Source organism: Microtus pennsylvanicus, chromosome 14 (assembly GCF_037038515.1).
Source record: "Microtus pennsylvanicus isolate mMicPen1 chromosome 14, mMicPen1.hap1, whole genome shotgun sequence".
NCBI classification, from domain to species: Eukaryota; Metazoa; Chordata; class Mammalia; order Rodentia; family Cricetidae; genus Microtus; species Microtus pennsylvanicus.
Window position 1 is genome coordinate 6456741 of NC_134592.1, and position 144179 is coordinate 6600919.

A 144179-nucleotide genomic window follows, 5' to 3' on the forward strand; every position below is an offset into this window, starting at 1 on the left:
TGCGCATTGTGCACATGTGCGTACATACACAAAACAATGTGAAAATATCCAAAAGGAAGAACTCAACTGTATATACATGCAAACAAAGCGGGCACGTTTCCTTACCAAGGAGACTGGCACGTCACCAGGTGCACTCCGTGCAGCCACCCGAGCTACGCACTAGCAGGGAGCATGAGGCTGTGGTTTTATTCTTTCCCCTCTTTGCTCTGTGGTGTTTGCTAAGAACCAATGAGAGCACCCTGCATACCCCGCAGCAGGGCTGACACCAGTTGCTGTGGCTCAGGAGTCTCTGGCACATTCGTTGTGCGATGCTGCTGAGTTGTAGCCATCTGTACTGAGCTTCCCAAGCTGACGGCCCTCACAGGGAAGCAGCTTTCGTGCCACTTTGTGTTCTAGGCTGGCCTCCTACTATGTGACATTCTCACAGGCTTCATTTCAGAGTGGCTCTCCCCCCTGGGCGGTGGTGGCGCACGTCTTTAATCCCAGCACTTGGGAGGCAGAGGCAGGTGGATCTCTGTGAGTTCCAGGCCAGCCTGGTCTACAAGAGCTAGTTCCAGGACAGGAACCAAAAGCTACGGAGAAACCCTGTCTTGAAAATCAATCAATAAATCAATCAATAAATCAATCAATAAATAAAAAACAGAGTGGCTCTCTTGGAACGACAAACGGTTTCTCAAGGCAGATACTGGCTGGCTCAGATACTTGCTGTAGGTTCTCTGGAGACAAGAAAACACCCTTGACTTCAAAGGCAGCAGGACCATCACGGCGAGTGTGTGCTGGTCGACTCTAGCCCTCCCTTTACCTGCACTTCAGTTCTGTGCAGTGATGTGGGATTCCCCTCTGTATGCTGTGAATATGCTTTATTACCATTGGTTAATAAAGAAGCTGCTTTGGCCTATGGCAGGGCAAAATAGAACCAGGAGGGAAAACTAAACTGAATGCAGGGAGAAACAAGGCAGAGTCAGGCAAACACCATGTAGCTGCCAAAGAAGAAAGATGCCAGAACCTTACTAGTATAGGCCACAGCCCCATGGTGATACAGATTAATAGAAATGGGTTAATTTACGATGTAAGTTAGTTAATAAGAAGCCTGAGCTAATAGGCCAAACAGTGTTGTAATTAACATAGTTTATGTGTGATTATTCGGGTCTGGGTGGCGGGGAATGACAGCATAGTCTCCGCTTACACCGCAGTGCAGCTGGCATGGGCTACCCCATCTCATCATCCTTGTACACCATCCACAGACTGTTTTCTAAGTTCCCCTGCACAGCTGAAGACCAGCATTCCCCAAGCCGCTCACCTCCCTGGGTAGTTCTTGGCCGTTCGGTAGGTTGATTTTGGCTCTTTGTTCTCAGGCAAGCATTGCTAAGCCTGTCCCTCTTGCCTTCTGCCTCTGCCCATGTGCTGTGTTATAGTATGAGCCCTCACAGCTGCTTCTCTCAACCTGTCTTCCTTCCGTCACAGAAAATGGCAACAGATGCTTCTAAAATACATGTGCATCCTCCGAGAGAGGTCTGTGATCTCTTTACCAGTTTTATAAACCAATCTTTTCAGACTGAAGTACATAAGTGTGGTGGTCTGAGTAAGAATGCCCCCATAGGTACATACATTCGAATGCTGAGTCACCAGGGAGTGGTGCCGCTTGAGAAGGACTGGAGGCTCAGGAGGCGTGGCCTTGCAGGAAGCTGCCACTGGGGGAGGGCTCGGAGCTTTCAAAAGCCCAAGTCAGACCCAGATTGCTCTCTCTGCCTGCAAATAAGGATGTAGCTCTCTCTCTCTCTCTCTCAGCTGCATCTCCAGCAACATGCCTGCCATGGGTCACCATGCTCCCCTCCATGATTGACTAAACCTCTGAAATGGTAAGCAAGTCCCCCAATTAAATGCTTTCTTTCTTATAAGAGTTGCCATGGTCACAGCAAAAGAACACCAACTAAGAAAATATGTCCTCTAACAAAAACTATCAGAAACAGAAACAGTGTCTAATGCTTTTATTGTTCCTCAGCTATGCCAGTTGCCAGGTCACGTCTCTAATTTCCAGAGGCTTAACTTCACTACAAGTCCTAAATATACAAATACAAAACCGAAGTTGTACCAAAACCACATATTTTCATGAGGAAAAAAAATCAGAAAATGCCACATGGTTTTTAGACACACACACACACACATGCACATCCACATGTATTTGGGGGTGGGGGGTCCATGTGCTGCCCCATAGTTAAGCCATCAGTCCAGCTCTCTCCAGTACCCCAAGCTAAGCCTGTGACAGAACAGGCATACAAGCACATCTGGAACCTTGTCCCCTGGGACTGGCTACTCAGAAGTACCCGCATACATTTTAAGCAAAATACAGCTTTTTCACAAAACAAAATCTTCTTTTAGAACTATGCTTTCCAGAGTATTTAATACCATGACCCCATTCTAGAAAAGACTAGACTTTCCAATTTTCCCCACCCAGACAGAAACCCTGCTCTCCACTCTGAGTAAAAGTGGTGATAAGGGGAAACCTCTGGGCAGAATGGGGGGGAGGGGCTGCAGGGGAGCCTCTAGCTGACCTCAGCCACTGCCCACAGGGCACGCAGGCCCCAGCCAGTCAGGAACTGAGCACGACAGTCCTGTGGAGTTGGTACAGGAAAGTGTTCTTCCCTTGGCTGCCTTCCCTATCAGCCTGCTCCATGACCAGCTTTGGATCCACCTGGGAGGACAGAGAAGAGAACCAAGTCAGGCTCTTGGTGAGATCTGCCTAGACACCAAATCCATAAAATTATGTGCACACAGATGTGGACATGTGAGACAAAACTGTTTTTTCCATTTTACAAAACGATCTGCAGATGCTTCTTCATTTTCATAATTCACCCCACACACTGATCATCCATTCGAATAGGCACTGCAAGGGTTTTAAATCTCATTTATTTGTGTGTGTATGTGCATATATGCACAAGTGCGCAGGTATGCATGCATGTGCCACAGCACATGTGTGAGGTCTGAGGACGACCTGTGACAGCTGGTTCTCTCCTTCCACCATGTGGCTGCAAGGGGTCATCAAGCTAAACCATTTTGCTGGCCCTTGGCCCTGATCATACATTTTTAAACTGATGTTTAATAATAGGGTAAAATAGGAAACCTTTACTGAGAAATCTCCCATACACTCTGTGTATGTGGGAGCAGTGACTGGTATACTTATTTAAAAACATTTTCTCAAGCACACTACTTTCAAATACAACTCTACTTTCAATTGTTTCCCATTATTGTGCCAACTTGACGGACCCTGCTTGACAAACTTGGGGCTGCACACACAAGTCTGGAATGGCGGCTGGCACAGTGATAGCCCTGAAGAAGCCACAGAGAAGCCATCCAGAGGAACATGGAGAGGCAGAATGTATTAAAATGGGAAAACCTTGATCTCAGGGTAGAAACAAAACATACTGAGGGGCACAGAGTGATCAAAGGACAAGGAAAGCCCTGCCCAGCTCACAGAGGCATCCCTGACCCTAGGGCTGAAACTGACAACTCCCTTCTGCTCCCCAGCCTCAAACAACTCACTCCGCCTTCTAAAGCTTGCAGAGATGGTAGGGACATGAGGGGCCACACCCTGCTGCATAGCCGACTTGTGCCCTGGTGCTGGTCTTTAGAGTAACAGGACCAGGGGGTGGGGTCTCTAGAGTAGCTAGGGCTAGAGGAAGAGGACACTGGGGTCAGCACCCTTGTAAAAGACACCACGGAGCTCTCTGGGGTCTTTGTGCCACGGAAGCACACAGCAAGGCAGTTATCCCCACAGAGGCACCAGATCCCACCCTGGGGCACACCAGCTCAGAAGTCCAGTCCCCAGAAGCGGGAGGCGTGTCACAGTTTCTGAGCCAGTTTCCTGCTATGCATTGCTCTAACTGTCTGGCAGACTCAGGGCGCCCAGCCACCATGTCACCCTGCATGGCAGGCATGACAAAGTGACTTTCAACATTACCAAGTGCTGCAGGTCCCTTCCCAAGCTTCCTCCTCCAACGGCTGAGCAGACACGGCACTCAGAAACAGCTGTCTAGCCATCTACTTTGCCTGGAAATTCTTGTCCTGGGTCTGAGCCCATGCCCTCCCAGGTACTTTCCCCCCATCCAGCAGCAGCTGCTCCTCCAGGCATCCAGTGCCCACATACCTGGTTCCACTCATAGGGGTTTTCGTGCCATTTAGGAATAATCTTCTCTCGAGGCTTCAACCGGCAGAACAAGCTACAATTTTTAAAAAGCAAATCAAAGGTTTTACTGTTGGCTACTTTTGCTTTGTAGCTAAAGGATGGTTTCAGATTCACTATCTAGTCCAAGCTGGTTTCAAACTTCTGATCCCCCTGCCTCAGTAGTCTCCCGAGCTGGGGTCATATATGTGCCACCACATCCAGCAAATTATTTTAATTATTCATTAGCACTAAAAAAATAGCCAGATGATCCTTTTTAAAAAAATGTGTATGTGTGTTTAAAGTCTACAAATATCCCAAAATTAGAATTGTGATAGGCTTTCAAAGTGTCAAAATGTATATAATTATGATAATATTTTAATGTATAGTTCATTTAAAAATGAAGAAATAGAACACAATAGACTTTAGGGAGATTATTATATATATTACCTAAAATTTCCAAATTTTCAACAACAAAAATGATAAGACATGCCAATCAGGAGACAAGATCATGTGACTCTATTCAGGAAGAAGGAGCAGGGACAGAGGCTCAGTGAGCAGATGCAGATGAGGGATCAGTACACAGACTTCAAAGCAGGCATGACATACACACCCAGAATTACAGCACACTACACTGAAAGGCTTAAAGCATGACAGCAATACAATAGAAACCATACAGAGAAAAAAAATACATCAACCTTAAAACGGAAAACTATGTAAACATAGAAATTCTATAAGCAATAAGCAAAATAATTGAAATGGAAATTCCCCAGATGTTACTTTTGAAAGATCAAATATGATGTGAAAAGATACAATCTGAAAGAGAGTGGGGAAAAAAGACTGAAGAAAAATGATCACGAGAGCAGAGTAGTAGCTGGACGAATGGGCCACTGCTCAAAGACCGTGTGCAGTGCATGTGTACAAAAAGGTATGCAGTGTAATGTCCTCATGAGCAGAAACAGGTAGAGATGAGTGCCCTTCCTGAAACACCACATCTATACCACTACCTTCTAAGGCTCAGAAAATACTTGGAAGAGGGAACAGAAAGAGTGTATCAGCGGGAAACCAGGGAGAAGAGCTGTGAAATCTCCAGGGCATGACAGCTCTCCAGCATGATCCCACAGAAGTGGCAGCTGACTGTACCGGGCCTGCACAAGATGAAGCTGTCAACAGTCAATCTTGTGTGATCTTGGAGGGGCCACTGGCCCTACCCCTCCAGGACAGCGCTGTTTTCAGTTGTGTACTCAATGGGGAGCCCACCAGGCTCCAACGGACAGTTCCAAATGTGTAGTCACACAACAAGCCCCGATTAAAATCACTGGGTCACAAAACAAAGAGGCATAAATATGGGCTACAGGGTGTGGTGGGGAAACATGGCTGCAGTGGTGTATAAGTGTGAGGGTAAACAGAACATACTATACATTTTATCAAACTGTCAATGAAGAGACTTAATTGGTTAAAAAAAGATTAAGTTTTTTAAAAGCAATTTTAGGTTACAAGTAGAATAGAGAGTTACACTATGAAAATACCAGCCCAGGGGAGCAAGAGTAGCTGTATTAGCATCAGACAAAATAGACCTTAAAACACTCCTAATGCTGGAGACGAAAAGAGGTATTTCACAATAATGATAATGAACTTACACACAGAAAATCCTGCAAACCTACTAAAACTAACCAGTCATGTTAAGATCACAAGAGAGCCACGTGTAATCACTCTTAAGAAATGAACAAATCATAATTAAAACTTTTATTCACAGTATCATCAAGGAACTAATACACTTAAAAATAATTATACAAAAGCCCAGGATTTGCTTACTAAAAACTAAAGCAGAGTTAGGAGAGGAAAGAGGGACAGGGAAGATGCCTCAGTGGATAAAGCACTTGCCATGCAAGCATGCAAACTGGATTTGAAATCCTCTGGACACACATAAAGCTGCATGTAACGGGCCCATGTCTGTAATCTAACACGCCTATACCGAGCACGCAAGCCTGGCATGTGCAGGGTCAACAAGAGATTCTGCCTTGAATAAGATGGAAGATGAGTACCAACACTTGAGGCCATGCTCTGAACTCCACATGCACACCACGGTGCACACATACACCATGCCCCACTCACACCACGGCACACTCATGCACATGAACACACACATACAAGAAAGAAATGAAAGACCAGCTAATAGTCCTGCTTTACTACTAACATGGCAAATTTCTGCCAGGTGGTGGTGGAGTACCATTAATCCCAGCACTAGGATCTCTGTGAGTTCAAGGCCAGCCTGGTCTACAGGGTGAGTTCCAGGACAGGCAGGGCTACACAGAGAAACCCTGTCTTGAACACACACACACAAATGACAATTTCCCAAATTCATTAGAACACTGTCCCATTCTAGCGAGGCTTTCTGTGCAGACTGACTAACCACTGACGCCGATGTGGCCATGGGAGGCAAAGACTCTGGCCAGTAGACACAGCCAAAGGACACGAATGGGAAGACAAATGACGGCTGGTTTCAAACTTACTAGGTAGCCACAGCAAGACAGTGAGACTCATGAAATCTGCAGGCAAGTGGATGGAAGTAGAAAAAAAAATCAGCCTGAGTATCCCAGGCCCAGAAAGATAAATATGGTACGCACTTGCTTACATCTAGGTACAATAACAAAGTAACAATCCACAGAACTACAGAGGAAAGGTAGAGAGTCCGGGACTGGAGGGGACAGACACATCTTGTTAGGAAAGGGAAATAGATGATAGATAGATAGATAGATAGATAGATAGATAGATAGATAGATAGATAGATAGATAGACAGACAGACAGACAGACAGACAGACAGATATGGTTGGAAGGGGGAGCCAGAATAGGAGGATCAAGTAGGGAGGGGCAGGGAATATGGAGAGACAGTTAAATCAAGGAGCATTTGACAGGTAGTATGGAAACCTAATTTAGTAGACACTTCTTACAATATGTACATATATGAAGCAGATCTGAATAAAAATCACCAAATAATGGGGGAGACAGAATCCCAACTGGCCACCTCTGTCACACAATGAAGTTTCCAATACCAGAATGGGGTTACATCTAATTGAGTTGTTGGCCAAAGGGGCCCCATGGGAGTCCCCAAACAATCCAGACTGTTGCCAAGACTATAGGTTGCTCTCCACAATCTGACAACAAGACTCCATTGCTGAACACAACATCTATACTGAACACGGAGCTGTTGAGCTGGTGCCTACATAAAGCCTTCACCCTGTGTTCCAGCATCTTTGATACAGAAAGGTACTTCGCACACTATCAAAGGAGTAACAAACACAAACCAGTCACAAACGCTTAATCTACTGTGGTGTCCTGCCTGCAAGATGTGCTAGGGCAATGGTGTTACAAAGCTTGTGGGAGGAACCAACCAATAACTTATCTGACTTAAGCCTATGCCACAAGGTGTAACCCCTATCTGACACTGCTTGGGTGACCTAGAACTGGAGACTAGATAACCCAAGGACCTAGGGGAAAACCAAGTAACACTGGCCTAAAAATGGGGGGATGTAGTGGTAAAATGACTTCACTATACTCATAGATCAGTGCCTTGCTCAGCCATCATCAGAGAAGCTTCCTCCTGCAGCAGATGAACAAATACAGAGACCCACGCTAGACACTACACAGAGAATGAGAGAGACCTTCAGTCCTAAATGGGATGTCTCCATCAAATCTCTCCCTTCAGAGCTCAGGGATCGGTCCCCTCAGAAGAAGAGGTGGAAAGAGTGTAAGAACCAGAGAAGAAGGAGGACATCCTCTTATCAACATGACAAAGCTCATATATGAACTCACAGAGACTGAGGCTGCATGTTGTATGTGGTTAACAGTGCCATAACGAAGCCACAGGAGATTACCAATACTCATTGTTCATGACCTGGATGCTGGCCCCATGGGCATATATTTATAAGTAATTTATGTATATAAAACCTCAACTCAAGCTTGACATACACACACTCAGCAGTAGGGAGAGGGAGGGAGGAAGAGAGAGAATACAAAAACCAGATGGTACGGTGGCACATTCCCATAATCCCAGCACTTGGGAGGCAGAGGTAACCCATTGAGGGCGCTAATACACACCCCTTGACCTCTGAACTCTGGTTGTGAATGAAGCTGCTAGTGAGAGATAAAAGGTACAAGGGAGGATTGGTCAAAGGACCACCTAGTCTCCAAGGCACAGACTCCACTTTTCTCCCCTGGGCCCCAATCTTGACCTAGTGATGGGAATATCGCACCACTCTGTGGTCCCTGTGTCCTGCCCTGCTACATAAAATAATTTCTTTACCATGATTTCCTTAAAGGTCACAGGGATGATGATTATTCTGCCTTGTCTGAGTCCCCGACCCACAGATATGACACCCAGTACCTCCAGAGGTGCCTCAGCACTGGAATCCCACTTAAGTCTGTCATATTTCCTAAATAACTTGAAACATCCAAACAAAACAAAACACACACACACACACACACACACACACACACACACACACACACACACAGGCTGTATACTGCCTAGCATACCTTACCAGTATGGTACCACATAACTTACCCTAGAAGTTTCTGACGTGCATTCTCCTGTAACTGTGCAATTCTTTCAGGCCCAAGATACTTGGATCCATTTGGCCCATCACATACTAGCTTGTTGATAGCAGCCCTGAGAATGTTAATCTGTAAAGGAACAGTGACAGACTCTGTGGCTACAAACAGCTGAATTTCATCCCACAGTAAACAGGTCACAGCATTCAAAGCTGTGTTCTTCGACTCGCATCAGTCAAGTTTAGAGGATTGGTAAAATGACAGAAATAACAGCAGAGAGCAGACAGGACCCATCAGCTCATATCCAGCCTCTCTCACATTTGCCACAGCTGACATGCCAGACATGGATGTAGATTGGACCCATTTTCTATTAGCATCCCATTTCGTCTCCAGGACCCAGGCCTAAGAACCACTCTCAACTTCCCATGTCTTCTCTGGTGTAGGCTCATCAGGCTTGCCTGTCCTTAGAGATCCACATGGCCCACCTCAACTCCCAGTAACTTTATAAGAGCTAACTATTTTTCTCCCAATTGTCTATTTCTCTAACTAGACATGTGGCTATTTTATATTCCAGGTTATAATTCAATACATGTACTGTGTTGCTCAACACTGTTCTGCCCTCTCGCTGGCTCCTCTATCCTTGGATGTTCTACCCTGTGTGCTTGCTTCATGTGCTTCCTTCCTGGGCTATAAGATGCTCTGGGCACCGACATTTTCTGCTCCCTTCTTAGAGAAAGAAGTTTCTTCAAGGAGAAATCCAACCGGGTAACCCCATTAGAAACCAGATGCTGAGTGTCAGCAATGCTCTTTGCCTCACAGGCAGCCCTCTCAGAGCTGGACATCACACACTGGCCTCTAACTGCTTCTCTACCCAGCTGCCCTACCTTGAATCCACTCTGCTGTCTCTGGCTCTGATCCAGTACCCCAGAAGTCACACTGGCCTTTCTTACTCACTTTTAATTTCCATTTAGTAACAACCACAGTCCCCAAATCCATTCCCTTATATAGTCACCCCAATAATATGGAAAACGCCTTCAGACCCACTGGTTTGTGCCTCCCTAACCCCAAAGCTAACAACTACAGGGTAGTGTTCAAATGGAGCCTCCGTTTCCTCTCTTTCTTCCCCAAGCTCCTTTTCTCTTTACTCCTTCAATATAAGTACGTGTGACATTTGTCACAGCTACACCTGCTGTTCCTTTCCACAGACGCATCCCATGCTGGGAGACCCGATACCCCGTGTGGGGTGTGTGTCATACAATAAAAGCCCACTATCGGGAGACACCTAGAGGTGGGCAAGTGCACAGCCGTGTCCTCTACCTTCATCCCTTTTGTCTTCAAGATCCTAGATGCTCCCAGTGCTTCACTTCCCTATCTCCTAGCAACTACGCATCTGCTTCTTGTACAGATATCTTCCTAGCAGGTCCACACAGATGCACCCCCAATTGCTGTAGTAAATGCTTGTAGGATTTTATTCATACTCTTGTATGAATCACTCATTTCTTTTTACTGTTGTATTACCACAGCTTGCTTATACATTCCCCTGTCAAAAGACATCACTAACAGCAGCAGTTATGAATGAAGCTGCTGACACTCACATAGGCTCTCTGAGGACACACATTTTTTTACATCTTTCAGCTTTTGAGTGGCATGAGTCAGCAGCTCCTTCCTTCCTTCCCTGCCCTCAGCTACACCGGGCACTTCTGAGAAGGAAAGGCACTGTGCAGTGGCATTTCTTCATGAATTTTAGAGAAGGGTCAGTTTTCAGGTATTTTGTAAAATGCAAAAAGACATGAATTACTAGAATAAGGAAATATGAAACAAAAAAAGAAAAACAAACATTTTTTCATTGGCATCTACCCACTTGCTGGGCATACTCTAAAAGCTGCCACAGAGCCTGATAGCTGCTCTCCAGGAAACCAGCACCCAGCCTGCAGCACCAAGGCCAGGTGCCAGGGCTTGTTTCTTTATCTCCCTGTGTGTACTAGCAGGAGGGGGACCACAGAGTCTATGCAAACGAGAGCCCGGAGGGCATAAGAAGCCGCATGCACTGGCACAGCCCACGTGGGAAGCAGGCAAGCACATCTTGGAAAGCAGTGTGGCAGATGCTAAGTCACATGGGTGCAAAAGCAAGCAGCAGAGAATTGCTATCTATCCACGACTATGCCACACGTACCTCAACAATGTCCTCCACGTTGAAGCACACGTCAAAGGCCAGCTCAATGTCGTGCTCTGGCAGTATAGGGGCCTCCGTAGTGGAATTCCATCCCAAGCCACAGAGGACCCCAGTATAGCATTTGCCATCGCGGTCAACTCTGAAAGGCATTTAGAGGAGTTCAGCTAGGCCACTGTTCCAAGGTTGGATATGTGACTGCTCAAGTGACCTGGTGTCTCCTAGCACTGTAATTAAATCATGTGACTCCTCAGTTTTTACACAGAAACCCAGACTAAATATCACTAAGGGATGATAGGTTAAATATGTGCATTAACACAAGGTTGGGTTACTTATACACATTTTCAAAATTTTATGTTATGTGTATGGGTGTTTTGTCTGCATGAATTATGTATACCACATTCATGTTTAGTGCCCTCATTAGTCAGAAGAAGGTGCTGGAGTAACAGATGGTTGTGAGCTGCCATGTGAGCGCTGGGAACCTCTGGAAGAGCTGTCAGTGCTCTTACTCTCTAAGTGATCTCTCCAGTACTTAACGCTGGGTTTTTAATTCTCTTTGTAACAAATGAGGTAATAAGACATCTCCATCATCAGCCAATAAAAGCAAAAGGAGATCCTGCGTATAAGTAGACGCTAAAAACAAGAATTCAGACTTAGAGCCTGGGTTTTGAGTTAATCTCATTGTAAAGCCATCAGAAGTGTTTCTTAGGTCCAGCAGGAGACTCGGAATAAGGCACCTGCTGCCAAACCCAACAACCCGATTCAATCCCAGAGGTAAAAACAAACTCCCGCAAATTCTCTACTGACCTCCACATGCACACTGTGGCAAACACATGCAAAAATACGTAAATATATATATAAATAGAAGATGGGCTGGAGAGATGGCGCAGCAGTTAAGACCATCAACTGCTCTTGCGAAAGACCTGGGTTCTGTTCCTATCGCTCACATGGTGACTTCAAACAATCAGTAACTCTGGTTCCTGGGGAATCTTAAATCCCCCTTATTCTGACCTTGCCTGGCACCAGGAATGCACACGGTGTACATACATGTGTACATACATGAACATGCATGCGAAACACTTATACACATAATATAAAATAATCTAAAATATTTTCTTAAATGCAATAAAATGCTTCTCTAAAATCTTCTATATTATTAATGTAATTTATTATTATTTCAATTGAAAACCTTTTTAGAACAGAGACAAGAAACACGTTTTATTAGATCATCACGGCCCCTCACCTGTTGTTCTCATGTAGAACGCATACATTTCAGCTCATCTTCTTCTTTTTTGTTTTTGAGACGGTCTGGCCCAGCAGCCAACACCCAGCCTTTAACTTACAGCTCATCATTCCCCACCACTCTCAACCCTATGCTTTACAGGCACGTGTCACCACACCTGGGTTCTGCTTCATTTATGTCTTAATAGATAAAGGAATGCAAGCAAGCAGTGCAGTGTGATCTGAGTCTCAGGTCCTCCCCAAAGAGCACTGTAAAGTTTTAGTCTGCTGCCTGTGGTCCTTTGGGAGGAGGCGGGGTCTAGGAGAAATCTTGGAGAGAACCGAGACCCTGGCCCCTCCTCTCTCTCTCCCTACTTACTGCCTTGGGTGGCTTTGTTCCACCACATGTCTCATCCTAATTTTCTGCCTTTCTACAGGCCCCAGACCACAGTCACATGCGTGTGTGCTGAAGCCTACGACACTGTGAATGGACACAAACCTTTTATCCTAAGTTGCTTTTCTCAGGCATATTGCCATAGTGATTGTCCTGGGTAGTGTTAGTGTCATCCAAAAGGAGGGACCTCAGCTGAGAAAACCGCTTCCCTAAGATCCAGCTGTAGGGCATTTTCTCAATTAGAGATCAACGGAGAAGAGCTCAGCCCATTGTGGGTGGGGCCATCCCTGGGCGGGTGGTCATGGGTTCCATAAGCAGCAGGCTGAGCAAGCCATAGGAAGCAAGCAGGTAAGCAGCACCCTTCATGGCCTTGCATCAGATCAGCTCCTGCCTCCAGGGTCCTGCCCTGACTTCCTGTGAACTGTGAAGCATAAGCAGAATAAACGGTTTCCTTCCCAAGTTACTTTGGTCATGGTGTTTCCTCACAGCAATCACAACCCTGACTAAGACAGCGACCAAAGTTAACTCTGTTTCTCCCTCCCACAGAGAATGTACGAAGCAGCAGAGTGACTTTCTCATCTCAGGGCTCTGGACTGAAGTCTGTGGGGAATCCGTGTTGGATATCTGCACAAGAGCTATGATCCAATTAGTGGTTCACTTCTTTACTCCCTCGTTCCCACGGGAAGAGAGGCTCACAGGATTCCTCACTGGCACTCGTAGACAACAGGATGCCACTTTTATCTACTATTCAATTTCTAACTCCATGTCATATTTCTTTTGTCTGATTTAAGTTCCCTGGAATTCTGCCTGCACTCTGACAAGCATCTGAGCTGCTCTTTACAGAAGTCAAAACACAAGATGTCCTTCTCCTTCCAGAGGACCATCACAGTGATAACACCCGACAGGAGCAGCCTGAGTGCTGGCATTTACTCTTGTTCGGTCTGGGGGTTCAGTCAACTGTGGTAGGAACAGGGTAGAGTGACAGCTGCTGGTTCACACTGTAGCAGGTAGGAACTAGAAGCAGAGGAAGCAGGCAAGAACTAGAAGCTGCTATGTCTTCCCAAGCCTGGCTCCAGTGATGTAGGCCTCAAGTCCCAAAGGCTCCACAGTCTCCCAGGACAGTGCCATCCGAGACTCAAGCCACAACAACATGCAAGCCAAAAATACCCCAAGTGGAAAATGCATTGTTTACACTCAGCCTTCTGAACATCACAGCATACAGACATGTTGGCCATCATGCTACAACAGCAGCCTGGAGCTTGCTGGCATCACTAACCAGAGAGCCTAAACAAGTGTTACTTTGGTATCACCACAAAACTAAAACTTAAGAAATCAAACTCTCCGAAGTCAAGGGTCATAAACAATAGCAAGACAGAATCACGCGGAAGCAGAGAAAACTGAACCAATACAAGATGGGTTGCAAACCAATTCCTCCGCAGATTCTGTCATTTTCTTTGTCCCGCCTAGACTCTGGCTGTGAAAGCTGCACACAGACCCAGCTGAGGTCCACACCTACCTTAACTCCATCACTGGCGCGAACAGCATGCTGAGGAGCGCTGGGAGGCCTGGGATGTGAGGCATCAGGGACGTTTCTCTCAGGAGCATGGTAGACCCTGCCATACAGCAGACAGCCAGCGTCAGACCTGCATCACACACTGCTTAGGGTGTGACGGGGAGAGCCCTGCTGACCCCTCCTAATCCAGCTGGCTCCTCTTCTGTTGAGTCTGGCCACCTGGGTCCCCTCCAAGGAACATATGCCCTGCCTTTGGCTCCTACAGATAAACTCGTGGCCATGCTTAGGTATTTATCCCTGAAAAGAGTAACTCATTTAGTTACTGCTTTCTTTATTCTCTTGTGAGGCTATCTTATCAGGATTTTCAACAGCCAAGAACTCTGTAGAAAAACATGGAGGAATAAGAATCATTTAATTCCCACATCCTTCTATAAAATAAAAAGTAGAAATATTTCATTTATTAAATTTGCATTAGCCTTTGCACTCAGAAGATAGTTTAATGGAGGTTAGAGATATGGCTCAGTGGTTCAGAGTGCTTAGCTCGGCAGAGGACCCAGGTTCAATTCCCAGCACCTACAAGATGGGGATCCGAAGCCTCTTCTGACTTCTATGGGCTCCTGTGTATATGTATAATACACACACTTATAGACACACGCAAGTAAAACAAAACATTTTTCTTAGAAAACATCTGAACAGTGTAATACATAAGCATAATTCACCCACTAATTACAGGTTAAACTGCCCCAAGTAATGAAGCCAAGGACAGGAGAGAGCACACGGACAGCGGAACAGGAGAGAGCACACGGACAGCGGAAGTCATCTGTTACCAGTCTCATTAACGGAGAGTGAGGCCGCAACCAGCATCCTCTGGTGCAGGTCAGCAGGGCTGTCGCTGATGACGACAGAGTTGATGCTCTCCTTCTCGATCCACACACATCTGGGAAGAAGCAGCAGGGCACAAGCTGTTGCCCCACTGGCCAGGTGGTGGGACATGCCAGCCTATAAGTGAACCTCAAAAGATGATTGCACAGGCAAAATGCCACATGCACAGGTCCTGGGCCCCTCCCTTGTGCCAGTTCTTCCCTTCCTCTAGGTACCACCCATACCCGAGTTCTCAAACCTCTTTTTGTTCCCTTGCTCCATCAGTAGCCACAGAAGTTACTGCCTGCCTTCCGGCAGAGTGGGCATGGTGTGGCCCACCATCTGCCCCACCACCCCACTTCCTCTGAGAAGAGATATCAAGCTTCTTGTCTGTCAGTACTGCCTTTAACTTTGTCCCATTTCTGAAAGTGCTCGTGAAGTTGCCGGTGTCCACACCTCTTCTCCGCTTCAGGTTACACTGGGGACCAGGCTCACAGGCCTGCTCTTGCCAAGAATTTAGAGTACGTCCCAGCCTTCACTGTACACGAGGCCTTCTGGAGACAGGGCCTGCGCACCTGAACCTACTGCCAGTACTCAGAAGTGCTCAGAGGAGCTAGTGTTGCCCAGAGTGGTCCTTAGAAAATGTACGTTTAAGCTTTTCAACTCTGTTCCGATACATCTGAAAAGAGACTTATGAAACTTGCTGTCAGCAAGTCTGCACTCCCTTCTCCCTCCACCCAATTCTCTGGTTGTATTTAACTTACCCAAAGTTCTCACAGACACAAACTCTCAAATATAGGTCTACATACTGTCACTAGGACCACCCCTCAACCTCACCCTCTCCCTACACTACATCATAGCAACACCTTGCAGTCTTTGAGATTCAGGAAGTTCTGGAAAACCTCAAGTGGCCTTCAAAGTGTAGCCAGGCCCCTGTGGCCCCACACTGTCACCAGTTTTCTGTCACCATTCAATCCACAGGATTATTGAAGATGACAACTGAATTTTATTCACCACTGTTTCCCAGATAAAAATGCTTCCAGAAAACAGGTCACTCAACAGTCCCGGCACCTGCTGAGTGACAGCTATGACCAGAATAGAAGAAACTCAGAACTCCACTGTCAAGCTGTTTCCATTGTCATGGGAAAGAATGTCTCAGATCTGACAGAGGAGGGACATCAGGGATGTGCTAAAACACTCTTGCAGCTTATATACAAAGTCAAATTTGTTCCTGATGAGGTCTACAGATAAGGAAATAAAAATATTTCATAGAAAAATTAATTTAAGTCATACCTGAATTTGGATATTCTGGTCAGACTATGGCATTTCAGCTCATAAGGGTTAAAAGGCCCATGGAGAACAGCCTGCACATACAAAATATATGTTACAATCAAACAATAAGCCACTAAATATAAATGATGGCAGTCCCCAAGTTGGTTCATACTTAACAAGATTAGGATCTGGTGGAACAAACCAATCCTTTTCAGCACTAAGAAAACTGAGGCAGGAGGATTATGAGTTCAGGCCCACTTGAGCTAGCTGACATAACTCCCTCAGAAGAAAGAAGGGAAAAAGTAATTTGCATTGGGGAGACAGGCTCAGAGGCAGAATGCTTCTCTAGCACTGCAAAAGACCAAAAAGAAAAAGGGAAGAGGAGGAGAAGGGGAAGAAAGGAAAGGAAGAAAAGAGGAAAAAGGGAAAGAAGAAGAGGAGCAGGAAGAAGACGACAAAAGGAAGAAGAGGAGGAGGGGTTGGAGAGATCTTTCTTAGGAACACAGGTCCCACTGGGGAAACTCAAAGCATTCAGATCACGGAAAGAGCAGTGGACTCGCACTGCTCAGCAGGTGAGGGTACCTGCTGCGAAGCTAAAGGACCTGAGTTCGAGTACCAGCACCCACATGGAAGACAGAACTGACTCTCACACACAAACAACAACAACGATAACAAAGGTAAAAACCAAATAAGGAGGATGAGGTGTCGTGGCACAAGCTTATGATAGATGCAGCACTCAGACACTGAGGCCAGATGATCACCACTGCAAAGCAGCCTGGGATACACAGTGAAACCCTGTCTCAAAGAGTAAAAAGCAAGGCTGGGAGTTGTCCAGTGGGTAAAGACATTTGCTGCCAAGCCTAAGGACCTGAGTTCAATCCCCACACCCCACATGGTGGAACGAAAGAACCAATTCCACGGGCTGTCCTTTGACTTTCACAGGCACACCATGCCACATGTATGACCCTACAAATACATACAAAGAGACCCCAAAAAATGTAATTAAAAATTAAAATAGCCTGGCAGTGGTGGTGCACACATTTAATCCCAGCATTCAGGAGGCAGGCAGATCCCTGTGAGTTCAAGGCCAGGCTGGTGTACAAAATAAGTTCCAGTACAGGCTCCAAAGCTAAACAGAGAAACTTCGTCTCAAAAACAAAACAAAAAATGAAATAAAATACAACAGGAAGAAAGAAAATCCATCATAGGTATAGCCCAACCCTTGGCAAATAATGCAGAATGAATAAGTTTTAAGAGCACATTTTAAATAGGTCCTACGAATCACCTTGCAGTTTGGAGCACCCAGCCGATTGGAAGCAAAGCTCTCCAACAGAATCCGGATGAGATGCTTCTCGTCATCCTTCATAGGAGAGGACATAGAAGCATCTGGCATGGTTTCCACTGACTTAGCAAAGAAACCCTTGAGGACTTCATAGCTTTGCTGAATGGAACAAGAAATGTTTATTTTATTAAAGGCAAAATTGAAGGAAAAGAATGAATTTCATATAGATATAATCTTATTCTAATTTGAATGCCATGAATATACAGGGAAATAATTTTTATCAAGTTCATTTTTAAATTCAAACAAAAATAAAGACTTTAACTACATTTCTAACATGATAGAATTTTAGAGGATCAACCAGTTTTCAGAAAAGAACACACATTAAAAGCAGCTACCTAATTAAGAGTGATTTATTTATGGGCTGGAGAGATGGCTCAGTAGTTAAGATACCAGCTGTTATTACAGAGGACCTGAGTTCAAGTCCCAGCACCCTCAAAGCAGCTCACAGCCATCTGTCACTCCACTCCGAGGGGCTCTGTGGACACCAGGCATGTATGAGATACAGACACACATGCAGGTCAAACATCCATATGCATAGAATAATTTTTTTAAAGACATGATCTCCTATAGCCCAAGGTAGCCTCAAACTTGACTATATAGTTGAGGATGGCCTTGAACTTCTGATCCTTCTGTCTTTTATCTCTTGAGAGCTGGGATTTGAGGGCCCAGTTTACAGATTCTTCTACTTTTTATTGTGTGCTTTATTTACAGACAATTTACTTCCCTATGCTGGAGTGGGAATGCCCCCTTCAAGAGCTACTGACTAACGAAAACCTCAGTACCAGGTATAAGAAATCTGAGTTTTTGATCAAAGGAGTCCAAGAGACTCCCAAAACAATATAAGCTATTGCTGTTGCCTTTGGTTGCCTCCCAGAAGTTGAAGGTAAGTGTCACTGCTGAAGACACCAGGTACTTCAGACACGGGACTCAGGTGAATTGAACTGGATCTGACCTGAACGTCTCCTCCTGGAGGAGCAGCTTTCATAGTCCCAGAAGGTGCCATACAAGCTGCCAAGGTAGAAAAGCAATCACTAGTCCTGCCCAGCTGTGACGCCTGTGAGACACAATGACCAGCACGGCAGGACATCCCTAAAGGAGCAATAGTGGCACCCACATCTTAGTGGTAATTGGCAATCAGTAGTTAATTGGACTTGAGGCCCACTCAACAGGAAGGAACTTATGCCTGGTACTGGAAACTTATCCAAGTAAGTTCCTGTGGCTACTGAGGTCATAGATCAGAGAAGAACCTACTCCTAGCCTGGAGGTGGTGGCACACGCCTTTAACCCCAGCACTTGGGAGACGGAGGCAGGTGGATCTCTGTGAGTTCAAGGCTAGAGAGAGTTGCAGGCTCCAAAGCTACAGAGAAACTCTATATCGAAACAAAACAAAACCCAACAAACAAACAAACACAAGAACCGACTCCTGCCACTGTGGGCAGTGGAGGATGTCTTGAGTAAAGAGCAGATGAAGTCCTGAGTGAATGCATGTTGTTGACATGGGCATGGCCTGAGACCAGTGAAAACTGGCAAAGTCTTCTGCTCTGAGTCCCTAGTGCATACAAAGGATTGACAAGTGCACTTTCCTCTTCCTGGGACGTTTGCAGTCTGAGACCTCTCACCTACAGACCTCCTACGGAGACTCTTAACTCCTCCCCCCAAGGTGCTGTACTTAACAAAAGTGCTGAGGGCCAGGTGGTGGTGCACGCCTTTAATCCAAGCACTCTGGAGGCAGAGGCAGATGGATTTCTGTGAGCTCGAGGCCAACCTGGTCTACAGACTGAGTTCCAGAACAGGCTCCAAAGCTACAGAGAAATCTTTTTTATTTTATTTATTTATTTATTTTTATTTATTAAAGATTTCTGCCTCCTCCCCGCCACCGCCTCCCATTTCCCTCCCCCTCCCCCAATCAAGTCCCCCTCCCTCGTCAGCCCGAAGAGCAATCAGGGTTCCCTGCCCTGTGGGAAGTTCAAGGACCACCCACCTCCATCCAGGTTGAAAAAAAACATGTGCTGGGGGTCCCGGTTGTTGCTGTGATAGTTGGGGCCACACTGCCACAGTGGGCACAGCCACCTGACCGCCACTTTTCTGTGCATATGCATCTGTTCTTTTCTCATTTCCTCACCAGCCAGTCAGGTTTCCAGACCCAAGTCACAAGGAACACCGTATGCCACTTTATAAAACTGGTATATCCCCTAAATTCATTCTAATACTTATGCCTACAGATAATTATAACTCTCACACCTCATTAGCAAAGCACCTTTTGCATCAGACAGAGATCATTTTAGAAAGCCACGACTGGATAAATGCAGAGGACAACTCCTCAGCCCCAACTGCTATGTCTATAACACAAAACCCACACCTAAGGCTCGGGGACCATTGTGGGAGCTGGGGTGGAAAGACTGTAAGAGCCAGAGGGCCTGTAATATGCTTCAAGGTAGCCACTCTAGAAACGAGAGGGAAGCTACAACCATAAAACCTCAACAATACAACTGCTTGAGCAGCCTGAAGACCTGAGTGATAGCCACACCAATAGACATGCTACCTTGGAAAGGGGAACCTCACAGGGCCCCACCTCCAGAGGAAGAGCGATAGGAAATCAATGACTCCAGAGGGAAAATTAGTCTTCATGGGGATGAGCCCCTAACTGACCATCTAATGCTAAGCAGCCAGCCCTGCAAACATACACACACACAAGCAACACTACATGGACTCAGCGGGTTGTATTTACATGTGGACACACTTACTACATGTGTAACAATAGCAGAGATAGAGGCTATGAATTCGAAAGGGAGGGAGGGGGAAGTAGGGGAGGAACTGCAAGGAGAAGGAAAGAAATGATGTAATTATATTGCAATTTTTGAAGATTTGTAAATAAAAATCTTAAAAAGAAGTTAAAAGAAAATTTGAAATGGTTAATATACATGAGATGCTCACTGACTACTTGCATTATGGAAATAATTTTTAGATTCCATTTAAAAAATAAATCTCAAATATAGAATAGTTTCAAATTAATTTCCACTTCTAAAAGAAAATAATTGATTAGGAAGCTGCCCAGAATAGCATGCATCCAGCATAGCACAGTCCTTAGGAAATGAAGAAGACACTTAGAGCAGTGGGTCTTGACCCCTTTGGGGTCACTTATCAAATATTTACATTGTGATCCATAACAATAGCAAAATTACAGTTATGAAGTAAGAATAAAAATAATTTTATGGCTGGGGTCACCATATGACAAATGACATTAAAGGTTCACAAAGTTAGGAAGGCTGAGAACTCCTGCTTTAGACGACTCCAAAAACTCAACAACCAACATCTCCATCATGACCTACTCAGTGCTAGCTGACAAGAAGAAAGCATCCCATTCCCTCCCTCCCAACCTGCCCAGCCTCCCAGCATGCACTTGTCCTCTCACAAAGAAGAACCCCACCATAGTGGCATGCGCCTTTAATCCCAGCACTCGGGAGGCAGTGCTCTCTGTGAGTTTAAGGCCAGCCCAGTCTACAGAGAAAGCTCCAGGACAGGCTCCCCAAACTACAGAGAAAACCTGTCTCGAAAAGCCAAAAAAGATGCATACTTTTGACTCATAGGACTCCTCTGCGAGCTCAGCGTGGCCCTCCCTGATGAGAATGTCCCTGATGTTGACAGCATCCTGGGCGCCCGAGTACCGGTACACGTCCACATGCAGGACACTGTGCACAACGGAGAACACCTTCACCAGGAGAGGACAGCCGCTGACCAGGGAAGTGAAGCGCCCATTGGCCCCACCACTCCAGTGCTCTCCACAGATCAGAGACTTTGCTGACGGCCGCATTTTGCAGATTTTGAATTCCAAAGCCTATAGAACAGAGAGAAGTTTTACAAGTGAACAGAATGCAAGCACTCGAGTCTACAGAAACGTGACTGTTAGTCGTCCCAAGAACAGTCTGAAAACTACGAGGACTGAGGGTTCCCACTAAGTAAACGTGACGGCTTCATTTTTTTTTTAATTTATTGTGGAGAGAGTCTCACTATGGCTAGCTTGGAACACAGTATGTAGACCAGGCTATAATGAATTCACAGAGATCCGCTTGCCTCTGCTGCTCTAGTACTAGGATTGTGTATGTGTCAGCACACCAAGCTGGCTTCACTTTTCTTTCTTTCTTTCTCTTTCTTTCTTTCTTTCTTTCTTTCTTTCTTTCTTTCTTTCTTTCTTTCTTTCTTTTTTTTTTTTTTGAGACAGGGTTTCTCTGTCTGACTGTCCTGGAACTCATGCTATAGGCCAGACCGACAGAGATCCACCTGCTTCTGCCTCCCAAGTGCTGGGATTAAGGTCGCGCACCACCACCGCCACCTTGCCTGGCTACATTTTTATCCGTAGCATTAGTTTAAATAAATTTGAGTGTGTTCTTGCTGGGAAAAGAGCATGTGAGACCAGTCCCCAAACTACTACACACAGAGCCAACAGAGCCTGAGCAAACAGCACCAGAAGACACCAGCAGTGGTTTGAGTACAAATGGTCCCCCGTAGGTTCATAGTTTGAATGCTTAGTCATCAGGGAGTGGAACTTTTTGAGAGGACTAGAACGATTTCTAGGAAGTATGGTTTCAAAACCCCATGCCAGGTTCTGTCTGTCTCTGTTTGCAAATCAGGATATAACTCTCAGCTACAACTCCAGTCTGCCTGCCACCACACTCTCTACCATGATGACAATGGACCGTGCCTCTGAAACTGTCAACAAGCCCCCAATTGCATGATTTCTTTTATAACAGCGGCCTTGGTCATGGTCTCACAGCAGTGGAACAGTGACTAAGACGACACCACTGATTATAAAGTTTCTCTTGCTCAAAGTCAGAGCCTCTGTACATTCTGATTTCCTCCAGGGCTAATACTGGCAGCAATACTCTGGCACTGTAATTTTTAAGAGGAGACGCCAAGTTTGGCTAGTGTAACCAGTCCTTCTCTGTTATGGACGTCAGCTGTGACGGCCAACGTGACCTCTGGCAAATTTTCTTCTGGCATTCACCACTCACTCCACAGAGTCTTCTCTACCTTACCTGAAATGGAAGCTCCAGAAACTGGCAGGGGATCTCCCTCAGCAGATCTAGGTCGACATGAGACCTATTCCCGTAGTCTACAAAGAACACCTATAAGACAAAGAAAATGAATACTCTGCAGAGAGGATCTCAACCTGGCTCTCTTTGGACAGTGGGAACGCAGTGGCCTTCGCTGCTCCAGCAGCCGCACAGATGGTGCTTTTCAGCCCCATTCTTCATTTGCTTTTTTAAGAGATGGTATCTCTATGTATATAGCCTTGACTATTTCGGAACACACTATGTAGATCAGACTGGCCTTGAATTCACAGAGGCCTGCCTCTACCTCCCAAGTGTCGGATTTAAAGGTGTGAACCACTGCATCCGACTGTTAATTTATGTCATTTCATTCCTACCTTTAACAACAAAAGATTTTATATTTTTAATATGTGTGTGCGCTACATGTATGCAGTGCCCATGAAGGCCAGAAGAGGGTATTAGATCCCCAGGGTTGTTAGCCTCCATATGAGTACTGGAAATTGAGCCTGGGTCCTCTGGAAGAGCAGCTAGTGCTCTTAACCACTAAGCCATCTCTCCAGTCCCAAGATTTTCTATAAATTTCTAGGCTTATTTCCTTACTTGCTCAGTGATCTGTTAACAGAAAAACATACCTCAGCAGAATGTCCAGAAACATAAAGGATTTGAGCTCTAAAGTAGTTCTTCTTGTTGTGGTCAGTAAAAGGTGCCAGGCAGACCAAGTCTGGATGTGGGTGGACAGGCAGAGGGACTAGTTCTAGCCGGTTTATCTCAGCAGTCAGTTTTTTCAGAAGCTCTGCATTCCTTTCATCAATCCTGTACCCCCAGAAGTGCCCGACTTCTACCACCTGGAAGGGAAGAGGATGCACAGAAATAGGCTCCAAGTGGGTCTGCACAGCCTTTTGAGCAGGCTCCTCCCTGCATCCACCTGTGCTCACAGGTTTCCAACAGTCTTGATGAAGGAAGGAGGGGCTTCTTGCGATCAAGAGCAACAAGTGTATGCACCATGCCCTGTCCTCGGAGGTGGACTCAGCAGGTCCAAGTCCTGAAGGCTTTGAGAGGTCTGGATTTAGCCCAGATAAGTCAATACCACAGAGACTCTGGTGCCCTCTGAGCTGCTGAGTCCATGAATAAGAACAGCATGTGAGTCTGGAGAGAAACCCAACACTGCATTAAGACCCCCACCCCTGGGACAGCTTCCCCATGGCTGCCTCAGGCCATAAGGGCCACAGTTACCAGTTCCCACCTGTTTGGATTCCAGATTTCTACATGAGATTTCCCAAAGAAGTACAGCTGTAGATTTACTGGAAAGAGTACATACTTGCTTATTTTTTTGTGCTTGAGTTTAAACCCAGGACCTCACATATGCTAGACAGGAGTTTCACTTCTGAGATTCATCCCCCAGCTCAATGCAAGGCATTTTATTTTAAAGAAATAAAAAACATACCCAAATAATACTTTCAATACTAGTTTTGTTGATGCAAACAATTATGCAGCATGTATCATGTCAACTAATTTTTTAAGTTTTATCTTGTCAAATGTTTAGGGTTTTTGTTTGTTGCTGTTGTTGTTGAGGTAGGGTCTCAGTGTGTAGCTCTGGCTTGCTTAGAACTCTCTCTAAAGACCAAGCTAGCCTTCACAGCAACCTGCCTCTGCCACCTAAGTACTGGGATTAAAGGTGTGTACCACCACAGTGGGCTATTTTAGCATTATTTAAACCTCGACATTCTAAAAATTAACTTTTATTCAAGAATAACTTCTTGCCTTCCATTTTGTCCACATTCTAATTTCACAAGCACAGTCATTCATATTCGACCGCATGCACCAGTCAGCGCACAGGTGCACACACATGAACCTGCTTCATGACCAGTTTCTACAGATGTGGGGGTGGGAAGCGCTCTAGGGACCCAGTGGCACTCTCACCTCAGTGACATCAACTGTCAGGAGGAGATCAGCAACTGTCCGAGGTCTGTCCAAGGTGTTGAACGAGACTTGCATGGGATCTACAGTCTGCTTCTGGAAGTCCACATTCACCCTGAGTAACGAGTTGGAAAAAAGTAGATAGAAATTAAGTCTGTAAGAAACACTTACACATGTGAATTTCCACCTGACCTGCTCTAATACTTCCAGCGCTACAGTCTGGTTCTTCATCCTCCCGAGGCCCTGCCTGTGGGGCTACTGGCAGGTGGTAGAAGCTTTGAGAGGTAGGGTCCAGGCCCCAGCTAACAAGACCAACCAACCATGGACTAAAACGTCCAAAGCCATGAGCCAAAATAACTGTTCCTCTTGCAAGCTGATCATCTCAGCTATTTGTCACAGAAATGGAAAACTGACATAACCAGAAACATTAAGTTTGATCTCACTTCAAAAGGGAATTTTTGGCGATTTCTTGGGCTGTCCTAGAAGCGGTGCATACCTAATAGTAACCATTCCCCTCCAGGGATACATTCTAAAAGATAGACTCTATTTTCAAAAATATAAATTCTAAATCTAGGGCCTGCAATCATTTTTCATTTCAGAAAACTAACTAGAAAATGAAGTTTGTAACTCAGTTGGTAGAGGGCTTGCTTGCCTGGGTTTACCCCCAGTACAGCATAAAACTGGGGGGGTGGGGCATGCTGTGATCCCAGGAGGCATAGCCGGAAGAAGGGGCTGGGGGAAGGTTAGTGGTTAGGAGTGGCACTGTTCTTTCAGAGGACAGCACTCACTGCTGCCTACAACTCCAGCTCCAGGAGGACCTACAGCCCGATCTTCACAGGCACCCACAGATAGACACATAAATATGCATAATTAAAAACAACAGGTAAGCCAGGCAGTGGCGGTGCATGCCTTTAATCTCAGCACTCAGAAGGCAGAGGCAGGTGGATCCCCGAGTTCAAAGCCAGCCTGATCTACAGAGTGAGTTCCAGGATAGCCAGGGATACATTGAGAAACTCTGTCTCAGAAAACAAACAAAAGGAATAAATGTTTGTTTGTTTGTTTGTTTTTATAAGGTGGAAGCAGAAAGAACAGAAGTAGTTCAAGATCATCTTCAGCTACAGAAGTTTTTGAGACCAGCCTAGGCTTGACTTTAAAAAGAGCCCACACTTGGCTCAATATTATGTTACTATAAAATACATGATTATCTAACAAGCACTAGAAATATCATTCACCTCTTAGAGCAGTAAGACAGCAAATGTTACAAGATAGGAAAAACAACTTTAATAAACATAAAATTTTCCTCTTGACACTTTTATCCTAAACTACAGGGAAAGAATGGCAGGAGAGAGCTGAGCCAGTGCCCCCCGTTCTGGTAAGTAGGCTGGCATCACCTAGCATCAGGCACAAATGTCAGCCGTCTGGCTTTGACAAGGACAGACAGGTCTTGGAAGACTAAACCTACCCTTCTCCCAAATGATCAGAAGCCTACACCTGGGCTCAGGCATGGCTCCGCTGGTAAAGTATGTGGATCTGAGTTCTCATGGATCCCCAAACCCATGTAAAAACCCAGAAGTACCGCCTATAACCTCAGCATTGGTTGAGGCACAGAGACAGGCAGGCCCCTGAAGTCCAATTGGTCAGACAGTCCAGCCAAATGAATGTGCTTCAATCTCACTGAGTGACCTTGTCTCAAACAGTTAAAAAGACAGTTCACTGCCCCCTGTCCTCCACACCCTGGTGTGAGACAAATGTCAATTATATTTTAAATAAACACTGATTGGCCAGTAGCCAGGCAGGAAGTATAGTACAATCAGACAGGAAGTAGAGGTGGGTCAATGAGAGCAGGAGAATTCTGGGAAGGAGGAAGCCCATTCCTCTACAGTCTTTGCCCAGCCACAGAAGCAGCAAGATGTGACTGCTTTGCTGAAAAAGGTACTGAGCCATGTGGCTAACACAGATAAGAATAATGGGCTAATGTAAGTTATAAGAGTTAATAAGAAGCCTGAGCTAAGGAGCTAATCAGTTTATAACTAATGTAGACCTCTGTGTGATTTCTTTGGGACTTAACAACTGCAGGAACTGGGTAGGACAGAAACCTCAACAACACCCATACACAACACATAACCACATACACCAAATAAGCAAAACCCAAAACTCAACACACTGGGTGGACCTAGAGAAGTTAGATGAAGGCACCCTCTCCTTCATCAGCTGCTCATATGCATTCAAGAGCCTTCCTCCTAGATTTACAAAGATTATACAGACGAAGGATAAATTAGACTTTGAAAAAGCAATAAATAAAGCTAGGCATGGGATCTCTGTGAGTCTGAGCCCAGCCTGGACTACATAGTAAGACCTAGTCCAGCAGTCATGTGGTCCCAGTGGAACGCTGTGAACACCTTGTGCTTCTGAGCTTCGACACCGACCCGCCCTGCACTTTCCCTTCGATCTCCTCTGCGGTGTGGACACTGAGCTCAAGAGGCAGCTTTAGTTGGGACATCTTGACTGCCAAGTTCACGGCAGGGAGGGTCTTGAATCTCTCTGTCGGATTCCGTGAAAACTCCACAAAGGCTCTGCTCCATAAATAGGAATTAAAACATAAATTTATCAGATATCTAGTAAATAAGAATCACATACTAATTTCTCTCAAGGTTAGGCAGAAATTTCTCAGTGACTACTCCTCAAAACGCTAATAACTCTTCATTTTAATTAATCAATAGAAATATTAGTTGGATTAAAGACAGATTATTTGCTGAGAGAAATTATTTACAGTAATAAGTCATTGAAGCCAGGCCTCAGTATACCACAATGCAGAAAGGACACAGTCACATGGGAGTTTCAGTGAGGGAATCTTAGCTTTCACAACTTCAGGGCAAGACCTATTTCCTGTTTTAAGACTTAAAACATGGATGTACCGCCCAGTGAGTTTGGCAAGACCATTTTAAATAACTACTAGTTAGTAATGTCAGCAAAACATCCCACCCCTTACCACACTCCCCAAGGACAGCCTGTGCCTCCACAGCACAGCGTCTGCAGAGCAGGCTACTATACGGGGGGGGGGGGGGGGGAAGGACCGCCGTCTTTATTCTCTGATTGCCGCTTTATGTCTCTAACTGGTCCCAGCATAACCAAACAGAACACAATGGCTTTCCCTGAAATACTGGTGTAAAGTTTCTATCGTGACTAAACAGCCAAAACCACGGGGAATGCACAGGGCTCTGGGGTCAGTCCTCAGCTCTGGGTGGGTGGGGGGGAACAAAAACAAAAAACAACTTTTTTCTATTCAATTTAAAAACTGTAATCGTATGCACATAAGCATGTCCTTTTGGAAACAAAAGCTTCTGGTGACTCTTTTAACTAACCATTTGTTACTGACCTGCTAATAAAATAGGGTCAAATTAATTTCTGCCCTCTGTGTCTCCCAAAGTTACTCATGACAAATATGTGTTTAAAAAGCACACAGATAAAAGGTGTCCTTTGAGGCATCCCCCATAGCTACAGAGAACTAGATTAGTGATTTGGCATGAAAGTCTGGGGATGGGCACTAAAGAGAAGACCCCTGTGGAGAAGCAGGACCTGTCACAGTGTTACAGACAGACAGGCCACCAGCAGAGTTCCTTTAGGACACCCAGCTGGAAAGAATGCTAACTGACAACAGGACAAACCAAAGTCCCCTAGGGAGACCCACCCTGCACACACCCAGCCCTAAGAAGAGACCTCATTCACTGGTAAAACAGAGCTGTGACAGTCGCTGGCTACTCACTTAGTGCCATCAAATACAATGGATTTGACTTGCCCACACTGTCTGAAGAGAGACTGCAGTTGTTTGTAGTAAAGAAATCCGTAGGGAGGAATGTGCTTCAGCTGTAAGACAGGACACAGTGCACATCAGAGCCAGTAGCAAGGACTTCTGAACAGTCAGTCCTGACACCAGGGGCAGAAGGGCTACTCACTGCTCTTCTTTGCAAGCTCAGCGTATACAGAACACACTCAGCCCATCAGTTACCTAACAACTGCATGTCTTTAAATCATAACACAGTTTTAAGCAAAAAATATGTAAAATAAAGGCTGTTTTTTCCCTTGCTAAAACAGTTCAAAAGTCAAATGCAGTAAAAGTTGCTCAGGTTTTTTTTTTTTTGCTTTCATGTTATTTTAAAATAATCACACTAACTACAGCTTCCTGACACATCACACTTCTGATAAAGAGTGACAGGAAAGTAATGAAAAAAGAAGGTTGCTCATCACCAAAGGCTGTTCCCTCCTCATGGCAGCAGAGCCAGGCTCCTACCCAGCAGTCTCAAGTCCATCTACTTCAAAGCACTGCCTGTAGGCAGTGACTGCTCTTTTGTTCCTGGCCGCCCAGACCTGAATAATGGCACAGAAACTACATTAATTAATAGACACTGCGTGGTCAATAGCTTAGGCATATTCCTAGCTAGCTCTTACATCTTAAATTAACCCATTTATATTAATCTGTGTATCACCACAAGGCTGTGGCCTATTGGTAAGGGTTCTGATGCCTGTCTCCTTTGGCAGCTACTTCGCATCTCTCTGACTCCACCTATTCTTTCTCTTCCAGCCTGGCTTTATGTTCTGCCCTGCTATAGGCCAATGCAGCTTCTTTATTGACCAATGGTAATAAAATATATTCACAGCATGGCAAGGGGAAATCCCCATCTCTGCCAGTGCTCTTGGCCCTCCGCAGGCATTATGGTCTCCCATGTTCTAAGCTCTGGTTCCACTGAGGTATACACTGCCAGTCCCTGAGGAGTCAAAGTCTCTACCAGCTGCAGGTGGAGCAGGAAGTAAGAGCAGAGCCTGCACCCAAGTCCAAGTCCATGGAGTTGCTACCTCATAATGCTAGGATGATGGTAAGCTTAATTTTAAAGGTCAATGTGAAGCTCAGAGAAAAATAAATATAAAAGCACCTGGCTTCTCACAGAAGTGCTAAAGCAAACTAGCTATGATTTAGTTTATATGACACATGGTCAGTCCTGTGTCAGGTGACTGGACTGGTTGACACTGGTAGTGTGTCTGAAGTAGGGTCCTGTGGGCCTTTCCACTGCACACAGCTGAAGAACAGACCCAGAAGGACGACTGCAAAAGAAGCTAATCAAAGCGCTTTCTCCACAAAGAGCCACAGAGGCTAAGGGCGGCCTTGGAGGGGCATGAGCTGTGCTTCTGCCCCCTTCTCACTTGTAGTGCTCTTCAAAGACTTGCACTTGAAATGTTCCAGAATCTCTGGCTCTCCACAGTTGCAAAGGTAGTGGTTATAGCAGAATCCAGAATTAAAACGAGCAATGGTTGAGCACTTACTCTAAGCCAGGAACTAACTTCACCAAGTGCTTTTCATCAAAAAAAAAAAAAGTCCCCCAGTCAACCAAGGAGTCTAAGGAAAGCGCAGTTCTAAAGAGTATGTAGTTCTAGTGTTTGCTGTGCAAACAAATGGCCTTTACAAATCCAGCGGTCAGTGCCCAGGGCTCATCATCAGATCCTCCCACTCTGCCTCCCAGTTCATGCTACTTACATGCTATCCCTGGGCCATACCCTCTAGTGCAGACTTGGAGGGTCCTCAGATCTGAACTTCACATTCTCTAAGTAGTTCTGTTGGGCATCAGGGCGGGGCCGCTGCTATTTAAGTCACAACACTAAACCCCCAAGCAGTAGCATTTACTTTGTGTACCATTGTTGTTAATTAACAAAATGCTCTTAAGGGCCTCACATCACTGAAATGGCACATGATCAAATCAGCACTCACCCTGAATATATAATTTATCAAGGCCTTTCTGTAAAATGGAGTCTATAAAAATGAAGAAGAGCTGATAAGGAAGTAGCGGTCTCTGAGGGGCTAAGCAGTCCCAGCATTCACACAGCATTTACTAGGATACAGTAGCCCTTGACAGCTGCGCCATAGGCGGTCCACCTGGAAACCTACATTCACACTCTTGCACGGCGTCCCATGTCACCTACCACAACTGTTGTCTTCGGGTCTTTGCCAGCCAATTCCCTCACTGCCATCTCCTCATCTGGCTGTCCAAAAGTAAAGTAATTTGGATAAAAGGCGCCTGCCAGTACAACCTGAAAAAGAAGCGTGTATTCAATTCTTCTTCATACCATGTCCTCATCTCGCACCAGAGCGCCAGCACAGCTTGGAACACACAGCACATGAAAGCTGTATCCCTCACACATCCTGTTGTTCCCCGTGACAGACATTCTACCTGGACCTTCTCCTCAGAATAGCTGGACTGCTTCAGAGAGTGAAGCAAATGAGAACTAACCAACAGTACACTAGGCCCCTTTTCCACCCTCACTCAACAACAGTTCCAACAAGCCAAGCATTCTCCCAGGTGTACAGACATAACTGCAGCTGGAACTCTCCAGCTGGGCAGCAAGTTGGCATCTAATGTTCACATCTAAAAGGTACTCTGCAGCAGAATCCTTTCTTCAGTAAGAGTCTGCCGACATGAAGCACACGCACAGAAGGTTCTCCCTGGCCATATGGCAATTTTGCATCCTCAAAAGAACTAATATTCCCATCGTATCCACCTCAAACCCTTCTCCAATGTATGTGGTGGTTTGAATGAGAATGGCTTCCATAGGCTCATATATTTGAATGCTTGGTCCCCAGCTGGTGGAACTCTTTGGGAAGGATTAGGAGGTGTGGCCTCTGAGAGGAAGTGTGTCAATGCGGGTGGGCTTTGAGCTTTCAAAACGCCCATATCATTCACTCTTTCTGTCTCACACTTGTGGATCAGATGTACGCTCCCAGCTGCTGCTCAGACACCATGCCTGCAGGTCTTCCTGCTTCCATGCTCCCAACCATGATCTATGGTCACTGGACTCACCCTCTGAACTGTAAGCCTTCAATAAACTCTTTCTTCTATAAGTTGCCTTGGTCTTGGTGTCTCTTCACAGCAATAGAGCAGTAACTAAAGCAATGCATTGCCAACCCTATGACAGAAGCATTGTTCATATGCAAGAGATACATCTCTCTAAGATTCGTGGAAGGCTTTACCCCACAGCTAGGCACTGCTTCATGATCCAGACTTCAAAGAGCTTTCTCAATGTCAGAGAGCAGTAGTGTGTGGATCTTACAGCAAGAGGCCTGTCACTGACGCTCCATGACAGCAAGAGCTCACTGGGGAAAAGAAGCAAGCTGAGGTCACACCACCACCAGGAAGGGGTGTAAACAAGGAAGGTAAGAATAGCTCTGGGTTAAACACCTAAAACCACTATGGTATCAAAATCTCAGAGGCGCGGCTGGCACTAACAAGCATATCTCAACTACAACATGAATAATATCAACACCAGTATGGTGGCCACACCTTTTATCCCAGTAATCAGAGGCAGAGGCAGGAAGATCTCTGTTAAACCAAGGCCAATCTGGTGAGTTCCTGGTCATCCAAGGTTACATAGTTAAGATCTTATCTCAGAGTGAAAGAGAGTGGGGGGGCATTAAAAGGAAGTCCCACACACCTGTAGGATGAAGCGCTGCTTGTATGGATACTCTTGGTCCAAGACAGGATGGCGAGGATCCACAAACATGTTGAACTGTGAGATTCTATTCTTCAATTCTTCATATAATTCAGCCACCTGGAGTGCACATTGAAATACGATGTCTCAAAGCACAGACATACTCAGAACAGTGAAAACAGACACACACAATGGGGAAGGTTAAATTAGCATATCCACGGGGTTACACATCATAACTACCAGGAGTCATCTCATTCAACACTAGTGAGGAATGAAAACGACATTCCAGAGAGTCAACAGAGCGGCCAGAGGGCACGGCTGCCCCAGAACCTCAGCTTATGCATGGGATTCAACTTACAATCACAAATACAACCTGCAGCTGGTTTCTTGGACCACCAGCTCCCAAACCATGACACAGAGATTTACTGTTAATTATGAATGCTCAGCCTTAGCTTGAACTTGTTTCTAGCTTTTTTTTTTTAACCTTAAATTAACTTAAATTTCTATTCATGTGCTGCCCCAAGGCTTGTTGGCCTCATCTGTGTTCTGTCCTGCTTCCTCCGTGCCTGCCTGGCTTGGTGGCCCCGGTTGGCTGGACCCCAGCTGTCTGGCCAGCTCCCCCTTTTCTCTCTGCCCTCCAGACCCACTTATCCCTCCTCTGCCTAGCTATTGTTCATTCAGCTTTTTGTTAGATAAATCAGGTGCCTTAGGCAGGCAAGGTAAAACAGCAGCACATCTTTACATAGCTAAACAAATATGCTATTCCACCACAACAATCTTATATCCTTCAGACTCTTTACCTTCTTCCCTGAACATGGTCTGCTTTTGTAACTGGAAATCTAGAATGTGCAGACATGATGACACACATCCGTAATCCCAATTTATTAAGATGAGGCAGGAGGATCTCAAGCTGAAGACCAGTCCTGACTCACAGTTCAAGGCCAGTGTGGTAAGACCTTGTCTCAAAAACCTTTTTTTTCAAAGAAAGAGAAACAAGGTATGTTTCAGAGTTCCCCCTAAATGAAAAAAAAATTAAATAAACATCAGGTTAAAATAAAACCTTTCAGTTGAGGCATAGTAGTGCATCTGGGAGGTACAGCCAGGATGGTCGGGAACTCAAGGCCAGCCTCATCTACATAGCCTGAGTCACATGAGGTTCTCTGTTGTGGGATAATTTTTTTGTAGACTGTGAAGATGTGTCTCTGCGTCTTACCTCATTTACCTAAGGCACCTCTGATTGGTTTAATAAAAAGCTGAACAGCCAGTAGCTAGGCAGAAGAGGCTAGGTGAGACTTCCAGGGAGAAAGAGGAACTTGAGGGAAGAATCTAAGAAGTGGGGCTGGAGAGATGGCTCAGAGGTTAAGAGCACTGACTGCCCTTCCAAAGGTCCTGAGTTCAATTCCCAGCAACCACAAGGTGGCTCACAACCATCTGTAATGGAGTCTGGTGCCCTCTTCTGGCCTGCAGGCATGCAAACAGACAGAATATTGTATACATAATAAATATTTTTAAAAAAATTTTTAAAAAAAATCTGAGAAGTGGATTCTCACCAGTCAGATGCAGAGGAAGTTGGATGTACAGTTTTGAGGAGAGGTAACGAGTCATGTAGCTCATTATAAATGGGTTAATGTAAGTTTTAAGAGCTAATCAGTAACAAGTCTAAGCTAAGGCCAAGCTTTTATAATAAAAAGTCTCCATGTCATTATTCAGGAGCTGGCAGTCCAAAGAAAGTTCAACTACAGTTCTATCTCAATAGTTTTTCATACAAAATGTCTGTTTTAAATATATACATATATATGAAAACAAACAACTTTAAGTCACCACAAAATTATCTCAATAAAGTTTTAAAAGCAAAAATCATGCAATAACAAAGGATAAAATACCATGATAAACTGAAAGGGGACAGGAAGACATATTAACATATGAAGTGAGTGCTTACTATGTTCAACCCCTAAGCTAAATCTCTAGTCAGTGTGTGTGAGTGCTTGCACATGCCAGTTCCCAACAGACACGCGGCAACTTATAGCCACCTGCAACTCCAGTTCCAGAGGAGCCAACTGATGGGTAGTGAAAATGTAGTACATTTACATAGTAGACTATTATTATTCAACAAAATATAATTCAGCAGCTAAAAAAAATGAAATTTTCAGGCAGATGGGCAGAGTTAGAAGCAATTACCCAGAGTAAGGTAACCTTGACCCAGAAAGACAACACTGCATGGTTTCTCTTAAAAGCTTTTAAGCTTTAGATATGTGTGCTTCATCTAGAACACCCAGTCCCTGGGAACCTCATTAGACAGGGGAAGGAGGAGACCTTCCAAGGAAATGGGATAGAACACAGCATCATAAATGGGTGAAGAAGAAACTGGAACAGGAGGATTAAGTAAGGATGGAGAGAGGGGCAGGGTAAGAGGGAATGAAGGGAGGAGTAACTAAATCTCCTATTCTAGAAGCTCTCGAAAATATATAAAAGGAATTTAAATGGAGTTACCATATGAGACAATGTCGCAACTAAACATCATGTGCTACCACGTAAAATCCCCAGGACAGGAAACGGGTTACACTTTGTTTAGCTATTGGTCAAAGTGGCCCCACAGCCCCCCCCCCCCAAAACCATCACCACAGGCTATTTCTTTTTTTTGAAAAATGATTTATTTAACTTTATTTGTATATGCATTGGTGTGAAGATGTCAGATCCTCCGGAACTGGAGTTATAGACAGTTGTGAGATGCCATGTGGGTGCTGGGAACTGAACCAGGTCCTCTGAAGAGCAGCAGTGCTCCTAAGCACTGAACCACCTCTCTCCACCCCATCATCACGGGCTATTTCTAAGGCTACTGGTCCCTTCACAACACGACACATGGAAAAATAAGAGATAGTGACTAGCTGGAAGTTTCACCCTTACTCACTAGTGCTCAAGAACCCGAGACAACATAGGTCATGGGCCTAAGAGAAAACCTACTACTATTATTCTGCTAAATCTGTGGTTCTCAACCTATGGGTCTCAGGTCGAATTACTGCATATCACATATTCATCATTAATAGCAAAATTACAGTAATGAAGTAATTTTATGGTTGGGGGTTGGTTACTAAAACATGAGGAAGTGTATTAAAGGGTTGCAGCATTAGGAAGGTTGAGAACAATGTGCTAAGTGAACCTAGAATGACTCCTAATGACATATGGTTATTCCATATATCACTGCCTTGCTCAACCCCATCAGAGAAGCTGCTTCTTGCAGTAGATGGTAATTAGCAGAGACCCACGGCTAGATGGGTGCAGACAGTGAGAGGCCTTGAACACTCAGTCCTACATGGGCTGTCTTTCAGGGGATGTTGTGGAAGAGGAGATGGAAAGATTTTTAAGAGCCAAAGTAGCGGATGACTAAGAAAACGGCATCTTTCAGACTCAGCAGGGCTGAAGCTGTATCCAGTCACATGCCCTGCACAAATAAATGCAAGGCACACCAAATCCCAGCATGGAGAAGGGTGGCAGGCTCAAAGTCGCACTCCTAACCAAGAAACTATTTGCAACTGATACCTGCTGAGAGAAGAAAAACATCTGTTTTTTCCAATGGAGTAACACTGGGTACATCAATCACACTCCAGGACAGGCTTATGCTCAGGTGTAGTTGACAAACACAAAACAGACCGCAAGCCAGGTGCAATGGCATACCCCTTTAATCCCAGCTCTTGGGGGGCAGAGACAGGAGGGTCTGAGAGTTCAAAGTCAGGCTGGTCAAGCAAGCTCTTGGCCAGCAGGGGCTACACAGAGAAACCCTATCTAAAAACAAACAAACAAAAAACAGACTCCATGTTTTTCTGTGTGCTTTTTGTTATTATTGGGATTTGGTGGATTTTGTCTTTGGGGGTTTGCTTGCTTTTTGTTCTCTTTCTCTTTTTTTCCTTTAAGAGAGAACAAAGAAGAAGTTGAGTGGGTAGGGAGATGGGGAGGATCTTGGATATATTGTATGCAATTTTTAAAAAACTAACTCAATAAATTAATTCCCCTTAAGTTCATTATTGATTTTGTAAAAAAAAAATCCTGCTTTTTCCAGTATTATATGGTGACCCACTGAGACACCCCAAGATGCCCAGTAACACTTCTTTCTTGCCCTTTAACTCTTTAACTAGTGGAGAAAATGAACCCAGTCCTGTACCCCTAGCTGGCATCAGTGGTACCTGTAACCCTAGTGAGGCAGGAGGTGCAGATCTCGGAAGTTCAATGATCAGCCAATCTAGCCAGATCAATGAGCTTTAGATTCTCCAGGAGACACTGCCTCAAAAAGTAAGTAAAATAAAGGTAGAACATAACACTGCCTAATCAACCTCTGCATACACACAACCAAGCACATACAACACACACACAAACGTACACGCATTTATCCTCATATGTATTTACATACACAAACAAACACACATACACACACCTTAACTGGTTATGGTGGCATAGGAGACTGAGGTTTAGGGACTCTAAGTTCCAGGCTAGCCAAGGCTAATAGGGAGAGCCTGCAATGCAGGAAAGATCCCCCAAAGCCACTGGTGATAAGTGGTTTTTTGTTATCTGTTTCTGTGTTTTGTTTTGCTTTTGTTTTTTCGAGACAGGGTTTATCTGTGTAGCCTTGGTTGTCCTGGAACTTCCTCTGTAGGTTAGCTGGCCTCAAACCAAGAAATCTGCCTGCCTCTGCCTCTAGAGTGCTGGGATTAAAGGTGTGAGCCACCATCGCTGACTATGATAAATGACTTTATTCGTGAAGTATACCAAGATAAAAAAACACTGTTTTCAATTATTAAATTATTATGAGAACACAGCATGCTCCAATACTGAGGGGGCTTAAGAGGTGAGTGAACAGCCACACATCAGGATGCCCCACTTTCTAGGACCTCCCTAGTGGGACAAAACTACGGATCCCTCCCCCAGCTCCCTCTGCTTTTCTAGCCAGCCAGCAGGAAGTTTCCTATGGCTAGGATCCCCCAAACCCAAACCCATCCAGTCACCATCCAAACTACTAGCTACATCCCACCCCCAAACCTGCCTATCCTCCAGCAACCTTGGTGGAACTCTGAAACACAGGTTGCTCCAATACTGAGGGAAGTTAAGAGGGACTAGAGCTTGCTTCAACATTGAGGGGATTAAGAGAGAACCAAGAGAGCAAACCAGGAGAGAAGACCAAGAGGGCAGGCACATAGAGACCTTAGAGGCTTTCTGAGACAGACATTTACAGTACAGAGCAGACCAAGAAAAACTCCCAAACACTCAAACCACAGCAAGGATTGGGCCAAGATACAAAGATGCTGCTGGCCTCATTTGAAGGAAGAGATGGGTAGGCGCCAATGCAAGAATGCCTACAACAACCTAAAAAGCAACATGGTACCACCAGAACCCAACGGTCACATAACAGGAAGACTTAATCATCCTAACCCAGAAGCAGTAGAAAAAAATGATTTTAAACATAACTTTATGAAAATAATGGAGACCTTTAAAGAGGAAATAAAAAAACTCCCTTAAATAAATGGAGAAGACTAACAAAAAATTGGAAGAAATTAATAAATCCCTCAAAGAAAACCAAGAAAAAACAAACAGGTGAAGGAAACAGTTCAAGACTTGAAGACTGAAATAGAGGTAATAAAGAAAACACAAACCAAGGGAATTCTGGATGTGGAAAATCTGGGTAAACAAACAGGAACTACAGAGACAAGTATAACCAACAGAATACAAGAGATAGAAGAAAGAATCTTAGGTGCTGAAGATATTATAGAGGAAACAGACTCAATGGTCAAAGAAAACATTACATCCAACAAATTTTTAACACAAAACATCCAGGAAATCTGGGTCAGCATGAAAAGACCAAACCTAAGAATAATAGGGGTAGAAGAGGGAGAAGAATTCCAGCTCAAAGGCACAGAAAATATATTCAACAAAATCATAGAAGAAAACTTTCCCAACCTAAAAAAGGATATCCCTATGAAGGTGCAGGAAGCTTACAGAACACCAAATAGATTGGATCTAAAAAAAAAATTCCCCTCACCATATAATAAATCAACACACAAAACATACAGAATAAAGAAAGAATATTAAGAGCTGCAAAGGAAAAAGGTCAAGTAACATATAAAGGTAAACCTATCAGAATTACACTGACTTCTCAATGGAAACCATAAAAGCCAGAAAGTCCTGGATAGATATGTTGCAGACACTAAGAGATCATGGATGCAAGCCCAGACTACTATACCCAGCAAAGCTTTCATTTACCATCAATGGAGAAAACAAGATATTCCATGACAAAAACAGATTTAAACATTATGTATCCACAAACACAGCCTTACAGAAAGAACTAGAAGGAAAACTCCAACCCAAGGAAGCTAACTGCACCCATAAAAACACAGGCATCTGATAACCTCCCACCAACATAAGCCAAAGAAGGGAAACACACCAACACCACTACTGAAAAATAACCGGAGATAACAACCACTGGTCATTAATATCACTTAATATCAATGGATTCAATTCACCTATAAAAAGACACAGGCTAATGAATGCATACAAAGAATCCAGCCCTCTGCTGTATACAAGAAACGCACCTCAACCTCAAACAAAGACAGACAATACCTCAGAGTAAAGGGTTGGGAAAAGGTTTTCCAATCAAAGGGACCTAAGTAACAAGTGGGTGTAGCTATCCTAATATCTAACAAAATTGATTTCAAACTAAAATCAGTCAGAAGAAATGGAGGACACTTTATACTCATAACAGGAACAATTCATCAAGATGCAGTCTCAATCCTGAACATCTATGCCCCTAATGCAAGAGCACCCACATATGTAAAAGAAACATTACTAAAACTCAAATCACACATCAAACCCACACACCAGTTGTAGGAGACTTATACACTCCACTCTCATCAATAGACAGGTCAACCAGACAGAAACTTACCAGAGAAATAAGAGAACTAACAGATGTCATGAATCAAATGAACTTAACAGACCTAGCTAACATTCCACCCAAACACAAAAGAATATACCTTCTTCTCAGTACCTCATGGAACCTTCTCTAAAATTGATCACATACTTGGTAACAAAGCAAACCTTCACAGATTAAAAAAAAATTGGAGTAACCCCCGGTGTCTTATTGGATCACCATGGATTAAAGTTAGAATTTAACAGCAATACTACTCTCAGAAAGCCTACAAACTCATAGAAATTGAACAGTGAACTACTGAACTTCCATGGGTCAAGGAAGAAATAAAGAAATTAAAGACTTCCTTGAATTCAATGAAAATGAAGGCACAACATATCCAACCTATGAGACACTATAAAAGCAGTGCTAAGAGGAAAGTTCATAGCACTAAGGCCCACATAAAGAAAACAGAGTAAGCTCACATTAGAGACAAACACACCTGAAAGCTCTAGAACAAAAAGAAGACTCACTCAGGAGGAGGAGAAGACAGGAAATAATTGAATTGAGGGCTGAAATCAACAAAATAGAAACACAGAAAACCATACAAAGAATCAGTGAAAATAAGAGGAGGTTCTTTGAGAAAATCAACAAGATAGACAAACCCTTATCCAAACTAATCAAAAGGCAGAGAGAGAACATCCAAATTAACAAAATCAGAAATGAAAAGGGGGAGAAAACAACAGACACTGAGGAAATTCATAGAATCATTGGGTCATACTACAAAAACCTATACTACACAAAATTGGAAAATGTTAAAAAAAATTTAGATAGAAACCATATACCAAAATTAAATCAAGAGACCAGGTGAGCAATTTAAATAGACCTATAAGCTGCAAGGAAATAGAAGCTGTCATCAAAAACCTCCCAACCAAAACAAGTCCAGGGCTGGATGGGTTTAGTACAGAATTCTACCAGAACTTCCAAGATGAGCTAATACCTATCCTCCTCAAAGCGTTCCACATAATAGAAACAGAAGGGACATTGCCAAACTCTTTTTATGCGGCTATAGTTACCAATACCAAAACCACACAAAGACTCAACCAAGGAAGAGAATTACAGACCAGTCTCATTCATGAACATGGATGAAAAAATACTCTAAATAAAATTCTGGCAAACCTAATTCAAAACTTTAAAAAAATCATCCACCATGATCAAGTCAGCTTTATCCCAGAGATGCAGGGCTGGTTCAACATACGAAAATCTATCAATGTAATCCATCATATAAATAAACTGAAAGAAAAAAAATCATATGATCATTTCATTAGATGCTGAAAAAGATTTGACAAAACAAACACCCTTCATGATAAAGGCCTTGGAGAGATCAGAGATACAAGGAACATATCTAAATATAGTAAAAGCAATATACAGCAAGCCAACAGCCAACATCAAATTAAATGGAGAGAAACTCAAAGCCATTCCACTAAAATCAGGAACAAGACAAGGCTGTCCACTCTCTCCATATCTCTTCAACACAGTTCTTGAAGTTTTAGCAATAGCAATAAGACAACAAAAAGAGATCAAGGAGATTCAAACTGGAAAGGAGTCAAACTTTCGTTATTTGCAGATGATATAATAGTGTATGTAACTAACCCCAAAAACTCTACCAGAGAACTCCTACAGCTGATAAATACCTTCAGTGATGTGGCAGGATACAAGATCAACTCAAAACAGTAGCCCTCCTATACACAAAGGATAAAGAAGCTGAGAGGGAAATCATAGAAACATCACCTTTCACGATAGCCACAAATAGCATAAAATATCTTGGGGTAACACTAACCAAGGAAGGGAAAGACCTACTTGACAAGAACTTTAAGTCTTTGAAGAAAGAAATTGAAGAAGATGCCAGAAAATGGAAAGATCACCCATGCTCTTGGATAGGTAGGATCAACATAGTAAAAATAGCAATCCTACCAAAAGTAATCTATAGATTTACTACAACCCCCATCAAAAGCCCAATGCAATTCTCCACTGATGGAGGAAGGTCATTGGTTAAATTAAAAGAAACTGCTTGGCTCTCATTGGTTAGGAGATAGGTGGGAGGAGTAAACAGAACAAAACGCTGGGAGGAAGAGGAAGTGAGGTCAGACTCGACAGCTCTCCTCTCCGGAGCAGACGCAAGAGAGACGCCATGCTACCTGCTCCAGGGAAGACGCACGCTATGAAGCTCCGACCCAGGATGGACTTAGGCTAGAATCTTCCCGGTAAGCGCACCTAGGGGCGCTACACAGATGATTAGAAATGGGCTAAATTAATATGTGAGAATTAGCCTAGAAGAGGCTAGATAGGAATGGGCCAAAGCAGTGTTTAAAAGAATACAGTTTCCGTGTAATTATTTCGGGTAAAGCTAGCCGTGTGGGCGGGGTGCTGGGGACGCAGCCCCGCCGTCGCCCCTATCACTAACACTCCACAGACCTTTAAAGAACATTAATCAACTTCATATAGAAAAACAAAAAACCTGGGATAGCCAAAACAATCTTGTACAATAAAGGAACTTCCAGAGGCATCGCCATCTCTGACATCAAGCTCTATTACAGAGCTACAGTAATGAAAACAGCTTGGTTTAGACATAAAAAACAGAGAGGTTGACCAATGGAATCAAAGACCCAGATATTAATTCACACACCTATGAACATCTGATTTCTGACAAAGAAGCTAAAATTATACAATGGAAGAAAGAAAGCATCTTCAGCAAATGGTGCTGGCATAACTGGATGTCAACCTGTAGAAGAATGAAAATAGATCCATATCTATTGCCATGCATAAAACTCAAGTCCAAATGGATTAAAGACGTCAATATAAATCCGACTACACTGAACCTGACAGAAGAGGAAGTGGGAAGTAGTCTTCAATGCATGAGCACAGGAGACCACTTCCTATATATAAGCCCAGTAACACAGACACTGAGAGCAACAATAAATAAATGGTACCTCCTGAAACTGAGAAGCTTCTGTAAAGCAAAGGACACAGTTAATAAGACAAAAAGGCAGCCTACTGAATGGGAAAAGATCTTCATCAATCCCACATCAGACAAAGGACTGCTCTCCAAAATATATAAAGAACTCAGGCAATTAGACATTAAAATTCTAAATAATCCAATTAAAAAATAGGGTACTGAACTAAAGAGAGAATTCTCAACAGAATGGCCAAAAGATACTTAAGGAAATGTTCAACATCTTTAGCTATCAGGGAAATGCGAATCAAAACAACTCTGAGATACCATCTTACGCCTGTCAGAATGGCTAAGATCAAAATCACTAATGATAGCTTAATGCTGGAGAGAATGTGGAATGCTGGAGAGGTAAGGGGAACACTCATCCATTGCTGGTGGGAATGCAAACTCGTACAACTACTTTGGAAATCAGTATGGCAGTTTCTCAGAAAATTGGGAATCAACTTACCTCAGGATCCAGTGATAACTCTTGGGCATGTAAAGATGCTCAATCATACCACAAAAGCATTTGTGCAACTATGTTTATAGCAGCAGATTTGTAATAGACAGAACCTAGAAACAACCTAGATGCCCCCAACTGAAGAATAGATAAAGAAAACGTGGCACATTTACACATTAGAGTACTACTCAGCAGTAAAAAACCAAAAAACAAAAACAATGACATCTTGAATTCTGCATGAAAATGGATAGAATTAGAAAACACTATCCTGAGTGAGGTAACCCAGACCCAAAAAGATGAATATGGTATGTACTCACTCATAAGTGGATACTAGCTATAAACAAAAGACATTCAGCCTATATATAGTTCATGATCCTAGAGAACCTAAGTAATAAGGTGAATCCAAAGAAAAATATATATAGACCCACCTGGAAATTAGAAATGGACAGGACTGACTGTCAGGGTTGGGAGCAAGGGGGTGAGGGTAGAGAGAAGGGTAGGAGGAGAAGAGGAGGGGAGAGGTGGAAGGGAGAGTAGAACTTGAGGGAGTAAGATGGTCAAGATGGAGGAAGGGCAGAGATGAGAACAAGGAGAGATATCTTGATTGAGGGAGCCATTATAGGGTTAGCATAAACCTGGATCTAGAGAAAGTCTCAGGAATCCAAAAGGATGACCCCACCTAGGACCCTGGGCAATAGAGGAGAGGGGGCTCGATCTTGACTTGCCCTGAAGTCAGCCTGATGACTATCTTAAATATCACCATAGAGCCTTCATCCAGCAACTGATGTAGGCAGAGGCAGAGACCCACATCGGAGCACTGGGCTGAGCTCCCAAAGTCCAGTTGAAGAGTGGAAGGAATGAGAATATGAGCAAGGAGGTCAAGACCATGATGGGTTCACCCACTGAAACAGTTTGCCTGAGCTAATGGGAGCTCACCAACTCCAGCCAAACTGGGAAGGAAGAAGCATAGGACCAAACTAGTTCCTTTGATGTGGTTGACGGTTGCATGGCTGGGGCAGGCTGAGAGGCCTCTGGCAGTGGCACCAGGATTTATCCCTACTGCATGTACTGGCTTTTCTGGGATCCTATTCTCTTTGGATGTATACCTTCCTCAGCCTAGATATAGTAGAGAGAGGCTTGGACCTTCCTCAAGGCAATGTGCCCTAGTCTCTGAATATTAGATGGGGGTGGGGTGGGAGGATGTGAGGAGGGAATGGGAGGAGGGGAGGGAGTGGGAACTTGGATTGGTATTTTTTTTAAAAAAATCTAATAAATTAAAACAGAGGCAGACGGATCTCTGTGGGTTCAAGGTATGGTGGTACACACCTTTAATCCCAGCATTTGGGAGGTAAAGGTAGGCAGATCTCTGTGAGTTCAAGGACAACTTGGTCTACAGAGTGAGTTCCAGGGCAGCCATAGATACACAGAGAAATCCTGTCTCAAAAAGTCAAAAATTAAAAATAAAAGAAACAGAGTTTAAAATAAAGCCATGTAAAGATGAAATATATATGGAGTCTGGATATTGTATGCTATTGTGTTGTCTTTAAATTGTTTTATGACTGAGGAAGGAGCAAAAACCACTAAATCGTATTTGATTATAAATGCTGCTGGATTAATCCAACATATATATTTTGAAAATGCCTTGGAGAAGAGGTTTTGTTTTTGTTTCCACAGGAAATGAAAGGCTGTGGATTCATTCTGGGCTGAGAAAAAGCAGGTTTGATCGATGAAAACACCCTGAAGAAACTCCAGTAGGAGCAGATGGTCCAGATGGTCCAACATTTCAGAGGACCTCTGTTGGAGTTTCCTCTGAATTCTACATCCAGAACAGTTTCAAGACTGCTGGCTGAGATATCAAGCCTCACAGAATTTTCCAGTCAGGACTTGACCATAATCCTAAATTTTCTTTAGGTCCCCATAAGATTATCGGTGCCCCCAATCAGCAGGAAGTAGCCTAGAAAAACTACGCCCACATTCCCAAAAAATGGATTATGGATGTTTGCCTTTCTTTATAATGTTGGTTACAAGTTGTTATGGGCAATGGTCAGAAGAAAAGCCACAGAAGATTCTATTTGGGGGAAAAAGACTGTTATGAAAGTTCTCCCTGGACCTGGGAAGACGCTAGTCCTATGACTGCAGTCTAATTGAGTGCCGAGGTCTGTCATGGGTGTGTGACGGCTGTTCTTCGTGGTCACCTTGACCACATCTAGAATTGACTAAAACCCAAATAACTGGGCATGCCTATCAGGGATTGTTTTTTCTTAATTAAATAATTTAAAGTGGGAAGACCCACTTCTAACAAAATCTTTGAGTTAAGAAGATAAACTTTAATCAAACTTATTTTTTGAGGTGGGAAGACCTACCTTTAATCTGGGCCACACTGTCTGCTGGTGCCCCACACAAAGGGCATGGAAGAAAGAAGCTGTTCCCTCTCTGCCTGCTTGCTCTTGCTCTCACTAGCTAGTCTCTTCCTTCACTGGCATTAGAGTAAATGCACTTCCTCAGGATTCCAGTGTATACTGAAGACCAGCTGAGACATCCAGCCTCGGGGACTGAATAACTACTGGATTGCTGGACCTTCTGTTTGTAGGTAGCCACTGTTGGATTATCTGGACCACACACTAATAAATCCCATAGATAGGTAGGTAAGTAGATAGATACATAGATAAAGGTAAGTAGGTAGGTAGATAGACAGCTATAGATAGGAATGGAGGTAGATCTGTAGATGTCTGTTAACTCTGAGTTCTGTTCCTCCAGAGAACAGGCTAATACAAGCATGTGTGTGGATGTACGCCCACAAATACCCACAAGCCTCAGGGCAGTCTCACTATAAAGCTACTGCAGCATTTCCAGAGAAAGCACTGGCAATCAGAACGCAGCCATGTTAAAATGTCATCAAGGAGGCTTACTGCAAGAATACAAATTGGGATCAACAGCACAAAACCCATAATGTGTTTACTTATGTTAATTAGTTAATAATGAAAAGATCACATGCTTATCTTTAGAAATACGAAAAATATAGCTGCCAAGTTTACACGTGTTCATTTACATATGACACTTGGTGAGGATTTCTGGAGCCAAGCGATTATCACTGCAGGTGTCTTTACCCTCAAGGCCTCCTGCTAATGATGGGAACAGGCAGAATTTGCTCCTACACCCTGTGTACTGCTGGTGTGTCAGGACCAAATTTTAAGTTAGTTTATTTGCATTAACCAAGTCAAAGAACTTATAGCTTACCTCTCTGATCCTCTTTATCTGAATGTAATTTAGCCGTCCCCAGTCAAGTTCATCCTTAAACACAGAAGAGCACAGTGTCCAGCATGAGGCAGCAAGGCAGAGGTTAACTGCTCCTACAATTCACACATCTCATCCAGATCCTCAACAAGGGCTAAGCTTCGGCCATGGTTAACAATACACTTGAATGACCACATACAGGACGTCCTCCACAAGAGCTTCCAACATCAGACCAAAGCCCCCAAACCACAAACACGACACAGGGAGGACTCTCCTTATAAGTCTACCTGTACACAAAATCAAAGGCACAGTGTGCTTCAACTGGAAAGACTTGTCACACTGTAGCAACAGGGAAGATTAGAGACCCACTGTGGCACAGCAAAACTACACAAGACACATCTACCAACGGCTCTGGAGCCTAACTGCTTTAGAATAAAAAGCCTCATCTAGAGAAAGAGAAAGATGAAATACAGGCTCCTGTGTAACCAGTGTCATTAGTTCTGAGCCACCTGTTGAGCAGCCTGCAGCAGGACCTGGTCACTAATGTCCTGACCTGCCCCTCCCAGAGGACAGCACATAGTAACTACCTTCAATGACCTCGGGTCTTACTGCCACCACAATGCACAGGCAGTGACCAGACTGAGACAGGCTTGCAGAAAAGCTGACCATTGCCAGCCATCAGAAAGGTGACAAGAAGGAAATGTGACCAACCTTGGGATGCCGCAGCTCTCCTCGCTGTCTGCAAGCCTGCCAGGCCTAAAACGACACAATCACAGCTTCAGAATAACTCACTAGTTAGCTGGATTTAATTCCAATGTCAACACATGGTTGAACACACAACGTCTACAAATTACTTTTTAATCAACTCTGGGAAATTGTCTGGTCCACTGGTCCTTCCAGCACTTGTTACTTTGTACTGACCATCAGAAGCCCTTACCAACACCATGTTCAGAAGAGAGCACTCTCCACTCTCATGGGCAGGGTGTGAAAACACACTGGTGGCGTGGGTGACCACCTCTGCCTCCAGAGGATGAGACAGACTCACCTTGAATGCCTCCACGAGGGCCAGGCAGTCACTCTTACTGCTACCTGAGAAGTGCACTTTGTTCCTGAAAACAGGTTAATGAAGTGTCATCTGCTGCCATTAGTAAGGTGGCCCTACACAGTAAGAATGTTAAATACCTATATCCATCCAGATGCTGCCGGAAAGGCATCGTGAAAAAGTTCTTCAGAGAAAGAGCTGCCGCTAGAGAGAGTAACCAGAGGATGAGGACCGACTGGCCTCACAAGCCAACACACTTTCCCCACACCGGCCCACACTTACCTATGATAAGACACTCATCCAGGCACCCAAATACATGTCCCAGCACAATGAGTTTACCCAGCTGCTGACTGACAGGGAGCTGTGCCAGCACTCTTCCTAAGAAGGTCAATTCGCCATCGTGGGGGTTCTCATCTTCCCTCTGTCCACTAACTGCCAGAGCGCCAACCTTATGAAGGAAGTTAGTGTGTTAACGAGCGCTGACACAGCTCCACTCCCCACATCCTTACTGCAGAACTGCAAGACAGGCAATGCATACCAACTTCTAAGGAGTTAGGTTCTGGAGAGTTCGGCTAACTGTAAAGGGCTACTGGCTCCAATGTGTTCACTGAGCTCACCCCCTTCAGTGTTTCTAGAAAGCACGCCATGTCACTAGAGACTTCCCCAAGTCTACCTAGTCCCAAGTTTCACAAACGGGACACACACAGAGAAAAACAGGGTCCAGTCACCACAGCACTCGGTATTCTAACAAACCATTTCTGAGGGGAGAACACTGGTATCACAGGTTTTGAGGATCAGAAGCAGAATATCCCTGGCCCCCAGGAAACAGTGTGTGAACTGTTTCAGCTGATTTCGGGGCCAGTGGGGGCAAAGTCACAAGAGCAGTACTTCAGTCAAGAGTGGTCCAAGGAGAGAAAATGGGAAGAAAGTGCCAAGCAGTGGGTGGCAGGAGGGTTGGGGTGAAGGCACATAGCAGAGAGATAACACAGACAGACTAGCAGCGGCCAGTGAGTGCTGACGCTCCTCGGGGTGGGGCCACAGGATGGAGACGTGCGTAGTAGGCTTCAGAAACACCACACACCGAGCACTTTCAACAACAAAGCTACTTTAAGAATTATGAGATTTGGGCTCCCCCACAAAGAAAAGGTCTTAGCTTTCCCATCACTAAGTAATTCCACAAGTCCCACCTCCTTTAACAGAAGAATGGTTCGCTCAATGTCACTCAGACTGGGTGGAGACAGGGCAGTTGCCAGCAGAGCTCTTGGTTCACCCATGTCAAGTAACTTCACTTTTAATATTGTGCTTCCCAATGGACAACGCTGAAAATAACAGAATTTCAGTTCAGAGATGATAAGGTAACTAAACCAATTAACCTGCTCATATGTCTTGTGCTCCAAAGAGAAGATGCAAAGGAGAAGATGGGAATAGAGAGGAACAGCAGAGGAGGGAAGGGAAGAAAAGGCAGAAGGAAGCTGGGCTTGGCTGCACACCTGTAATCCCAGCCCCTGGGAGACAGAGCCAGGAGGAACAGGGTTTGAGAACAGTGGTATAAGAGTGACCCTACACAGAGCCGAAAGCGGGGAAGGAGAGAGAAGTCGGGCATGGCACAATGGCACATGCTTGTCATCCCATTACTTAGAAAAACAGGCAAAAGGATGCTGAGTTTGAAACCAATCTGGGCTATACAGCAAAACTCTTTTTCAAAAAAGAGGGAAAGGGGAAAGGTTAAAAGTAGAATAAAAAGAAGGGAACAAAAAGACATAAAAGGAAAAGAGGGACGTTAAGAGAGTAGAAAGAGAAAGGAGAGAGAAAAGCAGAAAAGAGGAGAGGTCAATCCATAATTACTCATTATAAAAGGAACAGACTACACTGACATTCCACAGGGGATGGTATTATAGGGCCAACAGATACTAGGCAATATAAGCCTGTCAATTAAGAACAGGGTAGCTGCAGAGGTAGCTTGGTGGTTAAGAGCACTGGCTGCTCTCCCAGGATTGGGGTTTGGTTTCCAGCACTGATCTAATGGATTAATACCATCTCCACAAGGCCCAGCACCCTCCTCTGACCTCTACAGGTACTGCATGCCCTAGTGCACAGACATACACTCAGGGAAAGCACCCATACACTAAAAAATATTTTTATTTAAAAATACTCACAAACATTGCTGTCCTGTGAGCTGGTTTAACAGGGGAATGGCCCTGCCATCTAATAACCACACCGCAACCCCAACCTACACAGTTTAAACCCAGTCTCCCAGAGCTGTTCTAATTTTACTTACGAACTGTAGCATGTTCTTGGCATGCATGCAGAGACAAGTAAATCCCTGGGGCTCCCTAGTCAGCCACCCTAGCCTACTAAGAGCATCAGTAATATAAGGGCCAGAACAGAGTGCAGAATGCTGAGTAAACAATAAAACGACATATACACACAAAGCCGACACTAACAATGAATGAAATTCATTACCAACATCTCGGGAACGACATGATCCGGAATAGAGCTGTCCCAGAAGTCCCTGTGGATCAGCCTGTAACAGTATCCTTTGGACACCCGTCCAGCCCGGCCTGCAAAAAGATGCTCAACCCAATGTGGCATTGATCACATTAACATCAATGTGGAGAGGACTGTAAAACAGCCACTAAACACTGATCAGGAAAAACCTAATCTTCTACCACACTAGGCCAGTAAAAAAAAATTATCTTTATTCTAATGCTATCGCAAGTAAAATTATCCTAAAAAGTCAGAATAAGTTAAATTAAGATTAAGTGCTCCTTTAATGTTTTAAAATCTAGTACAAGTTTCGAAAGAAAACAAGTTAGCCAAAATGCAACAGAACCCAGAACACTTTGAACGACACATTTCCTAGAAGATTTAGCTCAGGCTAGTAAAACAGAGCTCATCACAGAAAAGCCATGTAGCTGGCGACAGAAGTGTGACTCACCTAGTGCAAATATCTGTATCTGTCAGAGGGTTGAGGAGCAGTCCTGCCTGCTCAGGTTGTCCCTGCTTCTGTGTGTCCGTCTGTCCTACTATTCCTACAAGCATCCTTCAGCTTTGTCATATTAGATAAGCGAGAACTGAGCACGCACAGAGCTCAGAGCCACGGTCACCCCAAGAGGACGACAAACTGCTACGTTTGGTGTGACAATTACTATTTGTGGAGCGAAAGCAAATCTTACAAGCAAGAAAAGGGTGAGGAGGGTCCTTAATAGATACACAACTTAAATAAAATAAATAAGCCAAGTGTAGTGGTGCAAGCCTTTAATCCCAGCACTCAGAAGCCAGGAAGATCTCTGGGTTCAAAGCCAGCCTGTTCTACACCGTGAGTTCCATGCCAGCCAGCGCTACATGGTAAGAGACCCTGACTCAAAGATGAATTAAGCAAATAAATAAATAAAGGTAAATAAATCCTAAAAAGGTAAGAGATGGAGACAAGCATTCATTGAGGAGTAGACAATAGCCAGCAAAGAAAAAAGCCACTTAACCCTATGAACGATTATGGAATCAAGTCAAAAATCAAACAAGGTGGAATAGGCATCCAACGATGGCTGAAATGGAAACCCAGTGACGTCATCTGCTAGCAAGGATGTTGGGGGCAGGGGGCTCAGACATTGTGGAGGTGCAGAAAATGGCCACTAAGGAAGCCTTTCACACTGATGAAACTCTTGGCAGCCAGGCTGCAATGGCGCCTTCAACATCTCCTAGCTCTCTCTGCAAAGGGCACCTCAGGAAAGTGGATAGAGCACAGCAGTCAAGAAAGGGGCCTGAAGCCAGATTTCTGGGTCAATATAGCTCTACCTGAGGAAAACCTTGTGCAGTTGCTATGTCCCCGAGTCTCAGGACACAACATGCTCACCTCACATTTCTTACAAAGACTAAGAAAGAAAGAGAACACCAAAACCAGAATCTACACGAAGGTAAGAATGCATATGTACTTTGTTCGTGCATATAACATGTTCAATTCTGAGGCAGTAATTTCCCGGAAGGAATTCTTTGGCCTTCTGCCTACCTCCCTTCGTGGGGGGGGGGATCCCTATAAAACAGACTCATCTCTCAGTACACACCACAGATGCTGTCCCGCTAAAGCCAGCTCCTGCTACAGAAGGCAACATTTGGGCTAAGCAGGTTACAGACTCACTTCTGTGGCCAAAGGCCCTGCCCAGCAGCTCTGTCCAGGAAGTGTGTGGGTGGTACACCAAACCTTGATCCCTGTGTGGAACTCTCTAGGAAAAAGATCCTAGAAACAGCAGGATGTAGAGGTGGTCCAAGGGAAGCCAGTCAAAATCACCAGAGTGATCCACTTGGCTTCTAGCTACTAAATATATTTTTCTTAAAATTTCACACTGAAAATGCAAAGTGTTGAGATAGTAAAGGCCACCTGTTCCTTAGGAGCTGACCCAAACACTGAGGAGAAAAACAAGGAGGAATGGTGACTGAGACCAGTCCCAACACAGGAGGTGCCTGATGAGCAAAAACGCTAAAGCAAAGCTCTGGGCCAACAGGGTGACCACCGAGGCCTTAGTGCACTCTACCACAGACGCCTTACCTTTTCTCTGGTCACAGCTGGTCTTCGAGGCCCAGCTCAGCCGCAGACTCTGATAATTTGTATCTTCGTCACAAACCAGAGTTCTGGTCAGACAAAAATCTATAACTGCCATTAGGAAAAAAAAGCGTAAGCACCAAAGCTAACATGGGTTATGACAGCCCACAGCGCCTGGGTATAATGGAGTTGGCATGCTTGCAGAAACTTCTGGAAATGTGCTGACTACTCATGCTCCTATCCTTGGAAACCAAGGTCTCTCTAGATCACAACGGAAGTCTTTGGGTCTTTGTAAGGCCCAGATTATCATAAAGGCCTGCCTGGGTGCACCCAAAAAATTAGAATTACTCCAAAACCTCATTACACCAGAGATAGGGGAAGCAGGCTAATGTTCTGGATCTAGATTCAGATCCTGTGTGCCCGTCTCTATGTCCGTCTACATTCTCTGTGCTTCAAGATGTTCATCTATCAAAGCCCAGGTAAAGGAACCCTTCAGCAGCCGGTCCCCGCCCCCACCCCCGCCCCAAGCACCTCCTGTCCTGTGTATGGACGAGCTGTGCTTTGGAGAAACAGTAGGCAGACTCCTGCCCTGCCTCCCATGCAGAGTGTGCCTCCTCAGGCTGTACCAGACAACTCTCACCACACCTGACTCCCCAGTCATCTCATACCACCAGTCCTAACACAACTTTCGGTGACTTCAAGTCCAGCAAAAGCAGTGCTGACCATTCTCGCCTCTCAGGGTCTTGATGCCTCCCTCTCAACCTTACTTTCCACCTTGACATCTTCCTATTACCACACCCCCTATCCTGTCAGGCCACAGCCCTGCCTCCATCCAAATGACCCTAAACACCTATCTTCTTTCTTCCCTAAGCACCTTTATCCTCACTGGAACTCTGATCTGCACTCCTACCACCTTCAGTTGTCTTAGCATCTACCCAGCCTGTTCCTGTCAATCTACACCATCCCTTGCTCTGGCTACCTCTGCTCAGACCACACATCACAATCCCTTGTAAGGCCCCTCAGCAAATCTCTCTGTTCTCCAACATGCCTGTCTTCAGGATCAAATCAGAACTGGATGTGTCTACCCCCTCAGGTGCATGTCCATCAGCGCTCACCCCTTAGCTTATCCCCCTCTCTCCTCTCATTTGCCTCCTTTGGGTCTACACCCAGAACCCCTCTTCTCCACCTCGCTCAGCAAAGCGGTCCTGTGAGGCCCGGCATCTGTGGCCCAGGATTTCTCTGCTTTCCTCCATTTGATACTGGTCTGGAAGCCCTGACCTCTGTGGTTTCATGACTAGAATTAGACTTGAATTTTATGTCCTTTTCTTACTACTCCTACTAAAACATCATGGCCCCTCCCCAAATTTCTCTCCTGTCTTTTCCTGACCTTTTCTTCTAATGCTCACAAATTTTTGACTCCTGTGTTATCTCTTTAAGAATCACCTGACTGCATCATGAAAACAGAGACTTGTATCTATCTTTCCACAATTTCTACTGGCACAGAAACAAACACCTATTTGCTTCCCTTCCCTTGACTTATACAATTTTCCTTCTTGGTCTCCTGAACTCTATTCCTTATGTCTGAGTCACATTTTTGCACAGTTCACTTCTCACTCAGTTTAGGCCTTTGTTCAAGCACCACTTCCTCATAGGAGTTCCATGTCATCCAATGGTAGGCCAAACGAGATGTCCCCCATAAGTCTTGCACACATGAATACTTGACCCCCAGTTGGAGGCTGTCTGGGAAGGATTAGGAGAAGGTGTGGACTTGTTGGAGGAGGCGTGTCACTGGGAATTAGCTTGAGGTTTCAAAAGCTTCCCACTCTCCACAGTGTGCTCTCTCAAACTGTTTCCTACTAGTGATTCAAGATGTGAGCTCTTAGCTGCTGCTACAGCTGCCTCCTGCCTGCTATCTCGGGTCTACCATGATGGACTATTACCTTCTTTGATCATGGTGTTTTAGCATAGCAATATAAAAGTAACTGATACCACCCTGTGCTGGACAGCTTTACGTCAACTTGACACAAGCTAAAGTCATATGACAGGAAGGACCCTCAATCAAGAAAATACCTCCATAAATCAGGTTGGTGGATTTCTAAATTAGTGATTAATGGGGGAGGGCCCATCTCATTGTGGGTGGACCCATTCCTGGGTTGATGGTCCTGGGTTCTAAAAGATGGCAGGCTGACAAAGCCATGGGGAGCAAGCCAGTAAGCAGCACCCCCTCCATGGCCTCTGTTGTTAGCTCCTGCCTCAAGGTTCCTGCCCTGTTCAAGTTCCTATCCTGACTTCCTTCCATGATGGACTATAATGTGTAAGTGTAGAACAAAAAACAAAACAACACCACCACAAAACCTTTCCTCCCTATTGGTGAATATTATTTTCAGGAGTGTTACTTTTGTTTATTCTGCATTTGATTAACTGAAGCTGTGATTCTTTGTCTGTCTAAAACACCTGATGGTACAATAAAGGCCTGGACAGCCAAAAGCGAGGCAGGAGCAAAGATAGGCGGGGCTGGCAGGCAGAGTATAAATAGGAGGAGAACTCTGGGAGGATGGAGAAAAGAGGAACAAGAGAACAAGGAGAGGAGGACACAAGGAGCCCACCCCCCCGGGCAGGCACGGAGTAAGAGTGAAGGTAAGATATACAGAAGAATATACAGAAGAAAGAAGGATAAAAGCCCAGAGGCAAAAGGTAGTGGGGATAATTTAAGATAAGATAAGCTGGCTACCAAAAAGCCAGGCCAGGCATTTCATAACTAAAAATAAGCTTCCATGTATGAAGTAAATAGTAAAACCTCACACACCTCCCCTAAGTTGATTTTGGTCACAGTGTGTAACCACAGCCATAGTCGCCTAAGACACACCCTATCTAAAATACCTTTTTCCTCCAAAACTGGAGCTCTTTCCCGTGTTTCTTTTCCTACATAGCTGTCTCTACATGAAACTGTAGTTCACCTGTTAACTGTCTGTGATAACACAGTCCTCCTCGGCATGGTACTGTACCCTGACTACATGCACTGGTCCCTCAAATATGACTGATGAACACAACAAACTCAGGAGTGAGTAAGTGTACAAGTGTGTGTGTGTGTGTGTGTGTGTGTGTGCGTGTGTGCATGTGTGCATGTGTGTGTGTGTGTACAATGCAGCTATCCACCATGGCTTCCATCTAAGCTACCTTCAGAAAACAGCTCCCAGCTCCTCCCTAACGCTTGCCTACCTTTCTATCACAGATCCCTTAAAATGGCCTAGCATCCCCAAGAGCAGCCCTACCTGAAGGAAAGGAAAGGGTTTGCTCAGAGGTAACAGTGATGAGCCAAGAATACAAGGGACTGGACCTTTGTGAGCCTCTCTCTGAGTCTCCCAAACAGAGGAACAGCTCCCGTGGCACAGGAGAGCCTAAGGATGCCACCTTTCACATAGGACATGCGCAGAAAAACGCCTTACCATATTTGACGTCTGGAACTGTGACGGAACTCTCTGCAATGTTGGTGGACAGAATAATCTGTGGAGCATTAAACACAACAGGTGGACATTTTCCCTCTGCTCAGGACACTGTCCAACAGTTAGGAAAAGGTCTTCATCTTGAATATTAGTGTAAATACTAAGTTAGAAATTAGAAATTAGCCATCTTCATAGTTTTTCAGGTCACAACTATCAAGAAGCCCCAATGTACAGAAAATCAGATACACACAACACAGGGGCTTTACAAACGCAGGTGTGGCATGGCCAAGGATCTGCTCATGGGCCTATCTACTGTAAGAGCTTCAGCAGAGGGCTGTGGGATTGCCAGGAACCAAAAGCACAATCAGGCTGGATTGCCAGGAACCAAAAGCACAATCAGGCTAAATCCAGAGCAAACACTGCCACGCGGAGCACTGTGGAGTTACATCCAGAATCTACTTTGCTTTAAGATCCAAACATCCTCAAGAATATCAAAATTTGAGCCAAAAGCTCACATCTCAGACCCTGGTCATCCCAGGCAGCTGTAAGGAGTAGGGGCTAAAAACAAAACAGCCAACAACCTCCGGAGGACTTAGACCACAGCTTCTGACAACGCCCCCACTCCTAAGACAGCAAATCCCCAGCCCTTAACTCAGAAAAAAAAATAGATAGATATACTGTTTGCCAGTATATATCCTATAACCTCAGAACTTCAAAAGATGGTACAAGGTGATCTCAAATTCAAGGCCAGCCTTGACAACATAGCAAAACCCTGTCTCAAGACAAACAAAAGAATCTTAGTTTTTCATAAAACCAATTTACAAAATAACGTACAACAAGAAAGGGTACAAATTCTCATCAATACGATTTGCCTGAGTGGCTCAACAGCAGTGTGGGACACACTGGGAAGGAGCCAAGGCACCGCAGTTCTCCACTAAGAACAATTATGTCTCACACTTCATCTTCCCAGCCTCCTACCTTTCTGTACCCAGGGACTGGACTTAAAAATACGTTATTCTGTTCTTCTAAAGTCACACTGGAATGGAGTGGATAGACCTGCAACCTAAGAAACAGAAGTAAAATAAAATATCACAAGATACGCAGCAGACACAGTAACTACTCGGTGAGGAAATTAAGATTATGTAAGGCATAAGCTACACAACACTCTAAAAGGCAAAAGTCAGCATTTAGACACACCTTTTGTGAATCATGTTTGTGAGAAGTTCATGCATATAATTGATCTCACCCAGACCTAGGGAGAAAGCAGAGAAGGCAAATGTGAATTTATTGCTAAAACATAACCTTCATATTAAAATGACAACTTACTGTGAGACTCTTTACGTCTTTATGTTACACGTACTATGCCAGGCTCTGCAGATGTACAGTCAACAGAACAAAGTTCCCTGCTCCCCAAGAGCTATGTTCTAGAGCAAATGTACAGATAACAAGAGATATACCAATGCTACAGAGCCTTGAGAAACCACCACACTGATTTCTACAGTGGGTGCACCAGTTTGCACTCCCACCAACAAGAAATAAGTGTTTTCCCTGGCCCAAGTCCATCCAGCACTTGCCACTGTTGGTTCATTGTAGCCACTCTGGCTGTGTGATAGGAAATCTCAAGTAGTTTTAATGTGAGTTTCCCTGAGAAGTAAAAATGTTCAATATTTTAAGAATATTTATTAGTTGGGGCTGGAGAGATGGCTCAGCAGTTAAAGACACTTGCTGTTCTTCCAAATGACAGAAGTTCAGTACCCAGTACCAATATAGTGACTTAGAACCATGTGTGACTCCAATTCCAGGGCATTTAGCACCTTCTCTAGTCTCCTGGCATCAGGAAATGCACACAGTGCACAGACATTCATGCAGGCAAACACTTACATACATAAAAATAAGTAACTCTGAAAATGTTTCTCAGCTATTGTCTTACTTTGAGAATGCAGTTTAATTCCTTGCTGCAATTTTTAATTGGGTTGTTTTCTTATTTTTGTGTATGTATCCTTTATATATTGTAGGTACCAACCCTTGATCGGATGCATTTTTTTTCTCATTTTGTAATTCATTTGAACAATGGCATCCCATTTGTCATTGTTAGCCTTAATGCCTGCGCTACTGGGGTCCTGTTCAGAAAATTCTTCCTGTGCCTGGAAGCTGAGTGTATTCCTCTATCAAATATGCTGCGGTCTTTGATCCACTGGAACTGAGTTGTGTACAGGACGGGAGGTAAGATCTAGCTTCATTCTTTACTTGAGCATCTAATTTGACCAGACCACTCACTGAAGATGCTGTCTTCCCTCCAATGTGCATTTCCTGCTTCTTGTCAAAATCCAGGTGGCAGTAGGAGTGTGGGTTCATAAGTGGGTCGTCTGTGTATCATTTTATATGCTGTTTTTATTAGTATGATTCTATAACATAACTGAACATCAGGAACAGTGCTTCCTAAAGTAATGTGGTTTTTATGGATTTTTGAGACACAGTTTCTCTGTGTAGCCCTGGCTGTCCTGGAACTCATTTTGTAGACCAGGCTTGCCTTGAACTCAGAGAGATCCATTTGCCTCTGGCTTCTGAGTGCTGGGATTAGTAGCATGTGCCACCACACCTGGCTCTACAGCAATGTATTTATTTATTTTATTATTGTTTTTGCTATCCTGGGTCTTTGTGCTTCCATATGAACTTTGAAACTATTTAATTTCTGTGAAGAACAACATTGCAGTTTTGATGAGGACTGCACTAAATTGCTTTGGGTTGGATGGCCATTCTCACAATATTAATCCTACCAATCCTTGAGCAGGGGAGGCCTTTGCATCTTCTATTACCTTCTTGCTTCAGAGTTGTAAAGTTTTCAATGAGCAAGTCTGTTTATTAGATTTATCTCAAGATAAAATGATAACTTTTTCAAAGACACTGCCAGTTCAATTTGACTCCTTAGCCTTTTGTACCAGAACTACAAACAAATGTATCATGACACTAACTAGTAACAACTTATTTTAAAATATATACATTCTAGCAGTGTCTTCCTTGCCAGATCAGTGACTACTGATGAGTGCTGGCTATATAAGCAATTTCTTTTCTTCCCTCATGTTTTCCGAATTTCCTCTGGTGAGCACACAAAATGTTTCCTATCAAAAGCAATTTGTAAAGCCAGATATGGAAACTCCTGTCTGGAATCCCAGCAATTGAGAGGTGAAAGGTAATCTCCAGTTCAAAGGTAGACTGGGTTACACAGCAAGTTCCACTTCAGCCAGGGCTACACTAAAATCCTGTCTCAAAAGAAAAAATGGACTGGAGTGTAACTCAGCAGCAGAGTTCTGTATAACATGAGAGGCAGTGGGTTTGATCCCAAGTAACAACACTTCAGAAGATTTGGTCCTTTGGAGTAGGTTCCCAAGTGTCTGCTGACTTATAGCACCTGAATATGCATTCTGCCTCATCTGAATTATCAGTATTCAGGTCTTTTACAGGTTCAACAGTGTCTCTCAAAAAATATTGTGCATATAATTAGCTATGACAAAGTCTGGGCGATATTCTGAGACCGTCATCTACCAGCACTGTGAGCTTCATGAGGAGGAGAGAGCCAGATGCACAGAGAAGGCCACACGGCAGCAGCAGAGACGAGAGTGGAACTGTTTCAAGACAAAAAAACACCAAGTAGGCCTGATACCCACGTGGAGCTAGAAGAGCCTGGATCTGCCAAGGAGTGTGCCTATTGACAACCTGTTTAGAATGCCTAGCTCCCATAACAGAGGGGAAATAGACCACCTTTTGGTTTAAAACATCCAATTTACAGTACCTTTTTAGCACAGCCCTGAAAAGCTAGTGCAGAGCTGCTAGAAAATAAGTCAATTAATGAAACACAGAAACATATACTATGCCAGACTTGGATTTACATTAGCATATAACAGAAAGTCACACACCTGAAGGTAAAATATCACCTGTGAACATCTTTCTGGGGTAGTGTTTTGTAGCAATATTTCATTTGTATTTTAATAAATAAAGCTTGCCTGATGGTCACAGAGTGGTCAGCCTTACAGACAAAACAGTGGTAACACACGCCTTTAACCCCAGCATTAGAGAGGGATGTAACACGGGAGGAGAAGCTCTCAGACAATCTTACTCTGAGATTCCTGGAGGCAGCATCGCCATTTCTGTGAGGTCGAGGTAAGAGCCAGTGGTTGACTACTTTGCTTTTCTGGTCTTCAGGTTGAACCCCAATATCAGTCTCTGTGTTTTTATTAATTTTGCTACAGTGTTTACCACATGCTAGGTACTGAGTGGTGACATAGCTCTGTTGTTGCTTTTCCCTTACATAGTATGCACACACACAAGTCACTTGATATATAAGCACAGATACAAACTATATAGACCTATGGTTCTTTCTGTACATAAAATGAGTCCATTTAGTAAACAAAATGTGACAGATTTGGAATTCACATGTTACATTCCAAAATTAAATTTCTCTTGTGTGCTTTTGTTCCCATCACTACGTGCACAAATACTCATATGATCTGCATATTACCTTTCAACAACAAATATGTGAATTATTATAATTTGATCAAACTAAACTCCTTGAGAAGTCATCTTGATGAAGTACTGTTAGACACGACACATCTTTTCAGAAAGGTGCAGTGGGAGCCTGTTTTCGTAAGCACTGAGCAGGACTCCGTGGTGTTTCATGCTCTGCTCTCATTAAGCATGCTGCACTGTGAACTGACGACAATCACCTCAGTCATGACCACACAGGGATGCTCTTAAACAAAGCAAACATCCTACCAGAAACTGTGACGCTGGCAAGACAGCCTTGAAAAAGTTAGTCTTCATTATCAATATGAACTCTGAGATAACTCAAAGGCTATGGGAACAGGCCAAGCTGAGTCACAGTCGTCCGCGTGAACCCCATTTTCACCACCTGTGCTGTCTGGAACATTAAAACCCCAGTCACAAAATGATGACATTCACACCTGGCAGAAACACCAGCACGCTGCTCCGCTCCGACACAAACTGGGCCCCCGACCAGGTCTTGTTCCTGTCAAAATGTGAAGTGAACAAGTTTGAATCAAGTCCCTGCTGCGTGAGACCCTGACGTTACTGGCTTTGTCCGTGAAAGCTCTTGCAGATTGTGTCAGGTAATGTTCTTCCGTTCTGACAAACAAGACAGAAGCATACAGAGAGGCCAGCCAGGCAATAAGCTAGGGCTCTTGCCTTCCATTGCATCTGCCTGTAAGACACACTATCTGCAAAAGTTCTCCTGGAAATTTAAACACTATAATCTAGAACCCCAACATATAAACCTTAGAATAACTACAAGTAAGCTTCACTAAAGCCCAGATTATTACAAAGTGTGTGCATAGATGCGGATCCCAGATAACCACCCCCTCACTACCACAGTTTTTTCTCTATGAAATACAATTTCCAGTTTTCCACAGACCTGTGGGCCCTTCACTGTATTTCACACCTTCCTCTATGTAGTTTAGGGGCAGCAGTAACAGACAGAAAGGCCCTACATTGCTCTGGAGCTTACTCCCAGTATAGAAACAGAGGAGAAATAATAACTTAGCAATAAGACTGAAAGAAACAAATGAACACAGGACAAGGGTTATAAGCTGGGGCTGGAGCGATGGCTCAACTATTAAAAGTACTGGTTGCTCTTCTAGAGGATCCAGGTTCAATTTCCAGCACCAACATGGTTACTCGTAACAATCTGTAACTCCAGTTCTGGGGGATCTGATGTCCCAATTTGACCTCCAAAGACACTAAGGCACACACATGGTATCCAGACAGATGTGCAGGCAAAACACACATACACATAAAGAGTTGCAAACCTGCATATGAAATGACTGCTCAGAGAGACAATAAGGGGCAAGAAGGAGGCAGCCATATAAAAGCCCAAGAAGGACAAGACACACTGTCACCTAGACTAGCAACCACAATGGAGAATAAGGGAACATGTAACCCACATGGAAAGGCTGGGCGCAGTGCCACATCCTTATCATCCCAGTATTGGAAGAGACACACAGATCTCTGGGACTTGCTGGCCACCCAGCCTAGCCTAGTAAGTTTTCTAGCCCAGCAAAAGACCTTGCTCCAAATAGTGAACAGTGTCCAAGAAACAACACCCAAGGCGTGCAATTAGCCCAGGCATGAACATACGCGCAAGTGTATGTACATGCATGCACACACTCACACCCCCAAGATAGGTAGGATTCTAGGTTCATCGAGCTGCAGGATTCAAGATCAATACCAATGTGTAAAATGGGCTGGAGGCCCAGCACAGTGGGGTAAGGCTTATGCTTAGCGTGTGCAAAAACCTGGGTTCACTAACTGATCAAAGAGAAAATGCTAAATAAAAACCGAGTTATCAAAAATACTAATAACAACACTGCATATATAAAGTTTATGAAGATTCAATCACAAAGTGACCAAGTGAAAATTTATGGAGTTCAAGACTAGACTGTGCTAAATAGGGAGACTAGCTCTAAAATTACATTCCCAAGGAGCGAGGGAGATGGTTCAGCCAATAAAGCACCTGCCTTGCAATCTTGAAGACTCAAGTTCAATCCCCAGTACTTGCACAAACACAAGTGTGGTGTCATCTGTGTACAATCCCAGCACTGAGGAGGCAGAGACAGAAGGGTCCCCAGGACTCCTGACCTTGCATAACTGACAAGCTATAGGTCAGGGTGGACCCCTTCTTCAAAGGAGGTGATGTTCCCAATGACATACAAAGTTGTCCTCTGGCCTCCAAATACATATATACATGTACACAACACACACACAAAGAGAAAAATAATTAAAAATAAATAAGTAAATAAAATAAAAAATCTCCAAGCCTCATATGGTGGTATATACCTGTAGAGTCAAATACCTGCGAAGCTGAGGCAGAAAATTAATTGAGCCCAGAAGTTCAAAAGCAGTCTAATCCCATTTCAAAAATTAAGGGCTTGTGCTTTGGGGACCCTTTCTCCCTACTTGGCTACCTCATTCAGCCTTACTAGAAGAGGGGGTACTAGTGTCATGGATAGCTGATTCACAGCAGGCTGGCCCTTTTCTAGGGAGAAATGGAGGGGGAAGAGTGGGAGATGGGAGGGAGCGGTGAGGGACTGGAAGGTGAGGAGGGAAGGGAAAGTTTGTCCAGATGTAAAAACAAGGAAACAAAAGGAAAAGAAAATTAAGGGCTTAGGCCAGCAAGATAGCTCAGTGGGTAAAGGTGCTGGACATGCAAGCCTGGCAGCAGCCCTGGAACACATAAATGTAGGACAACTCTTCAAAGTTGTCCTCTGACTGTGACATGTGCATTGTGACACATGAACACACACAAACATGATAATAATAACTTTTTATTAATTAAAAAGTAAAGACCAAGGAGATAGTTCAGTTGATAAAGTGCTCACGGTGCCTCACAAGCACGAAGAACTGAGTCCAGCCATCAGAAGCTAGGTAAAAAATGCTGGACGCACATGATCGTAATTCATCTCTGCGGGGGCAGAGACAGGAACACAGCTCAGGCTCCATCGCCAAGTAATCTAGTCCACTGTGTGAGCTCCAGGCCAATGAGAACCTGCCCCAGAGGAGCTGGATGGCAACCCCGAGGCTGTTGCCCATCACATGCACATACACACATGTCCTCCCAGCCACAGAGGTACACGAGACTCATTCATTCATTCATTTCCAGCTTTGACCACTGAAAACACCTACAGATAGTAACAAACCAGTAGTGAAGCGCAGAGCTGGATCTGGATGTCCTGCAAGCCAGACTCATATCACTCACTGCGAGATCTTGACTCCCCGAAGAACGGGGTGGCTGGTATGGAGAGGGTCAGAACTGGTGAATGGCCAAAAACATCTCAAGCCAGAAATCAAACAAGTGCCCAAGGAAGGGGCGAGTCAAACCCAAGGATGTGGCAGTCACCCCAAAGCGGCTCCAACTCTATGTTTAGGACAACTGGGGTGCAAAAATTTTTTGATTAAAATTAACTGTATATTTCAACAAAAATCCATCAATTTTTTAAAAATAAGACCAGCCTCAAAAATGAGAAAATATTTGCATTTTTCTGATATAAAGAACTATTATCCAAAATACATAAAGAACACTTAAATTCAGCATATATATACATACGTATACATACATACACACATACATACATGCAAAAGCCAGCTATGGTGGCATACACCTTTAATCTCAGCATTAAGGAGACAAAGGCAGGCAGATCTATGAGTTCTAGGCCACCCTAGTCTACATATCAAGTTCCAGGCCAACCAGAGTTGTATAGTGACACCTTGTCTCAAACAAAATAAAACAGAAAAATATTAAGACAGAAAAATGGACAAAAGAAAAACATTAGGCAGAGCCCAGGGAATCCTCCAGAAGAGAAGAATGAAGAATTATAGGAGCCAGAGGGACCAAGGACACCAAAAGGAATAGCACAGAATCAACTAACCTGGGGTTATAGGGCTCACAGCCTACATAAGACTGACTGACCTAGGCCCTCTGCATACATGTTATGGTTGTGTAGCTTGGTCTTCATGTAAGACTCCTAACAGTGGAAGCAGGGGCTGTCTCTGACTCTGCTGCCTGCTTTAGGGATCCTCTCCTCCTACTGGGGTTACCTCAGCCAGCCTTAATAGGAAAGAAAGTGCCTAGTCTCACTGCAACTTGACATTCCATTGCTGGTTGAAATCCATGAAGGCCTGCCCCTTTCTGAAGATAAATGGTGGAAGAGTGGATGGGGGTGGGGGGAGAGTGGAGGAGGGACTAGGAGGAGAGGATAGATAGGAAACTGCAGTTGGAATGAAAAATGAACAAATAAATGCAAAAAAGAAAGAAAGAATTGGCAAAAGACATGAACAAGCACTTCATGAAAGAAGAAACAGTGAGACAACATTCATACCCATTTTGACAACCAACACCCACACCACAGACACACAGAGAGCTAGCAAAGCACATCAAGCTACAGAACTCTGCCACTTGTGGGTGGCTGTGCAACACGGTGCAGCTACACTGGAAATGAGTGAATGGGACCTTACAAAACATGTTATGTTCTTGCCATAGGAGACAGCAATGGTGCTCCTTGTAAGTATCCAGATGAACTGGATGTCTGTGCCTGCATGCACCTGCATGCACGTGAACTGGATGTCTGTGTCTGCATGCACCTGCATGCACGTGAACTGGATGTCTGTGTCTGCATGCACCTGCATGCACGTGAACTGGATGTCTGTGTCTGCATGCACCTGCATGCACGTGAACTGGATGTCTGTGTCTGCATGCACCTGCATGCACGTGAACTGGATGTCTGTGTCTACATGCACCTGCATGCATGTGAACTGGATGTCTGTGTCTGCATGCACCTACATGCACGTGAACTGGATGTCTGTGTCTGCATGCACCTGCATGCACGTGAACTGGATGTCTGTGTCTACATGCACCTGCATGCACGTGAACTGGATGTCTGTGTCTACATGCACCTGCATGCAGGGTTTTGCAGCAGCTCTACTCATAGTTTGAGACCTAAAGGACAATTAAGATATAATTTAGTTAACAGATAACTGTAGTCAGTATAAATATTGAATACTACCGAGTATTTAAAAAGTTAGGGCAGAGGAGATAGCTTGGTGGATGAAATACTTAACGAGTAAGAGGCAGCTTTTGCCTATAATCCCTGTGCGATGGAAACAACAAAGATGTTCAACATCAGTCTCTAGTCCACTGTGTACGCACACATGTGCATTCGCCACACACACATGCATTTGCCACACGTACATGCATTTGCTACACACACAAAGAATTATAATTACATAAAATAAAAACTGGCTTATTGCTAGTCACACACCTTTAATCCCAGACTTAGGAGCCAAAGGAAGGTGGATCTCTGTGAGTTCAAGGCCAGCCTGGTCAACATAGTGAGCTCCAAGAAAGTCAGGGCTACAAAGAGAGATGCTGCCTCAAAACAACAATAAAAATTTGCCTATGAAAAGATAAGCAAAAATCTTAAATGCCTTTAAAATTATATTTCCTGATTTTATTTAAATATTTATTCAATGTATGTTTGTATGTATATACATGCCTGAGTATGTGTATTGCACCGTGTGTGTTCAACAGTTACAAATAACTTTAAGCCACCATGTGTGTACTGGGAACTGAATCTGGGTCATATACAAGAGCAATAACCACTCTTAATTATTGATAATTAAGGGCTCAGACAAGAAGCCCAGTGGATGCTAAAGCCGACAGATTCAAGGCTTCTGGGCAGCATTCGGGTACCTGTGTGGAGACTCAATGAGTCTACTCAATCACAAGCAAAGAAATACTCCTAGCTGAGGCCCTGGGTCATCGAAGATAAAGACTGTATCTCAAGGTTAGCCAGCGTGAAGAGGCACATTTATGTACAGAGAAAAAGGAACTTTATCTCTAGCAACACAAGCCAGAAGATTATATGAAAATAGAATCAAAACTTAGAAAGAGTGCTAAAAAATGCATTTTGTTAATGCTTATCTCAATGTTATTATGTATATAAAATTAGAAAAATAAAATGTAAGAAACATCTAATAATTTAGAATTTCATACAAACTAGCCGGGCGGTGGTGGCGCACACCTTTAATTCCAGCACTCGGGAGGCAGAGGCAGGTGGATCTCTGTGAGTTCGAGGCCAGCCTGATCTACAAGAGCTAGTTCCAGGACAGGAACCAAAAACTACGGAGAAACCCTGTCTTGAAAAATCAAAAAAAAAAAAAAAAACCAAAAAAACAGAATTTCATACAAACTGAGAATTTCTACTCTGAAAATCTAAACTCTGAAATGCTCCAAAGTCTGATACTTGACTTTGCTCCTCAAAATGATTTTGAGTTTAGAGTATTTATTTGGGTTCAGCCATTGCAGTCTGTGAAAACACTCCACAAACAAACAATTCTGACTCCAAGCATTTCTGGTGCAAGAAGTCGAACCTACACTTAAGCACTGTACACACATCAAAGACATGAGCCAGGGCGAGTTCAGACTAGACTGAACCGGTCCACACTGTCTGCACACTTCCAAAGTCATGCTAGTCACAGTAAAGACATGAGAGTTTTTAATTCATGCATGTGTGTGGTGTGTGTACATGAGTGTGGGTATATGTGCATACATGTGCATGCAGAAGTAGGGAAGAGAGGAAGTGGGGAGCAAAGAAGGGAATGAGAAAGGGAGGAGGGGGAGTTGGAGCAGTGAGGTAGAAAAATGTCAGTGTCACTTTGAGTGTCATCCTCAAGAGCTCTGCCCATCTTCCTCGAGACAGGAACTCTCACTGGCCTCAATCTTACCAGTGGGCTAAACTGGCTGACCACCAAGACCCAGTCTGGAATTACAAGCACACACTACCATGCCTGGGGTTTCCCCTGCAGTTCTGGGAATCTAACTAAACTCAGGAGCTCATGTTTGCAAACCAAGCACTTCACCAACTGAGCCATCTTCCCAGCTTGAGTTTTTTATCTGTTGATATAGATTTTTTTTCAAACAAAGGATGAAACTGAAATAAAACAATGTTTTACCCAAATAAAAGCTAAGAACATTTACCAACAAAGTCTTTGGAGGTTGTCATCTGGGAAAAATATAAGGAGGCCAAGAAAAGAAGTCCAAATTTGACAAACAAGGGTTAATTCAGAGGTCTATAGGGAAAAAGTCACCCCAGCAATCTAGTTTTGTTTACTAAGAGAGGGAGAATATCCATTATCATTATTTGTTTCTAAAATAATAAGTGCTATTTATGTGATGCAATAAAACTAGGACCACAGAGTTTCAACAACTGAGTACTTTTAAATTCTAGACCCAAACCAGCACTTAGAACCTAAACTGTACTTAAAGGAAGAAAGTCTCAGGTTTTGTTTTGTTTTTTTTAAACAAAAACTAAAAGAATGAACAACTGGATTGCATGCTAAGTGTCAGGAAATGTCTCAGAAACAAAAACAGAGGCAGAGGAAGCCCTGTGATTGCTGTGTCTGGAAAAGCCATCCTCACCCCACTTTCTGGCTCCAGTGCTAGCTTAAAAAAAAAAAAAAGTACTAAAGCTGCACTCAGCTCGACTTTGGCTCTGGTAAGTAGAAACCTGCAGAGTGACCAGTGACTGCTGACGACTGAAAAGGTCCCTACAGCTGGGTGTGGAAGCACACACCCAAAATCCCAGCATGCAAGAGCAAGAAGGCCACAACCTTGTCATCAGATAGCTAGACTCTGTCTCAAAACAAGCCCAATGTCTACAGCTATTATCTTACTATGCAAAAACACAAGCATGTGTATGACACACACACGGAAGTGCAGCTGGAGGGGCTCTTACCCACTCTCGTTCATGTCCAGGTCATCAAACATCTGAATGAGAGAGACAGCAACTTCATAAACATCCTTTGTTATCACTGGCTCCTCCAAACGGTAGGGAGGGAGCTGAAAAAAATTAAAAATAGAATCTCTAAATGGAGCTAAAGGAAAAAATGCTGGTTTAATATGCGCTCACCCCTTCATCCACCAGTCTACAACGAAAGACTTTGAGGCACCTTAGCACTACTGCACCCCCCTTCCTGAGAACCAGGCCTTTAGCATTAGGAGGCACCTTAGCACTACTGTACCCCCTTCCTGGGAATCAGGACCCTGGTAACCAACCACACATGCACGGGAGCTTTGAGTACTTTCCATCCCCATCGTAGTCTTTCTTCAATAGACCTGGACCCTGGATCTGGGGTGAGATGACCTGCAGGTGTTCCTCCTTGTAACCGCCATAACATTGATCAAGTAGAGTTAGCTGACCATTGTATGAACTAGTCAAAATAGTTGACAAATGATTTTTGGACTTTCCCTTTGATTCTGTACTACCCCCCTCCCTGATTTTGTGGGTTTTTTTCCTTTAAAAGAGCTTGTAATAGACAAAGCAGGCATCCTTCTCCTCTCGAGGCTGAGGGACCTCTGACGTGGCAGAATAAAAATTCCTCTTGCTATTGCATCAACTGTGCTGTGGGTGTCTCTTGGGGCGACCTCCTCCTTGGTGGGGCTTTAGGGCCTAACAGTATAATTAATTACAACAGCGACGCCATTAAAGCTACTCTTGAAGATCTGGGATGGCAAGTGCTGCCTGGGATACTGGAGAAACATGGTGTTAAAGTCAGTGCCAACACAGATGGAATCAGAGAGTCCAAGAAGAGACTACCTTTAAGGCACAAGGATAAATTGCATCAAAGGCCTAGGGAACTTGGGAGGTTTCCTACCTCCAAATCAGTGCTCTTCCAGGGTATCAAATCCCCACCTCCTAAGAACCCCAACATCTACACACAGCAACTATCTGCAAAGGGTAGAACCACATCTATCTCCCAGTATGCCCTAAGAATACTACGTGACATGGCTGCTGTCTGCTAAGACTTAGAGATTGACAGACTACTTTTAACTGAACATTAAAACAAACTCAAATGGAGCCTAATGACTTAGAATTGGCCCGGGGTCCTCCACAGAACACTGGGCTCCAGGCTGGAAGGACGGTCTGTGGGTCTGTGCACAGAGCTCTGCAGGCGGCGAGGCCACAGTGTTCTCCAGCTTCCCACACAACTGCTACAGCACGGTTCTCACAGTCTGCTTTATATCCTGTCTGTTTTCCACCAAGAGTAAGGAGGCATTTTGTTTAATAATTGGATCAATTATTGTTTATAATACCTTACAAATAATATTGTGATGGACACACCAAAAGGAGTCTTCAGGTGGTCAAAAGTTAGTCATATAGAAGTGTTAGAGATAATGTCTAAACCATTTCCCAATATTACTACAACTCTAGTAATTTGATTATGGCAAGTTTACTTTCATTTAATAACAAAGCTCAACTAATACATTCATCACTGACATGCCTTAATGTCTTACCCTATCCTAACAGTGACCAATAGTCCATAATGTGACTTTTCAGAACAGAAATAGGAAAACGTGCATGTTCCACAAAGCCAAACTCACCTAGAAGCCTGCTATTGACAAACCATGTAGAAAAGGCATGAGACTGAATCACAAGTAACTCCATTGAATTCTAGAACCCAAGCCCTGAAATTGCTGCTCTTGTTACTGGTGTTGTAATGCAGGGTCTCACCTTCAACTTGCTATGTATTCTAGGCCGCCTTTGAACTCTTGATACTTCTTACCACTACCTCCAGAGGAATGGAATTACAGGTGTGTGCCAATACCTGACCTTTGGGGTATTTTATTATTAATTTTTTTCATTTATTTTGCATCTCAACTGCAGTTTCTCCTCCCTTTCTTCTCATTCCCACCCCCCGACCCCCGCCCCACTTTCCCTCTACAGTGCCCACCTACTCCTCCTCCCATACAGAGAGGGGCAGGCCTCCCACAGGTGTCAACAAAGCATGGCACATCGGGTTGAGGCAGAACCAAATTCCTCCCCCTGCATCAAGGCTAGGAGAGGCAACCCAGCAACCCAACCAAAGGTCAGCTCAAGTGCCAGGTACTCTCTAGTAAGATATCAAATATAGCTAGCTTGAGAGCATACATGCACAAACATGTTCATATGTGCTGTCATGTGAAGGCATTCCTCAGTCACCATCTACCTTTTTCAGATTTCTTTATTATGTACAGATGCATGCCTGCACGCCAGAAGCAGGCACCAGATCTCATGACAGATGGTTGTGAGCCACCATGTGGTTGCTGGACATTGAACTCAAGACCTCTGGAAGAGCAATCAGTGTTCTTTACCGCTGAGCCATCTTCTCTCAAGCCCACACCATTTTTTTTTGAGATGTTTTCCTCCCAGTGGCCTGTAGCTCACTAAGAAGGCTAGACTGACTGGCCAAGAATCCCTAGGGTCCCACCTCTCTCCACCTCCCCAGTATTGAGAATTACAAAAATAAACTACCATGCCTGGCTTTTAAAAATGAGAAGAAAACTCTAAAGAGAGTGTATAAAGATTGGGCTGTTAGCCATGCATAGTGTTACACACTATCCTGGCACTTGAGAAAGTAGAGGCAGACGGAGCAGACATTCAGGGTCATCCCTGCCCACACAGCAAGAGTGAGACCAACCTGGCTACATGAGGTTCTGCCTCAAACAAAACATAACAGCATAGTCTGTACTGGGGCAAGGTACCACACAGACGGATGGCGGGGAGCCACACAATTCCATCAGAGTATACATTTACACTGTATAGACCTTTCCTAAGATATTCTTGCAAAAGAAAACAAGTTGAAAGTAAGAGATAAAGAAGATTTTTCTAAGGGCCTTGAAAGGCAACACCTGAAGTTGGCATCAGAAAAACCAGGTGTTTTTTTTTTTTTAAATAGACCAGAGTGGTCAACAGGGTCATTATTCTCAAAAAGCCCAGTAAGCTTAAGGCTGACCTTGCTACATGGTAACTGGACCAAAAGGAGCCTGGCAAATACAGCTTGGGTAGGTGGGGTCAGTAGAGTCACAATGGAAAGAGACAAGAGAACTTGGAACTAGAGAAGCACAGATCATACTCCCAACCCTGACAGAAGTCAGGAAGGTTTGCAGAGAAACCTGGGACTAAGAGAGGTACTTCTGAAGAAAAGAAATACTCAGTTATGTCTAAACATGGTAAGAAAAGATGAGCAGAGGGAGACAGCACAGGCAGAGGGCCGAGCTCCACAGAAGGCCCCACTGGACGGCACTACGAGAACACGAGGATAATGATGAAATCGAACTTGAAAACACATCCTCTAGTGCTGGAAGTTGTAGAACAGAATCAACACAAAACACCACCTTCATAGCTTACAGGTATGGACAGGATCTGGGGGGATCTACCTTAGCTAGACAGGGCCTGAATTCCAACCTTGGCACCCTCCCCCAAACGCCCAAACACAAATCAGTACACAGTGAAGTCTGTTTGACCATGGACTGAAATATTTACAATGTGCCTTCTAGGCACCAAGGATAGGCTGTGGTGAGCAATGGTAAAGCTAGGTGCCCTTCAAACAGCTGAACACAACCCAGAGTCAGCCAAAGGGCCGTAGCTTCTAGAAGTTGGCCTGGTCCAACCACAGGGCCCCACAGAATAGATGCCCACAGTTGACTTTACCCCCTTTTCAATGTTTCCACAAAGAACTGTCTTACGTTGATGTCTGACGAAACCTAACTGGCAGCTCATTCTAGCAGAGCTGTTCAACACTGCAGACATCTTCAACAGAAAGAAGTTCAACTCCTGCTGCAGCCATCAAACTGCAAGCACATATATTCTTTGTCACAGCAATCTCTTCTGGGCTCATGGGCTCCAGGAAGGCATGGTCTGGGGACATTTTTGGTTGTGATAATAGAGAGGTGTGCTACTTGCATCTGCTGGATCAAGGGCAAGAAGAAACATCCTGCAGTGCTGAGGGTCCCCTGCCACACAGAACTCTCTGGCCCAAAATACCAGTAATCCTGAGGCTGAGAAACCACATACTACAAGACATGCTATCTATCCTGTGTGCATGACAACACGCAGCAGCGTTAGTCACTGCAGCGCTACTGCAGTAAGAGCAGAGGCACTAGAGACTACATGGAGGAACAGCATGCAACTCTAAAAGAAAAACAGGAAAAAATATTTGCTGATATAAAAAGGAGATCTAGGCAAAAATTGTATGCAGAGAGTATACCATCTCTGAAAAAGAAGAAATGGTACCGTATTTGCTTAGCAGGACCAAGTGTGTGAGGATCCTAGGGCCCTGCAGGAGCAGGCCCAGGTGTGTGAGGAGGATCCTAGGGCCCTGCCGGAGCAGGCCCAGGTGTGTGAGGAGGATCCTAGGGCCCTGCAGGAGCAGGCCTGACGGTAAACAGACAAGAAGACAGGAGAAGGCAACCTTTAACTCCTTTAGACTTTTTGTCCATGAGCTGGGAACGGAGCCACCAGTCTCACACAGCTGCACAAAGCACTCTCTCACTGAGCACACTCAGAAGGATGAGAGAGGAAGTGTGTCATGCCTGCTTCTACTTTAAACTTCTGAGACCTCTAATGTACCGCGCATGTGTGAAAGCAACTGTACATCAGCCTCTTATGAGAATGTGTGCCCAAGTCTTCGCTGTTACAGTACAATTCTAGGTTCAACTCAAGTCACCTTATACCAGAAATTTTTAACCAGAATTCTATCTCAAGTAAATTTACCCATCAAATAAATTTACAGTTTTATAATCACTAAAATCTTATTTTTTTTCAACATGAGTGATGCATGAAGTCTCAGTAACTTTCATGGGGATGTGTGATACGAATATTTACTATGCTCCATCTTATAGAAAAGCCCAGTAGCTTCCTCCCATGTGTCAGCTGACAGGTTCTAAAAGGCCGCATGACCCTTTTAGAATTAGCAGGGGAATTCACGGTTTAGTCGAAAACCAAATTCCACTCACTATAAAAGAAGAAATGCACCGGACGTACCCCACTATGATAGATGTGCCCCAAATCATTAAGATAATACTCCTCAATAGTGTGGGGCTTTCCTTCCACCTCAAAAACATATGCAGGATTCATCTTGTTCTGAACAGGAACAGCAAAGTAGTCTGCAAATTCCTTGCAGTTGATGGTGGCAGACATGAGGATCACCTGGAGTGAAGAGAGCCCTGTCCATGAGTAACGTGAGCAATTCAGAACCAGACCCACCTTCTCATCCTCTCACCATTTAGAAACTACTAAGTTTTAAACAGAATATCTTGATTTTTTTCTTGTGTGTTATACAAATTAAACAGTATAAAGAGTACTCAAGACTTTACTGTTACTCTAAAGCTATTTTTTTCAAATGAGGAACTGTTCAGTCCCTGAAATCCACAGTGGAGGAGAGAACTCCTAGAAGCTGACCTCTGACCTCCACATGCCCCACACATGGCACACATAACACACAAGAATAAATAACAAACTTTTACAAATATTAAAATGAGAGATGCCACCTCCCACAGTGGGCAGAATATGTCCAAATGAATCATTTAAAAAATGTCCTACAGGGGGGCTGGAGAGATGGCTCAGAGGTTAAGGGCACTGGCTGCTCTTCCAGAGGTCATGAGTTCAATTCCCAGCAACCACATGGTGGCTCACAACCATCTGTACTGAGATCTGGCGCCCTGCTCTGGCGTGTAGGCATACATCAAGGCAGAATGTTGTATACATAATAAATAAATAAATCTTTAAAAAAAATGTCCTACAGATTTTCCTACAGGCCAATATTATGAAGGCATTTTCTCAGTTAAGAATCACTTTGCCAGATATATCTAGGTTTATATAATATTGATGAAACCAATTAGCATAGTACCAAATTGTTAAAATGGGAGAAATAGAATGAAATATAAAAATTTACCTTCACAAAACGTGAATTTGTCCTCAAAAGCTTACGGACGACCAACAGCAGGAAATCCATTTCCTCGGTTCGTTCGTGCACCTACAGAATAAAGAGGGCACCCTCCCCTGGCATCAGGAATGCACACACCAGGGCTGGGGAGACTGCTCAGTGGCCAAATAATTTGTTGCACAAGCATGAGAACCAGAGTTCTGATTCCCAGAATCCAGGTAAACACTAGATAAACATGAAGCCTATAATCCCAGCATCAGATGGTGGGATCCTCAGAGGAAGCTGGCTAGTCATACAGGCAGGCTCTGGGTCTCACTGAACAAGGTGGAGAGTGGGCAGAATGACTACAAATATGAGCAAGCACATGTACCCACACATACGTGTGCCAGCACATGCAAACATGCACATCACACACATGAAAATAAATTTTACAAAGGATGCTCATGTCACTTGATGAGAGGGTAAAGAGGGCTTCCCTGCCCCAGCAGATGTTCAGCTAAACCAGGTTGCTCAGGTCAGTACAGCTTTCTGGGTTACTCACGAACACCTGCCCACAATCAAAGGCTAGCACGTGGGTCACTGTCACCCTCCCCGCCGGGATTAGGGCAGAGCAATGTTGAGCCCCTCTGGGCCCTGCCCACTTCCCAGCAACACTGCCTGATGAGTCCCTGCTGACCCCTCTGCCATGGTTGGTTATTCTAACAAGTGTGGGGCTGAATATGCTCCAGTCTAATGCTGAGCGGGGAGCAGCAAGTCGTGTTCAATGATAAAAAGAACCGAAGCTCACAGAATAGACTGGAGGTTGGCCCTGGAGAAGAGAGGCCAGTCAGAAGCTGGTAAATCATCACACAAGGTCAGAGTGTAGGGCAAGGAGGCAGAACTTCATCATGACCACAAAGGAGCACTACTCCAGTCCTACTCAGAGACCCACAACTGCTCCATCCATACTACCCTGCCCCACCTAAAGCTGCAGGGACAAGGGACCTTTTTCCAAAAGAAGCCCAATTATTTGTTTATGCTGTGGAGCATTTGTTTAATGATGCAAAGATGTGTTGCATTCTTTTATGTTACATTTGTTTAACTCAGAAGTTGCGTTACTTTGCCTGTCTAAAACACCTGATGGTCTAATAAAGAGCTGAACAGCCAATAGCAAGGCAGAAGGAAGGATAGGCAGGGCAGGCAGAGAGAACAGGAAAGAGAAGGCAGCCAGGAATACATAGTGTGTCAATGTCTCAAAAAAAAAAAATGGAGACAATGAAAGCCAGAAAGTCATGGTCAAGCATTATGCAGATATTAAGAGACTACGGTTGCCAGGCCAAACTACAATGTCCAGCAAAACTTTCAATCATCATAGACAGACAAAACATATTCCATGACAGAACCAGATTTAACCAATACCTAACCACAAACCCAGCCATACACAAAGTACTAGAAGGAAAACTCCAACCCAAGGAAGTTAGCTACATCCACAAAAACACAGACAATAAATGATCTCACAGCAGCAAATCCCAAAGGGAAAAACAGACACAATAATATCACCAACGATGAAAACTAAAATAACAGAAACTAGCAATCACTGGTCATTAATATCCTTAATATAAACTCAACTCACCAATACACAGACTAACACACTGGATATAAAAACAGAATCCATACTTCTGTTGAGCACAACAAACACCTCAACCTCAAATACAGACAGAGCCTCAGAGTAAATAAAGGATTATGAAAAAAAATTCTAATCAAATGGACCTGAGAAACAAGCTGGTGTAGCTATTCTAATATAACTAACAAAATAGACTTCAAAATAAAATCAAAAGAGCCAAAGAAGGACATTTCACATTAGTCACAGGAAAAATCCATGAAAAGGAAATCTCAACACTGAACATCTATGCCCCAAATACAAGGGTACCCTCATATGTAAAAGAAACACTTCTAAAGCTGAAATCACACATTAAACCACACACGCTAATAGTGGGAGACTTCATCACCACACTCTCACCACTGGACAGGTCAGTCAGACAGAAAAGAATGACAGAGAAATAAGAGAACTAACAGATGTTATGACTTGAATGGACTTAACAGACATATATAGAATATTCCATCCAAACAGAAAAGAATATACCTTCTTCTCAGCACTTCATAGAACTGTCCCAAAAATTGATCACATACTATGAAACAAAGCAAACCTCAACAGGTACAAAAAATTGAAATAACCCCATGTATCTTATCAGATCACCTTGGCTGAAAATTAGAATTCAACAGCAACACTAATTTCAGAAAGCCCACAAACATATCAAAATTAAATAATGTTCACCTGAATCATCAATGGGTCAAGGAAGAAATAAAGAAATTAAAGACTCCCTAAAATTCAATGAAAATGACCACACAATATACCCAAATTTATGGGACACAATGAAAGCAGTATTAAGAGGCAAGTTCATAGCACTAAATGCCTATATAAAGAAGCTGTAAAAATCACACACTAGTGAGTTAACAAAGTATTTGAAAACTTTAGAAGAAAAAGTAACAAAATCACTCAGGATGACTAGATGGCAGGAAATAATCAAATTGAGAGCTTGATTTCAGCTCTTCAAAATAGAAACAAAGAAAACAATACAAAAAGAATCAATGAGACAAAGAGTTGGTTCTTTGAGAAAATCAACAAAATAGACAAACCTTTATCCAAACTAACCAAAAGGCAGAGAGAGAGAGTATCCAAATTAACAAAATCAGAAATTAAAAGGGGGACATAACAGACACGGAGGAAATACAGAGGATCATCAGGTCATATTTTGAAAACCTTTACTCCACAAAATTGAAAAACTGAAAGGAAATGAACAATATTCTGGATAAATACCACTTACCAAAGTTAAATCAAGACCAGATAAGCAAATTAAACAGACCTATAACTGCTGAAGAAATAGAAACAGTCATTAAAAGTCTCCCAACCAAAAAAAAGCCCAGGACCAGATGGTTTCAGCATAGAATTCTAGAAGATTTTCAAAGAAGGACTAATACCAATACTTCTCAAATTGTTCCACACAACAGAAACAGAAGGAACATTGTCAAACTCTTTTTATGAGGCTACAATTACCCTGATACCCAAACTGCACAAAGACATTACTAAGAAAGAGAATTAAAGACCAATTTCACTCATGAACATTGATGCAAAACTATTCAATAAAATACTGGCAAACCAAATTCAAGAACACATCAGAAAAATCATCCACCATGATCAAGTAGGCTTCCTCCCAGAGATACAGGGATGGTTCAACATACAAAAATCTGTCAATGTAATCCACCATATAAACAAACTGAGAAAAAAAACCCACATGATCATCTCGTTAGATACTGAAAAACCTTTCGGAAAAATACAACATCATTTGCTTTTTTTTTTTTTTTTTTGGTTTTTTGAGACAGGGTTTCTCTGTGGCTTTGGAGCCTGTCCTGGAACTAGCTCTTGTAGACCAGGCTGGCCTCGAACTCAAAGAGATCCGCCTGTCTCTGCCTCCCAAGTGCTGGGATTAAAGGCATGCCATTTTTTATGATAAAGGTCTTAGAGCAGGGAGACAAGAAATATACCTAAACATAATAAAGGCTATATACAGCAAGTCAACAGTCAACATCAAACTAAATAGAGAGAAATTCAAAGCGATGCTAATGAAATCAGGAACAAGACAAGGTTGTCCACTCTATATATATTCAATATAGTACTTGAGGTTCTAGCTAGAGCAATAAGACAACAAAAGGAGATCAAGGGGATGCAAGTAAAAAAAAAAAAGAAGTCAAACTCTCACTATTTGCTAATGATATGATAGTTTACATAAGCAATCCCAAAAATTCTACCAAGAAACTTCTACAATTTATAAACACCTTCAGTAATGTAACAGTATACAAGATTAACTTAGAAAAAAATCAGTAGCCCTCCTTTACACAGATGATAAATGGGCTGAGAAAGAAATCAGAGAAACATCACTCTTCACAATAGCCACAAATAACATAAAAATATCTTGGAGTAACTCTAACCAAACAAGTGAAAGACCTGTATGACAAGAACTTCAAATCTTTGAAGAAAGATAGTGAAGAAGATACCAGAAAATGGAAAGATCTCCCATGCACTTGGGTAGGTGGAATTAATATAGTAAAAATGGCAATCTTACCAAAAGCAATCTACAGAGACTAATAATACTCAACTTCATATGGAAAAGCAAAAAACCCAGGACAGTCAAAACAACCCTGTACAATAAAGGAACTTCTGGAGGCATCACAATCCCTGTACTACAGAACTACAGTACTGAAAACAGTCTGGTATTGGCATAAAAACAGACAGGAGGACCAATGGAAGCAAATCCAAGACCCAGTTATCAATCCACAGACCTATTAACACCTGATTTTTGACAAAGAAGAAAAAAATATATAAAACGAAAAAAAGAAAGTATATTCAACAAACGGTGCTGGCATAACCGGATATCAACATGTAGAAGAATGAAAATAGATCCATATCTATCGCCATGCATAAAACTCAAGTCTGTATGGATCAAAGACCTCAACATAAAACCAACCACACTGAACCTTATAGAAGAGAAAGTGGGAAGTACACTTGAATGCATTGGCATAGGAGACCACTTCCTAAATATAACCCCAGTAGCACAAACACCGAGAGAAACAGTTAATAAATGGGACCTCCTGAAACTGAGAAACTTCTGTAAAGCAAAGGACACGGTCAACAAGACAAAATGACAGCCTACAGAATAGGAAAAGATCTTCACTAACCCCACATCAGACAGAGGTCTAATCTCTAAAATATACAAAGAACTCAAGAAATTGGTCATCAAAAGAACAAATAATCCAATAAAAAAAAATGAAGTACAGACCTAAATAGAGAACTCTCAACAGAGGAATCTAAAATGGCTGAAAGACACTTAAGGAAATGTTCAACATCCTTAGTCATCAGAGAAATGAAAATCAAAACAACTCTGAGATTCCATCTTACACCTGAAAGAATGGCCAAGATCAAAAACACTGATGACGGGATCAACCTACCCCTGGATCTAGCAATACCACTCTTGGGAATATACCCAAGAGATGCCCTATCATACAACAAAAGTATATGCTCAACTATGTTCATAGCAGCATTGTTTGTAATAGCCAGAACCTGGAAACAACCTAGATGCCTTTCAATGGAAGAATGGATGAAGAAAGTATGGAATATATACATATTAGAGTACTACTCAGCAGTAAAGAACAATGACTTCTTGAATTTTGCATGCAAATGGACAGAAATAGAAAACACTATCCTGAGTGAGGTAAGCCAGAACCAAAAAGAGCAACATGGGATGTACTCACTCATATTTGGTTTCTAGCCATAAATAAAGGACATTGAGCCTATAATTCATGATCCTAGAGAAGCTAAATAAGAAGGTGAACCCAAAGAAAAACATATAGGCATCCTCCTGAATATTAACCTTCATCAGGTGATGAAAGGAGACAGAGACAGAGAACCACATTGGAGCACCGGACTGAAATCTCAAGGTCCAAATCAGGAGCAGAAGGAGAGGGAGCATGAGCAAGAAACTCAGGACCGTGAGGGGTGCACCCACACACTGAGACAATGGGGATGTTCTATCGGGAACTCACCAAGGCCAGCTGGCCTGGGTCTGAAAAAGCATGGGATAAAACCGGACTCGCTGAACATAGCGGACAACGAGGACTGCTGAGAACTCAAGAACAATGGCAATGGGCTTTTGATCCTACTGCACGTACTGGCTTTATGGGAGCCTAGGCAGTTTGGATGCTCACCTTACTATACCTGGATGGAGGTGGGTGGTCCTTGAACTTCCCACAGGGCAGGGAACCCTGATTGCTCTTCGGGCTGATGAGGGAGGGGGACTTGACTGGGGGAGGGGGAGGGAAATGGGAGGCGGTGGCGGGGAGGAGGCAGAAATCTTTAATAAATAAAAATAAATTTAAAAAAACACTGATGACAACTTATGCTGGAGAGATTGTGGGATAAAGGGAATACTCCTGCATTACTGGTGGGAATGCAAGCTGGTACAACCCCTTTGAATATTAGTGTGGGGATTTCTCAGAAAATTAGGAATAACCTTCCTCAAGACCCAGCAATACCACTTTTGGGTATATATCCAAAGGATGCTCAATCATACCACAAGGACATGTGTTCAACAATGTTCATAGCAGCATTATTTGTCATAGCCAGAACCTGGAGACAACCTAAATGTCCCTCGACTGAAGAATGCATATGGAAAATGTGGTACATTTACACAATGGAGTACTACACAGCAGAAAAAAATAATAACATCTTGAATTTCGCAGGAAAATGGATGGATCTAGAAAACATCATATTGAGTGAGGTAACCCAGACCCAGAAAGACAAATACAATACGTACTCCCTCATAAGTGGCTTTAAGACATAAAGCAAGGAAAACCAGCCTACAATCCCAGAGAACCTAGACAACAATGAGAACCATAAGAGAGACATACATGGATCTAATCTACATGGGAATTAGAAAAAGACAAGATCTCCTGAGTAACTTGGGAGCATGGGAATCATGGAAGTGGGGCAGAAGGGAGGGGAGAGGAAGGGAGAGGAGCAGAGAAAAATATATAGCTCAATAAAAACAATTTTAAAAAGTCCCTGTCTCAAAAACGGAAGAGGAGGAGGAGGAGGAGGAGGAGGAGGATGTGTGGGTAAAGGTGACAGCTGGTAACCAGAGACCCATCCTCAGAACCCATAGAAGGAGAACAACTTCAAAAATTGTGTACATGGCACAGCAGAACACAAACAAGTACAAATTTTAAAGTTAAAAAAAGAACATTAAAGCAGGCACAAAAATAGAGTTCACAATACTTTATTATAACTATAAAAGAACTAAGCATTTTTTTTCAGAGTAGATTAATATGTGTTGCCTTTATTGAAGGGTTTCCTGCAGTGCTGGGTTTAAATCAGGGCCTCTCCTATGCTAGTAAGTACTCTACCACTGAACTACACCATCAGCCCAACTTTTTAAAACTACTGTCCTCCTTGATTAGGCAGAAAGTCCACCTCCACGTGTGGACTGAAGCCAGCACCCTCCCCAGTGTGGCCAGCAGTGCAGCTGCTGCACTCTCTTGAGATGCAGGCCACGGCAACTCAGACCCCACGAGAAAAAGGGACGGTAAATGCTCCAGGAAACCTCATTCACAGGAAGCAGGTGCGGGATCCCACCTGCAGCTATACTGCCTATGCAGTAGGCTCTAAAAGGCCATCTTTGTCCTGGTCCTCCACATCCACCTACATTCTCAAAGACCAAGAGAAATGGCAGCCTGCGCTGCTCTGGGAAGAGGGACCGCCCAAACGGGGGAGCACTCACTTCGTCAATGAAGACATGCGTGAACTCCATCAGACTCTTGGCGCTCACGATTTTCTGGAGTAGGACTCCCGTGGTCATATAAATTAACCTAGTGTCTTCTGTTGCTATTTTCTCCAGCCCTACCTAAAGACGAGGAAGGAAAAGAGAGGGAAAGAAAAACACAGATTCCAATGGCTCCCCATTTACCTACTCAAACAAGCTCTATCTGTTGTACCTAAGGAAGGGAATAAAAATGACTGTATTTCAGAAGCTATTTGGGTCCAAATGAAAGTCATGTTCTCAAACTGATTTTTTTTCTTCCATTTTGGGCAGGGATTAGCTTATCCAGTGATGCTGCCTATACTTTCATGTGACAATATTTTACAGACTATAGAGGTCTAATTAAAATATTAAAAATTAAAAAGCATAATTTTGAGAATTCTCCATTCTCTCATACTCAACTGGGAAAGAGATTCAAATTTAAGAATTTTACTTCCACTGTTCTTAAATATACAATTCTGCTCTTTAATTTCCAGTAGAAAATAGTTACACGCTGACATCAACTTATATAGAGTAAAAAGAATAACAAGAAGAGAAAGTCCCCTTGCTCTCTGTGTCTCACCTGGTAGCCCACCAATCCACCCAGAGTCCAGGAGCGCTCCTTGCTGATCCACCTGGCAATGCTGCTGGCCCCTATCTTCCGAGGCTGCGTGACCACTATGTTGCAGAAGGCAGAGCGCTGGGTGTAGTGGTCCAGGATATACTGGGGGAGCTGAGTGCTCTTACCACTCCCTGTGGCTCCGTGAATGATCACCACGGAATTGCTTTCTATCAAAGAAATAACCTGGAATTTGAAAAAAGCGACCTTCCATAATCAGCACAGGTTAGACAGCAACATGAGATACTGTCCGTCTTAAGAAGGCACAGTCAACCTCAACACCACAAAAGAACAAGAGTACTAAAAATGGTTACCTTTCAAATCAGTTCTACAACCAATAACTGGCTGGCTGGCTGGCTATGACACAAGGCCACACTATGCAACCCAGTGGTCCTCTGCCTCCCAAGGACTAGACTTACAAGTGGGACCACCACACCCAGTGCATAACTGTAGAGAGCTGTGGAACCCAGGTAAAGTAACCAGGGTTATAGTTCTCAATGTACAGTCTTCTTCCTCTTCCTTCTTTTTCTTTCTTTTTTATTTTTTGTGAAGAGGTGTTGGGGGTTTGTTTTTGAGACAGGATTTCTCTGTGCAACCCTGGCCTGGCTATCCTGGAACTCACTCTGTAGACCAGGCTGGCCTCAAACTCAAAGATCCGCCTACCTCTGCCTCCCAGATGCTGGAATTAAAGGCGTGCACCACTAGGGCCTGGCTTCTTCAGATGAATTTTAAACAATTAACTTCACTTTCCCTTTAAGAGTATGAGCATTATCATAAGATCTTAATCATCCTTTCTAACACTCAGTGATGGTCAGCAAGTACAAATTAATTTGAATTTCAGAATCTAAAATTAATAAAGTATAACTACTCAATAAAGCATTATTCAATCTTCATCAAAATAAAAATGAAATTTGGAACATTTCCTATTTTATCTAAAATTTCTTTTTTCACTAAAATAACTAATAATGGTTCAAATATACTTAATTTTAACCATGCTTAATAACATATAACTACTCAAAAACCTAAGCATTCTACTGCTAGAGGTGGCTTGCACTGCTAACAGAAGGATGTGTGCTTGTCTGATTAAATCAACCAGAGCACAGGAAACCCCGTGCAGATGCTAGGGTATGTGCCTTCTCCATAGCAAGACTTGCTGTGTGCAGCTTCATCAAAGAGCTCCACCAGGGAAGTGAGGGGATAGTGCTGGTGGCTGTCAGTGTGGCAAATCACAGGTGAGCAGGCACAGACAAGCTTGGCCTGGGTGTGTGATGGATGCTGCTGACTTTTCTTTTGGCTGTGCACACTGAGCCCCCCCACCTCCCCACCCCCACCCCCACCCAGTACCAGCAGTGTAATGCTTCAGGCATTTATTCAAGCAGCAAAAATCACATTAGCAAAAAGTAAATTTACCTCTTCTTTGCACCGATTTATAGGCAAATCAGGATATTTATAAGTTGCCTCCAAGATGCATGTCACATTGCTTAACTTAGTCAGTGATGACTGGAGACCTGTATTCAGACAAAACAGTCATTTCTTAGCTGAAAAGAGAAATTACACAAGCCAATGAGCTATCTAATCTGTATATATGGCCTGTGGACACACACATCCACAGTCCCTCCCCCCCCGTGAGCCCACCAGTAATGATGCAGACTTCCATCCCAGTCACCAACACCCTGGCCTACACTGCCCCTAAGTTAACAAATCTGACACACACAGCATTCTGCACCTGATTCAATGGTGCCTCACTGACATGGGATTCTGGTGGTGTGCACAGTGGTGAAGTGTACAATCCTTGCTACAAAATGATAAACACAATTTACAAGCTAAATGTGTGTGCCTGTGCTGGCTGTCCTACAATCCTAAACTGCCTCTGGTCACCACTGCCAAGAACAAAACACTGGAGTTCATGCACAGACCGTCCACAGATAACCATGTTTTACTTTCAAAACAAGCTCATGAGCCTTTCTGCCCCTCTCCCAGATCGCCCTGAGAACCCTTCTCCCTCTACGGTCCCCTTCTCTCCCCCCTCTCATCCCTTCCTGCATACAAGCTCCTTTCTGTCCTCACCTTAAAAACATCTTTTTCACAATCAGTCTAATAACGTGTGATTAACTTGTTTTTTATTTTGTGGTGCTGGGGTCAAACCCCAGGCCTTGTATTCCAACCCCTATTTTATATATAGACACATATTTAAAATTTTTGGGGTGACATTAACGATCAAACCCAGATCTTCCCACACTTTTCTCCGGCCCAATCTTTTCCTGGCTCTGGATCCAAGTGTGTGGTAGTTGTTTTTCACTTCATAGCCAGCAAATTGAGATCTGTTACAATCTCTCAAAGAAAATCTAATCCTTCCTGGGAAAGAATCTCTCTCTAAGCCATCCCTAGTCCTGGTCTTTGCAGGCTCTGACAGCCTTTCACACTGACAAGCTCACTGAAATGGAAGCTCTTCATTGTTGTGTCTTGCTTTCTCTTACTGTGGCTCCCAACTTTTCTGGTTTGGTTGGTGTGTGTGTGTGAGTGTATCTGTCTGTCTGCCTGTGAGATGGTATGTTTGATTTTCTTTTTTTTTTTTTTTGAGATAGGATCTCACTAAACTGGCCTTGAACTCTCCACATAGAGCCAGGGATGACCTTGAACCCCACTCTCCTGCCTCTGTCCTCTGAATACTGGAATTACAGGCATGAACTACCACACACAGCTTTTCTCTGAACCTTTTTATATGTTAAACCATTTTATTTGAAAAATAAGGATAACTGAATTCTGCCATCCTCACAGCCCAGGTAGCCTTCAGTTCTGGTGGAACCTGAGCTGGAAAAAACCACCCCACTCTCAGGGACACCCATGTGTCCTGACCCCACTCTGGTGGACACCCACGTGCCCTGACTCCACTTTGGGGGATACCCACATGCCCTGACCCTACTCTCAGGGACACCCACGTTTCCTGACCTCACTCTCAGGGACACCCACGTGCCCTGACCTCGCTCTGGGGGACACCCACGTGCCCTGACCTCGCTCTGGGGGACACCCAAGTGTCCGGAAGCTTAAGACGGAGTTGTTTTCACTTTCCTGTGGTCAGGAGAGGGAGACGCCACCACAGCTGTGAGGACAGACTGGCAGGGACAGAGGAACAGGCAAGAACCAGGAATGGTGAGAATGAGGCTGAGGAACAACCAGTCAAGGACAGAGAGCAAGGATGATTCTTAGGACGATAAAAAGGCCACAAGTTTGTATTTCATATCTCTGCTAAAAACCCTTGAGCCTGTTCATGGTGCTACTAAAGGAGCCCTGCTGCCCTGCAGCTATCAACATGGCTCACTTGACTGCATCTGTTTGAAGGTTGCTACTTAAAGACAGGACATTTATAAGCAAACAAACAAACAAAAGCCCTTGCCACACTAACTACAATCCTTCTCCATGTAGCACAAGATATCACCTGACATTTTTAGGTCATGGCTGAAGCAGACCCAACACAGATCAAGCCTTCCTTCACTAACATCCCCCAGGGTGGACAGGAAACCAAGGAGCAGAAATGTTCACAGCCGTGTGGCTGTTGGCTTTGTATAAACAAAGTAAAAAGAAAGACATCAATGATAATTTAAGGAAAACCAACAAATTACATGTGACAAACTGAAGTCTGGAAGTAGACGGGAAATACTTCAACCTCAAAGTAGGCTGTTCTCATTTTTCCGTTTTTCTTTATTCTAAGTTATTAAAATATTTTAAATATTTTTATATAAAGTGGGAAATACAAAAACCATTAAAACTGCTGTTCTTTTCATTTATCTGCCTAATCATATCATCAAACAAACCTAAAATCTAATAGAAATCCAGAGGTTCACAAGGTCTAACGAGCAGACTTCCACAGCAGACATCAGTGACAACTGGCTGACATGGAGGGTCCAGACTACCCAGCAGGTGCGGTGGTGACTGCGAGACAGACAGGTGGGTCTCTAGGAGTTTGAGACAGCCTCATCTATATAGTGAGTTCAGGCTAGCCAGTTACATGGCAAGATGGTCTCTTAAAATAACCCTCCACCAAAAAAAAAAAAAAAAACTAGATACTATCCATACAAAAGAAGTTTAATTATTGGACTTATACCTTAACTAGAAAATTAAATCTTCAAAATAAGTAATAATACATTGCTTTCTCCAGGATGGAGTAATGTTTTATAATACAAACTAAGCTCAGATAGGAAAAGGAGGCCCGTTTTCCTTCTCAGGCATCTCCTCCTCAGCACTCCACAAAAGTAACTCCCTTACAGGCTCAGAAGAAAAGCTTATAGTGTATGAAACAACCATGAAAAATATCCTCACACTACAAGCTAGAAAGGCAGCTCAGTGGTTGAGAGTGTCCACTGCTCCTGCAGAGGACCCCAATTCAACCCCCAGTATCCACATGGGGTGGCTCACACTGTAAAATAAAATTAAATATGTTTTAAATACTTGCACATTAATAACAAGAGATCACTGTGGCTTTTGTCAACTACCCAAAGACACCATCTAGGACAACTGAATATGGCCATGTGAAAGCAAAGACCATGGAAGTCCACAACCTGAAGCCAGACCCACCCTGTCAGAAAAGACCCCACCTACCTATTCAGTTTCCATCTTTAGGAATTTACTTTTAAATATGAAGAATTATTCTAATGTAATATATGGAACTCTATCCTTGAATTTCTACATAGGAACAAGTTTTTGAATACTTACAAGTGAAATAAGATTAATACCACACCAAACTCAATGGTATTTTATGAAAGTATTAAGTTATAACTGGATATAACACGGTATTTGTATTAAAATCTGTGGTCCTGAACTAGAAACGGAAGTGCCAGTGAGACTTCATGATTTCACTGTAAGCAGACACTGAACTAGGTATAGCTGTGTTATCACATAAGCATCCGTATTTAAGCATCCACAGGGTCTCACCTAGACCAGGGGAGCTCTACCCAGTTGTTCTCCTCAGATCCACGCTGCTCCCTTGCCTTCATTCTTGAAACACTACCCCGAACTATTTTTAAACACTAATGCAGACTCCCATTTCCCTTCACCTTCATCCCAGAAGCCATAAGTATGGCCATTCCATTAGATGAATCCCTGGGGTTGACTCCTTCCTATTTTATCCAATTTACCTGCCAAATCAGAGGCCATCATGAAAGATACTTCCTGAATGTCTAGTTCCCATTGTAATTTCTCCCTTAAGAAAGCCAAGTTCCTCTAAATAGGGTTCCTCAGCCTCAGCTGCATGCCTTATCCTCCACACCAAGGGCCACACAGTAGTCACTGTGCTAGGAGCATGCCATCCCATGCCACTCAGAAGACACTCCACCTTGACTTTGCAACTCAACCTCAGATACAACCACCACACAGCAAGAAGGCCCACATCAAATCGCAGGAGGCGAACAGTCACTTTAGGAGTCCCCACACACATCATGAATTCTTCACCCCACTCAGTTTCTGCTTCTTTACACCTTGTTCAGGAGCAAAGTACCAGGTGACTTCCCACTAAGAAGCATCTGCTTTCCCAAGGCAGGAAGGGCAGAGCAAACCTACAGCTTTGTGAGAACTCCATGAAGGCGGTAAGCCTCACCATCCTCTCCTCTCGAGCAAGAGAGCATGCTAACAGACCTGACTTGTGAGGTTTCCAGGACATCACAATTCCTCTGGTGAACACAGAAATAATCGTATTTGTGACAGGAAGTTCTAAATGTCAACCTACCACAACCTAGAATCACCTGAGGAGGGGGTCTCAACGAAGGGACTATCTAGATCAGGTTGACTGCGGGCACGTCTGTGGGGGGTTGTCTGGATTGTTGACTGAGGTGGGAAGACCCACACATTGATGTGGGCAGCCCGGGACTGTGACGACAGCTAGCTGAGCAGTCAGCTGGTGCATTCCTGTTCACTGCTCTCAAGTGTGATTGATATAACTAGTTCCTGAGTTCCTGCCTTGTTTCCCCTTGAATAAAAGAAAAATAATCAACTTAAACACTAGTATTATAGGTAAGTATTATTGTAGATAAGTATATAGATAAGATTACCAATAAGCTTGCTTAGAAAACTAAGTTACACAGAGAGAATTTAGCTGAAAGGCACTGTCTCAAACGGAACTTTAAAACAGGTAGCATACTAACCAGACTTCTAGAACTGTACGAGTTCTGTGAAGTGGAGTTGGACTCTAACCTAATTAGAATGCAGGTTTGCTGAAGATGTATTTTCTGGAATTTGTTCATCAGAATGTCTGTTTTTAAGCCCCTTCCCCTTATCACCTTAACTGTGAGCTACTCAGAGGGGCAGCTCTGGTCTGTGTCAAAGTTCCCTGTGCTTGTGAAGTCCCTTAATTGCCTGAGAGAACCACACCTGCAGTTTGTTTCTGTCTTGCTTGCTTAGCTGCTCAATGCACCGTGCTGTGGGGACCTCCAGGACACCTGGAAATGAAAGTCATGCAAAACCGCAAGGTGGCGGATAGAAATCTACGGAAGCTGCACAGGATTCTTAGTTGTACCATCAACTCCCTGAGCAAGAAGGTTACAGTTGGGTGCTCAGCAGGTTATCTCCTTTTCAGTCTGAATGCATGGAGCAAGTTCTTCCTGGAAAAGTCAATCTGCCATTACACTCTCAATAAAGGACAGAAACCCTTCCCAATCCTGTAGGTTTTTTTGTAAAAGTTTTGTCACAGCAACAGAAATGCAACTAGAACAGCACCCAACCCAATGGCAACTGCAACACTAGCATCTCACAGGCTCTCGAGAGCAGAACACAGGCAGATGACGCCACTGATGCAAGAACTCAGAGAAAAAAGCAAAGCACCAAAGGCTGTTTCTGCCTTGAGGTAAATAAGAATACACACACACACACACATATATATATGCACGTATGTCACAGTGACCAAAAAAGTTAAAACACAAAACTAAGTGAAAGAAAAAGCAACAGAACATACCAATCTGTATTATTAAGAAGCTCATATAAATGCTAAGATTGGGTGTGAATTGACCGTGCTAACTATGTCAAAGGCTAAAGTGAAGTGTGAAGTGTTTCCATAACTCAGTCACACCCTTCGTGAGAGCACAGGCCATCAGGACAGGAGCAGCAAACAGAGCTTCTTGGCTAGGTGGGTCCAAGGCAAAGCTCTCAGAGGAGTCTGTCACAACAGGGCACAGCGCTAACAATTAAAACAGCTGGAGTCACGGAGCCCATCCTCTCAGCAGCGCACCTGCCAGGGGAAGTTCAGAACATCTCCAGCAGGTGTACGCCAGCACATCTTCAGTCTGCACTCACTCCGGAGTGAGCGGACCTGTGACTCCAAGGCCAGTCCAACCTGCACAGGGAGTTTCAGGCCAGCCAGGGCAACACAGCTGACCCCATCTCAAAAAAAAAGGAAAAAAAAATCTTTTGTTTTTATTTCATATATTCCTACTCTTTAAAATTCTGTTTTAATGTTTACTATTAAAAATGCCAGTCTTTGCATGTGTGTGTGTGCTATATTTACATCCACCTGTTCTTGTGGGTGTGTTCACGTATGATCATGAGTGCTCATGTTCAAGTGTTCACATGCATGTGAAGGCCAGAGATCAAGAACAGGTGCCTCCATCTATTCTCTGGGCTGCAGGGACCCGGCCACCCCTGCACTCCCAGCTGTGGGATCAAGAGCATACACCATCCAAGCTTCCCAGCTCAGGTCTTCACGTTTGTGCAGCAGGCACTGTGCCAGCTGCACATCTCCTAGCTCCCCTTCAGCTATGTCGGTTCACTTTAGACACGGGAATCTCACTGTGCAGCCCTGGCTGACCTGGAACTCCATCTGCAGACCAGGCTGCCCTCAAAATCAAGAGAGATCTATCTGCCTCAGCCTCACAAGTGCTGAGATTGAAGGTGAGCACTGCCACTAAAGAAATATTTTAATTTTATTCTTTTTTAAGTGATTTTTTTCTTTTTTATATTTATTTATTATGTATACAATATTCTGTCTGTGTGTATGCCTGCAGGCCAGAAGAGGGCACCAGACTCCATTACAGATGGTTGTGAGCCACCATGTGATTGTTGGGAATTGAACTCAGGACCTCTGGAAGAGCAGGCAATGCTCTTAATCTCTGAGCCATCTCTCCAGACCCCTTAATTTTATTCGTAATTAAATAGGTAAAGGACCATTGTTTAACCTTCCAAAGAATGGATTATTTAGATTCTATATTTAATCAAAAAATAATAATACTTTATAATATACAATACACTCATCCTGCCAAAATGTAAATCAAGAAGTCATATTAAGTTTTTTATTACTTTGACAAAAATACTGTATTCCTTAAACTTCTGGGAAAATGATGTTTTAATGCATGAATTATCCACACATCATACATAAGATATTTAAGGGCACTTGCTTACCTGGCCCACTGGGTGGTTGATCCTTGCCATACATATCAAGTTCTTGTGCTTCAAGTTGTCTGTATTTGTTAATATATTCCATTTCTGAGCTCCTCTGACTGAGAGACCTGAAAAGAACAGTTAAAAAAAAATCACCAATCTTCTATGCCAGAGGGAGTTCTTGAATAGCTGTTTTATGTAAATCATGGGAAAGTGCAAATAGTCAAAAAACAATTTTAAATGCTCAAATTCAGTTATCAAATAAAGGCATGAAAATCATAAACGTGGTGCAGTTAAGAGACCTGGCTCTTCTCCCAGAGGAGCTGGGTTCAGTTCCCAACCCCACACGGTGGCTCTCAAGGATCTGTAACTCCAGTTCCATGGGCTCTGACGGTCTCTTATGGCCTCCATAGACACAAGGCATGACAAGTGGTGCACAGATATACATACAAGCAAAACGCCCATATACGAGTTGCTGAGGAATCCCATCTGGACGGGTGAGTGTGTGCTATCCAGGGGCAGACTGTCCCTGAAGAGAGCACAACCCCCCTCCCCCAGCTCCTTCTGCAGGGCTGTCTTTCTTTCGCACGACCCAGCCCCCCCAGCACCCCTTCCCAACCCTGCCCTGCTGTATGCTAGGACCAGTGCTCAAGAACAGTTTTAAGCTCCTACACTAAGGCTACCCACCCAGAGCGGTGAGTGCCTGCCTACCGGGCAGGCCTCAGGGTCCCCTGTAAGGGAGCCTGGGCACCTTCAGCTCCTGCACCAGGCTTCCTGTGTGCTTCTGGATACCGCCCCCCCCCTTGCTCCATTCATCCTTTTGGCCCTGGATCATTGGGCTACCAGCGGCCCTGTTTAGTTGCTGAGGAATCCCATCTGGACGGGAACGGTTCCAGCTTCTACACTGAAGAGATATACCCAGAGAGTCAATCACAGCAAAGACTGGACCAAGACACCAGGCCTCTCCTGGCTCCATTTGAAAGGAAGAGATGGGAAGGCACCAATGCAAGAATTCCTCCAACAACCTGAAAGGCAACATGACACCACCAGAATCCAGGGATCCCGAAATAAGAAGAATTGTACATCCTACTCCTGAAGAAATAGAAGAAATCGACTCAAAAGTGAACTATATGAAAATAGAGGACCTTAAACAGGAGGTGAAAAACTGCCATAAACAATTAGAGATTACAAACAAAAAGGTAGAGGAAATGAATAAACCGCCCAAAGACACGCAAGAAAACCAAGAGAAACAAGAAAAAGCAATCAAATAGGTTAGGGAAGCGGTTCAAGACTTGAAGAATGAAATGGAAGCAATGAAGAAAGCACAAACCGAGGGAAGAATGGAGATGGAAAATCTGGGTAAACGAACAGCTACAGAGACAAGTACTAACAACAGATTACAAGAGATAGAAGAGAGAATGTCAGACACTGAAGATACCATAGAGAAAATAAACACACTGATCAAAGAAAACAGCAAAACCAACAAATTCTCATCACAAAACATTCAGGAAATCTGGGACACAATAAAAAGACCAAACCTAAGAATAATTGGAGTAGAAGGAGAAGAAGTGCAGCTCAACGGTCCAGAAAATATACTTAATAAAATTATAGAAGAAAACTTTCCCAACCTGAAGAAAGATGTACCTATGAAGGTTCAAGAAGCATACAGAACACCAAATAGGCTGGATCAAAAAAAACATCCCCTCGCCATATAATAATCAAAACACAAAATATACAGAATAAAGAAAGAATATTAAGAGCCACAAAGGAAAAAGGCCAAGTTACTTATAAAGGTAAACCTATCAGACTTACACCTGACTTCTCTATGGAAACCATGAAAGCCAGAAGGTCCCGGATAGATGTACTGCAAAAACTAAGAGATCATGGATGCAAGCCCAGACTACTATATCCAGCCAAGCTTTCGTTCACTATAAATGGAGAAAACAAAATTTTCCAGGATAAAAACAAATTTAAACAATACGTAGCCACAAATCCAGCCTTACAGAAAATAATAGAAGGAAAATCACTAACCAAGAAGTCCAACAATGCCCACAATAACTCAGTCATCTAGAGACCCTTCACCAGCGCAACTCAAAGAAGGGAAACACACAAACCCTACTACTAAAAAAGTGACCGGAGTTAACAACCACTGGTCATTAATATCACTTAATGTTAATGGGCTCAACTCACCTATAAAAAGGCACAGGCTAAGAGATTGGATACGAAAACAGGATCCAACATTCTGCTGTTTACAAGAAACACACCTCAACCACAAAGACAGGCACCTACTCAGAGTAAAGGGCTGGGAAAAGGCTTATCAAGCAAATGGACCTAAGAAACAAGCAGGTGTGGCCATACTAATTTCTAACAAAGTTGACTTCAAACTTAAATCAATCAGAAGAGATGGAGAGGGACATTTTATACTCATAACAGGAACAATTCATCAGGATGAAGTCTCAATCCTGAATATCTACGCCCCTAATATAAAAGTGCCCACGTACGTAAAAGAAACATTACTAAAACTCAAGGCAGCCATCAAACCACACACACTAATAGTAGGAGACTTCAACACTCCTCTCTCATCAATGGACAGGTCAATCAAACAGAAACCTAACAGAGAAATTAGAAAATTAATGGAGGTAATGAAGCAAATGGACTTAACAAACATCTATAGATTATTCCACCCAAATAGGAGAGAATATACCTTCTTCTTTGCAGCTCATGGAACCTTCTCGAAAATTGACCACATACTCGATAGCAAAGCTAACTTACACAGTTACAAAAAAATATTAGTAACCACCTGTGTCTTATCAGATCACCATGGATTAAAGTTAGAATTCAACAATGCTACCCCCAGAAAGCCTACAAACTCATGGAAACTGAACAGTCAACTACTGAACCATACCTGGATTAAGGAAGAAATAAAGAAAGAAATTAAAGTCTTCCTTGAATTCAATGAAAATAAAGAAACAACATACTCGAACTTATGGGATACTATGAAAGCAGTGCTAAGAGGAAAGTTCATAGCACTAAGTGCCCACTTAAAGAAAACAGAGAAAGCACATACTGGAGACTTAACAGCCCACCTGAGAGCTCTAGAAAAAAAAGAAGCAGACTCACCTAGGAGGAGGAGAAGACTGCGCTGACAAAACACAAATCATCTCAGAATACTGAGGAGGAGATGTGTGATCCGACTGTCCATGATGACAGACAATCTGCAGACATACCAAGACCGAAAGCACGTATGTCCTATAGTCTCACCATCTTCCCCAGAACCGTGCAACTCTGCACATGTAAACAAAGTCACATGTGCAAGCATGAATGGATAAACATTTATGGAGCACTGCTACACTGTCTTCGACACAGCAAGACAAGCTAAGTCCTTGCCCTTGTGAAAACACCATTCCAGTAAACAAAGCATATGCCATGCTGAGGGACACAGAGCAAAGAATTCCAGGGAATTCTGTAATCTCAGCATTCAGAAGGCTAAGGCAGGAGGCTGCTACAAGTTCAAGCCAGCTTGAGCCACACAGTGAGCTCCATTCTAATGAACACAATCCCAGGGCTGAAGAGGTGGTTCAGCAGTTAACATACAGTTCTCACAGGTGATAGACTGGGTTCAGCTGCCAGCATCCACACTGGGCAGCTCACAACCGCCTGTGACTCCAACTCCGGTGCATCTGAAGCCTCCATCCTCCTCAGGCACAGGCACTCATGTGCACACACCCACACACGTGTATAATTAAAAACACAATAAAAGTACTTTTTAAATCCAAAAGTAAAATAAGAATTCCAGGATAAAAGGGTAACTTTTCATAAAATTCATACTTAATACCCATAAAATATCTCTAGCTGGGTAAATTCAAGGTCGGCCTAGTCTACACAGGCCAACCAGGGCTGCCAGAGTGGAGGCCTGTCTCAAAAAAGAAAAATCAGAGTAGGGGTATGGAGGAATGGCAAGGAATGGAGATTTTGGCAGAGGAACTCGCGAGCAAGTTCTGGGGAGCCCAGGAAGAGACTGGGAGTTTGTGCACAGCTGGGGCTCCAGGTGGCTCTGTGACCAGGACCATTCTGGAAAAAACATCTTCAATGAGTCATTGCTTAATGATTAAGAATTTCTATTAAAGATGATTTTTTTAAAAGGCTTGAGCGACGGAGTCCATGGTGACAAAATATTGTAAATGTAACTTGTGCCAATTAACTGTTTGGCTAAAATGGCAAATTTTGAGTTGTATATACTTATGCCACAATAAAAATTTTCCAAGCCATCATAATGTAAGAAGATGAAAAGGGAAAACGTATCTCCAGCTGTTTTCAGAAGACAGTATTGGAGAGAACAGACAGTGTAAAGACGTCCCACACTTCCATTGTGGGCAGAAAGGCACCGTCCCACTGAAAGCCTACGCAACAAGAGTGACTAGGGAGACAAAGGGTCTCTCTCTCCCTTGCTGACCTGGAACGTCATTTTCCCTGACCTCAGGTATTTGAGGCACTCGGCTCTGTATTTGGTATTCACCCCATCAGCTCCACCACCCTAGGTTCTCAAGCCTTCCACTGTGAATTACATTACACCTGGTTCCCTAATGTGACGTGGCATGTTGTGGGACTCCCTGGCCCACGGGGAAGACAGCTTCCTAGTTATCCTCCTCCTGCTCGCTTCTCTGGAAAACACTAGCACACTCTAGTGAGCTGTGAGCTGTGCTGGCCTACTTCTGCTTGATATGAAGCTATCCACGTTCTTCCGTTCCTGATGCTCACTCACAAATAACAGAGGTCCAGTTCCACATGCGGCATCTTCTGGACCTCCAGGAGGGAGCAGTCCCCACTCCAGACTGTCCTCACAGGAGGGAAAGGGAATGAAATGAGTGAAATGGGTGAGAGGATGATTAAGAGCACTTGCTACTGACTTGAGAGGACCTGGGTTCAGTTCTCAGCCCCCAGATGATGGTTCAGATCTAGCCCCACAGCACCAAGCATAGTGTATATACCATGCAGACACTCAAATGCACACATGTAAAATTTTTTTTAATGAGTGGAATAAGGTGCATTAGATAAGAGCATGGGGAAAACAATGTCAAATATGGGGCAATGACAGTTACATTGTTAGCCAAGGTCATTGGTGACATTTGGGGAAAGGTCTGAAGAAGGTAGAATCCATGTTAGACATTTAGGGGGAAGGCAGTCCAAAAATGGTTCTGAGGTCCCAGAATGTACCTGGAGCTTTGGGCGGGAGGAGTTGGGGTTGAGGTGAGACAGGAAGAAACTGCTGACCTGAGAAAGATGGGTTTTGGTCAGAAAAAGGAAAATGTTTAACACCAGACACCATTTGAACAGTGACAAAGGAAAGGGAGTAGTAAGCCCAGCAGGAGCCTGGAGACCACGTACCAGATCAGCATCCCCAAGGCCAGAGCAACTGAGCCACGGGCATGAGCAGCACAAGGCCAGAGCAGCTGAGCCACGGGCATGAGCAGCACAGGGCCAGAGCAGCTGAGCCACGGGCATGAGCAGCACAGGAAGCAGCAGAGTGAGCACTGTGGACACACTGAGCAGCACGCAGCCAGAGCACACAGGTTCTGAGGACTGAGCAGCACGCAGCCAGAGCACACAGGTAAGGCTCTGAGGACTCTTGAGACACATAGCAGCAAGGAGGCTGGTGAGAATGCCAAGGTACAAGGCACACCAAGCCAAGATTTTCCTTTTATTTCTTCTACCATCTCCAATCACATCTCATCCCAGTGCTAGGGCTAGGCATGGGAACCAGCTCTGCCTTAAGAGCAGCCAGGGAGCCGCCAATCAACCACTTTCTCTTTTCATCATTCACACCCTGACGCACAAGCGACACTATGGCTGGGAGAGCTTGGCATCTGTGGGGTGGTGGACTCCCCCGAGGAGCTCAGCATGGACTGCCCATCAAGCCTGACCGTAACTACTGAGTGAACCGACGGAGACCGTCCAGGCAGGTGTCTCGCTCACTTGGATTCGCAGAATCTGAACTGAGGTCTGGAAAGACCTAGGCGAGAGCTGTTGCAGGTTTGTGCATATGATGCCCTCTGGCAGTGCTTGCAATGCTTCTCAATAGGTACCCTGTTGAGGCGCTTCATCCTCCCTGCACAACGGCCTGACTCTGTTCTGTTGAGTTTAACAGTGACTCCATCTTGGTACTGACAACTTTTCTGATTTTTTTCTTCCCTAATTGCTCTGGGTAGGACTTTTAATACCATAGAATACAAGTGGGAAAATGGGGTCCTTACTTTGCTCAGGTCAGTAGAGGACTTTTATAGAGGCATTTATCAGAGCAACAGTTTACCCCTGCTCATAATTTATCAAATATTTTTAATATTTAAACATGTTCATAGAACTGCGATTTTTAACTTTAATAAAATGAACCATTAACCCTGATTTTTAACTTCACAGCAAAAGAATTAAAACAAAATATTAACTTTCCCACAAGGAAAAAATTTGTAATTGCAACCTAATGCTGTTACCCACACCCAGTGGCCTCAAGAGTAATGTGACAAAAGCACCCTGTCCCTTAGCAGCCTTTCGAGGTCCCTGATTCTCTTTCTAGACTTCTCTTTTTTGCACTTTGTCATGCAACTTAAGAGTTGTACAGATGTGCATACTGGGAACAACACGGCACCATTTCGAGTCATTGAAGACTCTGAACTATTTAATCAGATATAGCCTAGAAAAACCAAGATAACTGGGACTGGAGAGGTGGCTCAGCAGTTAACAGCACTAGCTGTTCTTCCAGAGGATGAGGGTTTGATTCCTAGCACCCACATGGTGGCTAACAACCATTTGTAACTCCGGTTCCAGAAGATCTGATGCCCTCTTCTGGCCTTTGCAGGCACTGCACATAGCTGCACAGACATAAAAGCAGGCAAATGTCCATCCACATAAAATAAAAATAAAAAAACAAGCAAAGAAGACAATCAAACAGAAAATGACTCAACTGTTGCATGTCTTCCATATAAAGTAGCTTAATAATGTTCTCATGCATAAGTAAACCATTTATGAACTTACAACATTAGTTGATAAACTCATGCTAATCTGTTTTTACCCTGATAAACAGAAAAAATAATTTTTAAAAGGGAATTGCCTTATCTTGCCTACAAATACATTCTCTAACTGCATGGGAGTAGGACAGATATTACAGAGAATGGTATTTGGTCTCTGCTTCAGTCTTAACAATTTCATCAGAAAGGAGGAAAATTAAACTTAGTACATTATAAGTAGCACAAACTAAACACTAGAAAATATGTTCTGAACAAGTAAGCTCAAAGGAATGAGTACTTGGTGTGACCTGAGGAGGTAATTAGAGCTCTGTGAAGATCAGACATGAGTAACGTCTGGACAGATGCCCAGTAAGCCAGGCAGAGAAGAAAGACGGCTCTCAAGAATTCCTCCAAGGTTATTTTAGTCTCTGTTCAAAGAGCAAGTGTTGCGGCTTATGCCAGTGATCTGTTTAAGAGGCTGGGGCAGCGGTACAGTGAATCTGAGATCAGCTTCAAAGAGACCCTGGTTCAGAAATCAATAAATAAATCCCTGTTCAAAACAATTATCCCCAGATGGAGAGAGGGCCCAGTGGTTGAGAGCACTGGCTGCTCTTCCAGAGGAACCGGGTTCAATTCCCAGCACCCACATGGCAGCTCACAAGTGTCTGGAATTCTAGTTCCAAGGTATCTGACACCCTCACATAGGCAGGATAGACACCAATGCAAATAAATCTTAAAAAATAAATAATTTTTAAAACTATCCCAAGCAGAAAGTCCTTCCTTGGCTGTAGCGAGCAGCACAGAGCCACACCTGATGGAGATGTATAATCAACTCCTGAGATGGCTAAGGCCTGACCTATGCTATGATCACGCAATGATTATCAGCTGCTTGCTTATGCGTGGACCTATGGGCAGTGCCCACCTGGCAGTTCGGGGTTGGCAGCCCATGCCTACTTAAGGGCTGGGAGAGGTTTGCCCAGGGAGAGAGGGGAGAGAGAGGAAGAGAAGAGAGAGGGGAGCGAGAGAAAGAGAAGGAGAAGGAGATAGATTGCTGTGAATAAAGTCCTGGAATAAACTGCAGTGAGAAGAGCTCCGGTGTGTCGCACGTCATCCTTGCTGGACGAGGTGGGGCGTGACACTTGGCCCCCTCATTTAACTGAGGGGATCACTACAAAAACGTTAACACAGACAACCCATACTACCTTACCCACACATGTGTCTCTCCCTTAGAAGGGCCACCTGACGAAAGCAGGAACTAGACCCATGTAGTGAACTAGGTCCTAACCCTCCAGACCATAAGAGACATCAATATCTGTTAGACAACTGAACCCCAGCAAATACAGGGAACTGAATTTCATAAGAAAGCATTTAAAAACTGGGAATAAAAGGAAAAATTAGAATAAGTTCAAAGAAGAGTAAAACCAAGGGAAAATGTTGAAGAAAAAAAGTGAGTTGAACTAAAACAGAATTGGATAGCAGCTACAAATAACAGAGAAAGCTTTGAGAAGTCGATGTATCTAAATCTGGGGACAGTGTGGTGATCCATGTCTTTAATCCCAGCACTCAGGAGGCAGAGGCAGGTAGATCTCTACGAATTTGACATGAGCCTAATCTATATAGTGAGTTCCAAGGCAGCCAGGACTACATTGTGAGACTGTCTCAAAACCAACAAATACAAACAAAAATGATGGGCAGGAAAGGAGACTGCAGTGATGGACAGGTGTGGTCAGCGGGGAAGCTGAGTAGGGGCAGTGATGGACAGGTGTGGTCAGCACTGGAGTAGTCAGTGGGGAAGCTGGGCAGGGGCAGGGATGGACAGGTGTGGTCAGTGGGGAAGCTGGGCAGGGGCAGGGATGGACAGGTGTGGTCAGCGGGGAAGGTGGGCAGGGGCAGGGATGGAGGAGAAATCAGGCTTGTTTTCCTTCGTCAATATATGTTATATTTTTGTTGGCACTTCAGAGGAAGGAAATTTTTTAATTTTGATTTTACTGGGCTATACATCTTTCTTCACTCCCCTCCCTTCCAGAGGAAGGAAATTTTTAAAGAATAATGAAGTTTCAAAGTTGCATGATTCGGTACAGTTCTGGCTTTTAATTCGGAAGGACATTCTGTCACCACACAATTCCCTCCTTCCCCTCTCCTGCTGTCACAGGCAATGTGATGTGAAAGCTTCTCATTGAGGACAATGAACCCTGACATCTGGCCTTTTCCAGACATAATAGGAACTGTAGCATGACCACACATGTCACTCTTGATCACATGTCACACAGGTCTGATTTGAACAATGCCTATTATTCTTGGTTCACTGGGAAGAAAAGCAACAGAAGAAATAAAAATTATAAGAAGAAAAGCTGCAATGTCATCACTTAACAGAAAGTGAAGAAGCAAAGACCTTTTATACTCTAGCCACTATTTCACAGGGCAAGCACCTAAACCGAAAAAATGCACAACAAAGCCCAAAGCACACCAGTGTTCGCATAAGCAGTGGTTATCAAAGCTCTGAAACTTGACCTCTATGTACAGCCATGTGTGACCTTCAACTTCTGATACTCCTTCCCCCATATAATACTACCACCTGACTATATATGGTGCTAGAGACGGGCCTCAGGTCACACATGCCAGGGAAGCACTCTCCCCGATAAGCCACACCACACCATGTATAATTCTACCGAAGTTTGTAGATGTTCATGCCTCACCACCGTGAACACAGGGATTATCAAATATATCCTACATTTATCTACCCATGTGATTTGGTGTCCTCTAGCATTTCAACTTCAATACACAGAATTTGCTATTTTACAAGCAATACATGATGTAGCATTTGCTAGCGCCCCACACACTGATGTCCGCATGCTTTGCCCACTTTACCCAGTCACCATAAGCTTTCACAGAGCATTGTCGTGCATATATAGTCAAGTCTGATCTGTTTTTCATGCTTTCATTAGAAGGGACAGTGACCTGGCTTCCAAATGGCCTGAAAGTTAAGCTGAAGAATAAAAGCAGTGTGGTTATTTTTAGAGCTCTACAGGCATAAAAATACAGCATGGAGCTGTGACCCACGGCTACGCACAGCAAGGCAGCACCCATGCGACAATCTTCACCTCAGCTGGGAGAGCATCTGTAGTGCCTCACGCCTGCTCTTCACTCCCTTTCCAGAGACATGCAGCATGCACCTGGGACCAGCATCCATAGATGCCGGCATCTTTTGCAAACAAAATAAGCTACACTCCAAAGGTAGACAGTTATATAATTTGTGAAGATGAAAGGTGTATATATATTTCTCTTAGCTTAGAGACAAGTGTATTAGTGAGCATTCTCTCGAAATGAAAACAGCAGAACTTCATTCCTAACACAGAAAAGTTGTTTGTTTCAAACACAGCTCCAGTGGGTAAATGAGGAGACACGTTCTTCACCGGAGGACTCCTCCAAGAGAATGAGACCCGCCTGAGTGAAACACAGCTTCATCTCCGGCTCCAGCAAAGTCTCTGGCAGCATTCCCACAACAGATCACTCGGCAGGTAAGCTTTATGCTTTCTGTACAGAGAGCAAGTCAAAGTCTACATTTGCAAGATTGATATTTTAAAGCCTCCTAAGAACTTCTAATAGCAAGAGTTATTTTCAAAAATTGTAGCTTGTATTATTATCTTTGGTTTTATTTAATTTCTGCTTAGTTATATCTAAGTATTTTAAAAGCTTGGGTTTAGCACTGACCTAGTTAGAAATTGAAAGACTTTAATCCATGTTCTAATCTTATTTTGACCTGCATGTCTAACCAGTGAAAGATTCATGAATTTTTCTGGCAATATTAAATTTTTTAAAAAATCATAAAAATGTTATGCAAATAAACATTTAACATCTCCACAGCCTAAAAATGCCACTTTTCAGCTGGATGAAGTGGCCGGGAAATAATTCCTACAAGCAAACACACTGCGCTGGCTCAGATATGGTGACAAAGACCCTGCTTCGGGAATTAAAATGGCATCTAAAAGAGCGTGAGAGATTAATACAAGAGATCGAAAATGAACAGAAAGTGAAAAAAACAGGTGTGGATTACAACTGGCTGCGAAACTACCAGAATCCTCAGGCAACCATCCCAGCTACCGAACAAAGACAGCTTGAAGTTCTTTGTTCCCAAGTGCACCCTTGTCAAACCGGAACTATTCTCAGCAGGTAATGTGCTGCATTCGTGTGTGTGTGTGTGTGTGTGTGTGTGTGTGTGTGTGTGAGAGAGAGAGAGAGAGAGAGAGAGAGAGAGAGAGAGAGAGAGAGAGAGAGAGAGAGCTGTTCCAACCTTCAGACTGCCCCATTCTGTCAGTGCTTTAATCACATGCACTAGATACTTGTCTGTAAAACTCTATAGACCTCATAGCTTACTGGTATAAATTTATTTTAATTACAATCAAAATTTCTTCACTGGAAGCTTTAATTACAAAGTTTTTCTGATTATTCAAAAGGTAAGTACCTAGCACACAACTACATTATGTAAGCTGCATTTGGGAGGCGGATGGAGTACAAGAGAAATTTCTAAACATTCATCCCTGCATCCCCCTTAGATTCCGAGAACTTCTGGCAGAAAACGATGTACTTCCCTGGGAAATCGTCTACATCTTCAAGCAAGTTCTGAGAGACTTCCTCAGCAGTCCTGACAGAGGGGGTCAGCACGCTGGCCCACAGGACTCCGCCGCCAGCTGTTCCCTGGCCCCTGTGCTCTCGGGCGAAAGCTCTCAGAGGCCCCACAAAGACGAAATACCCACGATTTCAAGTTATGTAGACAGACGCGCCAACAGCAGGCTTCTGTCATGTTCACAGAGTGTGGAGCCGGCCGCACTGCTACCCACCGAGTTAGAGCACCGAGGGCACCTTACCATCGCAGCTCAGAGCACCAGCCAGGACAGTGACGTGACCCCATGTTTCTCTGTTACAAGGTCAGAAGTTAAAATTCCTGTCACCAACCTGTTTTAGCAGTGTTTTTAACCACTCTAAATATTCAATATTTTCATTGATTAGTATGCTTTTAACTAAAATGTTGCCTAAATGTTTGAAGTATTTTCTTACACCTCAAATGTCACAGAACTAAGCAAATATAATATGAAGTTTGACTATTTTTTGTGAAACTTAACCTTGACTTTTATTCTGAGAGCCCATGTGTAGAATAAATGATTAATATGAACTTCTTACACTGCAATACTGAAATGAAGTCAGATCCATTACATGATGTCACCCTCCATGGGAACAAGAGGAAGGGGCCATGAATGTGGAAGCAATATTCAACTTAAAATACATCTTTCCCTGTTTCTGAGAATAGTTCACTATAATCATGGGTAGGAGACAGCAAAATCACGCCATTTGAGCTAGGCATAGAGGTCAGCCATGATGCAGGCAAGATGCCGCATGACAAACGGGGACAAAGAGGCCCAGAGAACCAAGAAAGGTAGACTTCGATTCTGGCTAGCATCCAAAAGGAAGGAGAAAGAAAATATCACTCCCTTTCTGAGTTCTGACTCAGACCCAGCAGAACCTCATAGCAGCTCATGGGGACTGCTATCTGATTTCTAATCATGGTTAACAGAGCCAGGTGTTTATACTTCAAGCTATTTACTTAAATCTGGTGATGGAATTAAGGTTGAATCTGTGCACACGTGTGTGTATGCATATGTGTATTAAGTATTTAGGATGCCTGGGGTGCTTCAGGTACATTTTATTGAAAATTATATGGGCACGATAGCTAAAAGTTTTAGCTAGGGAATAGATAAAATGAGTTCATCTGCAGAAAACCAGCTGTTACAGTATTCACAAAACAGACTAGTACATTGTCATTATTAGCCAGATCAATCTGTTTAGCAATGCTTAAATACTACATTCTGGGTACTGTGCACAATTTCTCATTTAATCCAAACCTTGTACATCTGAGATGTTATTCTCACTCGACAAAGCAATAGCTCAGACAAGTTCAGTGCCAAGTTCAAGGTAACTAGCAGAGCTGGAATCACACTCAGCCTGTCCGACCCCAGCCTCACGCTGCTTTCTGCAGTCCAGACACAAATAACAGCCGCCTGGGGACACCTCCTCTTAGATGCTTAAAGGAAGCATCAAGTCTGCACGCTCAAAACCCAAGTCTCAGCAGGTTTGTTTCCTAAAGGATGGAGTGATGCTCTGAAGGCCACAATTAAGAATTCAAATTGAGGCAGAGGCAGGTGGATCTCTGTGAGTTTGAGGCCAGCCTGTCTACTACCGATTGAGTTCCAGGACAGGCTCCAAAGCAAAAAAACCCTGTCTCAAAAACAAAACAAAAAACAAAAGAATTCAAATTCAAATTTCTCCAGTAGCAATATTCCCACAGAAAGTCGCTGGTATATTCAGCCTTAGGTGCAAGTGTTGTGCGAGCTGCTCCTTCTGTAAATAGTAGCTGAGCACTGGCCTCATGCCAGACACTCTTCTTGGTGCTGGAGCAGAGAACCATGAAAAGCCAGCTCAAAGATGGGAGGTGCTTACAGTAACACAGCAAGAGATATGCTTTCTTCCAGGCTGGTAATGTGTGAACAGTGAGCCACTCTCTTACTCTGGAAATACATATAGTGCAGTTGCTGTAAATAAATACCCTCAAAACCATCCTTCAGGAAAATCAGCCATATTTCATGTATCAGACAAGGTACATCTTTTGAGTCAGTCCAAGCAGGAGCGAGTCAGAAAGCCGTGAGTTACAAAGGAAACTCTACTCCCCATTCTGGCACCCATTCCCCCCTATCAAAGGAGTCAGCACTCATCACTGTCAGAGGGACAAATAGCTATCTACCGTGCCTGTTAGCACATCAAAGTGCAGGCCAGCCTCCAGGCTCACTGAGTGCCAGTGGCTCTTCTCACTCCACCCCTACCCTAAACCTCTCCAGATCCTGGGCTTCCCCTGCCCCAGCTTCTCTCTAGGTAACCCTGCCTTTTCAGCCACATGCTTCTCTTGGCTCTCTCTCCCCCCCTCTCTCCTCTCATGGTCTGGTCCAATCTGCTGGCCATGTGTAGTCTACTACTTTCTCTTCCTGCCTCTTCCAGGGCTCTTCCAGATGCCTCTGGCTATACTTTCCTCATCTCTACAATATAAACCTTCCTCCTCAAACATACCTTGGAGTGGCCATGTCCAGAATAAAGAGCAGGCATAGAGTACCCAACTTGACAACTGGGATCTAGACATTGCATTCAAATACCCAAGTGTCTACTGTATATCAGCGGCTGCAGTAACTAGTGGGAATTCTATGATAATTTCCACAATCAGTAAGGTGTTCTGTGGGAAGCAACACAACTCCAAAAAATATGCAAAGAGATGCATAAGCAGGGTGCTGAGTGAGCCCCTTCTGCTCAGATGGCCCCACTCCATGGCCTCCCTTGATCCTTCCACCCCCTCTGACCCAACCCAATCTCTCCATGCCTTCCCTTGATCCTTCCCCTCCCCCTGCAAAAAAAATTAAAAAAAAAAACTCTCCTTATTCAATCCAATAATGTCAGTATTGGTGTAAGGATTAACGTAGCTGCAGTCAGAGTGCTTCCTACACGCTAGGATGCTACACACCGGATGTACATGTGTTCAGAGTCCAGGAAGGCACCGCAGAGAAATGCCACCAGCACTATTCAGAAAAGCGTCACCAGTAACTCATCAGGCAGGCAATTAAAGTGGTCTGGAGCGCTGACAAAGTATCGGAATGTATGCCAATCTAGTTTTTTAATGGCACACTCACCTGTCGGTTCACTGCTCTGCAGACTCACCTTTGATTAACACGTCTCAGTCCATAAAGACTTGAAGAGTTTAAAAATTGCTCCTTAGAAATTAAAATGACAAATGAATCTATACTTTTAGTTTCTGACAAGGTCAATAAATTCTAGTTCCAGTATCAAAATAAATGAATGAAAACATTATATTCCTCCAGGGAAGCCTAAGGCAGTTGCAGAGCCTTAAGGAGCTCTGACACAAAATCATCACCACAGTAATTCAAGGAAATAAAGTCTGAAAAATCAAACAAATTAGCCACTCTATGTCCCCGGGGTTCCTCCAAAAAACAAACTCAACCAAGATCTAAAGGTTGTATTTGACTCTACAAAAGACGGAAGCAGTGCTAACAAGAATCACTTCTAAAAGCTAAAACACTGCCAGTAAGACTGAGAGCAAGTAAGGACACTGCCACACAAGCCTGACGACTTGAGTTCCGTCCTTAGAACCCAGCACTCCTGTGGTGAGGTGGGCGGCAGACAGGAGGAAACACAGTCAAGAGAAACCCCGACCCAACAAGGGAACAGGCAAGAAGTGCTGCTGAAAGCTCCCTCCGCCCTCCACACACAGACCCTAACTTGTTTATACGCTTACACACACCCTGTATCTTCCCTGTATTATTCCGAAGCAAGCACACACATCAATATAGCCCAGAAACACAGAATAATAAATTTTTGAAAATTAAAGAGACAGAGTTGGTGGTGCATACCTGTAATCCCAGTGCCTTGGAGATTAACGCAGGAGGACCACTTATGCTTAGTTTCAAGATTAAATTGGGCAAAATAGTAAAACACTGTCTTGAAATAGTTTTTCATTAACAAACGGCGCTCAACAACTGGCAAGAGCGCTGGGTTTCCGGTGGGAGTAACAGAGGTACCAAGCTAGGGTACTACCATGCTGGCTTCTACTCGCCACCTCCAGTCTCTACTAAACAGGTGTCCTTCTGCCTGGCTCCCACCACATCCACCCGTCACTCGAGGCAGACACTTAACCCAAGGAGAGTGATGAGAGGTGAAAGGTTAAAGAAACCGAACAAGGACTGAAGAGATGGCCCGGTGGTTAAAAGCACTTGCTGCACTTCCAAAGAACCAGAGTTCAGTTCCCAGCACCCACATTAAGTAGCTTAGAACTGCCTGCCACTCCCGAGTCCAGGGATCCGACACCCTCTTCTGGCCTCTACGGGCACCTGCACTCATACTCTGTACATCCACAATGACACTAAATTTAAAACAATAAATTGAAATTGAACAAAGAGTTAGCATCAAACTCTTTGCTAGTTACCTACTGAAATGTACAAATGTACTGAAAACTTTTGTCTGTATAGAAACCTGCACAAATTGCACAAACAGCTTCATTTGTTAACTTCCAGAACTGGGAAACAACCAAGATGTGTGTCCGCAGATAAGTATGTTGAGCCTCAAATGCAATTACTAAGTGAAAGCAGCCAGTCTCAGAGGGCTGAGATTGTGTGATTTCAACCACACAGAACTCTGCAGAAGAAAAACATGGAAACCAAACAAAAAAAAAAATTATCCTTAGTTGTCAAAGGTTAAGGAGCAGTAAAACCAGGTGGACCACGTTGATTTTTACTGCTAACGATACCAGGATGGCAACAGATGTGCAACATCACGAATCCAAAGCCACACCGTGTTTGCAACACCACAAAAACCTCAAGCATCACTTGAGTCTGGAAAATTATTCTTCACCACACCAGTGTGTGTGCATTAACAAGCAACAGTGGGAAGCGCAGAAGGGAAGCGGACATTTTGGTAACTCTGCACAAGGTTTCTGGAAACGGGCAACCAACTTCAAAACCAGTGTCTGGGGACTCTAGAGAGAGGAACCAGGAATTAAAAGTATAGAATGGTTTTGCAGAAGACCTGAGTTTCATTCCCAGCACCCAGGCAGGTCAGGGGGCTCACAATGACTTCACGCCTTTAATCCCAGGAGGCAGAGGCAGGCAGATCTCTGTAAGTTCGAGGCCAGCCTGGTCTACAGAGCGAGTTCCAGGACAGGCTCCAAAGCTACAGAGAAACCCTGTCTCAAAAAACCAAGCCAAACAAACAAATATAAAATAACCCTTCAGGAAGGAAGGTAGATAGCATCTGGGGCAGTGAGATGCCTCAGCTGGGAAAGGGCACCTGCCAGCAATCCCAGTGACCAGAGTTCAATCCCCAGGAGCCAACACAGGTGGACCTACTCTAACAAGGTATCCTGGCACAAGTATACACACACACAATCTCACCCACAATGAATCCTTGCAATGAAAATTTTTAAAGCAGTCTATGAACTTGGGGCTGGAGGAATATACCCGTAATCTCAAGACTTGGGGAGGTGGAGGGCAGAGAATTGAGAAATTCAAGATTATCCATGGAGGCATAATAAGTTGAAGCCAGGATAGTCTACACAAGACCCTATTTCAAAACAATAGGCAGAAAATTAAAACAAACAAACAAGTCACCAAATTCTTGGGAGGTTCAGCTTCTTGCTGGAAAACCTGGGAAGGCACCTGTGTGCTGAGGGCTGGGGCTACAGTCACCGGCTTGAGGGCCCAACCTAATCCCTCGCAGGCTCCCTACCTCCCAAAGGTGGAAGATGGCCGGGCCGGGGCTGTGGCCACAGCTGGACCTGGATCCTGGGCCTGGATGGCAGGGGCCTCGCTGGGGGCTGCAGCTGGGCGCTGAACCTCCTCCCGGGCTGCCTCGGCAGGGAAGGCGGGCGGCAAGCCCAGCAGCTCCACATTGGTCACAGTCTTGCCTATGGTGAACCAGTCATTGATTTGGTCGACTGTGAGCTTGCGCAACATCCTCGGCACCCAGGAGCTGCCTCAACTGCCCAGCTCCAGAGATGGCAAAAGCCTCAAGTTAAGCTCCCTGGCCAGTGCCACAACGACCGACCGTTCTACAAGGCCGCCCCTCCCCCCTCTGAGGCCATCCAATCAGACTGTGCCACGCAAGAGGGTGGGGCGTCCCTGCACGTGCAGGCCCACGCCACTACCGCACGTGGGATCTGTGCGCAGCCTCTGCCTCCCCACAAGGCCTGCTGGGATAGTTGGAGTCAGGTGACCTGGGCAGGCAAGTGATTAACTGAGACCGCCTTTAAGTGGTTCTGACGATGGCCGCTGCACAGTTCCAACAGAGGCTGATAATATTTACAGCACTCCTGCCGCTAACTCGGCCTAGAGCCCTCCAAGGAAGGACGGACCTCAGCCTGAGCCGGGCCACAAACCTCAGAGATGCCACAAACCTCAGAGATTATAAGAAATTATAGCCGGGCGGTGGTGGCACATGCCTTTAATCCCAGCACTCGGGAGGCAGAGGCAGGCGGATCTCTGTGAGTTTGAGACCAGCCTGGTCTACAGAGCTAGTTCCAGGACAGGCTCCAAAACCACAGAGAAACCCTGTCTCGAAAAACCAAAAAAAAAAGAAAAAGAAAAAGAAAGAACTTATAGTTTTCTGCTCCAGGGGCACCAGACCGGTAGTTGAACAAGGGTCTCATTGGCCCTTAACTAGGTGGGATAGTTTTTGGTGTTCCCTTCTCACATGACTCAAAGATCAAAGCTAACCAGGACCACTTGTTATCAGGCGATTCTTAAAGGGCTTGTAGGCTCCAGATCATCAGATCTCACGTGAAGACTGAGTAGCTCACGGCCTTGGCCTTTGGGGCAGATTTGGTTTATTCGCAGAACAGCTTGAGGGTCTGCAGAACAGGGATGCAAACAGGTGTTAGCCACGAAGGCTCTATTAACAGCACTCTCCATAAAACAGCAGTGAACAGTTTAAGTTAGTTCGCCTTTCAGCCTCAGAACGCACGCAGCATTAGGCGTTTTGAATGACTCTGCTGGAATCGCCCGTAAACATGTTCAAACGTTTAAAGATGTGATACAGTGTTTTGGACTTGAAATTACATTAAAGCCTGTTGTCTGGTTTGAAGCTTTGTCTTCAAAGAGCTGTGATAGATGCTCTTCCTGTTAGCTCATAACGGTAATCCTTAATACTAGCATTTCAGAGACCGGGACAGAATTGCTGGGCGTTTGCCGCCGGAGCAACAGCGTAAGAGTTTATCTCAAAAAATAATAATAATAATAATAAAATAATATATTCTTTTTGAACTACACCTTAAACCTGATTCAGGTCCCAAGACTCTCTTTGCACTCCTCATAGTGACTTTAGACCCTAAAGAGCTTTTGTTTATGGTTTATATCTGTCTATGGAGGATTACAACCAAGGAAGGTTATACGCCCTTGTCCAAATGATCTTCAGTTCGGCACAGCCTACTGAGGAGTCTTAGTTGAGGGACTACTCAGACGGGATTGTCTTGATTGATGAGTGATGTGTGAGGGCCCAGGCCGCTGAACAGTAAGCCAGTAAGCTGCCTCTCTCCATGGTTCCTGTCTCTGCTTTGCCTAAAGTCCCCGCCTTTGTCTTCCCTCAAGGATAGACTGTGACTTTTAAGTGCAATCTGAAATAAATCCTTTCCTCCCCAAATTGCTTGAGTTAGAATGTTTTATTGCAGGAACAGAAATCAAAGTAAAACATTATTGATTAATTTAAAATAGCAATTAAAAACTCATTACATATCAAGCCATATTATTTATGAAAATCACTATTTTCCCGAAAGCTCATATGTAGGAGTGACACATTTTTAAATTTTATTTTATTTTTATTTACATATATGGGTGCATATATGCTATGTGTGAGTGGCCAGAAGAGAGCATTAGATGATTAGCTGGAGATACAAGCAACTTGGAAGCTGCTCATGTTCTGAGAATCATATTCTGGTAGTCTTCCAGAACAGCCCCTGCCCTTAACGGCTGAGTCATGTCTCCAGCCCGAGTGACACTTAGAAATTTTCACCAGTCCCTTAGTGTCAAACTGAATGAAAAACAGCAACTTTTCTGTCTCTGTGATGCTATATGATATCACAAGCCTCAGGGCCTCTGGAACATTCTGTTGTGCACATAAGAGAATTCTAGCAAGAAAAGACAAACCTTATTGTGATGGGAAGAGTTTTGGTCCTCAGAAGCCCTAGAAACACTGAACCTGGAGCATCACTACCCTAGAATAACAAGCTTTCCAAGATTCCATGCAACTTCATTTGAGCCAAAGCCCCTTTTCCCTTAAAGCAGAATGATGGCCATTTCTCTGCATCCTCCCTGCATCCCCACCCTCCCATCTGAGCTTGTTTCTCTCTTGTCTGAATGACTTTACTATAGACCCGTTAGTAATTATCCCTTCGTTTTTAATTTGTCCAAAACAGTATTTCGCCTTTACTAAATGTTAATTTTTAGATAAATAGAATTCTAGATGGGCAGCTATTTAACATCATTCTTAGGTATTAGCATCTTTTGTTTGGTGGTGCTGGGAATGAACCCAAGGGTCCTCACACATGCTAAACACCCTTTCACTGAGCTACAACCCTAGCCCTAGTCTTTAGTTTTATTGTGTGGCTTATAGACTTTTCATTTCTCTGTCTGCTTGGTTTCAGTAAGACTTTTTGAGTCCTTTATTGTTTTTTAAATCCCTTTTGGGAAATTCTCAATCAGCTATTAGCTCTTCAAATATTTCTACCCTACGCCCCATTGCTCTCTGAGATCTAGTTTGGTGTATGGTTGAAAGTTAAGCTCAGTTGTAGAGCTCATATGTTGTCCAATGCCCCAGGTTCATCCCCAGCTTCATGAGAGAAAAAGACTGGACATAGTGCTCACCCCTGTAGTTACACCATTTGAAAGACTGAGGCAGAAGAATTGCCGTGAGTTTGAGACTACACATATATACACCCATATTCAAAAAATAATAGTGATTTTTAAATTTAAAAAACAATAACAAGCCGGGCAGTGGTGGCGCACGCCTTTAATCCCAGCACTCGGGAGGCAGAGGCAGGCGGATCTCTGTGAGTTCGAGACCAGCCTGGTCTACAAGAGCTAGTTCCAGGACAGGCTCCAAAGCCACCGAGAAACCCTGTCTCGAAAAACCAAAAGAAAAAGAAAAGAACTAGTTCCAGGACAGCTAGGACTGTTACACAGAGAAACCCTGTCTCGAGAACAAAACAAAACAAAACAACAACAACAACAACAAAGGAAGACTAGCTAGATGGGTCAATGGGTAAAGGTATCTGACCACTTGAGTGTGATGCCTGGGACTTCCACGTGGATTTCCTATCACTCTACATGGATACCGTGGCACTTTGATTTACACACACACACTCACATCCACATAGTAAAAAATTTTAAGGGAAAAAAATAAAAGAGGAAAGGAGGAGGAGACAATCCCAGCTGCACTGGACAGGCTGCTGCAGGCTTTCTTTCTATGAGGTATCTTTGTCTTCTCTTGTTTGTCTGTGTTTCTTATTATTTCTCCTGGCTTCTGTTTTGGTAATTGTTTTTTTTTTTTTGGTTTTTTTTTGGTTTTTTTTTTTTTTTTTGGTTTTTTGAGACAAGGTTTCTCTGTGGCTTTGGAGCCTGTCCTGGAACTAGCTCTGTAGACCAGGCTGGTCTCGAACTCACAGAGATCCGCCTACCTCTGCCTCCCGAGTGCTGGGATTAAAGGCGTGCGCCACCATCGCCCGGCTGTTTTGGTAATTGTTAAACATACCAAATTTGTTTTTTTTTTTAGTTGTGTTTTTTATTTGTTTGTTTGATTGGTTCTGTTTGGTTTTTCAAAACAGAGTTTCTCCGTGTAAGAGCCCTGGCTGTCCTGGGACTCTCTTTATAGACCAGGAGCCTCCAACTCACAGATCTGCCCGCCTCTGCCTCTCAAGTGCTGGGATTAAGGGTTCCACCACCACTGCTGGAACCTTTTTTTTTCTTTTTTTGTTATTTTGAGTCACCCACCCACTCACCCATCCCCAGTTGAAGACTAAACCCAGGGCCTTATGCTTAAGCAAGCTCTACCACTGAGCTAAATCCCCAAGCCCTAATTTGTTTTAATTCAATAGATAGATTTGTTTTTCCACTTTCTGCTGATGTTTTAGTGGTTCCTTAAACAAAGGTATGGGCCTGGAGATATGCCTAGGTGATTCAGAGCACTTGGTGCTCTTCCAAAGGACCAAGGTTCAATTCCCAGCACCGAATGGTAGGTAGATCACAGCCATCCATAATTACAGTTGCAGGGTATCCAATGCCCTTTTCTGACCTCTGAGGACACCAGGCACAAACTTGGTACACAGACATAGATGTGAGCAAAACACAATAAAATTAAGCCTTTTTTTAAAGGCTAAAATAAAGCAAGAACAATGTTTGGTTGGTTGGTTGGTTGGTTGGTTGGTTGGTTGGTTTTTCAAGACAGGGTTTCTTCATATCTTTGGAGCATGATGTGGAACTCCCTCTGTACACCAGAATGACCTCAAAGTCATAGAGATCCGCCTGCCTCTGCCTCCCAAGTGCTGGGATTAAAGGCACGCACCACTACCACCGGGCTAGTTTTTGTTTAGAAACAGGGTCTCAGGTAGCCCAGGATGGTCGCAAAATCCTGATCATCCTCTGCTTTCCAAGTGCAAGGATTATATGCACACCACACACAGAGTATTTATTTAAAAAAAAAAGAAAAACAACAAACTATTAGGTCCAGTCCCTGGAGTTCCTGCAGAAGTCTTTAAATCACTTTCCAACGTCTTTTAAGGACAATTGCTATGCTCAGAATGGCTGCTTATTCAAATATGTAGCACAAAAATTAGCAATACTGGGGGAAATGGCAATTAACAAAAAAAGCTTGGAGTAATGGTGCAGGCCTTTGATCCCAGTATTCAGGAGGCAGAGGCAGGCAAATTCTGAATTTGAGGCCAGCCTGGTTTACACAGCAAGTTCCAGGCAACATAGAAAAAAAAACCTATCTCAGAAAAAAAAAATCAAGTAAAGAGGGTTTCTTTTTTCTATATTGCTTTGGTGTTTTGTTTGTTTGGGAAGGTGGGAATGTAATAGTCCCGACCAGAATTGCTACATAGAACACCCTAGTGTCTCACTCAAGAGAAACATCCCCTTACTCATCACCCCTTCACCTCACCCCTTACTCCACCCCCACCCTGGTGCCTCTGCCTCCCAAGTGCTAGGATTAAAGATCTGTGCCACTAAGACCTGCCTTTGCTTTGTTTTGGTTTTTTGTTTTTTGTTTTTGGAGACTCGGCCACTTTGTGTAGCTCTGGCTGTCCTGGAACTCACTACTTGGACCAGGTTGGCCTTGAACTCACAGAGATCTGCCTGCCTCTGCTTCCTTGGTGCTGGGATTAAAGATATGCGCCACCACACCCGATTTTTGGTTTATGAGGCAGTCTCACGCTGTAGCCCAGGCCTGCTACCTCAGGGGTTAAAGGTTTAAGCCCTGCAAAAAGGACTTTTTGTTTGCTTTAAGGTCAAATTATGTAGCCTATCTACTGTGTTGGGTTCGGTACTGAAAGCCCAGTGTTTCCGGAAACCCACGTCAGTGTTAAGACACCATAGAGACACAGTAGACTCCATCTCCCAGCAACTCCTGGTTTGGGCCAACTCCCACCCAAGCTTGCAGCACCCGGGTGACCACCGGGGGCGCTGTGGTGCGCAGGCGCAGAAGGCCCGGCAGCGCGCTCCAGGAAGCCTCCGTTCCTTCCGCTTTCCCGACTGGCCCCGCGCAGCGCTTGCGTGTTCAGTGACCTTTCCCAGGCTTGTGGAAATCTGGTGTGGCCTGTGGCCTGTGGCCTTGGTCCCGCTGAGGTGAGAGCCGGGCCGGGGCTTTTTCCTGTGTTCCCAACAGCGGGAACTGGAGAGGGACCGGGACGAGGTGCGGTGAGGCTGAAGTAGGTCGGGAGCGCAGGCCAGGGACTCTGCGGTCCACGCTGACCTTGGATCAGCCCCTGCGCCGGCCGCGGACTGTGAGGAGGGTCCACGGGATTCCCACGACTGCGGCCGAGGAGTGCCCAGGGGTCAGTCACGCCGACTGCGGGAATGTGCTCTGCGGTCAGTTCTCCAGACCTGCAAGGGTGTTCCTGGAGTCAGGCTCCCCGATTGTCCGGGCGAGGGGTTGTTGCCAGTCCTTGGCGTTAACAAGGGTCTGGGAGGGTGTGCTCTGAGATCATTTCTCTATACTGATAGAGGGGTTATTCCTCAAGACTTCAACGGGAAGCCGGGCGGTGGTGGCGCACGCCTTTAATCCCAGCACTCGGGAGGCAGAGGCAGGCGGATCTCTGTGAGTTCGAGACCAGCCTGGTCTACAAGAGCTAGTTCCAGGACAGGCTCCAAAGCTACAGAGAAACCCTGTCTCGGAAAAAAAAAAAAAAAAAAAAAAAAAAAAAAAAAAAAAGACTTCACCGGGAGGCACCTAGGATCATCACAGAGAAGGTGTTGTCCGGGGGCTAGATTCTGGTGAAGGCCCACCTCAGGCAGCATTATGGACACATAGGCAAAGGAGCATGGCACCATCAACTGTGAGCGTCCTGTTACCTACCCAGGTTATTCAAACTAGTTACCGATGCAGCTAGATCCCAAACCAAGAAGCATCTCTCCAAAGTTACTGCCTTCTTTCCTTTATGCCACAGGCTTCTTCCAAGTTAGGCGTCGGCAAGGGAGATGTTCGAAATTGTATCAAACCACATTATTAACCTTAGCCTGTCAAGTGCCCTCTCTTTCCAGTTACTGCACACTTGCTGTTACTTTAATTTTCAAAAACTTTGCAGGCATAGGCAGTCTCCGTAAAATAAAACAGTGCCAGGGTCCCCAGATCCTGAGCAAAATCCCGAGGTAATCAAAGTCCCTTTCTATCCTTCTAGTTTACTCCTTCTAGGCCCTCGTGTGATAAATAGCACTTCCCTTTTGGGGGCAGGGGGTGTTGAGACAGGGTTTCTCTGTAACAGCCCTGGCTGTCCTGGAACTCGCTTTGTAGACCAGGCTGGCCTAGAGCTAAGAAAGGTTCATCTGCCTCCCAGGTGCACACGCCCTTACCCTGGGCTGTATAAGTCCCACTTCTTTTTTATTTTGTTTTCTAAGACAGGATTTCTCTGCCAGGCATGATGGTGAGCACCTTTAATCCCAGCACTTGGGAGGCAGAGGCAGGCAGATCTCTGTGAGTTCGAGGCCAGTCTGGTCTACAGAGCGAGTTCCAGGATAGGTTCCAAAGCTACAGAGAAACCCTGTCTCGGAAGGAAAAAAAAGAATTTTTCTATGTAGACCAAGCTGGACTTGGACTCACAGAGATACACCTGTTGCAGCCTCCCAAGTACTGGGATCAAAGGCGCGCATGCACCACCACCGCCTGTTCTTGATGTCAGGCGCACATGCACCACCACTGCCTGTTCTTGATATCAGGTCTCAACACTTGCGCTCAGCCTGCAAGAGGAAAAGAGGAATCCCGTTCAGGTCCCCCTAGAGTCCCAGTGGCCTAGCAATTGCTGCTTTCTGTTGAGTTTTTGTAGCAATTCCTTGTTACAGGTTTGATCATTTACTGCTTGCTTACTCTGCAGTAGGTCCTAGGCTGGACCCTTTATATTTCAAGAGCTCTGTGGAGCAAGTAGAAGGTCCTTGACACAGGAGATTTAGGGAGTTCCTAAAGTTGAGAACAGCTGGAATTTCTAACCCACTGGTCCTTTGCAATACTTTGAGTCCTTGTCTGTCACTCAGTAGCTTGGGATTCTTCAGCTTTCCGAAGGCCACCTCTGAAGGTAGGACTATCGTGTTAGAGCATCTGAATACAAATATTAGGAATTTAGGGACTGCTACAGTCCAGGAGAAGATAATAGTCACACCCTATGAGTTAACTCTCTGGGCTAGCTAACCTTCAGGCCATTCTTCAATTTAAGTTCATTCCCATAGGAGAGAGCAGGAAGCAAGACCATAGGGATAGATTGCTACAGTAACCAGGAGTATAGACCAGGTTTGCTGTGCTGTCATGTAGTTTGGGTCATGGGTAGCTTTGGGTGGCGGTAGTATAGGAGATTGTCAAGCAGTAAATGGTGCTGTTTGGGGCTTTTGTTTTGTTTTAGATTTATGTATGTGTTTTGCCTGTATGTATGTATATGTACTCTGTATGTGCCCTTGGAGGGTCAAAAGGCAGTGTCAGACCCCCTGAAACTGGAGTTACATTGCAGATGGTTGTGAGCCACCATGTAGATTCTGGGACCAGAACCGGCTGAGCCATCTCCACCCCCTGGAGGACATCCTTAGATTAGAATCTAAACTCAAGGACCTAATTGGTGTGCACATGTTCCCTGGTTCAACAATAACATTCTGTATAACAGGTACTTTCAAAATGGTGCCAGGTGCTGTATGAATTCTACATATACTAACTCACTTAAAGATTACAGCAATCCCTTCGGGTAGAACTATTTTACTATCCCTGTCATACAAGCAAGACATCTAAATTAGTGGGTTTGTGTCTGGCAGCCACATTCCTCCCTGATCTTCAAGTTCGTTATGAGTGCTTCTGCCAAAGTCACTTCTCCAGATGGCCTGGCTCTTCCTCTTTCCTCCCACAGCACATGTCCCCTTCCCTTCTGCTGAGTCAGTATGGTCCAGGTCTCAGGAATTCAAGGGCAGCCACTGGCCTTTACCCAGACTGAACTTCTGACAGATCTGTACTATAGGTTGACAAACGGTTGTGGAAAGCCAGAGAACGCTTAGAGGTACAACTCTCTGCAGTAGTGGTGCAGAGCAGGCCTTCAAGGTAAGGGGTTTCCAAGTCAAATGAGAAGGGCTCGGAGTTGGATGTTCCTGGTGCTGTTGGAGTCATCGGATGTCTCACAACCACGGGTTGAGAATGAGAGTATCTGTTTTGGAATCTGTGGTAAATTGTAAAGAAACAGGAAACATTACTTTGAGAGCGATCATAGTTGGTTCATCATGTATTGTTCTGTATTCATCCATCAATCTCAGCACTGAGCAACTGGAGGTGAAAGTGTACCAATGTACCAGGCTTGGGTATTGGTTTCCCACAGAAATGACCATGCCTAACTCTGGTTGTTTTGGTTTGGTTTGGTTCGGTTTGGTTTGGTTTGGTTGGTTCAATTTGGTTTGGTTTGGTTTTTCCCCCTTCCCAATTTGAAATGCTAATAATGCTGAAAGGAGTGTTTCCACCCAAAGGTCAAAAAAGTGGCATGTGACTGGGGGCTAGCATTAGTGGCAGATAGGCTTACGGGGAGCCTTCTGGAGGGGTGTCAGCTCAGAGAGCTCCACAGAGCCTGTGGGGCTAGAACACTGTCGGGTGAAATAATGAAAGTATCCTGCCAATTGGGTACGCGCTAGCAGTAATCTTAATGTTCGTTCTTTTTCAGATGCTTCAAAGCCTTATTAAGAATGTCTGGGTCCCCATGAAACCCTACTATACCCAGGTTTACCAGGAAATTTGGGTAGGAATGGGGTTGATGACCTTCATCCTTTATAAAATCAGGAGTGCTGGTAGGTTTATGTTTTTATGTAATTCTTCAAAGATGGCAGGGGTGGTCTTTCAGATAAAAAAAAATATCTGGTGTTGGTTGTTTACTCTTAAGCTCTTTACTCTTTGGTCTTTAGGGGGACCCGCCACCCAACTCTCTTATAAGCCCAGCCTTAGCTTGGCTTGTTTCTAGGTAGCTTTATCTCATCTATCTTTTGCCTCTGGGCTTTTTCCTTTCTGCCTTCCGAGGCTAGCTGGGTGGTTGGCCCCTAGTGTCTTCCTCTCCTTGTTCTATTGCTCCTTCCTCTGCCTACATTTCTTCTAATTATACTCTACCTGCCAGCCCTGCCTATCCTTTCTCCTGCCTCACTATTGGCTGTTCAGCTCTTTATTAAACCATCAGGTGTTTTAGACAGGCAAAGAATCACAGCTTCACAGAGTTAAACAAATGCAGCATAAACAAAAATAACACACCTTAAAATAATTTTCTACAATAAAAAAAAATCACAATTAGGGAACTATGACTTTTAAAAATATTTCTATCCTGCTGGACGGTGGTGGTGCACATCTTTAATCCCAGCACTCGGGAGGCAGAGGCAGGTGGATCTCTGAGAGTTCGAGGCCAGCCTGGTCTACAAGAGCTAGTTCCAGGACAGGCTCCAAAGCTACTGAGAAATCCTGTCTCAAAAAAACAAAAACAAACAAAAAAATTATTATCCTGTACGTGTAGATACACGTGATGTGTGGGGTACATGTGTGCAGAGGGATGCAGTTGGTTCTCCCCTTCACCTGTATGTGGGTCCCAGGGATTGAACTCAGGTCACCAGGCTTGTGCAGCAAGCGCCTTTACCTACTGAGCCATCTGGCTGGTCCAGAACTATGATCTTGGATACCCATCAACAAATGAATAAATTTTAAAAAATGGAATAAAGTAGCTGAAATAGCCCTTGTTGGGAGAGCTTAGACTGAAAAAAAAACTATAATAGATATGCACAATGGAACTTTATTCGGCTATAAAAGAAAAAAATGTTATTTGCGGGAAAATGAATAGAAGCGAAGATTGTCCTGCTAATGACATGTCAGACTCAGGAAGACAAATGTTACACGTCTTCCCTCCGTCTGCTTACACATGAACACCTGCCATGAAAGTAAAAAGGGGCTGTTGTGTGCAGGAGACAGCCGACGGCAGAGGAGAGCAAGTGAGGGCGGAGGGAAGAGAGGGAACAGGACATGAATGGCTGTGTACATGCTGTCTTGAAACCTCCTACTGTGTATGCCAGATTCTACTTTGGAAAAAGAAATGACTGTGACACGCAGCCATAACTGTTTCTGAAAGCATGCTGTATGCCTTACCCAACGTGTGACGCCTGTAGTCACGTTGATTTTTGACCGTTATTGACGGGGCACTTTTGTAGGGCATTATTGTAACTGATTTTCTCTTCTGTTTTAGATAAAAGAAGTAAAGCTTTGAAAGGTAAGAGTTGTGCTTCTTGGATGGTTGGGGATTGAGTAAGGCCATCATAGCTTTTCAAAACAAGTTATATGAGTCCTGAATTGAAACGGATGCCTGGTTCAGCGATTCTATAAGATACTGTGGAAATACTAAAGATCAAGACATTAGCAGTTAAATGTTACAGCGAGCACCCTTTGGGCCAAGTAACACTTCTTTTTTTTTTTTAATAATTATTTATTATGTATACAATAGTAAGTCTGTGTATATGTCTACAGTCCAGACGAGGGCACCAGACCCCATTACAGATGATTGGTTGTGAGCCACTATGTGGTTGCTGGGAATTGAACTCAGGACCTTTGGAAGAGCAGGCAATGCTCTTAACCACTGAGCCATCTCTCCAGCCCCAAGTAACACTTCTTGCAGTGACAGACAGAGCGGATAGCTAACGCCACCAGTGGAAGGCACAGGCTAGCTGGGTGAGCTTGCTACTGAAGCTCCCGTTTTATTTGGAGGAAAGTATGTGATAAGTTTGTGCCCCGGCACTGACACTGTGGTCATCTGAGACTTACACGGACCCAGGACTGGTTTCCTGAGCTTCCGCAGGGGAGACCTTTCTCTGCTCCCAAGGGTGGACTGCGGCATCAGCATCGCTTGCACAGATGTGGAGCTGTGCTGCATGTGTCACATAGAAGTGGCTCCCACCCCCATTCTGGGTGGGGTTTTATTTATTATGTTTGCAGTGTTCTGCCTGCATGTCAGAAGAGGGCATTAGATCCTATTGTGAGTGGTTGTGAGCCCCCATGTGGTTGCTGGGAATTGAAATCAGGACCTTTGGAAAGGCAGCCAGTGAGCGCTCTTAACCTCCCAGCCGCTCTACAGCCCCCTAGGTGGGATTTTTGTTTGTATTGTTGGTTGGATTAGGGCAGAGATTTTTGCTTTTTGAGGCAAAGTCTCACTGTGTCAGCTTAGCTGACCTGGAACTTACTATGTAAACCAGGCTAGGCCTTGAAATTAGAGATCCTCTGGCCTCTGCCCCCAGAGTGTTGGGATTAACAGTGTGTACACCATACCCTGCCCCCATTCTGTTTTGTAGTGTTGAAGATGAATTGTCTAACTTGATACTTTAAACAGTAAATTATATTCTTGCTTCTACTGAATCACTTTGTTCCTCTCCTTGGAAGGCTCCAGTCCTGCACCTGCCCATGGTCATCACTAACTGCTCCGAGTCCACTCAAGATGAATCTTGTCGGCTAAACTTAAGCAAGCTGTGTTAGGTGGGAACATGGAACATCGCTGTACACTTCCCTAAGTACCATTTACAATGTGGCATTAATAAATGTGTCTGATCAGCCCTCCCTGTGGATACTACTCTCTGCTTCCCCTGAATAATTCCTCCACCAGAACCTCTGAACCACCTTCCTTAGGAAACCTGAAGAATGAGAAGCAATGTGTACTACCGTAGAGATTGATCACTAGTCTCTAGATACGAACTATGACTCCAGTATTCTATAATTATTCGTTAAATTGTTTTGTCTCTGCCTATCTGACTTCTCTGATCTTGGTTTCATATTTTGGGAAAGAAGATGTTAATTATTTTAAGAGTTAACTTAAATTTTTTATAAGGGTCAATAAGAAGATAAAGGGGAAACAAACATCATCTTGTGATGTGGTGAAATAAGATAGCATAAATAAGATAGCATGGTGGCAGACACCACTAACTCCAGACAGCGCAGCGAGGAGTTCGGAGCTCGCCTGAGCTACTGAAACCCTGTCTCAAAAAAGCTATTTAGAAGACAAGTGGAAGGAGCTGGAAGCTGGGATGGTCCACATCAAGCAGCTTAAATCCATGCTGATTCTGGCGCCAGAGGATCCAACACCCTGTTTGGGTATCCGTATACATATAACATGCATACATATTTATTAATAAAACATGTTAATGGATAGAAGGCTGGTACGATGGCTCATGTAGAGGTACTTGTCCACTGATAACTTGAGTTTGAGCCACAGGGCCTTTGAAGTGAAAGGAGAAAGTTCGCTGACCTCCACCTGTGCACAAACACCTGTTTGCACAGATTTTTGTGGGACTTCATCCTCGGAGCACATGGTTGACATGAGCTCTGGGGCAAATTTATGTCCGCGTAATCAATCAGAGTAAAGTAAGCAATAAAAAAAGCCAATGGGGACCTGTGTGTGGATACAGACTTATAACCCAGTGTTTGGGAAGGACCACAAGTTCTAAAATGGCCTTGGCTCTCAAACAAGCCAGGTGTACCAGGCTTTCTCTCTGAGCCATCAACCAACTCGGAGATTTATTATGAATGCTCAGCCTAGCTTTTCTTCCTTCTGTAGTATATCCTGCTTTCACTGTCCCTTGTGTCTGGCCTGTGGGGCTGCCTGGCTTCTTGCCCTGAGGGTCTCCCTCATTCTCTCCTCCCACTCCAGCGCCTCCTCTCTCCAGCCTAGATTTCTCTCCCTGCATGCCAGCCTTGCTTGTCCCTCTTCTGCCTAACTCATGGCCATTAAGCTCTATTAGACCAATCGGGTGCCTTCAGCAGGCAAAGTGGAACACACAGCACACCTTTCCATAGTTAAATCGATGAGCATAAACAAAAGTAACACACCTGTACTCAGTTACAGCAATAGTCTGCAGCATAAACAAATGTTACACACCTGTACTCAGTTACAGCAATAGTCTGCAGCATAAACAAAAGTAACACACCTGTACTCAGTTACAGCAATAGTCTGCAGCATAAACAAATGTTACACACCTGTACTCAGTTACAGCAATAGTCTGCAGCATAAACAAATGTTACACACCTGTACTCAGTTACAGCAATAGTCTGCAGCACAAACAAATGTTACACACCTGTACTCAGTTACAGCAATAGTCTGCAGCACAAACAAATGTTACACACCTGTATTCAGTTACAGCAATAGTCTGCAGCACAAACAAATGTTACACACCTGTACTCAGTTACAGCAATAGTCTGCAGCACAAACAAATGTTACACGTCTTTGCCTAGTTAAAATAATATTCCACAACAGCCAGGTGTGATGCCTTATACCTGTGATCTAGGCTCTTGAGAAGTTGAGGCAAGAGAATAAAAAGTTCTGAGTGAGGCTAAATTGGGCTACAGGATAGATGACAGAGAGATGGTGGTGCATACCATTCCGTAGCTCTTGTCAGGGCTAGTTGCTGTGATGAAACACCATGACCAAAAGCAACTTGGGGAGGAAAAGGTTTGACTTACATTCTGAGAAACAGTCCATTGAGGGGAGCCAAGGCAGGGACTAAAACCAAATGAGAGCAGGAATCAGGAGGCAGGAGCTGATGCAGAGGCCATGAAGGGATGTTGCTTACTGGCTTGCTCAACCTACCTTAAAGCACCTTAGGACCACCAGCCAAGGGGTGGCACCACCCACCATGGGTTGAGCCTTGCTACATCAGTCGCTAAGATGCCCTACAGGCTGCCTACAGAAGGAGGCATTTTTTTCAACTGAGGTTCATTCCTCTCAGATGACTGTAGCTTCTGGCAAGTTGAGAAACCTAGCCACCACAGCTGTGGAGACAGATCTCGAGTTCAGTCTCTCATACTGAATTTAAAGTCAGCCAGAATTTCATGGTGAGACTGACTTGAAACAGGAATATATATATATATAGTAGTCTGCACCAGCTCTTCTCAGTTGTGCATTAAAATCAACAAGGCTGTAGGCGTGGATTTGGGCCTCCATGTGTCTCCTTCCACTAATCTGGGGAAGAACTCGACCAGTCACTATTTCTAGGTTCCCCAGATATGCTTGATGCCCAAGACCAGGTCTTAGAAATGGCCAGTCCACTAAGGATAGGCCGGGCAGTTGCTTAGTTCCCAGTTACTAAGTAGTGTTCCTGCAGTTCTGAAGATCAGAACTGGTCGGTTCTCCATGTGGGCTGCTGTGACCCGTGTCTCTGATCTCAGCACTTGTGCGGCAGAGGCAGGAAGATTACATGTTGGAAACTAGCTCTGTTTATACAGCGAGAGCATGTTTTTTTTCTTTGTTTATTTTTGGTTTTTCAAGACAGGGTTTCTCTATAACTTTGTAGCCTTTTCTGGAACTAGCTCTTGTAGACAGGCTGGTCTCATACTCAGAGATCCACCTGACTCTGCTTCCCGAGTGCTGGGATTAAGGGTGTGCACCACCACTGCCCAGCAAGAGCATGGTTTTAAAAATGAATAACAGCAATAAAAAAGAAAACCTGTCTGTAAGTGTCCTACCTACGTGTGCTACCTGTAGCGTACTCCCTGCACTATGGATGGTCCGCCAATCTCGGGCAAGGGCCTGGAGATTTAAACACAGAGACACGGGTCATCCTTGAATTCCCCAAGAATGCCCTTTTTTGTGTTCCAGGGCAGCTTATAGAGGGATCCGTTATTGATAGCCACACCCCAGCCAAACCCACCAGAAACACTCCCGCGCCATCAGGAACTCCTGAGGGTCTCATGCTCAGAGCAGCTGCAAACACGGGAAAACAAGTTGTTTTGCTTAGAGCAGCTGCAAGTATAACAAGTTGTTTACAGGAAATGCAGGGTCTGGGGGTCCACAGCCCCCAATACCTGTCCAGACCCCACTTGCTATCTGTAAGTGGAGAGACTACTTTCTGAACCCACCAGGATTTTGGAAACAGCAAGTCTTGTACTGAAAGTGACCTGTAGGTGGAGCCAAAATTTGGGCAAACAGCGGTCACCCTAGTGGCCTTGTGGGCTGAGAGCATAGGTGTGCTGTTGGCACTCTACTGGGCTCTGGGGAACAGTAAGCAGGTTCATTTGGTTTGCTGTTTTTGAGGCGGTCTCACTGTAAACCAGGGTGGTCTGGCACTATATATCCTAGGCTGGCTTCAAATTTAATGACAGTCCTTTTCCGCCTCAGCCTCCTGAGTGCTGGGGTTACAGATGTGAGCCATGACTCTTAGTTACTGTTCTTATGTCTGATCTAACATCAAACCAGGCATTTACAGAATTCTGAGGGGGTTTGTTTTATTGATTTGGGTGAGACAGGGTCTCACTGTGTAGCTTGTGCTGGCCTCAAACTCATTATTCTGCCCCAGCTTCTCAAGATCTAGGATAATAGGGGTGCATTTGCATTTTTAAAACACTTATTTTTTAGTGTGTATGTATTTGAGTGCATGCCATGTGTGTTCAGGTGCCCTCAGGGCAGAAGAGGACATGGAACTGGACTTGGAAGCATGGATGGCAGTTGTGAGCTACTCAGTGTGAGTCCTGGAACCTCTAAAGAAACAGTAAGCACTCATCTGAGCGATCTCCTCGCCCCGCATTCTGGATTTCTGCTGAGTTTAACTGTACGGGAATGGCAGCCAAGTAGAACCATCGTCAAGTGTGATGTGCATCTGTAGCCCCAACCAGTTGCTTGAGAGACTTCGCAAGGGAGATCCTTGCCGGTCTGAGGCCAGCCTGAGCAATCCAACCGGACCTATCTTTATTTATTTGTTTACTTAGTACATTTTCTAGCTCCTGCTAAGACAGAACAAAGAATATTAGTGAGCATATAAAAACTCCCCCGTGGTGACAAGGGAGTGAGACTGGGTCTTCACACTTCACAGGCCAGGCCATGCACAAGAATGGCCTAGCATAGCAGTAAAGGTCCAGGGATATGGGCTTTTCTGCTGACAGGGCAGGAACTATTTAATTTGTACTTCAGGCCTAAGCAGTCTAGAGGCAACAAGTCTCAGAGTTGAACCCCCAGCACTGCTGATTAACCCAAACTCCACAGAAAATGAGAAAATAAAATAACTGCCAGGACAGCTAGAGATTGAAACAGAAACTGAGAGCCTTGTATAAAAACTATATAAGCAAATAAAGATACTATAGAGCTAGGTATAGCGACGCCCACCTTTCATCCCAGCACTGGAGAGGCAGAGGCGAGCAAATCTGTGAGTCTGAGAACAGCCTCATCTAAGTATTACGTTCTAGGGCACTCAGGGCTACACAGTGAGACCCTGTTTCAAAAAAGAAAAAAACAATAGAAAATGCCGGGCGATGGTGGCGCACACCTTTAATCCCAGCACTTGGGAGGCAGAGGCAGACGGATCTCTGTGAGTTCGAGACCAGCCTGGTCTACAAGAGCTAGTTCCAGGACAGGCTCCAAAACCACATAGAAACCCTGTCTCGAAAAACTAAAAAAAAAAAAAAACAATAGAAAATGAGTTGGCAGACTATTCACCTGTCTATATGAGGTCCTAGATCCAGTCCCTAGCGCTGGGAAGAAGGGGGCACTGGAAAAAGAAAAGGTACAGCCAGGTGGTGGTAGCACAGGCCTTTAATCCCAGCACTCGGAAGGCAGAAGCAGATGAATCTCTGACTATGACTTGCCATGTGGTAATCTCTGTCCGATGGCCCACCCTAGAGCCCTGGATGCCTTCGGAATGAAGAAGACGGAATCAGAAGACTGGAGAACACTCGTCTACACATAGATTCACTAGTCCCTTCCCACCCACCTGTCGTCAGGTGACCTGATAGCCCCAAACCAAGGCTTGGGAACATCATGATGGACTACTGGTGTCCTCGGGTATCCAGGAGACTGGCAGGAGGCCACCATTTCTCCTGCCCACAAAGGGACTGCTGTGGGGACAGTAAGGAGCCACACAGAGACACCACCTGTCCTGACAGGCTCAGGTTCTTAGAGCCACAATGACTTCTCTCTGCTATAGAAATGCAGGCTTTTTTCTCTTTTGAAAAGGGACAGAGTGAGAGCTTGTTTTTTCGTTCCCGCCCCGGCCTTGTAGCCAAATGGCTATTCAACTGAAACCGGCACCAAAGATCCCCCATGCATCTACCCAGGCAGCCAGAGTGGCTCTAAAGCTCACCCCATCTGCAGAGGCACCGCTGCCTCACAACCTGTGTGGTTTGCCTGCATCCATCACCTAGAAGGGCTCCCAGGACCACTGCACAGCTCGTGCCAGCTCACAGCACTTGAGGCTTCTCCCCGTTCCACACAGAGGGCCTGCCCCTCCAGCCACAGGATTCCACAGAGAAGAGAGGGTTGTTTTCTTCACATTACCTGTAGACTGGATGCTCAGTAGCAGCTCCCAGGCTTTCCAAGTTTGTCCTGGAGCAGGGCAGACCTATTACTGCATCAGCCTGAGAGGGCCAAGCACCTCCAAAAGATGGAGGAAGAGGGATGGAGACTGAACCTGGCATGGGCTTTTGAGACCTCAAATCCCACCCCCTGTGGCATATCTCCTCCAACAAGACCACCCTCCTAACCCAGTTCTTCTGAGAAGCAAACATTCAAATAGATGAGCCTGGAGGGGGCATTCTCATTCAAACCACCCTGTCTGTCTTCCTCCATCTTTTGGCTAAGATACAAGCTCTTAGGAACTGCTCCAAAAAAAAAAAAAAAAAAAGGAACTGCTCCAACACCATGTCTGCCTGCTACCATACCCCCTCAGCATCATGGTCATGAGCTCACCCTCTGAAACTGTAAGCAAGCCCAATTAAATACTTTCTTCTAAAGGTTATCTTGGTCGTGGTGTCTCTTTACATAACTCTCTGTTGCTCTGAGGCCTTCTGGTGGGCTCCTTGCACGCCTCTTTCTAGTGTCTGTCCTCTGCTGCCCTCCTGTGCATGCCCATAGAAGCTGGCATCGCGCAGAGGCCTCCATGACACCCACATGACATCTTCCCACATTGGCCTCCTGCAAAGTGATTCCCTCCTCTCTTTCTGGTCCCAATAACCTGCACAGGGTCAAGTCAATAGCCTTGCTCATCTTTTTGTGCCAGGCTATGGGTATCTAGCAAGTCATGAACAAGGTGCTCTGGGGTAGTGGTGTTCCATGGTCCTATCAGAGGTGGAGGCAGGGAGAGAGATGCCTTCCTTTCCCCCGCATGGCTCCCTTCACCATCTCAGCCCAACATCCTTGTCTAGAGTTTTAAAGGTTGGCATGTAAATCTTTCTGCAATACCCGATCATTTTTTTTGTAGTGTCTGAGATGGAACCCATAGCCTGCACGTGCGAGGCAAGGACTCTGCCAGTAATTGCCACCCCTCACCCCCATGTGGTTTTATTTAATCTCTAAAGATGGACAGATAATGGCGTGCCAGCCACTGACCCCGATCTAGAAGTCCATGTTTGGGTGGCTTGGGGTATGGGCGTCCATGATATTGGACAGCCTATCCCCACCCAAAACCCATGCTTACTGGTTTCTCCCAAAGTAGCTGATATGGGTGCAGGGTGAATGGACAGACAGAATAAATGTGCCCTTTGCTGGGCCTCCATTTCCCTCACCTTCTCCCCTGCCTCTTGGGGAAGACTGACTGCAGTGGCTGCTGTGTCTGGTTCTCAGGGTCCGAGCTGCTCCTGAGTCACTGACAGGGTGGCGGCTGGTCATTCATCAACTGAGTGGCTGTGGCCATCCCTTCTCACCAAGAAATTAGTTCAAAACTCAACAGCCAGTATCCAATTGCCTGTTAAAGAGTAACTTACCCCCTTATTACATTTGAGCCTGGGAGTAAATACCCAGGGGAAGTGTTTATTCTGCGCATGAACAAAGCATCCTTTGTCCCGGCTACACCAGCACCAGGCTCTTGCTTGACAGGATCCAGCCGGTTGAGCCCTAAGGAATGCTTAGCCCCACGGCCTTGCAGTTAACCATTGCAGATGGGCTCATCCCACGGGCCTTTTCTCTCACTGGAGTGGGGGTTGATCACTTCATCAAGGAGAAAGAGAGGTGTTTCTCTCTCCCTGCCACATCCGTATGGTGGGGGGTAACACAGTGGAGGTGGGGGCAACCCCAGGGGTGTTCGTCTCCACCTAGCAACAGCTGTTTATCTGGAAGGAATCTGGAGGAAAGACACTGGTGACCCTTAAGTAGGCCCAGGTAAGCCCATCTCTTCCACCTCCCTTGGGGTCTTTCCACATCCCAGAGCTCAGCCCTGGCTGCTTCTCCAAGTCTCTGAGAGAACTCTGGCCAAGCACACCTATTCTGGGCCCCAGCCTGGAGTTCAATTCCTGGAGTGAACCTGATCCACATTGCCAACCGAAAGCCCCTTGGGTAGCTTCAAAGTAATGGGGCAGAAGGGAGGCTACACGGAGGATACAGAAGACAAGATGGGCTACCAGCTGATAACTGATGGCCATGCGAAGACTCTACAAGTTCTCTTCCTTCTCTGGGCTCAGCAGCGTTTGACTTCCTCCCAAAGCACAGGGTTTCGAACACTCCCTCAAAGGCTGCTGCAAAGGCTGAGAAGGCTGCTTGTAAGATCTGATTGGAGCTGAGGCTATGCAGATAGGGATGCAGGCCCAGACTGCAAGAAAGACACACCAGTGTTCCTTCCTCTGGGACTGAGGACTGACCCAGGCAGCAGCGCATGCAGCGGAACTCAGGGTCTTTGTCACACTAGGAAGTCTCTGGGGTTACTGGAAAAATCTCAGTGGTTAAGAGCATTTGTTCTTGCAGAGGACCCAGTTCTTAGAAACCACATGGCAGCTCACAACCATCCATAGCTCCAGTCCAGAAGGATCAGACTTCTGATCTCTGTAGGCATCACGCACATGGGAGCAAAACACTCCTGGGGATAAAATTAATATTCTTTAATTTTTTTTAAATGAAGCTTTGGGAGATGCTTATTTATCCATGTTCATTTCTGTTCTAGTCACTGTAGCTGGGAAGTGGAGTCAGCCTAGATATCTAACAGATACGTGGATAACGAAAAATATGGTCATATGTACAGTGCTATTTTATTCAGCCAAAGAAAAGAGAACTTATAAAATTTGCAGGAAAAATGAATGGACTGGAAAAAAAACATTATATTGAGATAACCCAAGCTCAAAAGGGCAGATACCATATGTTCTTGCTCAAATGTAGAACCTAAGTTCTAATTTATTTTTGTTTTTTTTTTTTGAGACAGAGTTTCTCTGTGTAGCCCCCCTGGCTGTCCTGAAACTTGCTCTGTAGCCCAGGCTGGCCTTGAACTCACAGAGATTCACATGCCTCTACCTCCCAAGTGCTGGGATTAAAGGTGTGCACTACCACTGCACAGCCTAACTTCTAATTTTTATGGACAAGTGTTTCCAGGAAGCTGGAAGGGGCTATGAGAATGGGGAGGTAGTTCTGGGGGGGGGGGGCGGATGATAGAATACATGTGATATGAAAATAATAAAAGAATGGAAATTCTGGGGAAAGGTTTGAGTGAAGACTGGGGAGAGGATGGTGGTGGAAGGGGGAGTCAACCAAAACTAAGGATGTATTAAAAATAATAAAACCGGGCTGGAGAGATGGCTCAATGGTTAAGAGTATTGCCTGCTCTTCCAAAGGTACTGAGTTCAATTCCCAGCAACCACGTGGTGGCTCACAACCATCTGTAATGAGATCTGGTGTCCTCTTCTGGCCTGCAGACATGCATGCAGACAGAATATTGAGAATACTATATGCATAATAAACAAATAAATCTAAAAAAAAGAAACTCTGTCTCAAAAAACAAAACAATAGGCACAATTGTCTGTTAGGGTGTGTAGCGCATAGCAGTCATGGCCAGCCATCTGGAGCTCAACAGTGGCGCCAAGATGCCCACCCTGGGCCTTGGCACTTGAAAGTCTCCTCCTGGCCAGGTGACCGAGGCCGTGAAGGTTGCCATTGACCTTGGGTACCGCCACATTGACTGTGCCCAGGTGTACCAGAATGAGAAGGAGGTGGGAGTGGCCCTCCAGGAGAAGCTCAAGGAGCAGGTGGTGAAGCGCCAGGATCTCTTCATTGTCAGCAAGCTGTGGTGCACGTTCCACGACAAGAGCATGGTGAAAGGAGCCTGCCAGAAGACACTCAGCGACCTGAAGCTGGACTACCTGGATCTCTACCTGATTCAGTGGCCAACAGGCTTCAAGCCTGGGCCTGATTATTTCCCACTGGATGCATCAGGAAATGTGATTCCCAGTGACACCGATTTTGTGGACACTTGGACGGCCATGGAACAGCTGGTGGATGAAGGTTTGGTGAAATCGATTGGTGTCTCCAACTTCAACCCTCTTCAGATTGAGAGGATCTTAAACAAACCTGGCTTAAAATACAAGCCTGCAGTTAATCAGATCGAGTGTCACCCGTACCTAACTCAAGAGAAGCTGATTGAATACTGCCATTCCAAAGGCATCGTGGTGACTGCATACAGTCCCCTTGGCTCTCCTGACAGGCCCTGGGCCAGGCCCGAAGACCCTTCTCTCCTGGAGGATCCCAGAATTAAGGAAATTGCATCCAAGTACAATAAAACTACAGCCCAGGTGCTGATCCGCCTCCCCATACAAAGGAACTTGGTGGTGATCCCCAAGTCTGTGACTCCAGCACGAATTGCTGAGAACCTGAAGGTCTTTGACTTCGAGCTGAGCAAGGAGGATGTGGCCACTCTACTCAGCTACAACCGGAACTGGAGGGTGTGTGCCTTGATGAGCTGTGCTAAACACAAGGATTACCCGTTCCCTGCCGAAGTCTGAAGCTGTGGATGCCTGCTCTCCCCCAGCGACTTGTACCTGTTCTTCCTGCTTCATCTGTCCTTGCAGGTGTAGTGTGGCCTGTGTCCTCTGCACTGGGTGAAACCTTGAGGTTCAGACAACGAGGATCTGTTATCTGACATAGGCCCTGGAGAGCATTCTCAATAGCTGAAGGGTTTCCTTCAGCCGTTCTTACACCTTCTCCCCACCCCACCCCCCAGAACATTTAACACAAGAACCCTTTCCAACCAAAGAGAAGCAAGATTTATAGTCCAAGTAGTGCTACTAACAGTTAAGTGCTCAGAACTGTAGACCTTTGGGTCAGACTTCTTGCCTCAAATAAAAACTGCTTTTGTGAAAAAAAAAAAACAATAAAACAACAAACAAAATTTAAAAAAATAGTAAAACCTCTTTTTAAATTAATTAAAAAATAAGGTGGGAGCCAGACATGGTGGTACAGGTCTTTAATTGCATGGCGGTGCACCCGAGAGGCAGAAGACAGGCAGGTCTCATGACTTGAGGCCATCCTCATCTACACAGCAAATTCCAGGCCAACTGAAGTGACATTGTGAGACCCTGCCTCGATGCATAGATAGATAGATAGATAGATAGATAGATAGATAGATAGATAGATAGATAGATAGATAGATGATAGAGAGATAGATGATAGATAGATAGATGATAGATAGATAGATAGATAGATAGATGATAGATAGATAGATATATGATAGATAGATAGAGAGATAGATGATAGATAGATAGATAGATAGATAGATAGATAGATAGATAGATAGATGATAGATAGATAGATATATGATAGAGAGATAGAGAGATAGAGAGATAGATGATAGATAGATAGATAGATAGATAGATAGATAGATAGATGATAGATAGATAGATAGATAGATAGATGATAGATAGATAGATAGATAGATAGATAGATAGATAGATGATAGATAGATAGATGATAGATAGATAGATAGATAGATAGAATAAGATATGAAGTAGGAGGGGCAGTGCGGGATAGATCACTTAGTGACTAAGAGTGAGTACTTCTGTTCTAGACCTCAGTTTGATTCCCTGCACCACGTCAGACAGCTGTGAGCTACCTGTAATTCCAGCTCCAGGGGATCCGACACCTTCAGGCCTTTTAAAGAACATGGCATACACATATATACATGAGTAAACACCGAAATGATAGAAAAAGGAAAGAAGAAGAGTGACTAGCTAATCAGGTGGCTGTGTCTTTAATTAAACACCTTTAATTCCAGCACTCGGGGAGGCAGAGGCAGGTGGAGCTCTAGGAGTTCAAGGCCAGCCTGGTCTACATAGTGAGTTCCAGGACGGCCAGGGGTACACAGAGAAACCCTATTTTGAGAGAGAGAGAGAGAGAGAGAGAGAGAGAGAGAGCGCTACCGCTCTGTGAGACCAGGCTCTCTGGGTCATCTCAACAAGCACACAGCTAACATGTTAACACAGCAAACAGGTCCACATCCTCAGTTGCCGCTGCTGCAGCTACTCCTGCAGTTCCCCACTGTCAATGCACTGAAGAGTCTAACATACCCGGCAACATTTTAATGCATAGCCACAAGCTACCATGAAATGGCCCATTGTTCACATATGAAGTCAGAAAAACCTCTGGCTTCCATGTCGGCTTCTTCCTCCAAACAAAAGCAAACATTGGGAGGACAGCTGTTGCCTCTTTTTCAAGCCGCATACCCTGATTTTGCTGGCAAAACCACAGCCATGTTGGAGGCTGGTATCTCAGACCCCCTTCGTGTGGTTCACTCTCCAGGCTCTTTGCTCTAAGCTGATGGAACTGTAGCTGTGCTGCAAGCCCACCAACTGAACAGCTGCCAGGATCGCAGCTAACAGCACAGAGCTCTGACTCTTTAAAATGATCATGCATGCTTCACCAAAGAAAAATGTCTAAACATTTAAAAGGGTTAATATTGTAAAAAATACAAAATAAAAAAGGAAAATAAACCTTGAGTCCTATTTATGTACTGAGCAAATGCCAGATCTAGTGAACAATGCTGACCCTAAATTACTGGATTTAAAACAACAAACGGTTGGGGAGATGGCTCAGCAGGTAATGGCACCCGCTGCCAAGTCTGACAACCTGAAATTGAGCCTGGGGGTTCACAAGGTGGAAGGAGAGAGCCAGTCCCCAAAAGTTGTGCTCTGAGCTCCACTTCAGGACATTGGCATGAAAATAAAATCATGTATACAAATAGTGAAATATAGTAGCAAATTAATGTTTTGCAGACCCTGGGAAGAATTTTTAGCAAAATATAAAATGAAAGCATAAAATTCTTTGCTGTGAAATGACTTAGGCTGTCAGTTCTTTTTTAAGTAATAGAATTGACAGCTGAGAGAGGAAATATAATTTGGATTATAAAAATTCTTGCTTTAACAAAAATTTCTTAAATAGTAAAGAAAAGAACTTTGTGGAATTACAGCTAGCCTGGCCAGCTGAGCGGCAGACCAGGGTTAAAAGGAACCCTAGACCAACCTCAGAGCTCTGAGGGAGGGGCCACCCCTTCTCAGAGATCCACCAGTGTGCGAATGTCTGAAGGAGAGAGGAGGTTGGGCCTGCTGGCATTGGTACCCTTACCCATTGAGCACCTGTGGTTCTGTGGTCTCCAGTAACACTGAAACAGGGTAGCCACATGGGGACTGTCCTGGGGAACCAGCCAAGGGCATTGTCCAGTCCTGGAAATGGCTTTAGCCTGGGCCAGCCAAACACCAGAAATGGAGACAAGTCAGCTGAGGGAGGCACATTTCAGGAAACTGGAGTGAGACCCATGATGGGGCAGATGCCCCTGAGTTCACGGCTTTTAGTCTTTTCAGACTGGCATAGACTAGCCGGCCTTGAATCAGGGTGACCTTGAAGCAGGTGAGCACCACCAGCCCTTGTTCGCCTGCTCTGGGGTGGATGCCTGCCCTAATTAGCACCGTGGCCCCTTTGACCATGGAAGGAAGCCCTGCATGTCACACCCTCACCTAGCAAGCTTGCCCTTTCTGTAACAGCATGTGCCTCTGACCTATGTCCTGGGGAGCAGACACCCAGTAGAGGCCACTCTAAGCTGGCAAGGTGGGAGGATTGGCATTCCCCAGTAGGAGTAGGGGTGGAAGCTCCTGGGTGCAGCTGGTATAGAAATGGGTCAGAGTGGATTCTTAAGGGCAGGGCCAGCTGGGTAATCGCCCAGCTTTGCAAATCTAGCCCAGGCCAGCAGAGGCACCTGGTGCCTGGGAGGGAGAACATGTGGCTGGATGTCATACCTCAATAACCCCTTCAGGTGCCAGAGTGTGTCGTCATCAGCCCCCAGACCCCAAACCCAACAACAGCGGAATCAAAGCAGTTCCCAACATCCCTAGCCGTCCTCTGTCTGGGGCCTTGACTGCCACTCTTTGCTGGTCAGTCAAGCCTGCTCCTCCTCATCCTCTCCTAGACCCCGAGCAAGTCACTCAACCTCCCAGAGCCCCAACCTTCTTGTCAATGAGACAGGGTCGTCATTGCTGTGGAGGAAAAGGCTGCAGATGAGGTCCTTTGCAGCAGGGCAGGCTCTACATCGGTTCCATGTGTTAATACAAGAGCTCCAAGAGGGATCTGCAGAGGGGGACCATACACAGCGATTCCATTTCATTTAAAACCTGCGAATATTACCAGGCATCGTGGTGCACTCTCATCCCAGCCCTAGGGAGGTAGATGCAGGGAATCTCTGTGAGTTCAAATCCAGCTTTGTCTCCATAGTAAGTTCCAGGCCAGCCAGGACTACACAGTGAGAACCTGTCTCAAAACAAATAACCCCAACAAAAACCCATGTGGGTATGTAAGTGATAAAAAATGAACCCCGAAACAGAATAGTGAGTACACCTTGATGCTATACCCAAATGAACCTTAAATTTGTGGGCAATGCTTCAATGAATTACTGTGTGACTTTGTTTCTTCATTTCATTTACTTTTTGTTGTTACTATTTTCAGATAGGGTCTTACTATGAGTAGCCTGGGTATTTGCTATGTGCCCTAGGCTAGCTTTAAATTCATGGCAGTCCTCCTGCCTCAACCTTCCCAGTGCTGACATTATGGGTATGCAACCATCATGTCCAGCTACCTTGTGATTTTAACTAAATAAAATGTAAACAGCATATGCCTGCTGAGAGAGTGACACCCGTGGAGTCAGAGAACGGCCACCTCATTGCTACCCCAGCCCCTCTCGTCTCTAAACCTCCAGTCAAGGTCATTAATCTATTTAAGAAACATGCACAGCACCGCCAGTACGCTGACCTCAGGCTGGCCTCGGTCAAGGACGATTCCTCCCCAGCTGGGTTGGGAGGGACTCTGGCCCCATAGGAGTTTCTGGAAGATCCAGATACCAGGGACTAGCTCCAGCAAGTATTTCTCCTACATTAGGAAGGCCCCAAACCAGCTCTCATGTTTTCCTATGGAAAACACTATGGAAGTTTCCTTCAAGCGAGAGGATGAATCAGGTCAAAGTGAACAAGATGGTAAAATCCACAGCAAAACCAAAAGGGGTCGAGTAAATTGATTCCCAGTAGCAAAGAGCTAACAGAAGGCTGGTAACTCCAAGTGTCTTTCTGGATACCTGCCCACATTCACGGCCTCAGCCCTATGCGACCCTTCCTGCATGCCGTGCTGGTTGTAGTGCCTGTGTGAGGCCTGCAGGTAGACCTCCCTCGATGGAGAGCCAGGCTTTCCAGGGTGCTTTCCCAACCCTCTCCTCAGGCCCAATCTCTCAGGACTCTAGGTGAGCCAAGTGCATCCACACCCACCATCTACCCCTTTCCTGTAGGCAGAACCAGCAAACACGCCCAGGCCAGACCCCACAAGCCAGGTCCCTCACTCTGCATGGGCTCTGGTGGCCCCAGACCTTCGTCCTAAAGATCCCACTGTGACTGAGAGTATGTGTGACTGTGCACCAGTCTATGGCATGTCGTGCCCAGGAGAGCGCCACCCTCCCAGGAAGCCTCACTTGCAGCCCAGTGACCGCTGGGCTGGGGTGGCGCTGGAGGAAGCCGAGGAGAACACGGAAATGGACAACAGCACCGTCCCAGGTGAGGGAGGTGGCTGGGGGGGGGGGTGCAGGAGCCAGTTCACGGCCTGCAATGGCCCCATGCTAGGGCATAGGTTTAAGAGGCTGCCTGGAAGGTGGGGGATACAAGCAGTAGGCAGGTGGAGCCCGAGAGCAGAGATGTCCCCAAGAGGGCAGTAGAACGCCAATGCCTAGGCCAGAGCCTGCCTGAGAACCAGCCAGGAGAAAAGGCTCTGGATCCCAGAGAGCAGCCTCACAGCAGGTGGCCCCGGCTCCTGAGTCAGACCAAAAGTCCTGGGGTTGCTTCCACCTTCCAGTCAGGGCCTCCCAGCGTGGCCTATGGCCAGTGTGGGGGAAAGGTAAGTGAGAGCACACTATTCTGGGTACAGCCGAGGGAGAACTGTACTTCTCTTCTAAAACTGTCCTTGACTGCAGAGCAGTATGCAAGGCAGTGTAGGACCACATAGCCATGAACCTAGGTGACCCATGTCCATCAGTACACAAGGGTCTGAGATAGGTGAGGAGCAGGAGTGGGAAGTTCAACTTAAAATCAGGAACAGAGAAAGGGCTACTGTCTCCTGGCTGCCCTGCTGCCCTGGCCATTGCAGAAGAGAGAATGGGGAGCCAGGATGTGCACACCATGGAGGGTCCCACTCGGCAGGAAGAAGGCCTCCCTGTGAGCCAGTAGCAGAGGCCCCGGCCGCTCTCGACAGCCTGCCCTGGCCATGGTCACCTACTGCTAGCTTGTACTCATGGAGTCCTTCCTCTCCCAGCCCCACCCAGGTGGGGCTAAAGGTGAGCCAGGCTCAGTGATGACCCAGGAGCAGAAGGAAGTCCTGAGTCACCCTTGCTGGGAGCAGGAAGTGGTTATCACCAGAACCAGCACTACCAAAGCCTAGAAAGCCAGAGTGTGACATCACAGTGATGAGCTCCCCAGCAGGGATAGGATGCTTCTGCAAGCTCCCCAGCAGGGATAGGATGCTTCTGCAAGCTCCCCAGCAGGGATAGGATGCTTCTGCAAGCTCCCCAGCAGCCAGCCCTGGCCTTCTGTCCCTCTGCCCACCCTCTGTGTTGTGCTCTACCCTGAGCACCATGGCCGAGAATAGCTGGGGGCGATGGAAAGGGAGGACCTTGTCTAGTCTAACAGGAGTCCCAGTGTGTGATTCAGAGCTGGCAGCAGGGCCTGGATGACCAGGGGGTGGGGCCATGCTTGGGACTGCCCTCAGGAAAGGCCTCACTGAGCTCCTGGTGATGTCTACATAGGGGCTTTGCGCGGCTCTGGGCCAGAAAAGTTCCATTATGAACTGCCAGCTTTTGTGAATGTGCAAGGTTTGTAACTAGTTTGGCATTCTTTTCCTTTTATTTATATTTTTTTCCGACCCAGCTACACACACAATAGAAGTGGCTTTGGCCTCAGAGGTCCTTGAGAAGCCAGGCTCCCAGCCCAGAGCTGGGGTTGAGCAAACAAGTTCCAGGGACACGAGGAAAGAGGAGCTGCTGAGAGCCTAGCAGCACCCCTGGGCATAGAATCAGTCCTTTCCATGCAGTTCTCAGACACGCCACAGTTGCACCCCAATCCACCCCTGCAAGCCCCTGTGTTCAGAGGAGTGGGGAGGAGGCCAATGCCACCTGGCTAAGGAGGAGTAGTCAGGGGTGCCACTTAGTGGAGCTTGGTATGAGGGCTGCCCTGAGGCCTGACCCACTTCCATGGCTGGGGCACACCAAGAACAGCGCAGGAAGCAGGCTTTGCCCTTCCTACTGGGCAGAGACAGCCTCCTACAGCCTCATCCTGAGTGAGGACACCTCACAGGATGGTAAGAAGGGACTAAGGGTCCCCTCAGTCGCTCCTTCAAGGCCCACGTGCAAGCTATCAGAAGCCTTCATCCCATTGTTCGGCTTTAGGACGCATCATGTCTCCAGAGCAACCGAGACACCGGGGATCTGGAAGTGTGCCCAGCCTTGTTCCCACCCCCAGATCCTATACAGGAAGCATCTGGGCAAACAAGATAGGCAACACACCAGGTCATCAGAGCAGCCTGTGTGGCGGGGGATGGGGAAGTAGGGGGGTTGAGGGGGAGCCGAGAGGGGGTAGAGGCCAGCTGGGTCAGCAGCTCACACTGAGGCTCCCAAGAACATGGTGTTGTGACTTTAGTTGGGGAAGGACTGGGGTTCATAGCATCTGTCTCTGTCACGGTCTTAGATGAGTTGTGATTCTGGTGAATGGTGATCAGGCAAGTCATCCCGTCACGAGGTGGGGCTGACAACAACATCCACCCACGCACACTCATGCTTAAAGGACTTTATCATGAGCCCTCATCACCTCTATAATCAGAAAATAATAACAGGACACTTCAAAACCAATAAAGTGACAGTCCCCAAGCCCAGCGGGCTGCAGATGGTATCGCAGCAGGGCAGAGTTGAACTCCCAGTCAGGTCAGTGTCCAGATGCTCCAGGCCACCAGCCTGACAAGTGTTGTGACCTTGGTGACCAAGTCTCCTGGGCCTCCAGGGACTCAACCTCTTCCTGCAGCCCTGTGGAGAGTCTGATTCCATCCACACAGAGGCTGTGGAAACTGCCTCTGCATGAAGGGCGGTTAACTGGCCCAGAGCCGCACAAAGCCCCTCTGCAGACATCACCAGGAGCTCAGTGAGGCCTTTCCTGAGGGCGGTCCTAAGCATGGCCCCACCCCCTGGTCATCCAGGCCCTGCTGCCAGCTCTGAATCACACACTGGGACTCCTGTTAGACTAGACAAGGTCCTCCCTTTCCATCGCCCCCAGCTATTCTCGGCCATGGTGCTCAGGGTAGAGCACAACACAGAGGGTGGGCAGAGGGACAGAAGGCCAGGGCTGGCTGCTGGGGAGCTTGCAGAAGCATCCTATCCCTGCTGGGGAGCTCATCACTGTGATGTCACACTCTGGCTTTCTAGGCTTTGGTAGTGCTGGTTCTGGTGATAACCACTTCCTGCTCCCAGCAAGAGTGACTCAGGACTTCCTTCTGCTCCTGGGTCATCACTGAGCCTGGCTCACCTTTAGCCCCACCTGGGTGGGGCTGGGAGAGGAAGGACTCCATGAGTACAAGCTAGCAGTAGGTGACCATGGCCAGGGCAGGCTGTCGAGAGCGGCCGGGGCCTCTGCTACTGGCTCACAGGGAGGCCTTCTTCCTGCCGAGTGGGACCCTCCATGGTGTGCACATCCTGGCTCCCCATTCTCTCATGAAGGCAGGGCAGGAACTGGGTTTCCCAGTGAGTGACCAGGAAAACAAAACATTGCAGGGGCATATCTGTTTAATAAGGAATCAGCCTGCATAGCACACAACTCAATTCCTTCCCAGACAGGCAGGAAAACCTGAGTCCCTGATGGACCAAAGAACAGTGCGGCTTCAGTTTGGGGAGGGGTCACAGGCACTGGTGTAGATACAGTGTCTGTGAGCTTCCTCTCCCACCCTGTAACCCACCTGGTAGAAAAGAAATGGCAGATGGGTTGGACAAAAGGAAGGAAGGACACCTCCAGCCAACGAGGGCAGGAAGGGACTGGAGCAGCAATTGTGCTCCGTGTCTCCAACAGCCCTGGCTTGTAGCTTCATACAGATGGAGGCACAGGATCAACTTGCTATGCTAGGACTGACTGACTGGTGGACTTGCTGGCCTCATGAATCGCCATGGAAGCCAGCCCGGAAGGTCCTTGTGGCCCAAAAGCAGAGGAAAGGAGGCTTAGCAGAGTGGAAGAAGATGGTGAGGGGAATATGCAAGTCCAGCCTCCTAAGTGGAGACCCTGGAGCTGCTTAGACCGGCAGGAGATTCTATTTTTACACTCACACTTCCCGCTTCTTTTCCAGTTCTAGGTAAAAGTTGATGTCATGAATCCTGGAGTTGTTCTGAGAAGCCAGAGGCAGCAGGCAGCACTCTTGTCTTCTCATCTAAGATTGCTTCTCCTCTCTGGACAGAACCACATGTGTGTGGTTCCTGCTTGGTCCCAGAGGGGTTTGGCTGCAGTGGAGCCTTGGGGCATCACTGCTGTCAGGACTGAGGAGGAAGCGCTGCATCTTCCTCGCATGTCCAGCTCATTGTCTGACACCCAGCCTTACCAGAAGGAACTAGGGAAGGCCAGAGAGTTAGGAGGAAGCTGCTTAGCTTTTCCTATAGAATGTTCTAGAGCACCTGTAATTTAAGCACTCAGCAAACCGAGGCAAGGAAAGTTACATTGATTTCAAGACCACCCTGGGCTGTATGGTGAGGTCTGGGCCTGCGGGGCTATAAGAATGTAATGTCACACTGAAAAACAAGCAAACAGACAAACCACCAAAGCTGGAGAAATGGTTCAACAGTTCAGGATAAGTACTGCTCTTGGAGAGGACCCATGTTCAGCTTCCAGCACCCACACTGAGTGGCTCACAACCACACGCAGCTCTGAGGAATATGACAATTTCTTTTGGCCTCCACAAGCACCCACACACACACACACACACACACACACACTAATAAGTAATTGATTAATTCTTAAGTCCTAGTCTTTGGGTTCAGAACCCATGTTTACATCCCGGCTGGCTGTCCCTCACTTCTGATCTGGGGAAGGTATCAAACTCTCACAGTCTCAGTGTCTTCACTAGGGAAGCAGAATTTTGGGAAGAGCCTCCTCAAATGGGCTATGGTCATGGTAGAAGGTAATTATGGCGGCTTCAGACACCAGCACTGACCCCAACTCTGGAAACTTCCACCCAAAGAAGGTGAGGGGTCATCAGGTTCAGGGGTCACCTTAAGGAGGCAGGACAACTCCCCAGAGGCACAACAGGCCCATTGCACAGTTCAGAGATGCATTTTTACTTCTCCTGAATCAGAAGGAGATAGATTGTTAAGCTGAGTAAAATGTTTTAATGTGTTTAATGTTTCAGTTGACATATTTGTCTTTCTATTATTTTATTTATTTATTTATTTATTTTAGTTTTTCAAGACAGGGTTTCTCTGTAGCTTTGGAGCCTGTCTTGGAACTAGTTCTTGTAGACCAGACTAACCTCAAACTCACAGAGATCCGCCTGCCTCTGCCTCCCGAGTGCTGGGATTAAAGGTGTGCACCACCACTGCCTGGCTCTGGCTCTATTTTTTTAAAAGATTTATTATGAATAGAGTTCTGTCTGCATGTATGCCTACATGGCAGAGAAGGGCATCCGATTTCATTATAGGTTTTTGTGAGCCACCATGTGGTTGCTGGGAATCGAACTCAGAACCTCTGGAAGAGCAGTCAGTGCTCTTAACATCTGAGCCATCTCTCCAGCCTCCTGTCTTTCTATTGTTAAATACAAAGTCTAAGAAGCCATTGGAAAGCAGAATAAAAATCACAAGGGAGGTAGTCACCCATGTTACTCATTACCAAACCTGTTATCTGGTCTGAGTGACTGGATCTTGAGCAGTCAGTTATGTCTCCATTGCTCCCTATCCCTGTCCCTTTACAGGACAAGTAACTTCGAAAGAAGCACTCTGATTTTCGGGTTGTTTCTGCTCTGCCAACCTTTTTCTGTTCTTAAATTCAAAAACTCAGGGCACTGGCACACTTACAAGATTTATTTTATAAAATAAATGTATTCTATAATGGAAAATAGAGCCAGTTAAGATCTTGACACTTAAATTTGCTGAAACTTCGGATTTTGGCACTATCAGTACAGATGACCCTATCTCCGGTAAGGTCCCTGGGGCTCCCAGCCCACACAGGAACTAGTTAACTGAACCTAGTGGGGAAGGCTGCCCTGCCCTGCCCTGATCTGGTCATTGATCCACCTCATGTGGGAAGAATGGGGATGTCTGGGAGCCACAAATGGGAAACCCAGAGTAACATAAGGATCTCTTCTCTCCACACCAAGCACCAAGCACTGTCAAAGACGAGCAGTTAAAGGTGTACAGGAACAGCAGCACTGTAGCTCAGAGGCAAGGTTACAGACAGGCTACCTCCATCTTGGATACCCCACCCTCACGGAAGCCACACAGGGAACACTGTGACCAAGACCATTTCAAGGCCAGCACTGTCAGCCACAGACTTGATCGTGGGAAACCTCAAAGTGCTCCTGGGAACCTTGTGGTAGGATGGAGAACCACCAGAGTGAGGCTGTCCCTGGGTCCTGAAAGCCTCAGGATGAGAGGAGAAGTTGGGGTGGGTGGTGGAATATGTTACGAGATGGCCTCTCCTCACTGCCCCTTTCTTCGGTGCCCTGTGTGTTGCTGTGATAAACTCCATCAGGCAAAGTAGGCTCTAGAATGGTAGCACATAAACATCTCCTGGGACCCCTGTCTCGATTGTTCTGAATGCAGGTTTGCTACTCCAGGCCTGGGGGAAGGGTATGAGAGTCGCAGATTGAGATGGTATGAAGACATTCCACACTAGCTACATGGGGGTGCTGAGTAGCAACCCTCTGAACCTGGAACAGAACCTTGTTTGCAGGACCCTGGGGACCCCACCCAGGCTGATCCATCCTACTACAGGACCCAGACATCACCATTTGGCATTTAAAGTATGCAGGAGGAGCTTGGTCTAAGCCAGGCTGGGGGTGGGAGGCTCCCGGGACATCTGGAAACCATCATCTGCCTCCCCCATGCATACTGGAGATAACACAGCCTATTGGTTGGGAAGATGTGCGTCTAAGCTGTGTTCTCAATGATGACTCTGGGAGGAGGCAGTGGTGCCTGTCCACCCCCTCACCACTCCCCAGCCCGACACAGACGCCATCCTCTGGAGACCACACTTAGCTTATTCTGGAGTCTGCGGAGTTGCTTGTTTGTGCTAGAATGTACCTCTGTGGTTTGTGTGAAATATAGCTCTGAAATACCCAGCTCAATTTAAAACAAACCTTATTTTCAGAACAATGTACCTTTCTTCTCAAATGTGGACGATAGCTCTCAAAGGATCAGGTCCACTAAGGTCTTAGGATGGAAGCTGGAGGTGGTGGCTCATGCCTGTAATCCCAATACTTGGGAAGTGGAGGCAGGAAGGTCAGAAATTTAGGCCCTCTTTGTTGACATAGAGAGTGCCCAGGATGGCCTGGGCTTCATGAAACCCATGTCAAAAAAGCAAAGAGCCAGGGAGACCATCTGGGCAACCACTATCCTGTCACCCTCCCCAGGAATGTGGAGGTGCCAGCAGGGCAAAGGGGGGCAGGAGAGGACTCCGAAGGCCTACTCCCAAAGAAGCCATCTCCCCCAACACCATGCAGGCAGCATCCACCCTAGGTCAATGGGGCTGGGTTTCTTAGCAGGGCCCCAAACAGACCCAGGATCTGTACAGGGTGGAGATGGGATTGCCAGATCCCTAGGGTCCTCTGTCTTAGTCTCCCGCAGTTTCCTGGATTCTGAGAAGATCCAGGGGGTAGCAGTGGGCAAGCTCCAAACAGAGGCATGCCCATCCAGGACCTGTGGTCAACTTGTCCCCTGAGGCATAGTCACACAAAGGTGGTTGGAGTTCCTGGGACTGTATCTGGCCATGGGGAATGGGAGGAGCTAGCAGGCCCCAGAGATCACATAGGCCTGAGCCTACGTTAAAACATCAGGAAATGAGGCTCAGTTACAGAATCACCACAAAGGGAGGGCCTGGAGCTATTGAGGAAAAACAGGCAGTAGTTGGCTGAAGCCCAGGTCCTCGGCCTCTCTGTGTGGCTTTGGCCTTTTCCTGTCTGAGCACTGTAGGCTGAGCCGCCTCCAAGCTGGACCACCACTGACTGGCTCTCATGAGCTCCAGGAATGATGTACTGCAATTATCCCAGAACAAGTCTGCTCTGCAGTGGAGACTCTCGGACACAGAGAAAGCCCTGGGGAGGACACGCTCTGATGTGCCATCCTCTGCTTGAGGAGCAGGGCTGGGGACAGAAGACAGCGGCAGTAGATGCATGTCTCAGTGCTCTGTGATGCTGGGCAGTCAGCATCGCAGCTGAGTCACAGAGGACAGACAGCTCAAAGGAGTAGGGGCTGATCTAAGAGAATGTGAAGAAAGGACCCTAGGAACCCGGGATAGAGGGAAAGAGGTCGCAGAAAGAAGCAGGCATACCACCATCCCCCTTCCATGAGAGTCTCTCTGTGCACCCCACCCAAAATACTAGAGCAGCAAAAACAGCTGTGGTGGCTAGGCCTAATGGGGATGTCCTGTGGGATAGGTGGGCCAGCGGCCTTAAAGAGCAGGGGAAGGCGAAGGGAAACGGGAGTGGAGAAGACACAGCTTTGGGCACCTGCAGTAAGGACAGGAGAGCTGCTAAGGCAAAGCCACCTCTAGCAATGCAGGTAAACAATGTAGCTGAGGGAACCAACTCAGACACCCCCCTCCAGTTAGTGCCTGGACCTAGACAAGGCTCAGAGAGTAGGGGAGCACACAGCTTTCATTCAGGACCCCAGAATGCGATGGGGGAGGTGATCATTATTTTTCCCCAGCCCCAGATAGATCTGCACAAAGTGGGCATCCCTCCAGGACACTCTGCCAAGCACCCAAACCCCAGATGGCAGGTGACACGTGGAAGGTTTAAAGCACACGGAGCTGCCATTGTACTTGGCCAGCTTTCAAGAGTGTTTCCTAGACGTTTTCTCATGGCTCCTAAAGGCTGGCTCCTGGGTGATGGTCTAGGGAGCCCCAGACACCAAGAGGCCAGCACTGGTTAATAGACCCCTTTTTGTTTCAGCTTTATCAGCTAAAAGTGATTTTACACAAAATAATGTGTCAGAGATAATTGCTCCTGGGAACAGATCCCAATTCCAGCCACAACCAAAGGTAAACGTTCCCATTAATGATTAAACCTCTAATGTCTCCCAAGGAACAGGGCTCTGCAGCCGCCCAGAAAGGAGACCCCCCTCCCCCAAGGGACTGGCAGGGGCCCAGGCAGCCCTGCCTAACAGGAACTGGTTTCTGCCCAGTGGGAATAGGGGACGATCCTCCATCGAGGGAAAGCCAAACACTGTCTAATTCCAGCACCCTGATGAGGGAAAACAGGTTTTTCTTTGTCTTTTGTAGAGCAGATCGTGGCTGCCACCAGTTTGCATCCGCTTGAGGTCAGGTTCTGGAAACAGAGAGACAGGTCCTGCTACTGCAATCCTCCGCTGTACTAAAGGGCCTTCTCAAGACAGGTCTCTGAGTGCAGAAGGGGCGTGAGACGTAAAGAAACCTTTACCTGGGAACAGAAACAAATGCGAAAGCTGGGTGTGGTGCTAATCTCAGGACCAGAGAGATGGAAGTGGGGTCTGAAGCTCAAGGGCATCCATCACTGGCCACAGCAGGACATGGCCAGCATAGGTTACATGAGACCCTGGAGGAAGGGGGTGGGAGAAGAGAAGCAAGGCAGGGAAGGAAAGGAAAGTGTGCAGGTGACTTGAATCATGGAAGTATGTCCCCCCAATATAGTCAAGAACTTGAGGACAGGAAGGTCTGGGCTGTAGCACCAATTCTGCTATTTGTTAGGTGTGTGTTTGAGGCAGGGTCTCATATAGCCCAGGCTGGTTTAGAACTCCCTATGTAGCTGAGGATAGCCTTGAACTTCTGATCCTACTGCCTTCATCTCCCCAGTGCTGGGATTAAAGGTGTCCTAGCCATGCTAGGTGGTGCTGTGCTGGGGATCAAGCACAGGGCTGTGTATTCTAAGCAAGCATCTGATCAAGTGAGCTCCCTCCTCAACTCTGTTGCATTTAGTTTTTTTAGTATTTATTTTAAGTGTATGTGTGTGTGTGCCCAAGTGTTTGCATGTGCGGCATATGTGTTCAGGAGCCCGTGGAGTTCAGAAGAGGCAGGGATCCCCCTAGAACTGGAGTTACAGAGGGTTGTGAGCTACCTGTAGGTCCTAGGGAACAGAGCCTGGGTTTAGCATCTCTCCAGCCCCCGTTGTTTTGTTTTCTTTGAGACAAGTTCTCACTCCATGGCCAGGCTGGCCTGAAACTCACCGTGTAGAGCAGGCAAGCTTTGAGCTTGTGACCATCCTCCTATTTATGTCTCCTGAGGTCAGGGACTATAGGCACG

At 45.0% G+C, this 144179-nt stretch overlaps 3 protein-coding genes and 1 pseudogene across 5 annotated transcripts; 3 read left to right on the plus strand and 1 right to left on the minus strand.

Annotated features, from left to right (window-relative positions):
* Positions 1-2041: 2041 nt before the first annotated feature.
* Positions 2042-106705, minus strand: Tdrd9 (tudor domain containing 9). Of its 2 annotated transcripts, none has more exons than XM_075947775.1 (36): positions 106479-106705; positions 89170-89276; positions 82201-82298; positions 80755-80976; positions 80154-80276; positions 72793-72873; positions 71883-72047; positions 66816-66919; positions 59475-59539; positions 55714-55768; positions 55495-55579; positions 54520-54577; positions 51080-51184; positions 49000-49097; positions 47724-47855; positions 46819-46984; positions 46677-46740; positions 46540-46603; positions 46206-46250; positions 45498-45551; positions 31926-32042; positions 30420-30527; positions 28213-28313; positions 26849-27022; positions 24453-24564; positions 23165-23377; positions 22518-22607; positions 21059-21319; positions 17428-17583; positions 16164-16234; positions 14837-14946; positions 14013-14109; positions 10885-11023; positions 8725-8843; positions 4145-4217; positions 2042-2692 (listed from the first exon to the last, which is right to left on the minus strand). In XM_075947775.1, the coding sequence occupies exons 1-36, from the start codon at positions 106703-106705 to the stop codon at positions 2591-2593; spliced, it is 4161 nt and encodes a 1386-aa protein (XP_075803890.1). In that variant the 3' UTR covers positions 2042-2590. The 2 variants fall into 2 exon arrangements, with proteins under 2 accessions (XP_075803890.1, XP_075803891.1); XM_075947776.1 differs by having other exon boundaries at positions 82201-82290; positions 89162-89276.
* Positions 71972-119036, plus strand: Atp5mj (ATP synthase membrane subunit j). 2 transcript variants are annotated; one of them, XM_075947778.1, is made up of 4 exons: positions 71972-71978; positions 116102-116254; positions 117682-117705; positions 118866-119036. In XM_075947778.1, the coding sequence occupies exons 2-4, from the start codon at positions 116113-116115 to the stop codon at positions 118898-118900; spliced, it is 201 nt and encodes a 66-aa protein (XP_075803893.1). In that variant the 5' UTR covers positions 71972-71978; positions 116102-116112; the 3' UTR covers positions 118901-119036. The 2 variants fall into 2 exon arrangements, with proteins under 2 accessions (XP_075803893.1, XP_075803894.1); XM_075947779.1 differs by lacking the exon at positions 71972-71978 and adding an exon at positions 112417-112582 and having other exon boundaries at positions 116131-116254.
* Positions 99202-101085, plus strand: Rd3l (RD3 like). The gene is given in 5 exon segments (XM_075947755.1): positions 99202-99380; positions 99526-99664; positions 100011-100316; positions 100700-100948; positions 100950-101085. Coding segments are annotated over 3 exon segments (591 nt in total). The 5' UTR covers positions 99202-99380; positions 99526-99664; positions 100011-100017; the 3' UTR covers positions 100993-101085.
* A 9168-nt stretch (positions 119037-128204) lies between the features above and the next one.
* On the plus strand, positions 128205-129495 carry LOC142835013 (aldo-keto reductase family 1 member B1 pseudogene; annotated as a pseudogene).
* The last annotated feature ends 14684 nt before the right edge of the window (positions 129496-144179 follow it).

What these genes read in the sequence shown, in the direction of transcription:
- Tdrd9 (XM_075947775.1), bottom strand. Translation starts at nt 106,705, where the DNA reads ATGTTGCGCAAGCTCACAGTCGACCAAATCAATGACTGGTTCACCATA. An exon ending in CCCTCGTGGAGGCATTCAAG is followed by an intron (nt 46,251 to 46,539) that starts GTGAGTCTGTCT and finishes GTGTCGTTTTAG; the next exon opens with GCCTGGCAGGCTTGCAGACA. An exon ending in TTCTGGAGCTTCCATTTCAG is followed by an intron (nt 21,320 to 22,517) that starts GTAAGGTAGAGA and finishes TCTGTTCTATAG; the next exon opens with GCTTTGGAATTCAAAATCTG.
- Atp5mj (XM_075947778.1), top strand. Translation starts at nt 116,113, where the DNA reads ATGTTCGTTCTTTTTCAGATGCTTCAAAGCCTTATTAAGAATGTCTGG. An exon ending in TTATAAAATCAGGAGTGCTG is followed by an intron (nt 116,255 to 117,681) that starts GTAGGTTTATGT and finishes CTTCTGTTTTAG; the next exon opens with ATAAAAGAAGTAAAGCTTTG. An exon ending in AAGAAGTAAAGCTTTGAAAG is followed by an intron (nt 117,706 to 118,865) that starts GTAAGAGTTGTG and finishes TCTCCTTGGAAG; the next exon opens with GCTCCAGTCCTGCACCTGCC.